At 43.4% G+C, this 144179-nt stretch overlaps 1 protein-coding gene across 1 annotated transcript; it reads right to left on the bottom strand.

The window, feature by feature from the left end:
* Window positions 1–13074: 13074 nt before the first annotated feature.
* On the bottom strand, window positions 13075–76894 carry LOC306792780 (ephrin-A5-like). Its single transcript, XM_079290081.1, has 5 exons — window positions 75956–76894; window positions 20750–21042; window positions 14888–14953; window positions 14705–14785; window positions 13075–14434 (listed from the first exon to the last, which is right to left on the bottom strand). Exons 1-5 carry the CDS (start codon window positions 76078–76080, stop codon window positions 14310–14312), a joined length of 690 nt encoding a protein of 229 aa, XP_079146207.1. The 5' UTR covers window positions 76081–76894; the 3' UTR covers window positions 13075–14309.
* Between the last annotated feature and the right edge of the window lie 67285 nt (window positions 76895–144179).

The raw sequence follows: 144179 nt of genomic DNA on the forward strand, positions 1-144179 counted from the left end.
CACTTACTTAATTGTATTGGAGATGGTGTTCAACCTGATTATTTCCCCTGACAAAGAGAAACACTTTGCTCATGATGAACTGTGATCCGTGAAACTCACCAGACACACCTGTGAGCAGTTGTCATGATTGCGCTTGTTTGCCTGCAGGTGTGGCCTTTTTAAGGACCTGTGTGTTTCCTGCTCTGTAAACCAGAGTGTTGGTGGTTTTCCTGTTGACCGCTCTAATAAATGTGCACATGTGCCTGATGTTAGATTTATGTACTCTAAAAAGAGCTATGTTGAGCAAAACGATGGAAATGATTTTCTTTCAAGTCCTGAAACATTGAACGCGAAGGTTGAACATGTTTCGGGGTGTACTGTTGGGAGGAAACACGTCGCTGTGAACACCGCCCGCTCTCTTCATGTTGACCTTATCCACTCTTCTCCAGCCCGGGGGGACCTGTGCAGTTGTTAGAGATCCTGAAGTGCTCTTGGTGTTTTGTCTTTTCATTATAGTGAAACTTAAAATAACTAAAAATACAAACAACTGCCTCATTAGGAGCAATGCTTAACAGTTAGAGACAGAACAAACACAACTGTTGAAGTTGAAAACGGAGCTGGGGTTGCAGTGATGTAATTGCCAGTTCGACAGCAGCAGCAGCACGGGCCTGTCAGCTGTACAGGGCTGATGCTCTTTTCGTAAATATAAAGTTGCCTTCTTAATTCAATGCCTTCCCTAATTATCAGCCCTGTTATTCACACACAGAAGACACCAGACAGCTGTGGTGTCCTCTTATTATGTAGAATCTTCACCAGTTGAACACTGCAAAACAAACTTTCTAACCAAAAATGTTTGTATATTCAGAGTCCTAAAAAATGAGAGAGCTGCACTAGAAATAAGGACAATTAGATTAATGTCAACTGTTTTTTTTAAGCCTGTTTTAAAAGGAGATTTAAGTTCTTTATAAAAGTCCTTAATGCAGAGCAACAACATCGTTTCTGCTAATTAAGCCAACTGAGTTGGACAATCAAGTGCATGCTTAAATGAATGTTTACATATTTCATAACTTTAATTTGTGTTTATCAACTGTTAAGACATTCATTCACAGAATACATTCCCCTAAAGGAGACACAGCATCAGCAGTTCAGTAGCTATTCGGTGCTTTGGTCCTTTTCTGTGGCGTCCCTGACATTTGCAGACCCCTCACCAGCAACCAGGCTTTCAAATATGTAAACACAGGCTCTCTACAACAGTTTATATTCAGTCTGAATTTATGAAAGGTTGGTGCACTTCAGGCCTTTGGCATTCCTTACTCTCACCGTTCAACAATAACATTGGATGTATTTCAGAATAAATCGCTTCAGACATTCAGGCTGAACGGCTTAGCACAGGAATGTTTACACGTTACCGCAGAAGAAGGAACATGTGATGAGCAATAAGTCAACAGCTCTATTATAACTGTCTAAAGCTGCTAGCTATTCAGACTAAGACTACTATAGAGTCCTATTCAACATCATTGTGTAAGCAATGAGGAATGGTTTCAGTGAAAATGTCCACATTATACTGATATTTGTACAGAAAGAATCCCTCTCAGCGTTTCACATGTAGGCACATGTTTGTGCGTATATTAAGTTGTTTTCTATTTTCCGCAGAGGAACAATTTTTTTGTCTGTGATTGAATGAATAAAAAACGTAGTCGTCCTCACTTTTAATTGGTTGCAGATAAAGATGATGCTTCACGAACATTATTAGTTTAATACTATTTGTTGAGTTTGATTCCAGTGCGTAAGGAAAGGCAAGTTTATTTGTATAGCACATTTCAACAACAAGGTAATTCAAAGTGCTTCACATGAAACCATTAAAAACTAATCCAAACATCTCTAACTCCAGAATGTTGTAAAATTCAAAAGAATTGCCGTACTAATTTCCAAAATTCACATGTTTTCATCTAATGGAACACCCTGATTAATTCTATATTTCTTGACGTCTTTGAAAAACTACACTTCTAAACGTCTCGCTCCCACTTGCCACACCGAAAGGAAGGCACGCCGGCACTGAAGAGTTATATTCAATAAAGAAAATTGATTTCATAAAAAAAGACTAACTCATCTCATCGGATGAATCACTTCATTGAAATTTTTTTTTTTGTCATTCAAAACCTCATTCGAAAAAACTCATTAGAAGCTTCAAATGTAAAACAAATGGCGTTCGGTCTCCTACTGCCCTGTTTGAATTATAACTCAGCTTTTGTTCTTCTTTCTTTTGTCTGGAGCGAGCGGTGAGCACGGAGCGATATTGAGTGGAGCGGCTTTCAGCGACGGAGCAGAGGGAACAAGCGGCTCTGTGAGCGAGGAGCGCGAACAGTTACAGTATGAGCCAGAGGCCGATGGTACAAATACATCTGTTGAAGAAACTGAATGAAGTTATTGTCCAAGCAAGCCTGCACACTGACCACACGTTAACCCGCACTTAATTAACTACTGACTGACAATTGGCCAAAAGTTTGCAGGTGTGTTAGCTCGGTGAGCTTTTTTCCCTTGTTTTCTCTCCCTGATGTGACTTGGTCTTTTTAAAATGACTACAAACAGAAACAATAAGTTGGTCAGCGGCCATGGAATAAGACCCATGATGCACTAGGTTTCCTTCCTGCTGTAGAAAAAGAACAGACTGGCCTCCATGCTGTGGCATGTGTCCTCTGCGTCCATTTGTTATTCCCATAAATCTTGTCATGCATTTTATTGGGGCCTCCGAGTTGGGTTGTGTTTCAGACCATTCAACGACCCGGCAATGTGCTCTCATGACTTAGTACAAGCAAAGCTTCTGAAAGCTCAGAGTTTATGATTTGTGAAACGTTAACTTATATGTCATATGTCCATTTCTTTAGTTTTTTTTAGCTTGTTTCACCTTAAAACCAATTAAATGCCAACAAAACCAAGCTCTTGACTGCTCATTTCAAAGTATGTTGAGTTTGATTTGAAGGCAGCAGATTACTTCCTTGAACTTAGAAATATTTCACATTTGTCAAAGTTATCAGTGTATCAACAATTTGCAACCAGCTGCCTGCTCCAGTTACTTTGCACCACTTTGTCGCAACTAATTCTACTATAGGCAGGAGGTCGTCTCCGTGGCGACTGGTTGTGTGTACCTGTGTTTGTGTACGTTAAAGTGTGTGTTGTAGAGATGCCCTGTCTGTGAGCTGCCTCCTGGGATCTCGAGCGGTTACAGTGTTGAAGTGTGTGTCTTCATACAGTAACCGCGTGCGTACCTCGGTGCCAGGTGGCCCTCCGAGGCCCCGGGCTGGGAGAACACCTGCCTCTGCACCGCCTGCAGCTCCGTATTGTCCCATGTGTTTCAGCTTCATGTTGTTGTTGTGTAACAGTTACTGTACCACGCTGCTGAAGGCTGCATGGAAGCATCAGCGACGACGCAATACTGTATACACTTCATCTACCCTGCTAGTGCTCCTACCATTAACTAGTACTTGCCTACTAGATCTACGCTAAAGCCTGTATCAAAGGGCCTTTTAACATTTTACCACATCCACGCATACAGTGTTGTCCTACATGCCAAAACCTGAGCTGACTGAGGTGAAAACATTTAACCTGTGTGTTGGGCTAAAATCGAAATCACATAATTTGATCTCACATATGTTTCTCAGGATTATCTTGACCTCACTGTAGACCGCTTTGATAAATAAATCACATATGCAGTCTAATCCTAAATAAGCAGCTAAACTGATCTAGCTTGAAGGTGACACGCCTTGCTTAGCTGAGAACCAGTACTTCCCATCTCAGCCTCTCTATTCTAGGAAAATTCACATCGTTTGATGTGGTGATATACCTTTTTAAATGACTGTTAAATGTATTTAATTATGGAAATCAAGATGGCTAAATTACCCCTTTTTGTTTCTAGATGATATATTTCCCCAGGCATTCCATTAAAGGACGACTTCACCCACAAAATGATCATTTGTAAATCAATTACTCACCCTGTGTTACCTTTTGAACAATATTTCGTTTTTCTCGCATGCCTCCACAAATCAAAAAACTGAGAAAAGTCTTGATGAATTGTAAATGTGGGCCGCCATTACCAAACAGCAAAACTATATCAAAACATCAGTTTAAAATCTCTCACATAACTCCTCCAGTAGGCTATAATCCAAGTATCATTCATCCAAACGTGTGCTCACGTCTTCACTCGAACCTTTATTCATGCTTGAGCATAAACAGTCTCGCGCTTGCACAGGCACGGTACTCATCAGTGCAAGTCTGAAGTGCTTTTTAATAGTGAGGTTCTGCATGCGTTTGTTGTTGAGTTTGGCTGACTAACATCTCAACTTGTCAACCTTTTTGCTGAACAGTGTTGTATGCCGTAAAGCTTGGGACCTAACTTCCACCAGTGGTGTGGACGGGACGGGACTTGGCCCGGCTGAACCCAATACCAACTGCTTCTACAAAATACCGCAGCTACTGCAGCAAAAGGTCGCTTTATTTATGAAGAACCACTCATAACTGACTCAATGAATAAGTGTAACAGTTATTATTCAAACATGACATAATACACGGTGATGATATCAATGACAGAAACAATATTATTCTGTAAAGAATGATCATACGCTATTGCACCTGTACAAGAGGCCATTTTGCAAATATTGATTTTTTTTTCCCATAAGGGATGGGCTTTACCCTCCAGTCCTGTCTGAATAATAGATTTAGCCCACTTCACAGGCCTTGAGTCAATCACATTGCCGTGCTCCGTGTTTTCTCTGGCTCGGCTCGCTCTCCTTTCAGAGATCCCATTCAGCTCCGAGCGAGAGCAGAGAGCGATGAATGTGGTCCATTCCACTCAGTCTTTATTTTTAGGAATGAGTGGACTTACAGATGGCCTACATAAAACTGAATAGGGCTTCATTTTAACAGCGGGCCAGAGAATTGGCCGGCGTGCCATTGTGTGGTCTCTATTATGGGAATACGGGAGAGTTTAGTCATACAGCCTGTCCCTCGCTGTCCGTACACACGGCCAACATGATTTTCCACGATCATTTCTGAAATAGGTTTGTCCTCTGGGTTTGCGGCCACGCTGCCACGCAGTTCGAAGGTCGCCGCTTCTGAAGAGGGGGGCGCGATTGTTTGGCTGCTGTTATTTCATCTCACTCCCAAAACGATTTGTTTACTTCGGCCCGTCGAACCAGTTCCATCTGCCTGAGCCTTCAGCTAAATTGAAGAGGACAGGAATATAAGTTTGAAGAGGAAGCGTTGAGAATTAAAGTGGAGATATTACGGGGGAGGGGCTCTCCCCATGAGATCAAAATGAACACGAGCCACAGGAGATGTTCTTAAGACCAAGACGACAGGAAATGAATCAGAAAATGAAGGGTTATGAATTGGAAGGTGTCAAACTGGTAACATAGTCTGTTAATGCTGCTGGAGGTTTCAGTTCAGTCTCCCATCTCATTTTGACCACGGTGGCAGTTAGAGTCTCCCTAAAGCTCTGATTTATTTCATTTTTGAGCACATAAGTACTTCCTGAAAATCCACATCTATGAGCTAATTTTTTTTATCTCCACTAATTTCCCTCAGACTACATAGCATTTATGCATCCATGATAATCAGGCTGTCACAGAGGAATACTCTTTTTCTAGGGTGTGCCTGACAGACATAGCAGACTGCAAGTATCACAACTTGAGTGATGAACAACGGTGGTTGTGAAGTTGTCAGGGACCAACCTGACTGTTCCACCCGATGGCTTTGGAGGTCTGTGGCTCAGGTGGTGGAGCACACATCTCACCAGTCAGTGAGTGAGAGTTTAAGATTCTTTTATCGGTGTTGACTAGTGCCTGAATCCCTTTGGGACATGCTCTCAATGTATGTGCCCTCCATAGGCTGTATTTAAGAAGTGGACGTATTCATCGTGACGTCACCCAGTCGTTTGCAGATTTGGCCGTCGCCATCTTGGCCTTTTTTGCAACTAGTGACCAGAGGTTACCGTGTTTGGAATGCGGAGGAGTGACGTAGTGACCCTGTATACTGATCTGGTAGCAGCATCATCCTGTCAATCACAGTAAGCCCGCCCTTAAGCATACTCCTCTTTATGGTCTATTTTACTCTAAAAGGGACCATCATTTACCCAATGAACATCATGCTGTGTTGAAGAAGACTTGAAAATAGCAATTGAGAAATCAATCATAAATCAAATGAAATTATGCAGGTTCAGCAGAAACTCAGCTCAGACTACAGTGGGGGCCTCCACTCCAGCCCACTGGTCTCTCATCATATCCTTTATTTCTTAAATGATCATTTCCTTACGTTCATTCATGTTGTTTGAATCATGATTCATGTTTGTTATTTATTATAATTTATTTAATGCTTTTTAATTTTATTCATGTCTTATTTAATGGTTGGTCATGACGTTCTTTGTTATGATGTTTTCATCCATTCGGCAAAAAAATCTGTTCATGTTTCAAGGAGAAGACAGACAAGATGATGCATTGCAACACTTATCATTATATATCCATATAATCCACTGATGCACAAACGTTCCCGTGAGGTCACATCGCTGTCCAGTGAAAACCATGTCGCCAAATTTGAAGTTCGTTAAGGGTGTGGAAATACTCCTCATAGTCGAATAAAACCCTTAAAAACATGCTTAGAACAAGGCTGTTTTTCTTAGTTCAGAAAAAGCTGACGTCGTGGAGGTACAGGCATGTATGGGACACATCCCTCATGATGATCAGCAGCTTTCACAGCCTTAAGTTGATCTATCAAACAGCAGAGCGGATACAGTGAGTCTGCCTGTAGCTAATCCTGCCAATGTGAACAGGATTTATCCGCCGTAATCTTATCGTCAGAGTTTACATTTAAGAGGAATCCCACAGTCTTAAACACTGATTGCGTCCTCCAGAAAACGGTTGGTAACATTGATCGCATGTTTACGTCTTCACACTGTGTTCCGAAAGGTTTACCGGCAACTCACACCAACACAGATGAGGTCACTAAATGAGAGAGGAGGAGCAGAGGAGAGCAGGAAGTGGAAATGTCTGACAGATATGTTTCCCTCAGACCCAAAACACAGATAACAGGAGGCTGGTTATCAGTGGGAAGTCCCGTTTCAGACATTCCCACAAACCAACGTCTGTCAACATGGAGGTATAGCCACGATAGTGGAAAGAGCTCAGGGTGAAAGGACCAATTACAAACCAGTCCATAAAGATGGGTTGTGATGTTGAATAAATAGCGAGGAGGAGGTGGTTATGTTCAGGCACAACAGCACAACTTGGTTTACAACAGAAAAGAAGTCTGTAGCAGTGACTCGAAGCATGAGGCAAGACGTGTCTATTAACATTCACGTGACCCTAACCTGAACGAAAATACTCGCTTTGTACATGAGAAAGAAGGAAAATAAATGAATATAGAGAAATAATGGCACCCTGAGCAGTTAGGAGTTTGGTACCTTGTGTTAAGGGCATCTCGCTCAGGATGTGAACTCCAGCTACCAGTCCTGAATCGGTGTCCCTCTGGTTCCTCAGTCCCCCATAGAGGGAGCGAATATCAGTGAAATTTAAAATATATTTCGTTTAAAACCAACCCTTGCTCCTACAAATACATTCATATGCTTTCTTTCAGCCACTTAGGTTTTAGATGAAAACGTAATCGATTCCTGGTTCATGTTCTGCGGCGTTGTTTTTTTTGGATTGCAGGAAGTACAACCTTTCTTTACTGCACAGGGCTTGCGGTCAGGTTTTTGGGCTGGATTGTGCAAAGAGCAGGAGTTTAACACCAGAGTCTGGGGTTGGCAGCCTGAGTCCCACGAGAGGTTTGAGCAATATTGGTTTGGGTCAAATATTATTAAATATCTGTGTCTCATGCTTCATTGTCACTGCAGACTTTTATGTACCAAAACAAGACCGTGATCTCTAAACGTAACCAAGTGCTGCACCATACAAAGGTAAAACATGGCTGTGACAGGAAAACAAGTGAAATATGTGGTCGTTAAACATTTACTGATGCTTTCAGTCGCGACATTTTGTATCTTGCCAAATGCCTTAATTGACGCTTCCATATTTTACTGATGAAAATGTAATCCAGACAGTTTCATGCTCCTTGCAAAATGTACTTTCTGTTGCATGTCGGTAGTACACGAGACCAGGGTTGATAAACCGCATCAGTGTCTGCATATAAAACACTCCATGTGTATTTTGCGTTTACAGAATCAGTGGTTGCCGTGGTAATGGTCCAAAAATACTTTTGTGAAAATCATTTAATGAAATGAAATGCAGTGAGATGATTTCAGTCTGTTTCTGAGGCAACTTGAGTCGTTTCAAGAAATGCTAAGAGCGTCAGTATCATGAAACAGGACAGGATTTTATGACTCAATCATTTTGCTCAAGGACACTTCAGCAGGGTGGACACTTTGGGTTCAAGACTGAAGTGGGCCCTTGTGCTTGCAGTGAAGTCTCTCTCACTACTAAGGGCTCTCTTCTGTCTGTAACCACTGTTGGAAGTCCACTGACTTCAGTCCTTCAGTCCTGCGTGTCCTTCAGTTAGCACCTGACCACAGGGCCGCCTGAGAATAGAGACGGCCTCCTGAGGACCAAGAGAGGGCGGCGGTGGACTTGGGTGTCACCAGCGGTTATGGAAGAAGCGAGAACCAGCCCTCAGAGGCATGTCTTCACAACAGCTGGATGTTTCATTGTTCACAAAGTGGAAAAATACTCCTGACACCATGTTCCCGACGGGGCAGAGACATGACTGGAGGATCGTCAAAATATCCAACCTCAGAGCTGCAGAAGTGGAAAGTAACTGAAATAGTTGTACTGCATTAAGTATGTAGTTTTGATGTTTGGGGATTTTTCTATTCAATTTTTTTCTGCTGTTCTGCATTTTATGATTTTTCTTTTACTTTTTTAAGTTTTCACCCAACTGGGAAACTCAACATCACTATCCGGACTTTCACTTTTGACACTTGAGTGCAGTTTTTTTGCTCATGCTTAATTTCTTTCACTTTAGTAAGATTTCCAATGCAAAACTTCTACTTGAAACTTAGTACTTTTTACAGTGTGGCGTTGATTTTTACTCCACAAATTTTACACATGAAGATGAGCTTCCTCATCATGAATTACTCGGCCTGTGAGAAGCGTTGTACAGTCTCCTGTAGCTCTGGAAGAGCCAAACAACAACTCAAGATGTCATGTTGATGTCATCAGAGTTATCTTTGCTTGGACTTTGTGACTACAAATCTATGATAGGAAGCCTGCGATACAAACTGGAAGCATGACGTTTTAAATCATTTCAGGGAGATTGTAGTGAAAGACAATTTCAAGTGAAAATGTAGGATCAAGTGTTTTGGAACTTTACCCCCTTTCGAGGGAAAGAATAACTTGGGGCCTCTGTTTCATCACTTTTGGCCCGATTAATAATTGTGCCTCTTGTGACAAGTACCTGGGAGTGGAAACAATTCCTTCCACCACTGAGAGTTAATGGCCCCAAAACCATTCCCACCAGCAGCACACTTTAATTCACACCTGATAAAATGGTTTGTCACACCGGACCAAAGAACGGTGTGTTCTTGACCTTTTCCTGGAAATGTCTCATTGTGTTTGTGACCACGCAGTCCGAATGTCGCGATAGGATGTCTTAAACTTCTTACAGCATGCCACTGAGAGGTGAAGTCACAGTAGAGCCAGAAAGAGGAAGCGAGAGAGACACAAAGTGAGGAATCGAAGCAGACAGCAGGAGAGAGAGGCAGAGCGAAGCATTAAGAGTGTGTGCGACTTGGCGGAGCTCCCTGAAGCGCTGCACATTCCCGCAAGATTAATTGTGGCTGTTTTTTGTTTTTTCTTCTCGTTTTTTTTCAGTCAGCGAATTGCCTCCCGATTACAGAGAAACAGCTGTTCACCCACTTCCCCCAGACTCTGCCTGTGTGATTATGCGTCGAGTGACAACCACGACAAACATCCAGCGCTCACTCGAGTCGCTCCCACGAAGACTTCCCGCGCCTTTGTTGATGTTCTCTCCATTTAGCAAACTTGTCACTCGTTTGCGTGACGATTTAATAAAACAAATCAGACACGATAATTACAATGACAAAGAAATATTTATTAAATCTTTTTTTTTTTTTTTTAGTTAGTCATAGCTGCTCCAACACGTGTATTTACAAAGAAATGGCCTTTTTGTAGAAAATTCTAGTGAGGGATTGAGCAGGAAACAGACATTAGAAGAGTTTGGATGAGTACAGGAGAGGATGGGGGTCATATAGGCACAAGTTACTACAAGGTCAAAAGAAATGTGCAGTTTTGTGGCACATCCAAGTCTAGTAAAGTAGCAAATAAACTTCCCCAATGCTAGATGCACTGACAAAAGCGCACATCCTTTTTTTTTTTTTTTTAAAGATACAGAGGATGGAAAACAGATGCTGCAAACCAGGGACACAGTGGTGTTAGCTTCAGGCTGCATGGTATCAAAACCAGGTGAAGAAAGAAGTCCTTAGAACATATCGCTCGCCCTCCTTGTAGCACAGTTAGCTCCAGAGAACATGAAACACCAACATTGGAGGTGGAAAACAGACTTCCTGCCGCTGCCACAAACAAACACGTTGAGCTTTCCAACACCAATAAAAGCGTCTCCTGAGTCCTGCAACAAATTTGTCTCGCTGGCTCGGAAACAGTTGGACGTGAAGATCAGCGAAAGACCACGAGCAGACACAGAGAACATCCTGCACCTTTTAAAGACACTTTTGATGCAACAACACGATAAACAAGAGTGTCTTTTTTCTGGCCCCGTCGGTTTTCTTCAGGCCCTCTGATCCATGATTGTGACCCGACCACGCTGCATGATATGTGCCATATTTGCACAAACACATTTACAGACAGGGGGTGCAAGGTTGATCCTGTTTTTTTTTTTTTTTTGTATAAAAGACATATAAAATGAAACAAAGCATTTTTAATATATATCAAACATTGAATTTTTTTTCTTGCTAAGAACATTAATGTGCCCTTCAAAAGAGGTGTGAAAAAAGAGAAAGTATCTAACGCTGTGTGTTACAACAGACTCATTGTTGGATACACAGTATCCACAAAACGAACAGATTGGTTTTTGCCTTTGCGGCGTGGCTAGAGGCAATGATTAGAGTGACAGTGGTGAACTAAAACACACGAAGGCTGGTAGGTGTGAGGACAAGATGTTTACTAATGTGCTAATTTGTGCCCTCAACGTGAAAATGATTTGCTCCAAAAACTTTTCTGACCCTCAAATTACATCATTTATTTCCAGGATCCTCTAGGCCCCAAAGGGTTTTAAAGGGAGATTTGGTGGCATCAACATGGGGGACTAAGTGAAAACGACCCGCTATTCATGTAGATTTGAAGGGTTGATTCCGATCGAACAAAAACACAAGAATACCATATTCCATTTCTGCTAATAAATCCCTTGAAATGCTGCACTATGGCCTTTTTAAATGAACAATTCCTCCAAAGCCTCCCGGCCACTCTTTGCTCAGATTTAATGACATTTCTATGTAGACATTCAGTGAACGTCAATGCTCTTTTGCGTTTTTTGTCTGTGCAACAGAAGAGAGAAGACCTAAACATTTGAAATAATTAAATATCCGTACAGAATTAGATGTAATTATATATACATTTGAGAGCATAAATGCTCGTTGTTTTAAAGGGGCAGAGCACTGATTTTACAAATCAACTTCAGTTAACTCATCACAGAGACCTCGGCCTGTGAAAACACGCATGACGATATATGTGTTGCTATAGTGATGGAATAAAATACATTAAATACAATTATTTGATGTCTTTTACGCAAGTGTAGCATGTAGCATGTAGCTGTGAAATGCAGCTTTCTCTTCATATTCAATTCATTCCAGTGCAAACTTAATTAAACGTTTGCTTTGTGTGAGGGAGTAAAGTAATATCGCATGTAAAAAAGTTTAAACGTTTTAACTTTGGACAGCTGTGCAATCTCCCGTTAACGTTACAGGTAGTCTTTGCCGGCCTCATCTTATTTTACCGACCTGCTCTTTTCCACTCGATGATATCTAGCATTCAACCTTTAATTACTACTATCACGTTGTTTTTGAAATTTCATGTTATTGTCATTATGACTTTAGCCTTAAAAATGACAACTTAGTCTGAGGTTTCGTTATATTTACCCTAAGAGTGGCCCTAGCATTTACAAGTCGTGATCAAATTTGGTTCTGTCTGTCAACCGAAACGTAAAATATGTAAACGAGAACTAATCGATAATAACAGGCATTTATATACATTCACAAGTGAATTAGACGCTTTGGAGGCGCGAGTGCATAACGATAGCGGAGCGAGGGTCACACGTGGCGCGCTGAGCAAAGCTTTGGTGAGCAGCAGAATGGAAGGTTTTTTTCAGATTCCATTGTCAGGATTGGTCGATTGGGGAAAAAAAAAGAGAGATCACAACCAGGTTGATTTAAATTAAGAAGAGCAACATGTACTAATTTAAAACTGATCAGTGCGCGTGACACGTCATTCCGTCAGAAACCTCTCCCGTGAATGCAAAATAATAGGCGATCGTATCGCCAGTCGAGCTTGATGTAGAATACTTGTTTACCGCGTGATCTCAACAGGAGCACTTCAAAGCTTCACAATCTCGCTCTCCGCTTCTTTGCTGTCTCAGGTCCACCAGTGCAGAGTTTCAGTTTGCCCGAAGAGAACAGGACACCTCGCTCTGCTTGTGCCGTCTCTGCTGGTGGTCAATTAATTTTTTTCATTCCAGAAATAACCGGTACGAGGGTGCCCCCCCCCCCCCCCCCCCCCGGTATTTTCTGTACAGACGCCACTTTACACGACATCAAAGAGGGCAATTGAATCACGCACCACCCCCCTGCCCCACACACACACACACACTACTGCCACCTGCTCTGTAACTCGGTCACTGTCTCACCGAAACATCTTTAGCCACAGAAAACTTGTGCCGCTTGAGTCGAGGAAGAGTAAACCCTCCTGATTTAAAATAAAATAAAAAATGACCTCATGTTAGGACACATCCCTGAACGTTGTAGGAAATTTGTCTCTATATACAATAGTTGTGTTATGACAGTGATTCACAAAAGCAATAGTGTAAAGAGTAAAACTACATTTGTGACATTTTTAATGACATAATCGAAACAGAAATATCCTACGATTACTACACCCTGATAGCACATCAGACTTTTTTTTTCTTTTTCCTTCTGGACTTTGTTAAAAACAATTAAAAGAACATATCAGCGATCAAGCCAAACAGATACATAGACCGTCCTCAGTGTTTTTCGTATGATTGTATCAAAACAACGGCGTGATATGAACTAACTTAATGGGTACCGGTAAGTGGAATTGTTTTTGTTTTTTTTATTGCCTTTTCTACTGTACTCACAGACTAAACCAGGACAGAGAAAAAAGCACGAGGACTTCACAATAAATAGGAAAATACATTTTGCCTGGCAAAATACCATATCCACTTCAAATATTTTACTGTACACTCGTGTTGGCTGCTACAATTGAATTAGGTGATTTGTTAAAAAAAACAAAAACGAACACATTAATCGATCATTAATTCGGCCCTATCCAAACACTAAAAGATGAGTGCGTCTTTAAACTTCTTTACTCTCAACATCCGACTCCTTTATAACCTGAGGGGAAGGTTAAGTCATCGGAGGCCCACGCCCTCTGCAACCGTCTCTTAGCGACAACATCCGTCTCCTTTTTCTTTCCATCGAGCCGTACGCGATGCGTCGCTCCCGGATCTTCTTCCAAACATCTTCCACCTTGATGTGAGATTGTAATTATGTTGCATGTCGGGGGAGTTACATGATGTCTTCCTGAACTAAAAACAACTCAAAAAAAAAAAAAAAGTTAAAAGTCTGTAAACTTTTGAGGGATCCTGCTGTGCTTCTTTGCCATTCAAGAGAAAGGGTGTAACTCACTGGCTGTGTAGTTTGTGTTCTGTGCGTGTATATGTTTGAAAAGCATGTACGTGTGCTTGTCTTTTAATATCTGCATACTGTGAACAGCAGCGAGGCCAACAGGTAAGAGACTGCGCCTCTTTCACATCGGGGGCGCCTCGACCGTCGGCACCCGTCAAAAAGTCAAGAATCACTCTAGTTGTCGAGTCAAAAAACAACGAAGGCTTCAGTGTCGAAGTCCCTTCCTCTCTCCTTTCACTGAGACAGATTGTCAGTGTTTTGTTTTTTAATTATTATTATTTCAAAAAGTGCTCCTTGAAGGGGAGGGGGGGATGCAGGGTAGGGTGGCCTCTGGTCCAATCAGGACAGTCCATTCCTGGGGGGGGGGGGGGGGGGGGATTCCTCAGACTGGCCGCTATAAAGACAAGATGGCAGCCAGGAGTATGAGGGTGGAGCTGAGCAGGAGGACCGAAGTGTGGCGCCGGCCGACGGAGTTCACGTCCCTTCGAGCCGGCTCTGGAGACTCGTGACCGATGCCGTCTGAAAGGAAAGAATTCAAAATGAAAACCGGTGATGGTTAGCCTAGCTTAGCAGGAAGGGTAGCGCTGGGCAGCTTCTTTTGATTACCAGTCAAACATCTGCAGATTATATATTTGCTGTAAAAAGGTAATTTATAAATGCATAATTACAGGATTGTATGCTATTAACAGGCAGTATGTGCAAGTCAATTCACAAATCGTGATAGATAAATGATCAGCAGTGGTAACAAACACACACAAATGTTATTATGTACTATATTGTCCCACCAACCTCTGGGTTCTAGGGAGTTTTGACTGTTGTCGTCAAAATCGACCCCTTCCTGCACGGTGCCAGGGCTTTTCACACAATTGTCTTTGAAAAACAAAGAGGAGAAGAGAGGATATGAAGATTAGAGAACTCGAACGTCACTCGCACAACAGAACGGGCCTATAGACTCGACAATCTGCGACTCACTCTGAGGCCTGACGAAGACTTTGAGTCGAAGGCAGCTCCTTCTCCCCTTGTCGTCAGTGATGGAGGCTGTGGAGAGATGGCGCAGGAGTTCAGAACAAAACACATTAAACATGTCACCCACAGTTTTCCATTTTTAAAATGCCTTCCTTGATCTTATCTCGGGTTGTGTGATTACGGTTTATAATGGCTTGTTGTCGTATTTCGCTCGATGACATTCCTCCTCCGGAAGCAAAGCTGTTTTGTTAGAACATTTTTTGAAAGAACGTTTTAATTTGACAACAACGCCTTCACTTTCATATTCTGTAAAGTGTAAAGGAAATCTCTTTAATGTACAAACCTTTAAATCAAACACTCGAAAGTGTCAGAATTGCGCCGTGTCACTTTTTTGTACGGCTGCTTGCGTTTTCAGACATTGAACATTTGAGGACTCAGGTAACTTTTCCTAAAAGTCCTAATAGTGGTAAAATGACATTTCTGGACTTCTTTGCATTAACTGCAGAGTGTGTAGATCGAAAGTCTTGAAAGAAGGCACACTATATGTTGGACCTCGACCGATCTTTGATCGTACTCCCCCTCTCATCGTGATGTGAAAGCCTTTCTGCTCCATATTTTATGATATGAAACAACTCAATGTCACCCTCACATTTCCAAGTCTAATTTGGCCAGGGGCAGTCATTTCTGCAGATGACTGACAAGCTGTTATGCCCACCTGCAAAATCTAATTTCCTCTGTTTCCTGATTGTGAAAGACTAAAAACTTCTTTTTTTTTTCTGTTTTTTGCCGGGTTGCTGTGATTGTTTTGCAGAACTAACAAAACTAATTAGTTTCAAGTAGGGCAGGAGACCAAGTCGCTAATAGAGCGCCGAGGGTGTCCCCAGCAGTGACGAATGACTTCGACTTCTGTGTGCGCTTTTGTCGAGAACATTTTTATGTCTTGTCTGACCTTCATCCCACTTCAGATTTTCTCCTTTTCTTTGTCTCCCTCCTCATGGGCCTCCATACTCTGACCTCTGTGACCTCCTGCTGCCATGCCGAGTCTCTCAAACTGCTTTTAATCTGACCACAAACAAACACAACCCGGAGGGTGACAGTGTGGCATAGTTTGTCCACAGACACCCCTCTATCCTTCCACCCAGACACTTCGCGTGACGGATTCCGGCCGTGCGGTGAATTCCCCGATAAAAGCAAACCATGTCAGTGTTTCCAGTGTCGCAGATGACTCCGGCTCTCATTTCAAAAGGCACTTTATCAGATGCCGCGCGGCTGCGAGAGGAGATAAAAAAATCCTCTTTATAACTTCACCACGAGAGGAATATTGGAAGTGAAGCAGCAGAGGGAGGAAATAAACGAGAGAGAGAGTCGGTGTCAATCACGGCAGCTTCTGTCTGTGTCAGCGGGTATCGAGTAACTTACCTCACACTCAGACGGTGGCTGGAACAGACGGGAGAATTCACCGTCTCGGATTCTGCCTCTGAACTCGACTGGCCCAAACCCCTGTCTCTGTCTCTCTTTATGCTTCTCGTGCTTCTTGTTTCCTTGACTGCCGTTATCTCGCTCTAACATTCTTCGACTGCTGTACAAAGTGTACTTCTGCAGTCTTGCACGGACGTCTCGAGGGACCGATGTATCAAGACACATTGTAGGACAAAAGAAAGCTCCGATCTAGAGTTTTTAGATATTTTAGTCTATAGAATGTGTAGCGAAAACTGACATCCTCAAATTGCATATATTGTCCGATCGATGGTCCATAAACCAAAAATATTAACAAAAAAACAGAGAAAAAGAAGGAATTAGCGCTTGATAAAAGACTAAATGGTAATTTTCTGATGTATTAATCTGCAAGTAACCAGAGCATACATCTGTCTCCACACATATCTCGACATATGTTAGAAGGAAACAGTCTGTGAAACGTAACGCATGAGCAGTAACAGTAGCTGCCGTTGTTTTTTCAGATGGTAAAAAAGCCAAATTAAAAGTGTTAAAAACACAGATTCTTGTTTTATTTTGGTAATTAACCATGCTAGGAGCAGGGTACTGCACCCTAGGGTGTCGTATAGCGGGAGACCTCGTCATGCATTATCTCTTGTCTGCCATGGGCAGCTTGTTAGTGCTTTGATGGTTTTTAATGTGGCGAAAGTATCACATTTTTCTGTGTTTTAGTACCTTTGGCCAATCATTTGTTTAGGTGTGAGGTCATTATACATTTCCAACACGCTCACAATACCGATGCTTGGTCAGTGGCCCTACGCTTAAAACTATGACGCTTCCTCTGGCACCAGTTTTGGAATAAGTTTGCTCAAAACGACTTGTTTAGTTTCGGGAAAACAGCGTTGTTTGGGTTAAAATAAGTGTGCTTGTTACGTAACTGGCTATAAGTAGGCTATACGAGTGTCAAAGGACACTAACAGCGGTCTCCTGAGTCAAGTCCTGTGTTTGTTTGACCCAACCGTCCCCGTCGACCTCCTCCCTAAGCAGACTATTTTGCTCTTACATTGGAGTTAGTTGAAAGCTTGGCGCATCGGTACCAGATGCAGAAAGCCACTGACCAAGCGGCGCTACTTTACAAGTTGGGTTGGGTTTGGATTCGTCACTTTTGTGAGATGTTTGAAAGATCTGCGGAAGATCCTTCATCCTCCAAAATGTTGTTTTGTCTGTGAATAAAACATCCTAGTGCGGGTCTTTTCTTCCTTCTTTGTTTTTCTGTTACCCACTCTCATTCTTCATCTTTCGCTGACATCGTGTCTCACTTTCTCACCCTCCCCTCACAGATTCCAACTCGCACACAATTACCCGACTGTCTCTCTTCCTTTCTCTCATGTCTGCCACGGAGGTCAGAGTCTGGGTTTTCTGTCCTCGAGCAACGCAGCCGTGCCTCACCGTGATTGTAACTCCAGCTCTGACTGCAACTCTAGACCCAGCGTTAGTCAGGTCACCCAGCCGCCGCCGCCTCACCATGACAACGGTAAACCTCTCGTTTCACACGCTCAGAAACATGTTTACGCGTTCCGTCATGTGCTGCGGGGACGCGTGATCGTCGCGATCGCACATTCGGTACTGGCGACACACGTCGTAGATCACCAAACAGGCTGGGATGCCTGTGCACGGCCAGGCTCTGGTGTGACTGTGAGGTGAATTGGACAGATCCTGATTTAAATGCTGTGGGATCAGATGTTTTTCTTATGATGATGGGTTTATCTTGGGGAACAAAGCCCTTTTGTCTTTGCTTCAGCCCTGAGAAGCTAGAGGGAAACTGTCGGGGCCCTGTGCTGGGGGGGGGGGGGGGGGGGGGGGTGGGTTCATGTCATTATCGATGTGGATCTGCACTGGCTGTACGGAGTGGGACCCGGCCGTTTGAAGCGCGAGGGCTTTACAGGGAGACAGTCATCTCTCTCACACAGGGAGAGCTAGACTCTCAACTGTCTCCTCTGAAAATTGGATTTCTATCCCCTGAGATTAGGATCAGGCTTTCCCCGCTCCGCTGAGGCTCTATTAGAAAAACATGCCGCCCTCCGAGGCCACGAGAAGCTCGCAGCGCAGACCTCGTCGTCATCTCGTGACCTTTGACCTTCTCGGACCAGCCGCAATACTGATCCCCCTCACCGGGGCGGCTTTTCCTCCGGGTGTTTGTCTGCCTGCCAGACGGGCAGGCCCTTGGCCAACTGCAGGTGTCTATTTGACGTCTCTGCTCCCCCTGCCTAGGGCGCATGACGATCACCACGGAAGAGGACAAAGGAGTGTCTGTCTCCACTGAGACAAGCAGACATGAATCTCCCCTTCAATGTGTCATTTACATGCCCCACTTAGAGATTCCAAAACCATATTATATGTACAACACTGGTATTAACTATCAGGTGTTGTTAGGCTTTGTTAGAGCAAGATACAGTCAACATGCGATTTGACACCAACACCGGCAGCTGATAAAACACAATATAAGCTGTAATGCTCCAAAAACCAACGAAGAAAGTCCTCTATACTAACAATGACTACCTGTGATGTGAAAGTCTCACTCGTAATGAGGACCCTACAAATGATTATCACTTGCAGAGCAGTTCCACTCAGCATTTTAGCTGATAGCTTTGTTTTGTCAAAGAAGAACTTCACTTTTTTGCTGTGTTCCTATCAACGTTGTTTGCCGCAGGACGCAGCTGTTTCCAGTTAAAAAAATTATTCTGTCTGTTGTTTGCTGCGGGGAAGGTAATTCATTCATTCATTGTTCATTAAAGTTACTTTAAAACTTCCAAAAGGGAAACGTCTCTTCTTTCCGACTTCACAACTCTGTACAATGTGAAGACAAATCTGGATGATATGTGAAATGTTCTGACTATTAAATATTCTGTCTTTTGTTATTTCTTCCCATGCTCGGATCATGAGTTCCCAGAGGGAAGACAAGTGTCTTTAATGAACAAGGATCTGTCGGATGAGTCATTAATCTGAGTCAGCGCAACATGGTCCATATGGCCTAAAACTGCTCAAAGCCATAAGTACCGCCTCTCTGCCTCTTTCTCTCTCTGGATGATCAATCATCATCAAATATTACAAGAATATCATCTTCACTCAGTTTCACATCAACCAGAGCCAACTGAACAAATTAGGGAATCTAGGATTTTTACTTCTAAGGAATTGCAAAAACATCAACAGTTCTGTGGCACGGCTAGCAGACCACAATATCCCTAAACAATTCAGTCATGTTTACGCAACGGAGTCGAGTAGACGAGCCAATGGACGCACAAATCCAACCGAAAGATCTAGTGAAGGGCAATACATCACAATACAAAACACTGAAACAGAATCACAGCTTTAGATTTGATCAAAGTCGCATGAGGACTATCTTGGCGATGGTGTGATCCCAGAAGCACACGTGTAGCACCGTCCAAGATCAGAAAGTGTTGAAAGACACGATGAGAACAAATTCTCCTTGTGATCTTAAACTCCCCTGAGCTTCATTAAAAACCCAGAAGTGGAGGTTGCAAATTATGTCAAGATGGAGAAGAGAGAAGAGTTTGGCTCATCTGACCAGTCTCAAAGTTTCAGGAACCTTTTCAAAACACCTGTTCTGGGTCAGGTAGCACGGCTAAGAAGTTACACTAAGTCTGCAATGACTGTGGAGAAAAAGTTTCTCCATTCTTTCTCTACCCAGTCCCTTTTGGATTTGATCTTTATTTTGTACTTTGTTTGTAATGCCAAGGTTGAGCTGACTTTTCATTGACTTTTGCATTTCTTACTCTAAAGTTTCTCTGACCAGTGTCGGCTAAATACTAACAATCTGCCGTGGAGAGCCCTGTATCTCCTTTAGTCCCCCGTAGGGCTCTGACTTTACTTATGAAAACACAAGACTTCCCAGCTGTTTGTTTTCCCTGAGTCTTCTCACGAGGAGGAGAAAACTGAGCTCTGCCCGTCCTCAACAAAAGACACTTCAGACAAAACATCTCGACAGTCGGGATGTTTTGCTCCCTCTGGCTTGTATTTTGGCTTGACGCTCATTCCAAGGCCTTGCAACAACAAAACCCGAACATAGCTGCTGTCTTTTTGCAAGATTCAAAAATGAAATCGATATTGATCTTCTGATTTAACTCCCAGTTAAAGTTGTGTGTCATGTATATATTACTTTTATACTGCCGATACCTGAGTTTCAGTACTGATACTGAACAATACTTTTTGGGTACTTCACTTTCAGTAATAGAAACATTTTTCTTTCACAGGAAAAGTTGTCACATGATAAATGTTGTTTTAACGCAAGCAGCTGTACAAGAAAAATATATAAAATTGCCATTTTGATTCAATCAAACAATGAGCGAACTCTTACTCTGTAGTGTTTTGGTCACATTTTGGTCCATGTCAGAAATACAAGATAGGCATACTCACAGATATAATAATACTCTCTGCCGGGGCGGAACTCAAAGCCTAAGGAGAAGGGAGTGAAGAGCTGGAACTTCTCTGAGAACTTCAGCGGTCCGTTGGGCGACAGAGGCCTGTTGCACTCCCAGCGTTTGAAGCCCTTGGCGGTGTGGTCGCAAGAGCTGTAGCCATCGTAGTTCACCATGTAGAGGATGTAGCGCTCGGCCCGGTCGTCCGACACCGGCCCAATGTAGTGCGGACAGTAGACGTCGAGGTAGTCGTTGATGCAGACGTCGATGTGGTAATCGCCCCGGTAAAACCTGGAGGACAGAGAGAGTGAAAAGAGGCGGTTTGTAAAGCAAAACATCAAGTCTGCGCGGAAATATCAGTTTTGAAGTATGTTTGGGTTAAATGATAAGGAATATACAGTCCTTCAGGACTGTGATTACTGACTGTCAGAATGACACTTGAACAGCGATGCGCTAGCAAAGACAATGTGGATGTAAACGATGAAGAAATTGTCTTTGCAAATGTTCTGACGACAGAAATGCCTTGACGTGTATAAGACTTGAATGATACACATGTAGGAACTCAAGCAAGAACTTTTTCGTATTCTTATCTTAACTTCCTCTTACTTTTTGTTTTGTTTGACGGGCTCCAATACGTTTGAGTGAGTAACACTAAAAGTTTCCAGGGCACCTTTAAGTTGTTCAAGTCGACAGCTCTGACGTAAATGCAAACATGATTTTATTAATGTGCCTTTCAAAGAAGCATGTGAGCCTACATGGCTGGATCTAATTGTTCCTAATCCACAGTGAGGGCATTTTTCTGTATATCAGCAATAATAATACCATGATTAATCTGTTATTGGTGAGGTGATCGTTCTATGTATGCAATGATAATTCCCATGTGATGTCTGAACTTGACCTTCTTAATGATTTATTAACCCAATGAAAATATGCCGAGCGTGCATGTTCTCTCTGCTGCAGCCTGCTTTGTGTTTTATACTCGGCTGACATTCAAGAAGCGGTGATTTGCTCAAGAGTACATTGGCAGCAGCCAAGTGGGAGGATGGTTACTCATTGATTTGCTCGGGGAGTCTCTCCCCATCACGCTCCTCGATGACGCGTCCTCCAAAGAGTTGCGAGTGCTCCAACACCTGATGAAAAGAGATGATACTTCGAGTATCTCAGCGAGGCCGCAGCTGGAGAAAAAGTTCCCACAGGTGCCCGGAAACTGTGAAAGAGACATTCTCCGGCTCTGGTTCTGTTTACACGATCTCATCATGTCAGTCTCAATCTTCGCGAGCCTCTTGTGAGACTCAAAGGAAACCCCCTGCAAGACACCCGCCCCGTCAGAAACCTCACAGGACGCACGCGAGTCAGCTCTAAGCCATATATCAATGCTGGTGCTCGGCAGCGATGACTTATGCTGGTGCTGAAATTAAAGTCCCCTAGCGTTACAGGGCCAATCCCCTGGTTAGCATGTGCCTTTAGCAGAGTTAAGAGGATCCCCCTGTAAAATGAGATTTTCATTAGCCTGATATGACAGCTTGATTTAGGAGCCCCTCGTGGAATCTCAGAGTCTGGGAAAATGAGGCCCGTTCTCAAGCCTCGCCTTGAAACAGCCCCCGAGAAGTTTCGCCTGGTGTTTACTGTAAACCGAGTGGACACAGAAGTGATGGGGGGGGGGGAAAGAAAAGCGCAGAGGCGAGATATGCCAGGTATTCATTCCTGAGGAGAGTGATTGGAAACGCATATTCCCATAGGCGCCGTATAAGGTTGCATTTGTGAGGCTTTTAGCGGAGGCGGATTACGCTTGGACGGCCGACTGGTCGTGTCTCTATAGCTGCTAATGGCCCGCGGTTCAGTATCACTGACATACTGCGGATGTCTTCAATACTCCACCTCTGTTCATTGACACAGTGACGGCCGACAGGGGAGACATGCCAGATACCGTGTTGGAGCACGCAGCGTGGCTGATGATTAGATACGGGAGGGGGGGTGAACTTTTTTTGACCTTCACGTTACAACCGGATCAGACATTACGCATGCTTCTGCTGCTCGCCGAAGGGAACGGCAGCACCGGTCAGCTGATCTGAGGCCAGGTGAGAAAGGGAGGGACGGAGATTCAGCTGTTGCTGCTGACACGTCAATATTGGGGTTCTTGGGGGGGGGGGGCATGAGCGGCGTGAAGGGGAGGTGTGCGCTTGCCGCGGCCTGCTGGGGGTATCATGTTGTCGTTACACAGCTTGTGAATGTGCCACGGGATTAGTGGCCGGCCTACTGGGTTTGCCACAAATGAGTGGATGACGTGTGTGGGTGTCTCATGGCCATATTCTAATCTTTTTCTCTCTCTAATTATAGTCTGGTCTAACGTGAAACCAAAGTCCTTGTTTTCTCTTCCAGTTTTTTCTTTTCCTTTCCCCGCTTCAGCACCAGCTGGGCGCTTTGGCTCCAGGCAGGCACAGCATGGCCTCCCTTAGCCTCCAGTTTCAGAGCTGCTCGCTGATATTATGACTACCAGGGGTCAACCGACTCCACGGCGTCCTCAGCCAGAAGCACTATGGGGTAGCCTGCTTTGTCCCCCCCCCCCCTCCCCCGTGTTTTTACTAAGCCTTAAATGTTAGTTTCAACCTCACAAGTGTCAGTGGCTGTCAATCAAAATCTGACCCAGGAGAAGCAGTAGAGATTAGTTAGGATTAAGAAGAGTTTGTAACTAAAGCTTTTGTGAGAGGTGGGGAAAAGTAATACTTGGATGCTTGTATTCAGATGCATCCAGATTTGGAGTTGGAACAGCGTTTACGCCTGTCATCGTCACGCATCTCATCATCAGTCTCCAGTGACCACTTCTGATTGGATCTCATTCTACGCTTCAGAGCACAGATTTAGTTCGAATTTTCATAATTTGGTCGCTCATTGAAACTACTTACATCCAAAGAAAAGTTCTCATAAAATAATTGACGTGACCTCTGAGGACTTTATGGGGAAGTTATGAAAGTTGCTCTTGAATTGTAATGGTAATTTTCAGTCCTCTGAGCACAGGACATATTACTAAGGAAGTGAGCAAATAGAATATCAGGAAACAAGAAATATTATTTGTTAACAAAGAATAGTTGGTATTTCCTGTTTGTAGTTTAACAACATTGCTGGATGGAATTGGATACATTGGTGAATTAGTTCATGATAATGTTGTTGAGAGGCAGCTGCACCGGTTGCATTACGATCCCTGAAGCAAGATTCACAATCATTTCTCAATCTAATTTGTGCATGCAGGGCATTTATGATTGTGATTATGTTAGGGTTAGGGTTTGCAGCTTTGGCTGAGGGCGACGTGTCTCTGTGTAAAATCAGTGCATCCCTCTCTGCCTGCAAATGTAGTTTGGGGCGATCCGTTTCTCATTCTTGCCTCGGAGGCATATTTATTTCCCCTGTCCATTCATGATCGCTTCACCAGAGAGGGATTTGGATGGCAGTTCTGAAGGGGCTCAAATGTGGCTAAACACATGTACAACCTCAATCTAGAAATATGGGCCGACGGTGTTTGTTACAAAAGACTATAAAACGCACAGTGAGAGTAGCGAGAGCCAGATGTGTGCCAGATGTTTACTGTATGGATGTTTTTGAGTAGCAGCAATGAAATATTGATCAGACACGGAGCCATAAACACACAGCCCGGCTCAAGATGTGGTCGGATAAGATGACGTTTCATCTCTGAAGGTCTTCCGGTTTCTTCTTTTGAGGGGCTTTCTCCTGCTGATCTCGACTGTGATCTCTGCTATCTGTACCCTGAGACTCTGAGAGCATCTGTTAACCCCCGTCCCTCCCCTGCCGTGGCCTGGACCCAAGCGTGAGAAACCTTCATTCCTTTACCGAGCTGTAAACTGTCGACGGCGTTCGCAGGCCTAAGCAACAGGGTTTCTTCACTTCCATTACCAGCGAGATGTATTCATCTGTTTTTCGAAAATGCCTTTGTTGTTACAGGCTATTTAGTGAGTCATTAAGCCTTCACGGGGCTGATCGAGGCAATTCCAACCGTTGTGTTTTCCTTTTGGCGTCGCTCTGAGCAGCAGGACGCGCTAAAAGCTGATCGAGGGTTCGGGCTGGTGGTGGGGGGGGGGGTTTGATAGCAGGAGGCAGAAAGAACGATCAGGCCAACAAACAAGAGCACGGTTCAGCAGTTCTGTGTCAGTTCGAAATGTGTCATAATGAGCCATGAACAAAATAAAAGCACCTCAATCCATTTGTCTTGGGGATTAATGATCCCTGATTGGCTGAATTACTCGCGGCCAGTTGGAGGGGCTTATCAATGAATCAGTAACTGGAGCTCTTAACAAAGCACACATCCGTGGGTAATCCCTCTTTTCAGCGAGCTCCCCAGCTTGTTTGCTTTCTTCATCCCCTTCTGCTGTGTTATTGTCACACTGTGGCCTGGCACAGGTCAGGTATGGCCAGAGCCAGTGTGGAGAGAAAGGGGATAGGGGAGAGGAGAGAGGAAGAGGATGTAGGGGGCAAGTAAAAAGGCGAGAAATAGAGGAAAGGTGGAAGAAGAACGAACGGCTGTAGTGTTCAAAAAAACTAAATTCAAAGCCCTTAAACCTCCCTGAATTTTGTATATTTGCTCTGTTTAGTACCAGATTACATAGATTTAAACTTCCTCTCCATGTTCTGGTGTAGAAATACTGAATTCCTTATGTATTTATTTTCTTTATTTTGTTGGTGTCAATTATGAGAAAAACAACAGCTCTCACACAGTCTCCTCTACAAATATTTATCCACGAGTAAATATACGGTCACTTTATGAAGTTGTGCTTCTTATTTAAAAAATGCTGACATTTTTTATTATTATTTTGTTGCCATTAGAGTGGTCACATTTGAATATTATAAAGAGTGAATCCTGGATTCAGCCGAAAAATATTTCGGCAAAACTGCAGATCCCCACAGGTGTGCTGCTGAAAACCCCAAATTCCACTCAAAATGCAGCAGACTTGAACACAGCTGTATGTCCCTGTATGGTTGAAGAGAGAAAAAAGGAAGATTGTGGGTGGTGACAAGATGGTGGAAGACAGTAGGAGAGGAAAAGAAATAGCAGGAATGAGGAGTAGAAGAGGGGAAAGGTGGAGAAAATAGAGCAAAAAGGAGTGAAGCGAAGGATGGAAAGAGAGAAGAGGAAAGCAGGGAGAGAGTGGAGCAAAAAGAGGAGGAAGAAAAAGAATGTGGAGAGAAAGTAAAAGGGAGGAGGAGGAGAGGATAAAGCCCTCCTGTTGTTTTACTTATGAACACACTTGGGTCAGACAAGGGGCAGCTTCCCAGGGTTATTCCACAAAGAGAGAAAAGAGGAGATGCTTACAGCCCACAGAAACACATGAAGCTCCTGTCCTAACACACACACACTCATAATGTCTGCACTGAAAAACACGAGACCACAGATGTTACGCTGATTCTATATCAAGTCCCTCAATTTACTCCTCCACAAACGCTTAACTGTCTTTTTCTGTAGTTCCTGATTGCAGCCTCTAGGGGGAACTCTTTATGGGGCAAAGAAGGGGTAATCATGCCCCCGGTCATGTGACCAGATGGGGTCCGTCTATCCCGTTGCCCTCGGGGTTGGGAGGTCTCGATCACCCTCCCTCCACCTGTCCCATCATTCACATAGCTGGTTCGCCGCCGGGGAAGTTAAAGGCCATTATTACTTAGTTAGGCTAATTATATACACACATATGTCGGCAGACTCACAAACACACACAGGTACACGCAGAATGTATTTGAACACATAATGTGTCTGCCAGGGGGGGCTCGGTCCGACTGGGCGTTGACAGCAGAGAGATGGGGGGGGGGGGGGGGGGGAATGGAGCCTGTAAAGTATAGACAGTTCTCTGTTTCTGTGTGTTTTTTTCCCAGCTGGGAACACAACCAGGGGAGGTGAATAATTGGCCTCAGATTGAAAACACATTGCCGCTTGTGGGAAGGCACCTTGGGTAGGTAAAAAATAAAACAGAGGCTGGAGACAGAGATAAAGAGCGTGTGGAAGCAGAGACAAGAGGAATGAGAGCGGATGGTCTTGTTTATGGATCCTGGTGGTCCTGACTGTGCCAAAAGCTAACTCGTCCTTCAATGCAGCTGCAGCCACAGCGTGTGCCAGGCTGGTGCACACAGACAGAGGCCGTGTTATGTAAACTTCATGTATATTCTAATCGTCTGAAAACTAGGCCCTGTTGTCTTCGGGCCTTCGCTGGGAGAAAAACTGACACAACAATACTTTTCTTTCTGCAAAATCCCCTTTTTTCACACTTAAATACTCAAAAGCAAAATGTTGTCTCGGTAAGGCTTTTGTTTTTGGGTCCATAATTTAGTTTCTGAGGAGAGGTTTCCTGGAAAGAACTGTAATTCAATTGCTTTGTTATTAAAGAATTTCCTTGAAGGAAAAGCTGCATGTAAAGAAGTCCTCCAGAGATTAGTCGACTTCAAGTTGGAGGTTAAAAAGATGTCAAAATTGAAGCAGCAGAGACCAAGCTGTCCTGACCCTTTAGTCCCTAGCATGGGTAAAGTTCCATGAACACTGGATCCTACATTTCCCATAACGCAACCAAATACTTTGTTTCATTAGACCCCATTTGCCTGGTATGTGCCCAGTTAATGGCCAGTTTAAGATTACCCTGTTGACATCATCAGGGTTATTTTCCCATACTCTGGAAAGTGTTTTCACTGAGTGTTATTAACCATGACAAGTTGATCGCCAGTAAACATTCATTTTAATTTATCATAGGAAACTTTATTATTCACCATATACATGAAAGCATATGCTGACCTGTGGACAAATGTCCCATGTTTGCATGTCCAGCTGACCTGAAGTATTAAATGAGTCTCCTGGTCTTACACTGTCAATGACGTCAAACTAACAGCCTCCACCTAAAGTGGAAGAAAAAAAAAGTACAAAGAAAGCAAACAGACTTCATCACGTCATTGATTCCATCTGGACTTATCTTATCAGTTGACTGTCATATTGTCTATTTCCACAAAAACATAGCAGGAAATCAGACCGTGAGTGACTTGGTTTGAGTGACGTGGCCCTTTAAGACGAATATTCCTGACGTGTTACAGACTGATTGCGACAAGAGACTGTCCTTGTGTCTTACGTGGATGAGGCAGGTTAATTACTGACAACACTATTCTGGTGTCAAATAGGTCAAAGCAGCAACAGCAGCATGGGGTTAGTGTCAGTCAACACACACACACACACACAGTAGGGCTCCATCATTCAGTCAGTGTAAAACCCCCAGGGGCCTGACAGAGCGAGTCATAAACCCCCTCTGTGCCAAAGATGGCTGCTTTTTAGCGTTGCCATGATGGCTGTTTACGACAACACAATGTTCCAACCATAGAATCTGCGCCTTTGACAAACGCAGCGTTCGTACACTGCAGGTGTAAACATGCAGGCACATGGAACACACACTCCTCTACCAAACCTAACGCCACATAACTCCAACAGGCCCAGAGCGGCTCCTGTTAAAATAACCCAGACTAAGATATTTCCCATCAGCACTTGCCGGACTTCTAAAGTGGGGAACATTCTGAGAGATGCTGCAGATCTCTGTATACACGCATAGTGATGATGATAATGATTTTTTAATTTCGCTAAATGCGGCCGCTCCTGCAGAGCATACAGCCGGTGTAACCTCGGGGTGAGGCAGAGCATCCCAGGATGCCTCCCGTCACGCGAGCTGCTCGCCGTGCTCGGCTGATATCGATCTGACACTTTAGACTCTGAGCTGAGGTCAGGGGGTAGTGACAGCCCATTATTCAGCCCCAGAGCCAGTGTTTGGCCAGTGACTGAGCCCAGGTGATGGCCTGACCTCGCTGTCGTCTATCTTAGGAGCTGCTGAGGGATGGAAGGTGAAGTTTAAAAAGTAAAAAGAAAACGATGACTTGATCCCTTCTGTCTTTGTCTACCTGCTCAGCAGGCATCTCATCGTCCTCTTCTTGCTTCATGGCTGGACAGTCTCTATAAAGTCCACTGTTTTTGTGCTATTTCTTTTTCTTTTTAATAGCTTTTCTCTTATTAAGTGGATTGGTTTAAACGTTTACTTTCCCACTGAAATGGGTGATGTAGATAGAACATTTGAACACGGGTAATACCATTTCACAACATTAATAAATATTGTGATGCAGTGGATTTTCTTCTGTTCTGGTTTATAATCATTTATTTTCAGAAACAGTTTCTATTTAAAAAAAAAAAAAATCATTGTATCATCATTTTGCCCAAAGCTATATTCCCATGCATCACTTCTGATTCCTATTGCAGGAAACTGTTAAATGCATCGACAATAAAGAGACATGTTATTTAAGAAACAGCTGCAGGTCATTTAGAAAAACTTTTATTTCCAACTGATTGTCCTTTTTTTGATAACTTATTATCATATTTCATTCGTTGCTACATTGCTAAATTAGCAAGTTCTTTTCTAAATTGTCACAGAAAAAGGACACAAGGAGGAACATGATAACTCACGGAGGAAACCCCCTCGCACCGAAACCCAGATGCGAGCTAGCCCAAGCAGCAATGGGTCCTACAGGAAGGCCCCACCTGAAGCCTGCTTGACGAACATGGCCCCGATCCTCGCTCGGCAGGGCCCGAGACTCCGACCCCTGACCTCCCTCCCCAGGGGCGATCCGAGCCCCCTTGCACTGCCCTATCACTTTACTGCACCCCAGGGAGCTGTGGCCCCGCCCCGCCCCCGGCCCAACACACTCTGAAACCACAACCAGGGGGGGTGAAGAGAGGAACCCACAACGTCTGGACTCAATCACCCGCCCATGACATGCCTGCAAAGCTCTCACACACACACACACACACACCAACACCAGCACTTATCCACCAGTGAGGTCTCGCACACATCAAAGTGCGGTGGAACTGACTTGGTTGAGTAATAGGCGTTCTGTGGGGAGATGGTGAAATGCTAAAAACTCAAGCTCGTAAAAATTTGTTGTGTTCAAGGCCCCGAGAAGAGAGGGTGAGAGAGGATTATATTCAAGGTTTGAGAGGGAGGGAGGGAGGAGATAGAAGAGTGAAAGATTGACTGGTGAGAGAGACATGAAAGAAGAAGCCCAAATGATGTGAGAAAATGTGAGGGATGTGAAAGAGGGGGGTAGGAAAGGGCCCATCCTTGATTTACAACTCTCAAAGGTCTTGTATAAGAGCTATGAGGTCTGTGTGTGATTGCGAGGCATTCGAGTTTACCTATATGGCCCAATATACTATCACATACAAAGTCTCAACGGCTTCTATTGGGTCAACACATCCAACGGCTCCCAACCCAGCAAGAGCTCCTAAAGAAGACAAACTCTTCCAAAAAAAGAAGAAAGAAAACCTATCAAAGTGCATTTCTATGGAACAAAGTCACTCAAACATGGGGGCAACATGCCGACATGGCAGCACAGCGTTGGTTTTACAACATGGAGTCTTAAGGGGCCACTAGGGCATGCAAGACGAGGGTCACGTAACCACCAGCACTTGTTCTACTGTATAAGAAGAGAAGGAGGTCCAAACTGTTCTTGAATCCAACATTTACTCAAACACGAATTACATTTCACAGGAAAGGGGAAATAAGTGACAGGTTTATTAAACAACCCGTCACATTTCTCTGCTTTTTTCACCTCTATGCTTTTTCTATAATTACAATGATTACTAAGACTCGCACGTCACGGTGGTCCCTCGAGATTGTCCCGGTGAGAAAACTTCAACTTTTCAGGAGACATTAGTTTGGTCCTCTTGTCAAATCGCCAGCTGCTTGACAAGAGATCAGAAAAAAAAACTGTATTCCTACATTGTTTTTTAAAATTACTATCAGAGGAAACAGCCACGACTTATCACACTTGTTCTAGTTAAAATGGACTCCGTCCGTCTTTCGATTTTCTCCACAACCGTTGATCAAATCTACTTCACACTTGGCGGTTGCTCTGCTGAGGACCCAGTGACGAGTGGGAGCTCTTGAGATCTATGGGACACATTTATGAGGAGTGTGTCATGCACACACTGTGTAGTGCACCTGTTACACCGCAACGGTACTTTCAAGAACAGATAAAGAGAGAGCGGACATATTTATTAGCCATTTTCTCAACAACCCTTCATCCAAACGACTTCAAACTTGGCATGTGTGTTGCTCAGGACCAAAGAAAGAGCGGTGTCTAGTGTGAAGGTGTTTAGATGAGCAGTTATTGAGAAAGCTGCAAGCAGCTACACTGGATGCAGAGTGATAGGCCCGTTCTGAACTGGCAATGTATTAGAGGCACACAGCATGCTTGCATAATGTATGTTTTTTTTTTTTTTTAAACAACAAAAAAGGGGGATCTCTGCTGGAGAGTTTTAACTCAGCAAACAATGCATGCTTGGAAGTCAGTTAATATGCTGTCTGATGAAGTTTCGAGTCTGAAAATGAAACAAAAGCTTGAAACGGTTTGATTTCATAAAGCTAATTATTAGGGGTGGGGGAAAATTGATACAGCATAGTATCGCTCTTTTATTTTATAAACAAAACAAAAAAACAAATCAATTACTTTTTCAGTCCACTCGATGGTGCTGAGTTGTTTTCTGGTGAGGTCAGCGTGATTGGTAGGAAGTTGGTCAAAACAAAGAGAGACATCTGGCCTCACAACGGGGTTAAATCTGCCAACAGTACTGGCAGGCTCATGGGGAGAGTGCAGCGCATAACTGTCTCTCTGCCCTCGACGTCCACGCATCGCAAGTTATACCGAGTTATATAACTCTAATATCCCACTTATATAAGTTATAGTTCATATACTCCACACGTTTGCATGTTGTTCAGTTGGACGATGTAGTAATACAAACAGTCTAGTTTGCCAGGTTCATGCAACATTTATGACATTGTTGGTCAGTCTGTCTGCTTAACAATCCTATTCTGCTGCAATAAAAATGATTGCAGTGAGAACAGACTGAAAACGTATTAGATAAAACATGTTGACACAGTTTTCCTTTGGGGACATCATTTGAAGTTGAAAAAAGTAATAAATCGCAATTCTCAGAACATCGCAGTATCGTGATAATATCGTATCGCAGGATCTCTGGTGATTCCCACCCCTACTAATTATGAACTTCCGTTTCACAGTGCAAGTATGACACTTGAGTACAGACTAATACCAATGTCATACATCTAATAAAAGAAGTCTAAAGACTCCATTGTAATAAGGCTACAGAGGGTGAACCACTTAGGCGGACAGCTCTGTCTTCTTCACATCCTACAGCAGGTCCAAAAAAAACAGCACATGTAATATCATGTAAGGGCTAAACATAGAGGCACCCTCCGAGTGCCCCGCATGCCATTTCCGAGCCGTACCACCTGGTCCGCTCAATCTGACCTCGCAGGGCCTCGTCAATCCCCCCCCCAGACCCTACCCCTTGACACAGAATGTCTGTCAAAGTCTCGTCCATCAGCCCGCAAACCGGAGATCTCAGATCTGCACATAACGCCTTAAGAGAGGCCCAGCTCGGATTCACACACGCCACCTTTAGAAGCCCCGGGGGCTCGGATTCAGACACTCCACCTTAAGATGCTGTATTTCATATTCACACCGGCTGCAGCATTCCAGTGTCAGCGCCGGCGGAGGTCGTGTTCCTCATTGACATATTCAGCGCTGCGCAGGGCGCACAGTCAGTGAGGTAATGGCCCGTCTTTTGGGACCTCCAGTGGGCAAATTTCAATGCATATAAAACGGTTCCCCACTGCTACGGAGCATAAGCGGAGCTGAGAGGTGCTCCAAAATTTCAAGAACATGTGAATATATACAGCGCTTGCAGATACACAGAGGGAGCCAGAACGGAAAGTTTACGACTTGTAACTGAGAGTTTGCTGGTTTGGATCCAACATGGAGGGAGAATAACGAACACACTCCTTCAAAAAACCGGGGTCTTCAGTCTGACAGTTAATTCAATGTAGTGCATATGAATCCAGTATTAAATGTAGTCATCAAATAGTGATCCTCTTGAATCCCTTTCCCAATCTAAAAGGATTTCATTTGTCAAATATTCAAACTAGCAGACGTTATTATTAATTATGTTTTTGACATTTAACATGCTTGCTTTATGCTGACGAAGAAAGAGGAGATAAAAACGTGAGCCGTAATTTGACCCAAATTATGTTCCAGGTACTTTTCTGTCAATAGTTTCCATTGGTACTAGTTTTTGGAAGAAAAAAGTTCCAGTAAAATCTGTAACATTGTAACATTGTCCCTGGATTCTAAAAACCCGACATATCTGTATAAATAGAGAAGTGGTAGGAGACAAAAAAAAAAAGTAATTTGGGTGAACTGGCCCTTTAATGAGTACGATTATTTGGAAAAATATCCCAAAATAATCCACCTGGGAACACAAAGGTTAGCCACATTGTCGTCTACAGAGCAGTCTTAACTTTGTGAGCCTAAAGCAGGGCGTTGCCAACGAAAAAAAGGCACACACACAAATTCATCCACCCACATGTACACAGACTTTGCAGACACAGCTCATATTATTCTGAGCAAAAGGCCGCGGAGAGTAGCAGAAATCTGGCCCGGGTGAAAACAGACCGGTCGGACAGGGTGGACGGCCCCGAACAAAATACGACCAGCTGCCATCCAACAGCTGATCAGCATTAAAGCAAAGCGAACCCGCTTGCATGCAGAAACACGCCTTTCAAATGTTTGCACAAACTCGCATCACATGCAAGAAAACATCACGTCCTCCTCCGCATGTGCTTTTGCCACACCTGACACACGCGCATCCAGTCTCTCTACCCGCCGCTCTCTCAACTTCACGACTGACCCCGGATCGCCAATCCCGCCGCGATGAGCGTCACCTCGGCCGAATCCAAGCCAGTTGTGAAACCGCTCGATGGGAACCACATGTCAGCAGCTGCATGTCAGTTTGAGGACGGATTTACTGCTTCGATGTGATGATGGAGGGCGCCATAAAGGAGAGATAGAGCCGCTGTTGATAGATCACCTCACCGCCGGCCGGTTTCCATCTCTGAGAACACAAGCAGGCGGCTTCTTCGCGTCCACACCTCAGCGAAGGGAAGGACACTTAAGTCAGATGTGTATCTCTTTTCAACCTTTTCTTTTTGTCCTCTGTCCGCCCCCGTGCGCTTGTGTTTGTTTTTAAATGTACAGTATGCACCAGTGTTAAATTAAGCATTTCGAGGCAACCGAATACCCCCCCCCCCCCTCCCCTCTGCCCGCCATTATCGCTGTGTTTTAGGGAGCAGACTGCAGCGATTAGCCCCAGCCGCTGAACCGTGGGCCACCTCATTTAACACACCACTTGATGTAATTGTTATTGGAGTGGAGATACTAGCCTGCTGTTCAAACTCCAACACTTCTCTTTCTCACTCTTGACAGTTGCTGGCGACACCGTCACCACCTGCACTTGTTTGTGAGTCGGAAGATTAGAGGAAAAAAATAAAAAATAAAATGTTTTGGCAACAGAGCTCAAACAGCGTATGAATGGAGGCCAAAAATGCTGTCATTACAAACGCTGTTCATGGTTTTGAATATATATTTGACTGTTTTTATATGAAGTGTACACATTCACCATGTTGTGACATACATTCGGCCTCTATCGGGGACATGTCCTCATTTTCAGGTTCACACTTATGACGTATTTTGGGTTTCTACTGGAACATCTTCAATGCTCAAACTAGAATTACCGGTTCATGGTTGTATGCCTCTTACATCCATGTCGGTTTACAACGTCATTACATCATCGTTTTAGTCTCTTAGACATTTGTGTAAAATTGTCATAATTAGCTTATGACTTATTGAGTTATGGCCTAAACAAAGAAATTCCAATGAACCTGCATGTGACACAGGAGCGGAAGTCAAAACTGACTGGTTGTCTTATTTCATAGTTTGTGGGTTGGAAGGCACCCCAGAAACCCAAATGTACGTTCACTGAAAAAGTGAGTTTTTAAAAAATAATTTGTCCCCTTTTAATATCCTGATATTGGTTTTATTACACTTGCAAAACACCAAATCAGTGCTTCACAGGAGGATACAAGGACAAAGAGAAAGAGGGAGAAACAATTAAAGATTTAAAAGAGGAAAGGAAAAGAGCACAAAGAGGTTAACATTCAGTGGGAGTCAGTGGAGACGGTGGGGTGGAGGATTGGATAAATACACTCCCCCTCACTGAATGGCAGGCATTCCCATCTCTCATCTACCCCCTGGGGAGAGAGAGGGAGCAGAGCAGGGCTGGACCTGCCATCTTAACCCTTCCTCTCTGCTCATTTTACACCACTATCCCTTTTCTCCATCCGTCCGCCTGCTCTTCTTCCACCCGCGCACAGGGCTGCCATCTTAACCCCGCATCTCGAATCGGTTTTAATACCACCCCTTACCCTCTGTCTCCTTCTCCCCCTCTCTGCCCTTTCACTGCTATTACTAAACTCTCTCGCGCTCTCTCTATCTCTCTCTTCCATCCTAAATGGCATGTGGCCGCCATTATCGCCTCGCGGAAAGAGCGGCGTCATCATGTGTGCCATCATTTTCATCCATAACCATTAGGAACGTTGTAAAAAGATACGACCACTCACGCGGCCGTCTTGGAATAATGGAGTGTAGGCACACAGTTGGACTGGAGCTGCTCGCCAGCATCAGCAGACGCTGTCATTATTTTTTACGACTGCCAGTACTTTGGCCCTTAATGCACATCCTTCCTGTCCTTCAGCGCTGGAACCCGAAGGGCGGGCAGATTAGCGGTGGGAGAGGCCGTTCGGTTGTGAAAACAGCCACGGGTTCGATCGCTGCACCAATTAGCAAAGCTCTTGTTTTTGAGCCGAATCCATGCGGACGTTATGTGAGCGGGGCGTGGCAGCAACTCGATAAACTGGTGATCGTGTTTCAGGAGAATCCAATCATGATGTAGTGCTGGTGTCGACTTGTCATGATTTGACCCCTCACACCATGAACACAAAGTTATTCCTCCCACGTAAACAGCATAAAACCTCGAAAGACCAATAAAGCTTGACTTTGAGTGTACTCCGTGCTGCCCAGTGCAAATAACATGACTTTGTTTCGTGACGTTTCGCACATATTGGCAAATTTTGATGGATGCAAAAATCGACATTATTTTGTGTCCACGGTGCCCAAACATAGCTCGGGTCCTTGAAGCTTTTATTTTTCATCTTTAATTAAGACTGTGGCTGTATTTCTGAGGCTGAGGCTTTTCAAAATAAGGCTAAATAATAAAACGCCTCCAAAATGTCCTCAACTATCGGCATATAGAGTCAAATCAACATGAGTGAATGTGAAAATTGAGAGACATCTTTGATCAGGAAATACCCAGAAAACTCAAACATATGCTATTAGCAATAATCGTGTAAAGTCGGTTGACGTTCAGTTCCGAAAAACGGCAAGTAAACTACTACGACCACTGAAAGAAAACGTCTGTGTGCGTGAAAGAGACAGTTTAGGTAAGAGAGCCAGAGTTAGAATCACTCTGAACCACCAACAGCCAGCACACAAACACACCGAACACTTCACAGGCAGTGTTTACACTCCACACAACGGCCAATTACATGGACAGGGAGGCTTTGAGCGGTTTAACCAGAGCCATTATAGTCAAAGAGACACAAATATCTGGATGTTATTCTGCACAATGCTGTCTGGGTTCAACTAAATAATATCAAAGAGAACATTACTCACATACTGTGCCTAAACTTTGTCAGTATTAACATTTATCAAATCTACTATTTTCTCTATTTCTCTACACTATTTTGAGGCGGTCTGGTGAAAGCTGCCATACACAGAAGACTGAGAGACTGTTGGGGAGGTGAAGGAAAAAGAATGCGCTGCTGGGCGCCCACTAACCGCCGTCCCACTCTCTGTGCAGATTTTCAATCTCATTCTGTTGACACTGTGCTTTCGGTGCACGCATATTCCGAAACAAAATTCCAGTTAAATTTGCACAAACCAGCAACTTAAACCGGATGCTTTTGGGAACTATGTAATACGGTGCTAATTATAGGTCAGTTGAGACGGTTTCAGTGAAGTTAGTTCCCTCTGAATGCTTCTGAAGCGCCATTCAAATCGAGATAAACATTCATTATTCATTTATTCTTTTAAACGCCACACCAATGAATTGCATGCTTCCCCGTAGACTACTTTCACATCATTGCTTGTTCTGCTGACCTGCTGTGCACTGACTTATGACTCTCTAGGTTACCATAGAAAGTAAGTTGTAATTAATTATTTTGGCATGTACCACCTGAACAATGTCTCAGTCTTAACTGTACCGTGCTGTGGCATCTTTTCTCGAAGTCATCCTCACAATTAAAAGAGCAACATACCTGAGAGGAGACCCTAACATAGTGTTACATCATGGCCCATTTCACAGATCAATCCCTTCAAATCTAGTTTTCCTGTAATGACTATTGACTAACAGCTCGTTTCCTCTAAAACAGAGCATAAAAAAAGACGAACCGTATCTTAGTCGAGCGAAGACCCTAATGACCAATTAGCTGAGTAATTGACCAAGAGGCAGCAGCCATTGAGTTCAGTTTAAATGAACTGCTTTATATATTTGTTTTTACTTACTCTTTAGCCGAGTACCACAGAGGAGCAATTCTGAGTTTTTTTCCATCACTGCATTCACGTCGACTGCAGCGTTGCTGCTGGTGTTTGAGGTCACTCGCGTGGGAAAGCAGTTATGTGCTGAGAGTTGAGATGTCATCTCTCACATTCAACCTGTCCGGTGGCAGAGCCAGGTCATCACAGTTGAGAGGAGGTCTCAGTTGAACACCTACAGGTCACAGTGTGCACCTTTCCTCTGTCATTAGACGCCAGCTGGGCCTAACCCAGGGAGTAACCCGAGCCCTGGCCTGCAGGCGGCTAATCCACCTCAACAAAGCCTCGCCGCTGCTCTGACAGCCTGAGCGATCATCAGTCAGGTGAAGTGAATTGCTCCGGCCTGACCACTATACACACAGGTGGGTTCACTGACCGCTCTGTGTTTGAGTAGGTGTGTATTTGTGTGTGTGTGTTTTGGGGTGGTATGAGGTCGCAGGAAACGCATTCGATAAACAGTGTGTTCCCTGGCCGACAGCGTGTTTGTGCGTTTGATTCGTTCAGAGCGGGTGACATGCCCGGACCTGTTAGGTTTCCTACGACGTGAGACGGTCCGAGGCTGCAGCCGTCAAGGGCAGACTGACTGATCGGCTCGCCTTTTCTCACAGCAGGTAAAGACTCAAATCCCCATAATCCCTCAAAAGATTAAGCTCAGGTCAGGAGTGACAGTACACACACACACACACACAGGTTAGAAACAAAACAACAACTGGACAGCTCATTTGTGTAGTTAGTAATAGAGATGGAAATTTCATTTCAATTAGCTTTTAGGTTAGTGTCACTGTTTCTGGTAAATCGTTAGGTGTCCATGAAATTGTATTGGCCTGTTAATCAATAACGTCATTATTTTTCTAAATCATGGTGGAATGAAACCGTTGTCATGTCCAGGATACCGTCCATCTTATCTGATGTATTGATTTTCTGCTTCTATCATTGTCTGTTGCAGCAAGACTACAATCGAAACTAGAAAAAGCATTTCCTGCTGAAAATGCGTTGGAATGCTGAAAACTGAAATTAACCGCAAAAACATTGCTGAAAATAGATATCCAATTCAAAGAGTTTAAAGATTACAAATATGAAAAGTCATATCACACCTCTCCTGAAAGAGCTGAACATTTTGATATTTGAACAGTTTCTGTGGCTTAAAAAAATGCATCAGTGGTGATATTTGTAGTAGTAGTATTATTAGTAGAAGTATTAGTAGCATTTGAATAACTACTGGTAGTAGTATTAGTAATTAGAAGAAGTAGTAGAAGACATATCAGTAGTCATAGTAATAGCTGTAGTATTGGTCATAGTATTTCATATCACAGTATTAGTAGTAATAGTAATAGCAGTAGAAGATGTAGCAGTAGTAGTAGTACTAGTAGCTGTAGTAGCATTACTACTTTTAGTAGCATGAATAGCAGTAGCAGTAATAGTAGTAGTGTTAGTAATAATATTGATGGTAGCAGTAGTAGTAGTAGCAACAGCAAAAGTTATAGTAGTAGTAGCAGTAGTAGTAATACTATATTAGCAGCAGCAGTAGTAGTTGTCGCAGTATTAGTAAGAGCATTCATCTTTTTAACAAAAAGCCTAATTTTGAGCTTGTTTAAATACAGTTAATCCATGGGGCTTTTATTTTGAAAGGGTGGTGCTGGGTGGGGGTGAGGAGACATAATCATAATGTTTGACTCACATAAACAGAGGTTATTAAATGACAGGCTTCATAACAAGCAGTTCAGTTAGAATTCACTCTCTGCTTAACAGCATTCCAACAATAAAGATTCGAAGAACAATAGTTGGAATGCTTAACAGCCTTCCAACAATAAGTCCAAGACTTCACAATTTGATCCCCAACAAGTATGATATGTTGTATCGTATAATACAAAACACATAAGAATTCTGTCACCGAAACAAACCAAAAAAAGTCAGATATTAAACCGCAGATAAATACGGAAAAAAAAGATGATGACGCTTCATACTATGTTAAAAGTTACTACGGGTAAGTAGTAAAACTAGTTCAGGTTAATGTTAATGCAATGTGTTTGCCCGTCTTGCAACACAGTCCTACTTCCCAACCATCTGTGACATTTAGCCCAAAACCCATCGGTTCCGACTGAAGACGTAAATCTTTAATGACGGCTCATAAATACAAACTTTCATTTTTATTTTTTAAACTCAGTAATTTCTTAAAACAGCTGGGCACTGCAGTATTTAGCAAACATTACTCGGACATTTGTTAGGGACTATTTTCATCGGCGGATTTATACACATTTGGTGCTCTTATGAGTATTTACAGCAGCAGGAGCTCAATGGCAGGGAGAACTAGGCCATATCAGGCACAGCAGCCCCATTCACACAGCCTGTTGTGTTGTTATTCACACAAACCCTCACATGCTAGCCGGACACACACAGTATGACTTGGGCCCCTCTTTAATCACATTTATGTAACTTAATACGAAACTACATTTCATTCTGTTTTCATTATTTTTCCTTGCAAAACCGTTCTCATCTAAACGTCGAGTGTTTTTGACATGAACTCGGGTGAAACGAGACTACTTGGTCAGTATTAAAATCCTTCCGTAATAAAGAATTTAGACGCTTAAGGAGGCAACAGGGCAACTGGTGTGAGATAAAAAAGAAGTGAAAGGCTTTTGTAAGCAGGCTGGTTGACATTCTCGAAGAGACGCTGGTTAGCTAGAGGCAACCAGACGAATAAAACAACAAGAATAGCTCCCAACAAGCTATTGAGAGCAATTCTTCCATTCTTAACTCGTACATGGAATGGGAGAAACACGCATACAGAGAGTGTCTGCTGCATTCCTGTGTGCCTTCTGGCTCTCGTCCCCCCACGCTTGTCACCGGACAGCGCAGCAGGGCTCTGCAGTGTGTGCCGGCCGGGCCTGAGGAGGCTCTCACAGGCCTGTTAGCATGCAGATGGTGTCAGGTGACAAGAGGCGAGGGCTGGATGGAGGCTGCTGGCTGGCTGTTGCAGCCTGAACACTCAAAAGAGTTTATTTCCAAAATATGACGTCTGGAGGGGGAAACACAGTCGCTTCAGCTCAACCTGCTAAATCAAGAATCCAGGTGTGATTTTTTTAAATTTAGACGACAAAGACCTTCAGGCCTTAACACAACGGGGAGTGACGAATAAACGGCTCGAAAATGCAAAATACTCGCCTGCAAAATGAAACTATTCATAACGGAAATGTTTTATACTATATCCTGGATCTTTGAGGCCAAAACTGATATTGTTTTGCCCGACATTTGTTCTTAACAGAAAGAATATTCACATGAATTCCTTAAATTTGTAGAGCGCATAATCTGTCCTGTGCGTGACAGTTTACAGTCAAAATGCAAGGGAAATTGAACATTTTAAGAAAATACATATTACATTGAATGCTTTTGACTGAAAAAAAAAACAGCAAATGGTTTTGTGTCTTTTTTTTTTACACTACGACTAGGGCCCAACGAGATGTGTAGAATATTTTATGTAGACTAGTGTTCCTTTAGAAGCTGAAAAGTGACAACAAAGAAGCACAATATTAATATGCAAGGCTTTACAATGGTAATACAGTCTGTATTAGGACGAATAATTCCTAAATTCAGCATTGTTCAGGTTGTTTGAGTGAAATGTGGCAGAAATATAAATCTATTCACACTGTTTAATAACAGCACAGACAGACAAACGGTGACATCTGGGCAGACGGACACGCGGCGGTCTGTGGTGAGATGCGTGTGTCGGAGGGTCTTAATTGGAAGGAACAACGTTGCTCTTTTCAGTTTAGCAGCATATGTGAAGCAGGTTTCAGACGGACATGAGGGGAATGCAAATGACCTATCTGACCTTTCTCACCTGTCAGATCGGTGTCTCCTCTCTTATTTATTACGGTGGATTAAAAACAGAAAGTGATATCAATATAGTCATTGTCATTGTCTCAGCATTGAATCTCTGGTTTTCTACTGGCACCGATGCGGTTTCCCATCACATACTGTGTTCACTGGATAAAACGTCCTCTTCAAACCAAAGTCTAAACTCTGGCCCATGCACACGAGTGTCCGCCTAAAAATCTAAGTGTCCGCTCTGAGACGGGACTCTCGGAGGGACAGAGAGAGGGGGGATTCTAGGAGGGAGACCCCACTGAAGGGTCACAAACCAGCTGTGTTCACATCGCTTCGGAAGAGAACAGAGGAAGGGGGGGGGGGGGAGACACGTGGATGAAGGAGCAGAGATAATTGACTTTCCGGTGGTTTAAGCTCACAGCCCCTGTCAACTGTAATGTTGATACAAGCTATAATAAGCACGCTGTTACAGAATATTGGATATTTATATGTAGCAGTGTATAGTCTACCCAGCATGGAGCAGTATGCCTTGCCATGTCTTTGTATATTGCGTGAGGGCTCCTGTTTATATTTTACCATGTGTTTCTGTATATACTGTTGTCAGGAAGTCCCTATGGCAGCGTCATTCAGACAAATTCTTGCCTATTTAATGTTTCCTGGCGATGAATTGATGCTTTAATCATAAAAACGCTCGCTTGTCAGGGTGCATTCACTGTTCTCCAATGTAACGCAGAGGACACAAGATGGAAGATCACGACGCAGATGATTAAAAACGGGAAAAGTAGTGCATCTTAATAACCGCTAATGAATCTTTGAGAGTGTCTTTAATTGTGAGATTTCCCCTCTTTGGAATAAATATTCACCTCTCTGCTTCCTCTCTTTGAGGCGATGATCTGACACCGGAGATGAGAGCTCATGCACACACACACACACACCTCCAGGCTGTTCTGCTTCTCATTAACGCTGCAGTGAAGTTCACAGATGTATGCATACAAAGACACACACACACACACACTTGCATGTGCACACGCTGAAAGCTCGCAAACGAGGCCTCTTTCAATCAGACTCAGTCAGCTCGCACATCGCTAATATTTGACACAATTCCTTGCTTCTGACACGCACATCACAGAGGGCTGCGTTCAATCACTCACTGGCGTACTCTCACAAACACTCCTGGGCTCTGCCAGCGCTGCCTCTGGGCCTCTCCTCATGACGGAAACACTCACTGCCTCGTCGTAAAATGGATGAGAGCATCGGGGTGGCCCGGCGGTCAGCGGGACTGTCCCGGCGACGACAAGTCACAGATTTGGTGCCAGCAACGGCCGATATGCGCATCTGTGGCCGCGCTAAGTGGGCACTGTTGACAACGAGCGCTGCACAATAGGATGGTGTTACAGTCGATGAGTTCTTAAATGGCCCCGAGTGGATTTCTCAGCACAGAGCGCCAGTGTTTGTCCAAAACGGTTGCTCCGACACCGTCAGCGGTGGTAGAAGAACGCACATGAGCCTGGAGGGGGTAGAGACGGACTGAAGGAGCAAAAACCAACGACACCAAATGAATTTGGACATTTAGACGTTCTGACAAGTATCACAAAACTACAAGAGGAGGTAATCAGGAACATGAACCGCATTGTGCGTTTTTGAGATTAGAGATGCTTTAAAAAAATGCTCCTCAAGCATGAAGCTGGTTCCATCAACTCTTTGATGTGACAACATTGCCCCATTTGATCAAGCACGATGTCATTAAAATGTCTTGTTTTGCCCAAAAGACGAAGCTCAGGAAGTGTGGCGGAAATAAAATGGTCTTTTCGATGACCTATTTTTGGGCACTGTTGGCCCGCCAAAGCTGCAGGTACCTTGCTGAACCGTGTTTAATTGAAGCCATGTTGTGCCAGCTTCAGTTTACATTCAGCTAAAAAAAAACGCAAGAACGCCAGGCACATGATTTTCTTCCTTTAGTGTGACAGCTGCGACACGTCCTACTGTACCCCTGAGAGTAGGAAACGGTGGCTGGTTTAAGGCAGGAGAGGAGGGAGGACTGGTGAAGGATGGTGTGAGGCTGGGAGGGCAGGAGTCATGGAGGAGGGGCTTCCCGGCCCTCCACTGAGGCTCTAATCTGCCTGGGCTCAAGAGAAGGTGTCGGTGTGGAGAGCGGGCCTGTCAGCACCCGGGGACTCCATCCTCTGTCCTTTATCCCTTCAACCCTCTTTGTCTGTCCCTCCGTGCCCGGCCTCGCTGCATTCCCACATTCCTCAGATAAACTGGCAGGTAGAGAAGAGCAGGAGGAAGGGAGAGTCGAGGGGGCAGCTGTGGCTGAGGGCCGCGGAGGTGCGTAGGGAGAAGCCCACCACCGAAGCCCTGATAAGCGTATCTCCCTCCCTCATGTGTGCCAGACAAAACCCATTTGTTCCTCATCTGTTACCTCGATTTGGGCCTGACAGCTCGGGGTGAGCTGTGGAGGACCTGCGATAGAGTGACGGAGGATGACAACGTGGCTTTTCATTCGCCACACCTTGTTGTTTGGCATGTTGGCATTGGCAGTGTCCTCTACTCTGTCCACCACACGCGGCATCAGACACTAGTGACAGGAGTGAAAGTGCATCTCATGGAGTGGATTGTAAGTCACAAGAAATAATGTACTCTGTTGGCGACAACTCCTGAAGGAAATATCACTTGATGTTGGCTTTTTGTGCAACTAAATGCTCGGCTTTCATTTTTCTCAACTACACACCAGTAAAGTGTTTGACTGCATCTTGACAAGCTCTGTCCACAGACAGACAGACATATAAACACCTGTCAAAGTCCTCAAAACTGCTTCTGTGGTAGTTCCCGCTACTAGGCGTCTCCAGGACCACATTTTGCCTCGATGACACACACAGACTAACAAGGTCATCCATTGTTCTGAGAGACAGATGAAAGTCTAAATCTCTGAAAAACTGAATCTACAAATGAAAGTTTTTCACCACACACGTGTGCACAGTCCACACATACGCACGCACCAGAGACATGTGGTGCAACCGTGACCGAGGCAGCTGCCACCAAAAGCAGGTCGTTACTCTCATAACTCGAAGAAGAAAGACTAACGAGGAGGAAAGGAAGAAGTGTGTGGTCCCGGCGCAGCTCAACTGGCACAGCATGGCACCCGCCTCCGCCGGGGTGGCAGCGTTGAGAGGGGGCTGGCGGTGCATTCCCAGCAGTGCCAAAAATGTATGTACGCCTGGTACGGTGAGGGACTTTAGATAAAAGCACTCGCTAAATGTCGCAGGAGAACAAAAGAGAGGAAGAGACAGGAGGAGAACACGCCTGCAGGAAGTGAATGGACTCTCTCACTCTCCTTGTGCTTCCCGTTCATCGTGTTTTGTGTGGATGTGGGCCTCTCATCCCTCATAATCCCTTCCCCAAACACCGATGAGTAAGTCCTGACACACAGCCGCTTTGCCAGCCTCGGCCCTGCCGCTGGGGATTTACTACCTAAATAAACACCCCACACAGAAACACAGAAACACACGGCCATAAAAAAAGAAATTGAAGCAATAAATTCACACTGTCATCTGTTGCTAGGGAGCTGTCCGCGTATGTCGTTGGAAACTTGATTTAGAAAAAGATTATGCCGCCAACGTGACACCTGAGAATTGGTAATACTTTTTGCAATTTCCTTAAGTCAAAGATTTTTCCCCCGGTTACTTAAAGGAGCCAGAGTTCCTAAATGGTAAATGTTGTCTGGACACCTGGATGTCACAGAAGGTGGGTTTTTACAGACCTGCCGACTCCTCACTGCAGCGGTGATGTAGAATTTTAAGAGAATCTTAAACATTTTTACGCATATCATATCACTATCTTGAGTTGGTCATCTTAATTCATTCTCAATTAATTAAGGTAATTAGACGTCCAATATTTGGAAGAAGTAAGATCTTCTTCTTCTTCTACTGTATCATCTCACTTTCAGGTTGTAACATAAATTATGCTACCACTCAAAACCGCATTCTGCACCAACAAAAGCTGACAACAGAATGTCATTTGATTTCCACTTTTCTTGCAAATCAGCTTATTAACCCGATTAGATTTGTGGAAAGGATTTGGATTCAATAAGTAGAAATTAGAATTGGATTTTGATGATTGAAGATGCCAATAATATCCAATCCTTCAAAATAAATAAGTGAACCTGATTACGGATCTGACTAAGACACTTGTCACTTTTGGATAATCTGTCATGCGTTTCATCACAGCAAAAATGACAGCGGTTTAATACTATCCACTCTTCGTGCAGATGAAATGTTGGCAGAAAACCGGCATTCACTAGCAGGCCTCAGCAGTCTGCACCTGAGATGTCACCCTGCCTGAAAGAATTGAATTAGCATCGGTCTCAGTGGAGATTTTTAGTGGCGCATCAGCTCGATGCTTGTCCGGAGGCCGACATTAATTCTGGGGGCGAGACCCGGTCTGAAACAAAGTTAAAATCTCATCGAAGACAATATAAAGTTCTTCTTCCTCCTAATGTGATACACAGAGCCGGAGAGACGAATCGCTCCCAGGAGGTTTAGGTTTCCCTCGCAGTTTTACTTCCTTCTTCCTCCCTACTCGTCTCTTCCCCTCACCCTCTTCCCTCTAATGACCGTGCCGCTTGCTGGCACATGGCCCATGTCCATCCCTAACCACCCATCTGGCATACGTGCCGTTTGCGATGAGCCTATCAATCTGAAGGTGCACACGAGGAAGTGCATGGATGACTGTGAGTGTGTTTAATGCTTTTCCGGCACACCTGCTCCACATGCAACCAGCGCACCGCCTGTTAGCTCCTCTCAACACGTTTGTATTGTGCCGTTAGCCAGCGTGGCGTTGCTAATCCGTGGTGTTCGGGGGTTAGCTGGAGGCTACCACTTGTGTGAATGGGAGAGGAATGTGGCACAGGTGGACCTGGCTGTTGGACTGCATGTGCTCTTGGCTCAGACACGGACTGTCAGTGTACTAACCTGTGTGACCGTATTAAACCGTAATGATTTTTTTCTAACGTGGCGTTGTTGTTATACTGCCCATTTGTGCTGTCGATTAAGATAGTCTGTCCTTGATAGTTGCGGGTCAGGAGGTGAAATGTTTTCGGAAAACACAAGCACTCATCTCAACTACGATAAAGCTATGTTGTGAGCATATCTATTGAGCTGGTGGCTTGTAGCTAACAGAGCTATCAATGTTGGCCTGAGGGGGAACCACGCTTCCACGACTACGCCGTCTGTCAGCGGTGAGCTAACCCTCACATGCATTAAAATGCACACATGGCCAACCTGGCTGTGTCAACAAAGCACAGAGAAGCTCGGATTACAACACACACACACAGAGGGAGAGTGACTTAATTCTCTGCTCAAGGCAGACATTACTCCACCATATCTTCACATAGCTAATAGTTGCTTGCTGCTATATTAATGCTGTGAATGTTGCACAGAGAACCTTTTTAAGGACAACCCGCACCAGCAGTGTCTGCCACGAATCAGAAACACCAGGGGCTGTTGTTTTCTATGTAAGCCCACTCACCATCGGCTGTCATCTTGGGTTGACACGTTACAATGTCAGTCCAGACAGAAATCTAGAAAAAAACAACAATTCTATCACATTGGGCACATGCAGCTGCACCTTGACTACATATTCTGTCTTCATGGCACATGTGGTGTGGGCTACTGGCGTGTTGTGAAAACCCTATGGGAGCTGTAGTTGTTGGCCGTTAACAAAATTATTGCTTTTTTTCATGGTTAAATGACATGTGTATTTAATTCTGCTTTCCAGAACAGCAGTCGACCATATTTGAAAACAAAACCCAGAGGAACCTGTTTCAGCTGAAAGACCGACAAAGGAAAAGCGACGTGAGAAAACACATTTGCGTTCCAGATTTACAGTTAAGCAAAGGCTTGCCGGGAGAGATGGGACTCCAGAACAGTCACATTTCCACAACATGATCATGTTACAGCCAGTCAGTAAGGCCCGGTGTCTTCAGTGTCAGTGCAGCAGTCAAACGACATGATGTGACACTGAAGCCACAGGCCATCAGGCCATCCCGACTCTCCCTACATAAGCACCAGACTCGCAGCTCCCGCGACTTTCCAAGAAGAGAAAACACAAACCACTTCAGCAGAAAGACAATGAGGCAATAACTCTTCCTCCCTGAAAGTGCGGTTATTACGACAGCAGGCCCATTAGCTAAATGGAGAAAGAGCATGTGCAGCATGTAGCTCCGGCTATATAAATCTACATCCCTCACCCTGACCTCTAGCAGTGCTCCCCGGAGGAGTCAACCTGGGATAATTCCAGACACCCCGTGATGGCCTTCCCTGGGTCAGGTCACTGTAAATCTCAGGCTGATCAAGACCCAGTGACAGCCGGGAACGTCCCTTTTCTCCATGGCAACGCGGTGTCAGCGGCCATGAGGCATGTCAAGGACTTTTTTGTCATGACCAAAATGTGCTTAGCTGGGCAGCTGGTGGTTCAGGAAGCGACCGGAGTCACGTGTCCTTCGCTTTTAGTTTTCCACTCAGGGTATTTTATGTGTCTCTGGAGTAGGCCTTCGGCGAAGAGACAGAGAGAGGAAATAACTGCGGCTAATAGCCATGGTGGCTAACGAGTCACACGTGCATAGGGGTTAGAGGATGACTTCCATTCTGCACTTTAAAACAGATGAGTGCTATGACTAAAAAAAAACAGGACATAAATTAAAGCCTTCTCCTCTGGTGGAGAAGTGTTGGGAGAGAATAACGGTCTTAAATCAAACGCTTCATCCAGCTCTGGGAAGCAACACATCCCAGCAGGGTGATGATGATGATGATGAACCCGATACTTTTATGAGGGCTTCAGAGGAGAAAAGGCAGCAATGACATGTGCTCTGACTTCTGCACATCTGATATGTTTAATATAATTCGGCAGAAATCTTCAGATGTTTGCGGTGTGCTTCAGGGCACAGACCTTTTCTTTGCTCAGTGAGCAGACAGTTGTAATTATTCTCTCCAACCATTTAAGTCTCTCAGCAAATATCCAATGGAACTTTATCCTGTGATTCAGTTTAATTTGATACGATATTGAGTCTGATATTTGTAAAAAATGTGTACCAGGTCTACACATGTTTAACTGGTTCACTGAAGAAGGTATAAAATGACGAATGATGTCTTATGACAACATGCTTCGTTTGTGGTTCCTTGTCAGCGAGGAAGTAATAAAATATTTCCGATGCACCAACAAATACCATTTCTTGTCCAGATGGTTGATTCCAACATTTAGGTGTCCAAGGAAAAGCAGCTTTTCATCAGGTGTAACATGAAATGAAGACAGATTAAATCTGCCTTTACGCAACACGATCCATTGTTAATTTGAATTTCAACATTGTACAAAGTGCTTTGAGTGGAATCTTCTTGATTCCAACGTGATTGCGTCTGAGCTACAGTCTTCAGTTTAACGATGGAGACATCGATGTGCAAACCGTCCACTATCATCCACAGCGATGCAACACACGCCGAGTACTCTGTGAGTCACTTCCGAGATCTAACGTCTTATTATCTCACAATCAAATCATTGAAATCCAATGCTGCTTTAAATACCTGCTGATTATTGTCCACAATGTCCGAATACTACCAGAGATTTTACAGGGGGTGTTACCTCTGTCTGTAAAGTTTCAGTACGTGGAATATTTGCTGTACAGTACTGACCTGTACACAACTACAGAACAATCCCATGTGGGCTCCCATCTCTTGAGTGACCACAGGTTAATGGTGGGACAAGCCCACTTCCCTCCACCATATTGACATGCAGCGTTTCATCGACATCGGCTGTCTGGATGGGTCACCACACACTGTCCTTTCAAAGAGTGTCATTGACGGATGTATTGAACTGTTTTGGAGCATTTCCTCTGATCTGCTTTGTTTAGGTGTGTGTGTGTGTTTATTGACGATCTCAAGAGTCGAAGGGGAGGACACTGTGATAAGGTCGGGCCCCCTTACATCTCTGTGCGCTGATAAAGCAGGACACACACTCAGACGGCCATACCAAAGCATCAAAGACTGATAACACACCTCTGCATTATCTTCCTGTGGCTTTGTCTCTCCGGATACAACACACATACTCATTTTTTGGGGTTGTTTTGTTAAATACCAGGGCAGGGCAGCGTGGGGGCTTCGACGGGGCAGAGACATCTCAAAGTGTTTACCGGAGATCAAGCTTTACTCTGATGAAAGGTTTTGCTCAAAGACGAGATTTTTATCAACAGAAAAAAGCGGATCACCGATATCAACAGCAGAAAATGAAGATTTCCTTTCAAATAATTGTAACGCCGCCTCCCATTTAACTCCTTGGCTGCTCTCGTATATAACACCGAAATTAAATTGCTCTGTGTCTTGGAAAGAAGGACTTTCTGACCCCATTTCTCTCGCCAATGAACTCGTTGAACGCATCCGGTAATTAAAAGCTGTAGCTGGTAAAAAGAAAGTCAAACTGTTTGCCTCCGTGGTGGAAACCCAGCAACTGAACCAGCGACAAGGTAAACTGAAAATCCTTGGGCATTCCTACCAAAGCTCAATCCAGACAATAGTCTTATCCCTCATCCAGTACAAAGCCCATTCAGTAAGCTCTTTCATCTGCGCAAACAGTGCAGGGGGGGGGGGGACATTTGATCAAGTCAAAGTTAATCTTCCAACAGTTTGAACTCACCGAGCTTTGTTACAATGGGACCCTCACCAAGTCCCACCAGAAGACACATGTCTTCTCTGTGTTGTCACCTGGTGTCCCTGGGTGTTTCTTAAATGCATTTTTGTGCAATTTGTACATCAAAGTCTTGTTATTTTCTTTCCTCTATCTACAGACACATCTGGCATTTGGGGGGCTTTTTCAAAAATTATATTCAAGCGGTAAAACCACCATACACTTGCAGGTCTGTCTATGAATTTGACATTAATTCATAATTTATAAGAAGACACAAAGAACAGCAAGAATTCCTTGAGTTTATTTTTGTGGGAGACACATGTGTACAGTATGTTTGGAGCCTCGCACTGCACTCAGCATATGTGAGGCCCCTTGGCCCTCGGTAAAACTGTCAACACATCTCTGTATAGGAAAAGAAATGCCTCTTAACGACAGCTAAAATGATTTTTCACTCTAAATGTCAGATTTATAACTGTTAAAAATAGCTTTCCCTAAACTGACGGAGAAAAGATTATCTTTAACCCGCTTTGACAGCGGAAAACAGTCAGAATCAGTGAGAAATGCATTTAAAAAAATACAAATTCTACATGTTTTGTCTGATACAAGTGTCATCTGAATAACTCAAATGCTTTCTCAAATAAAAGTCAGACCTTCGGGTACCTTTGGGAATCCCGTCCCGGAGCTGCATGATAAAAACACCAGCCCTGGACCAGCTGACGAGGACGCAAAGTTTAAAGTTATTAAAGGGCATAAAGCAAACAACTGGGCTGAACTCGACTCCTCTGGCTGGCACACTGGGCAGCAGCGCCACTCGATCCTGGAGCCGCCGTAAATCAAGAGGCGTTCGAGACGCTGAGCTCGCGGGTGACACGAACACGAGACCGCAACCAGACCGTCAGGAATGCTGATGTGTGTCTCTGATAACGCACTCGTACAGGGGACACACACACACAGAGATCTCCGCATATCCCTCGGCGTTCCCACTCGGCTCACAATGGAGCCCCACAAACAGTCGAACAAGAGGAGATCACAGGACGACTGACATAGTTGTGTACACACTAATTAGGCACACTGGCACGACCACAATGGGCTTTTTTATACCATGCATGCACGAATCACACTCTTTCTCTCTCACACACACAGGATGGGTATCAGGGTTGGGCTCTCTGCCATGTTTGCTACGATACCCTCTTTGATCGGGGGCGAGGAGTTCTCTGAAACGAGGCAGCCGGGTTTTTGGAGAAGGTGGCAGCGGTTGACGGTCGCAGTGTGAATGGAGGATGCTGTGTTTTGTTCCGGCTTTGTATGAACAGGCGTTTTGTTTGCCAGATGACATTTAGACAATGGCTGCAGGACGGGAGGGAGGAGAGGGTGTGTGTGTGTTGTCGGCGGCGTCAGACGCTTTTGTGAGCGGCTGAAGAACGGGGGGGGGGTCAGCGGGTCAAGACCGGGCGACCTTTGCTGACATCAGGGCACAGAATGGCATTCAGAGAGAGGAACCGATAACGCCTTGATGTTGGTTTTCCACCCAATGCCTCGTGATTTAACTTTGCATTGCCATCAACAGGCCAAATGTCCTGTTGTTACTGCTGCTGTGACCCTCGCAGGTACCACTACTGAAGTTTTTTCAATGTAGGAAACGTTTACATTTCCTCTACTGTTGGTCTGTATAGCACGAGCTACATGTCTCAAATGTGAATAATTGTCAAGTCATTATTGTATACATGTATAAATGTGCTAATTTTCATTTTCCTGTAAATTTTCCAACTCCAAATGGGATTGAAACATTTTTGGTTTTCCGAAACCAAACCAAGTCGTGTCTAAAGTATATTTTTACAAGGCTGTGTGCATGTAACAAGCAGAAACTGATATGTATTGCTGGACATTTGTTCGGAAAGAATGACGAATAACTTTCCGTAGATATCATACGAGCTGTTGTATGAGGATACGTGGCACCATGTCATAACAGACTGTTGAGTTGTTGTGGCCTTTTCATTTTTCTGTGATCTAGTTTAAAGGATATATGATGTTTTGCTTTCTTGTAGAGAAGATACTCTTTTGTCTCCGCGGTAAACACGAAGCTAAGAGTCACTGTGAGTATAACAGATAACTTGGCATAGAAACTGATTTTTTATTTTTTTTTTACCTTTGAGAAAAACCAGGCTCGCTGTTTCCAGTCCTTGAGTTAAGCCAATATAGCAGCTGCTAGCTATTAGCATCATATTTACCGTAGACACTTGGAAGTGGGATCAATCTTCTCATCTAACTCTCGGCAAGAAAGCAATTTACCACAATTCCCAGGAAGAATTGTGAAAAAAACAAATCTCAACTTGAAGTGGTAACATTGTGATTAGGAGCCTTACAGCCCTCGTACACTAATGATCATGCAAAGACACCAACACCCATCATCCAGTCACGCTGAGAGTCAAACCGTTGTGTGTGTTGAGAGACTTCCAGCTGCCTGTTTGTCCTCTTATCTCTCAAGCAGAGGCTGATCACTGTGATAAACACACACAGGGTCATAACACACATGTGCAAACATTCAAGTAACTTCGCCACAGGTGATGACTGCCGCTGATACCAACAAACGCACTTCAGAGTCAAATCATCCAGCACACACACACACACACACACACACAGGCTGAGCAGTATGGGTGAAGTGGCGGCAGAGAGATTAGGTCTTGATTCGGTGCACATGGCGGGACCTCGGACTCTCTCCGCTGAGAGAGACTCAGTGGAAACGTTGACACAGAGATGAAGACCTGATGGATGCACTCGGCTCTGCTGCTCCTTCCTCTTCCTCCACCATCCTCCCTCTTTCCCTTCTCCGTGCCCCTCGTCAGTGCACGTACGCTTTAATGTACGCAGATGAAATAGCTGCTGGGAAAAAAATCTGGCTTAAGGTCCGATGAAATGGCTTCATGAGGCGTCGGTTTGCCCCATCAGAGGTGCTTGCTGGATGGTCAGCTATCGAGCTAAACATCCTTCCTCAAATGGAATTTGGGACTGTTGGACGGACGAAATGATGATGTGCATTTTGCACTAATTTCTTAAGGTTTTATAGAACAAAAATATATCAAACTACAGATAATGAAAATAATCATTAGTTACAGCCGTACTTCAATGCTTTTTTTACATTGCCCTTTCATCCCGCCACACTAGTGTGGTTCTGTCCCTGTCTGGTGCCTTTGTCCCACACATGTGCCCTTGTAAAAAAAAACATCTCTTAGATGTAGATGTCTCGTAGAAATGTGACTCCCTGAGGGAGAAAAGTTAAACCTAGTCCATCAACGGTACAGTGAAGCCATCACCGAGCCCTAAGCTTGGCCTTTATCCCCCCTTATTTAAACACCTCATCAAGCCGGCCTTACACCTCCTCCAGAAATAGACGCTTTCCATTTATAGTAAATAAAATAAACAGTTGTGTCTCCGTCTGCTTGCACGGCTGCCTGGCCAGAGAGAAGATTTCTGGGCTATCAGCTGCTCCGGGGCAGCGGTTAAAGGGAATCACATGTTTGGCCTGACATGAGAAAGCTCCGTCAGATGAGAAAAAAGAAAGAAAGACATTGAGAAATAAGTGAGGGAGAAGAGGAGTGATGGTTGCCCTCCACTTCGACTCCCAGCTCGGCGAGGTAAAGAGAACCAGGTTTTTACTGAGTGTAAAACATTGGGTGTTGATAAGGCGCCATGCGGTTGAGAGCCTGAGAAAAGAGCCTCGGTTTTATTTTTTGGGATTAGTTTTCCCATCAATTTCACTCAAGTCTGTAAAAGGTCCATTAAGGCGAGTCGAGTAGAACAGCGACAGAGGGCAACCTGACATCCATCACCTCCGTTGCTTCAAGAGCCCGGCAACGCACGCCCCAAAGAAAGCCGATGAAAGAAAGTTGGTGAAGTTGTGTGTGTTGCTGTGCACACAAGCAAAGCGCCTTTCTTTTTGTGTGCAATCCTATCAATGTCACAAAGGTTACGCTCCCTCAAGATAACCCGCGGAGATCGGCGTGGGCTCCGGCGGATTTTTTTTCACCCCCTCTCTTTTTGTGATTAGGTGTCAGCAGAATTACCTTGGTGCGCAGACGACGGCTTTCATGTCGGAGGTTTCTCATGGGCTAGCGGCCTATCGAGCGGCCCATTCAAAACACCATGCAAAGCACACAATGTCTGTTTGTAGTCTGGTCACACAAGCGTGAATCCATATTTATCTGAGCGCATTGACGGGCACTCCTGCACATTTTGATGTGGGCTGGCGGTACGAAATGGCTATTTTCTTCTTATTTAGTTTCTTCCTTTTCACAAATGAAAGTGCAGTATCTGAGCCAAAACTGCTCCTCAGAAACGGTAGTCGTAGAACTTGAGAAAGCAGAATTTAAGAGCCTGAGAAAATCTCAGCTTGAATTGATTGGAGAGAAAACTGATACAATCACGATCTTATTGTCTTTGAGCTCAAGAACCTCTGATTGAAAACATACATATTTTGGGGAGAGGAATGTAGCGAAAAAAACCGTTGAGGAGGCACAGATGTAGCAGTGTGCTGTTTGGCAGTGGGATTTGTTCCTCAGCCACCGCTTGGACTGTGGTTTGGTTCTGGTATGTGCTTTCTTTTTTATAAAGTGTCATTTAATGCAGTAAACATCCTGCAAAGACCAGCGGTTCAAAAAAACTGGGCTCAGTATCCTCATTGCCTCCACTTGCACCAGAGATCAAAATCACAGTGTTTCATTATCTGTTACTTCAATTTGTTATTGAACACATGCTCACGAAATAAATAACTCACAAATTAAGGACCGTTGAAAAGTATTGTCCATTGAGATCAATAAGGATGTTTGTAGTGTGTTTTATTGTACAAATAAACGTACAAAAGCTGTTACAATTGTTTTGTGAATTTGTAAAAGGTTTTTTTTTTTTCATTTTGACAAATGCCTGAATGATTGGGTTAGAACACTATACAAGTACTTTATAGTGACACTAGCTGCAGGACTATCAATAATGTTGGTATCGCTCTATTAAAGATAACCCTTGCCACTATGATTCTTAATGGTCCAGCTGTTGAAGTGAGATCTAAAGTAAAAGGTATAGAAGGGCCTGAAGTTTGGATACACAAACAAATCTAAAACAATGACAATTTTGCAAATTTTTTGAAAGTTAAGTACGTGAAATAAACAATTGTTAGGATTGGTTTACTGATGTTGTGATGGGAATGGGAGGTTTAGAAAGATAGATAGCAAAAAAACATCACATTTTTGGTACTGATGCAATTCATTAAATCTCCTTCATAATGAAATGTAGTCACCGATATGCTCTTAAACAACAGTTATATGTCAACGGGATATCTAAATGAAGTTTTCAAATGAGAGTAGGCTGACTTTAAGCTCGGTGTCTAGACATCTTCGATTTGCCCCACATCAATACCAAACATTTTAACATCTATAATTCATAGGGTAAAACCTATCTCACCATTTCAAACGATGGAGTGTTTGTCTAGTCCTTGGACTCACAGTGGGCGTTGTTCAAAAGGCCAGCGATGGGGCCTCGGCATCACTTTCTAGCAATCTGTCGATTCAAAGCTGCGTTAGTGCAGCAGGGCACTGCCACAGCAAAGAACACGGCGTCATCGTCCGCAAAATAGTTGAACCTGGCTCAACTTTGGGTCATCTGCACTCACTGTGTTGAACAATCAAATGTAATAACGCAGGTGCACATACCTTGTACTGTACAGCCTATATAGCATTGTATCGCTCTTTTCTTACTACTTTAATAATTAGTTATTTATTTTTTCTTCTATTTGGTGTTGTTTTATTTCTTAACTGACTAACCGTAATAGTTTTATTCTATCATCGGGGACAATGAAAATGAAGCTCTCTTGAATCATAAGCTCACTCTGCTCTTCATCTCATGCTGATAAAATGACCGTTTCTTTCCAGAGCCATAAAATCTTGGCTCAAAATAGTTGCTGTGAAATATGTCAGTGTTTGATATACATTCAAACGGCACTTCCTGGTGTGTTTTTACACCAGTGCAAACCGTTCGTTTTTTTTTTTGAATGCAGTGCCATTAGTGGGTCTGAGCACAGCCTCTCCCATAGTACTCGTTGCTCTCTGGATGTGGATGTGATTTACCATGGGAACTTCATAGCATTCTTCTTGTTTTGGAGGCCTGTGAAAATAATCGGATTTGAGCCAGCTGAAAGGAACAGTGAGGTCTAACAGCCAAGGAGCGGCTGCAGTGAAGCTAAATTGAGAACGCCGTATAAATCTTGACTTTTCAGCAAGCAACACACACACACGCTTGTACAGCAGCTCTGCAGCGACAACTGTTTACAGCTGATATGTTGATGTTTCAACCAAGTTGATGTCAGGGTGCGCGCACTGGCCTCCGAAAAAGCACCGGTTCCAATGAAAAGGAGTTCACAAAACTCATTTACATCGGGGACTGAGGAGAAACAATAAAAAGGTGTCCTGTAATTGAACGCTAGTCTGCCAGATAGTCGGTGTGTGTGAGCGAGCATGTGTGAAGCACGTGTGCGAAAGAGAGAGAAAGAGGGCGAGAGACAATGAGCGCGAGAGAGAGTGTCAAGTTCAAACAGCCAGCCCTGTGCTGATGCGCACCTTGAAATGTCAGATGAAAATGGGGGGCGTACGGGTGAAGTGTTAAGAGCAGTGCAGTGAAAATGGACTGAGTGGGGTGAACAGATTTAACTAGCAGTGGAGCAGACTGCAGAGAGGGAGAGCAGCTCATCTCCAGGCTGGTGGAGTGTGGGGCAGTGGGTGTCGGGGAGGTGAGAGAGAGAGAGAGAGAGAGAGCCAGCGGCTGATGTGAAGATGGCGGAAGCAGGGGGGGGGGGGATTTCCTGGTTTGTGATGTCACAGGGTGTAGGCCTCGACTACAAAGCTGACCCCTGACTGCCCGGGCCCTCATGATCTTTATCATGCGAGTGGTGCTACTATACTCTGATCCAGACAGCCTCTCATACAGTTGGAGCTGAGCTGGTATTGACAGAGGCTCTGTTATGGGGAACATGTTTTTCAACCAAACCTGTTAGAGATAACCCTCACGAGGCTAAAAACGAAACAAAGGAAGCTCACAGTGCTATTATTGTGCAAGTTATTTTGTACAAACTCTAAATAGCAGCTCAGTGGTTTTGAAAAAAAAAAAAAATCTTGTTGTTGAGTTGTGGTACTTTCCACTTGCTGAAAAACGATGTCAACAAACTGGTGGCCAAAATAAATACGGTAGATAAATCCAATACAAAAACACTGTACGTCAGTGCAGCACACCATCCTAGAATATTGTGTGAAGGCTCCCGGCTCATAGCATTGTGACGTTAATTCGCCGTTGTCACATTCTGCCAACATGATGAGAGTGCAGCGGTCACAAGGAGGAAAAGTGTGAAGAGAACAAACCAAAGAACAGGCTCAGGTACTTTTGGGGCTCATTAGGACAGTTTAATGATGGTACACACCCATTATTAACACATGTCGGTGTAGTTTATTGGATCAGCAGGGAGTGCCTGTGAGAATCTTCAAGGCCGAGTTAATGGCCGAACACAAACATGTCAAAGTCAGCCGCCACTTGTTTATTTATTTCCTTCTCTGGGTTTTCCCCTCATGCACCGACTCAGATAGCACACGCTAACTGTAGGCCGAGGCCAAACACCCGCAGGGAGCGACCTTGTCCTCCGCACTGCTGCCTAACACATCACGTGGCTTCTTTCTGCCTCCCACTTAACCCTAACCACACACACACACAGACATAAATATTCTTCCCGCTGCCCAAAGATACGGAATATGCAGAGACCAAATAAACATGCCGAGCTGGTGAGGAAATGCCAATGAAATGCTGAGACGTATAGGGCACAAATTGTCTGAACGCCGAAGCCAGGCAGGGTGGAGCAATGCTGGCGGAGCACCAACACACTCACACACACACACACACACACACACTCTCGGGCCTGCAGCAGAGCGAGGTGTCAGAGCCCGTTAGAGGCCTTTGGCTGGACACAGCTCCAGAACAAGCTGGACAAAAGCGTTGCCTGTCTCCCCTCATTAAGTGATTTAAGATCCCGTGTTCCCCCGACTCCTTTCATCGCCGTCCAAAGTGAACACACTCAAAAAAGCCCAACAAGAGTGCCAGGACCTGCTGACATGAATGGGGTGAAGAGGGGCAGGAAAGCCAAGTTCATGGCGGAGCACCAGGGTCTAAAGCTGAGCTACGCTAGCCATGCCTATTAGCCTGCATGGAGTGGGGGGGGGGGGGGGCACCTAGCTTGAATAAAGCAGGGTACCATGGAGGCTTGGCCCCCGGGTGGGGGACAGCAGCCACTTAATCCATTAACAGTTCTTCGTCCACAGAAGAAGCAACGTTTTCCCATGAAGGTTTAGTTTAGCAGAAATGTGCCGTTTCCACATTCCTGGCTAACAAGGCGGCGCTATCTGGGGATGTGGGAGACGACGGAAAGACGGAGGAGCTGGATGGAACATCAGAGCTGCATCCAAAATCAACCTCATGAGAGCGCCGGCTTGGTCGAGTCATAATTATGAGTGATTAAAGCATGCTATCATATATCACGCAGTTACCGGGATTTGCTATGAAAACTCCAACAGTGCCTGTGGTTCAAGTTGAGTCTGGATTTGTCAGCAGTGGGGGGGGGGGGGGGGGGGTGAACCAAAGCTTTTAGCAGATGCCGCGAAACAAATCACACTCTTTTGCAAGACATATTGGTTTTATTGTTAAAACAAGTACGAAAATGTTCTGGAAATGAGTGTCACGAGACAGAATACGGCTGCAGGACGGAGTGTACCAAAGGATTGTGCAGCAACTGCAAAAACACTCTCGAACATCAATATCTAAAAACAAGACAGATGGAAGTAGATCGCTACACTAAAAAAAAGGAAATAAGCCCTGTATGTCGCAAATTCAGCCGATTGTCTTTTCCTTGTAGCAAATTAAAGATTTCCAGGCAAAAATCACTTGATAAAATGTTCAATCTAAGTGTGTGTAGGGTTGCATTTCATGCAAAATAAGATGTGCTATACATATATACATATAAAACATACCACACAGTATCACTTAACACCTGAAAGGAAGCAAGCTCCTCTGGGAAATGATGTCAGCTTTCAGAACGCCGACTCAGGTCCATCACCAGTGCATCATCTGCACTTAATGTAAGGACCGACTTTCAGACGCGTTTGAAGTCGGTCAACTCTTTGAGAGACGTGACAAGCGGAGGAGAGCCCCTAGCTGAGCCGCCGACGAGGAAACTATGATATATTCGACTCAGTGCTGCATGAAAGAAATCTCCGTTAAAGGAGAGAGCCTAATTGGAGATCGAGTGTGGTCTAAAGTGGACAGTTAGACAGAGAATGCACTGTTTAGATTCAGGAGAGGAATACAAAAAAAAAACGATCCTCTGAGCAGCCAAAGTCCAATTAGTGCGGTATAGAATGTGGGATCCAAACATTTGTTTACAAGAGGCTGTTTTTCTGTTTTGTCCTCGGCTCTCTCTCCGGGACGGGAGACCCTGGTCGGATTCCACGACGGCTCCACAACAGAGTGGGTGTGGCTACACCACACAAACCTCGGGGCCTTTTGACATTACACTGCGCAACCATGAGGTCAGAGGAAGGCTCTTTCTTCCCAGGCACAAAGGAGTGATTTTTCACTCGCCCCGTGAGAACGGCGGCGGGTAATGAACTCTCGGGCCCCTGGTATCACGTTCGGTTTCACACGCGTCAACTCCATTCTGGAGCGGAACAAAAGGGCAGTAGGAGAAACATTTGCGGGGAGGGAACAGCGTGCCCAGGGCATGCCATGCTGGGTGAGTTTCAAGCATTTTAATGGCAGTGATACTCTTGAGATTAGTAGGGAATCGTTTCTTTCAGGCATACGGAGAGAAACATGCACAATTAAGGCTATACTGGGCAGACATACGGGTATATACGTGAAGGTGTTGTTGAACCTGTAACGTACGGCAGCAATACAGCACAAACACCATCACAGATGCAAAAGCTAAAAGCAGAAGCGTCGCTAGAAGAAAATGTCTGGATCTTGGCGCTCTGTCAAACCGTCTTATATCTTTAATACATACACAGATCTTTAACAGGTTTAACAGATTTTCACCTCTGATCTTATACGCACCCACATTTTACGTCTTTAGCTTCAATAAAGTCCCGTTCACAATGAACAACGTCCTCTTGCAGAGAGCGGGATTCCAAAAATGCTTCATGTGGTAAAATCCATCGATAAATTCCTGTATTCTTTAAAAACTAAAAAGGCAAAAAACAAAGTGTTTTACCCGAGAGATACCCGGACTCCGGAAAACAAAGCAGTCGTGGCACTTGATTCGGACTGCCAACTGACCAGATCTCTTTAACCAGCGGGACAAAGTGTTAGCCGTGTTAGCGTATTGACTGCTCCTGTATATATGGAGGAAACCAGAACCATCACGTTTACAGCTGCAAGATAGTAGTATAGATGTCCTGTGACATTATCAGCTTAATTGATCAGATATTAGCTGTTGTTGCCCGTGATGATGCCTTTAAAGTAAACAGGAAATACGCCTCGGTCGGTTTATGGAGTAACTATACAGACTTTAACCTCTTTATGGAATCACTTCCTTTAGGGGTTTTGGTTCCTTTTGATTTGTTTTTCCCTGCTGCAAATCTTTGAACCTACATACCTGAGACGTTCACGAGAGACAAAAGAGAGTGCAGAGTCCTCACCTACTCGGATTGTGTGCAGCAGATGCTTCTGAGTAATAAAATATCCTCCTCGTTGCACCATTAATCGATGGAATTTATCGCGCTCCAGACACGGCTGAGACTAAATCCGGCGACTTTCCAGTTCTAAGACACTCCGTAACCAGCACCGAGCCGCCCCGCTCTGTGTCATCTGCTCCGCTAAACTATAAAGCATTTGGGAAAGGCCAGACGGATTAGGCTGCAGTTACTCCGACATGAAAAGCTGCTCTTAATTCAAAAGCTCTCATGGCTGATTAATCACAAATTATGATCAAACAGCTGACTTACAGGATAAACATATGACACCCTTTGCTCACAAGTGTGCGTCGGCATCTGTGTGCGCTTGCCAATGTGTGCACGCATGCATGGCCTGTGAGTTAGTGTGTGTAAAAGTATGTGTGTGCGATCACGTCGTCTGCAGACTCATTTTCCACAGCAGATTACAACACCGCCAAATTAAAATCACCAATGCCCCGACATTCATCTGTGCAGACTATGAACCTTTTTCGTGTACGAGGTCACGACCAAAACCATTTTCTCAGAAGAAGAAAAAGAAATGGTCCTCACTCTCAAAACAGGCCCACATTCTGAGACAGGCTGGAAACGTTAGAGTTGTCAAGAAGCCGCACGGCCAGTGCTTGTATGTTGCACACATGGAGGAGGCGACTTCAACTCAAGCCTGGAGACAGTGAAGGAGTCAGCTGACGGGGGTTTTTGGGGGGAGAAGAACAAAGCTGTGAAGTCTGAGAAGCTTTAATCACCCTTCTCATTTCTGATAGCGGCGCAGCAGGAGTCAGCTGCTGGATGAAAAACATCTGGACACCGGGGTTAGCAGAGCTAAATCAAGAGGCAGCTCAGGGCACCGAGAGGGGGGGGGGGGGGGGGGGCAGCGAATGCAGACCTGTTTCTGGGTTTCCCAGTTAATTGTTCGTCATTGATAAAATATGAAAGCTATGCGTCTTGATTGTGCTTACACATGCCAGCTTGAGTCATTTTGAGGGCGCTCTCCTACATTATGGGATTTTCTGGTGCTATAAAATGTGTTACGAAGAAAGAAAAATTGGAATTAATATAACTATATTTTTGTGGGAGTCTGTGGTCATATAAATAATTTGTGTTTTGTACAAATGTTATATATATATATATTAGGGATTGAGAGATTATAATATAACAAATATATTTGAGTGGATTTTGTGTTGCACAAAAATGGCGTGGATTCTAACGCTGTAAAAAATAGCGAGATTATCACACATAGCAAATTTCAGGGACACGACATCAGATTTTAGAATCTGCGTGCAGCATCGTATATTTTGGGAGAATTTCCGGATCATGTCACATACACTTTTGTTTCCACAAGATCCCCAAATTTGTCACAAATTACACGTTTTTGGGACAATCAAGCCAAAGTTCCGGGTTAAGCATGTACTATGAAATTAAATGAACTAATATTTTACGAGGCCAGCATACAATTTTGAGGCTGTTTCGATAAATGTTGGGGTCTGTGATTATCTCACATAACACCATTTCCCACTATAGGAAATGTGGGTTATTTGCGGGCACTATAACATAATTATGGATTATGCCATGAACATTTTAACGGCTCTGTAACACATTTAATTAGGTGCCGGGGTCATTTCAGCACGTTTACAAATTCTGGTGCTTTTACAAGTTTTAGCAGATTCCCAAGTGAAAGACTTCAGGAGCATTACGCCACATTTGGGCGATTTGTGAGTACTATGACACGGTATTGTCACAACATTAGAGTTGGGATAGTGCACTGCTATACTGAATGAAGATGGACGATGAAGAATAGCTGTGGATAGGGGGGAATTCACTCTAACGAAATCAGGGAGTGTAGAGTTCACAGTTTGAAGAGGTTGATTTTAATTGTCATGAGTTTCAGATAATTGTTGGAGAACAAAAACGTGTGAGCTTCCTTGAGAGGAAAGGGAGGAGAAAGACAGACATGAGAAGCACTGCAAGAGATAATGAGCAAGCAGGGGAGCACAAACGAGAGAAAGCTAACTCAGCTCCCTCTAACCTTCTAACATTTTCACTGTGGCGGATTCTGCAAGCGCATGTGTGTGTGTGTGTGTGTGTCCTTGCCACGATGAATAGGCACCATACAGGCAGTGATTAATTCAGATAGTTGTTGGCATTTCAGTTTACATCCCCCAGAAAGCGGCATGCTGCTGCAGCACGAATTCAACATGCTGCATTAAGAGCTTTGCTCCCTTCAGGCAACAGGAATTCTGGGTTATTTCTACCCTGGTGTACGTGGCACAGGTTTGGTTATCTGTGCTGAACTGGGCCAATGAAAGCGCAGCTGCTCCACGGCTCATTGGCTGCCGCGGGGTTATGGGTTAATCCTAATTGGTGACTTTCTGAGAGGCCACACCTCATGGTTTTCCTTCTTTTTCTTTGGGAGGGTAGAGGGCTTTGCACCAAATTTGCATATTTATCCATTTTTACTGTCGTGTGGAGAATTTATAACGTCATTTTGGAATATTTTTCTCTCCAAATGCCACCAAGAAATAATAAAAATAAAGTAAATAAAAAGACCTCTCAGCTTCAGCCGACACAGTTGCTCGTAAACAAACTCGACCGGACTGATTCTTTAAACCGTTTGAATCATCTCAACACAAACTTGCATGCGTCTTCGCCGTACTTTGAAACAATCAGAAAATAATCGGATATCTGATTCGAAAAGTCGAGAAGTGTGTCAAGCGGTGGTGCTGCACCACAACTCCCACTACACTGCTGGGTTGCTGGGCAAAATTTTGAACGGGCCTGCCTCCATACAGGAGTGGCTTGGTGGATGGTAAATGTGTGTGACGTCTTAGCCGGCGTGTTTCTCTAACCCCCCTGTGTATCGTGTGTCTAGACCTCACCAGCACGACTTCTGGAAGAACCACGTGACCCAGATGAGCAGTCACGGGACTTCAACGTCCACACTTCGGGCTTTTTTTTCTTCTTCGATCAATTCTTCGCCTTTATTCCAGCCTACAATCAAACAGGCCGAAATAAGTGAAGCTGACGCGGGAGCCAACGACAAATGGCTGCATCACAGCGAGGTTCAAACCGAACTAAGAATTAATTTTCATAAACTATGGCTACAACTACGCAAAATTGAATTTGATTAGAAATTGATCCAAAAAAATAACTACATTACGACAAATTTAAAATGTATAGATTTACTCGGATTATTTTTTATTTTGAAATCTGTTATTTTCTTTCTGGTAAAATGCTGTTAAATGAATACAGTCTTTACATTTAAACAAAATATGAATAAATTATAGGTTGAAGTAAGTGTAACTGTAACATATTAAAAACTGGAAAAGTTACAATATTACAAATTGAAGCATATACATATACAAAGCATATCACAATGTAATGAAAATTGTGTTGTATTTTCATTCCAAAGAAAAGTATAATCATAAATGATATTGTTTATGCTAAAATAAAATACAATAAACTATTATTTGCATTTTAATAAAATCTTTTAAAGTCACTTAGAATACAAAAACATTGTTAGAAATCGTGTGTCAGCCGTGACCTCTGAGAAATAGAATATCTATGTAGAGGCAGACAAACAAAATCAGATATAACTGATTTTTCTTAACATTAATGATTTGAATATGTATCTATAAATTTAAACAAATTCTTCTTGCATTTGAATGTGTTTTCCCTGTAATGTAGGTATGACAGCTGCCATAAAAATGGCCAAAAATTCCAAAAGTAAAAAAAAAGTCCATTAACGAAAAGAAAAAACAATTAGTGAACTTTTGGTGACCACGCTTTTGCTACTTACGAAAGTCCACTAAAACTTAATAGTAACTTCCATCCAGAGACAGAAATATGAGCAGTGAGCCATAAAGACTTCTGATGGAAACCTAAGCAGCCGGCACACTCAGGAAACAAATAAAACATCTTTATGAGCTGGATTTTATGATCTTAATAGGCGCAGTACCGGTCCAGTGGCCTCTAAGTGCTCTGCTGGACAGGTCTGTGCTTCAGACACCACCGGCTACTGTCTGCACTGCCACACACAAAACTCTGCACAACTCACTGTTTTGATTACGCTGGCTGCTGGATAATTAAAAGAACACTTTCACTGCCCGTGAAATTACAATAAATTCCCATTAGCTGGGTCTAATGTACACGGTGCATATTAAGACACCGAAAATGAAACAAATGGATACACAACACACACTGTATGTAGGAGTCATGTGGTATGGGTAATAGGAGCACTTTTGTTTGGAGGTCTTGTGATTACTGTGCAAAAAAACCTCCTCATTTTCCAATGCAAGTAATTCCAAAAACAAGTGAGAGAAATCTGCTGATGAGGTCAAAATATTTCACTTTCCATCACAGATTGGTACGTTTGAAGCTTATTCTATCGACTGAAAAGTAATTTTCTTGATTTTAAATTGTGCGTTAATTCACAAAATTGTATGAAATGAATGAGCTTTAACTTAAAGTGCTTTCATCTCACCACCAGATTCTCTTCTTGATTTTAGAATGTTTAGGTTTAAAGTGTTTCTTGATTGCTTTTTTTTGTTTGTGCGTTGAAAACAACTCATTTCTGAAAAGTGCATCACATCTTAAATATTTGTTTAATTTCAAATGTGTGTTTATCATTTTCATTTAACTCTTAACTTATCTTCTCATTCTCTAACAAAATCCTTCACATATGTACATTTGTTACAGTGAATAAATGTCTTCTTTCTTTTTTTTTAAATGATATTGATAATTTCAGACAAATTCTGTGCTTATAAGAAAACTAACTTTATGACATGAAATCAGAGTGAAACTTTGGGTTAGGAAAGGGCGGGTGAAACCCTCTCCTCCTGTTTTTTGTTGGTCTCTTTGAAGCAGGACGGGACAGGTGACCTTGTCCCTTTTGTTAAACAGACAATACCGGCTTGTCGGGCCATTAGCTTCTCTTTGTAGGTGCTCGTCTAGGTGTGATATCCACCCTGCCATTGCTGATAGCGCAAAGCCGTCGTCAGAATCCACCACAGGGACAAAGGAAGTAAAACACCCCCGAGGTGATTCACAACATTCCTTTTCCAGTCATCGTAAAATGCCATTATTTCAATTATACATCAGAATGGGCTTGAATCCCACAAATAAGAGGGAGAAGCCGGCAGAGAAGCACTAACAACCGAAGAGCCTCTTGCCCGATTCATGAGAGCGTAGTACTCCACTCAAAAGTGGAGACGTCTGATTGGCGGGAAGGGGAGCGCTGCGATTGGCTGAGGCGGTGGCACATTCTGTGTCGGCTGAGCGCTGGGGACCTGTTACGCCAGATGCCCTCCTCTCGTCCCCTGCAATGTTTGCAGCCCCACGCACGCGATCCCTCGCTCCGCTTGGCTGCACCCTCTCATCGCATTACTTCTGCTATTCTAACTCCGCCATCAATTATGCACTAGAATAACTCTGGGCCCTGATGGAGCCAAGACATAAAAGGGGATCATCAGCGCTCGCAGCGTCTGCCCAGCATGCTCCCTGCCGCACTGCTACCGCTGATATGAGCGGGCCAAGGGCGGCAGCTCGTACGGCACACCGACGGGTTTGTGCACAAACAAACACATCACGGCTTCGTTATTGTGTTAGTAGGTCAATCAGCGACGGGCGTCCATGAGGAATTGCCGACTCAGCAAAGTCACAAAAGCGTAATTCCGGATTGTCAGACTCTTAACGAAGACGAATAATCTCGTCTCACACTGGGTTACATTATTCAACTTGCTTTAAGGTGAGACAAGATCATTCGTCTCCGATTGTTCGATTGATTTGCTCTCAAGAAACAAGTCTGAAAAGTGTCATAACATCCGTTATGAGAAAACTAGACCGTCTCGTCGACTTGTCAACTGAGCTGAATCACGTCTTTTGGACCACTTTTAAAATCAGATCACATTGTTTGGTGTCAGCAAATTTCTATAATAAGAAAAACAGAATGTTTGGTTTGTTTGTAAAGGTGGATATGTTTTTCTTTTGTTGTGCTGCTAATAGCTTTGCCCCGTGTTGAGCCTGTATTGGTCGACATTCACAGATAATATTAAAATGATGAAATAAGGCTCAGTGGCAACAAAAGTCAGGCGATGCCTTCAATCAGCGCTACGCAGAATCATTTCCAGCTTAAAATCAACATTTTCTTCTGAAAGGTCAAAGCTGTCTTCAACTTGTGTACAAAAGAAACACAAACACAAAACATTTTCGAGAAATGAATGTCTGTATTTTAAAAATATCTTGAGGAAAAGCAGAAAATAATTTAGCAGCTCACTGCACTAGACTCAAGAAAAATAATCAAGAAAGACATGATATCAGAAACACATTTTAACTTCTCATACTGATTCTTTTCTATTTTGGGAAAATCTGACTTCAACAACTTGGTAGAAGACATCAAAACCTTCCTCGGGAGTCCTTTGTGTCGGTAAAAGAAGGAGATTTACTTGCAGGAGTGGGAGTGTGGGATCAGAAAAGATCAGAAAACACTCAAGTGATGTCCCAGGATTCGTAACCTACTTCTTTTTTTTTTTCCTGAAACAAAATGGAGTCGAATTTGGAAAATGGCTGCCCGTGTGCTCCACCGCTCCGCCACACACCACATTGAAAAGGCGAAGAAGAGGAGGAGAAATCAGCCACGTGTGGGGAAAGTGTACACGGTGCAGTCTGAGATTTCAATTAAAGACCCCGCAACTCAAGTTGCGGGATGATAAAAAACCCAAAAATCTATTTAATCGCAGCCATTCATCACCAAAGGAACGCAGGCCAGGAAAAAAAAAGGAAAGCCGACATGATGTCGACCCCTCCAATAAAGTCCTGACCTGGATTTCTCCTGGTTGCGTGTGAAGGTTTGTCCGAGCTCTATCGTGAGATCACAAACAGATTTTTTTAATATTTCATGTGTCGCAAAGCACCGAGCGTGCTGAAATCACACAGAGGAGGACACACTGAGTCTCAGCGGACCTGGGAGCCACACGAAAGGTCTCGCAAAGTCACACCAAGTTCATGCAACAACAACTGTTCTTCTTCACACGCGGATACGTAACAATAACAACAATTGCACGGCGGGAGGCTGAAAACAGCGCAAACAGGCGTCTCGTCTGTTGTGATTCGGCTCCGAACCACGATCAGATAAACCCCTCATACCCGAATGATTACATGAGACATGTGAACCGGAGGGATGAAGGCAATTAGCCAGCGGTGGTGTCTCCCACCAAAGCATATTTGGCATGTTTTGGTTTGTCTGTGTGTCTGAAAGAAAAACTGTGTGTCGTACGTGCCGACTCTGTGAATCACGCGTGATTCACAGAGTCTTGACTGGAAAAGCAACTTGCTCACGCATCACGCTTTGTCTAAATTTGTTCCAAGATACACAAAAAGCAACGAGTCAGCAGCCGTTTCAAATCAGGAAATGTCGCCCCGACGAGGAGGTGCACATACTAGGCCTCCGTCCAAAGCCACGGTGACCCACATATGCTTCCCGAAACATTTACTTGGAGGTTTGGCCCTCGCTGTCAAAATGATCGCACATTGAGCCAATTGACATTTCAGCTGTGATCGTATCCGATTCCAGTCGACCGACGTGCCAATTCTCTCATCGCCTCCATTTGTCTTCAAGCAGAGGAGACATCGCAGCCAACAAGTCAAAACCACAGACGTATAAACAGCATTGAGTCGAAAATGAAGCTTAACAATCGCTACAAGAGGATTCAGTCACTTCTAAATAATCCAAACATGTGAGAGAAAACACTGCTGATTTCCCTCAGTCCCGTTGACTCCATTCCCACCTCGTATGTTCTCTACTTTGAAGTACGGAGTTGAAATGCACCGTTAACTTCTACACTTTGTCTCTGTTTGGTTCCTCTGCTGTTTCTTTCTCCAGGGCTGCAGACCTGATTGAGTGTAATCAGCAGCATTGGACACACCTGGGCCCCGTTCATAAAGCCTGAGCCAGCAGCCGTCCCCAGCTGGCACACCTCCTCTCACACACGCGTACAGTATATGTCTGTGTCGGGGCTTTTGGGGTTTCTTTTACTTGTTTTTAACAACACAACAGCCACGCAGCACGTTTTCACGCATGCACTCACTTCACGTTTTGGTTCATAAATCACTTTATTTGTTAAGTGCGACCGCTTTTGTCTCAGTTTTAGAGCTGGAACCAGTGAGTGTATTAGTTCAACCTGTTTTCAACACGAATCAATTTGTTTCTAGGATTTACTGGTAAGAAAAAAAAACATAAAATATGGCCAATGGTTGCACTGTAATCAAGCAAAACAGCTTGAAGACTTTCAGAGTGAATAGTACTCTAAGATTTAGATTTCTTGGTAAAATTGTATATTTTACGGTACAACGATTCAAGCGCGTATGAACAGCCTTCACTCTAGTCTTTACAAACTATAAAAACTCCTGTTTGGTTATTTTTGTTGCTGTTGAGGAGACTCTAAAGGGACTCTAGCTCGGCCGAGCACCCACCCTGCAGTCTTTGATACTGTGTGATGCCCGACAAACAGCAGCAGCCTTGCCCTGTCTGTGAGCAGCTTAGTGGCTCTTTAGGACCTTTTTAGGGGCCGTTTTTAAAAGCTTTACTGCAGTCATTAGGCGCTAAGGCTGATTAATGTGAATGGTCAGGCAGGGCCTGGCTTTCTGAGGGGAGAACAGAGAGGGGTGAAGGGTCCCACAGGAAGTGTTTTGTGTCTCCACACAAAGGGAAGGCTGACCTCTTAAGCCCCTTAGAGCCTCTTTGCTAATACCCTCACCGGTGCCTACAAAGACACAGGGGATGCCATTTCACCACTCACATTTAAACAGGGTACACAGAAAAGAAAGCCCCGGCAAGATTAAAACGGCAGAAAAGTGAACCTCTGTGCAGCGGAGTGAGACTGAGATTAGGCCTGAAGAGTTCCCCCCACTAATCCATTGACTGTCGCGCATATCAAACACAGGGTGCCAAACTCACACAGTGAGTCTCATCGCGTAGCTTTTGCCATAAAAGTAAAAAAAAAATCTTAAATAATTTAAAAAAGAAGCTGGGAATTATTTCCACCTGCCGAACAGTTTCAGTGAATTTTCTAAATTTTAGGGACATTTTCCCTTTTTTCAAGATAACATCTTCTTGAAACAGGTTTATATTTGTATTGAAAACCGGGTGAAATAATCATGTTGCTGGCAGATTTTCTTCAGGTTTTTTAGATCAAGAATATCAAGATGCTGACAATCATTTCTGGAAAAAGTTGATTCATGTTGAAAACCGGTTGTAATGATCATACTGGGCGATTTCTTTTTTTTTTTACTGATACTGAATGCTTATTTTCCTTTTCTAGACCAAGAGGATACTTTGTTCCAGAAAATGATTGAAATGAGTGACTTGCATTCAAAGCAGTTTGAAGATTGTGTGCCGCATTGACAGATTTATTTCAGTTATGCGTAGAATTTTCAAGTGATTTTCTCTGATTCTGGTGCAGCGATGTACGTTCATTCTCTCTCCTTTCATGAGACTGACAATCAATTCTAGAAAGGTCTCAGTAACAAGTCAACTTCTTTTGGAAAGAAGTAATCTTGCTCGATTTGTTGAATGTATTTTAAGTAAAAAAGAAATCTAGATTGAAATGTGATTCTAGGGCTGTGGTCTGCCGGATTTCTTCTTTTTAAAATCTTGAAGAAACTGATTTGTAGCAGAAACCTGATTAAGTTATCATGCTGAGTTTTTTAAACAAAATAGAATTTTCGTTGTTTTTTTTCTTGATTTACCTTATTCAGTGTTCTTTCAAGATGGAGAAAGACTCAGTTCTAGAAAAATCACAGAACCCGGGGGAATGAACACTATATTTGGCAAGTTCAGTGATCAACATACTGACATGAAACAAGTTGACTTCTCTTGGAATCATGCTGCACTGACAAATGTGTTGCTCCTAATGGAAAACAAGACTTTGGTGACTCATACAGTGACAATAAAATACTTTTTCAAGATGGAAATTCTTGTCATGGACAAGAAAAAATGCACCAACTTGCAATTCAGTGATTGTAACCACAGTGCAGTTGCTGTGTCATAGCCTGAGAGAAACATTGCCGTAAACCAATAAAGCGGCCACACTTATTAGTAAACCTCAACCCACTACTTCCTGTCAATCACGCCCCGGCAGCCCGAGGGCCCTCGCCTTGTCAGTCGGAGCGTAAAAGGGAGGGCTGTGGCAGCTCCTCTCTGCAGGCAGGGTCGTAGAGAGCACGGGGGAAATGACGGGCGTCTCCACAGGACCTCTGCAGAGAGCCGAGTCTCTGGAGCTCAGACTTATTAAGCGCATTCTGCGAGGTACGACTGATTAAAGTCCAGCGAGTGGAAGCGGACTTGACGCGATATGAAGGAGATGTTCCTATCTGGGATGTGGCGCTCTTTCATTTCAGGCGCTTAGAGACTGAAGTGCTGCGAGGAGGCTTAATGCTCCTGCACTTTCTAATAAAATGGAAGGTAAACCTCAGATAAGAAGCCTCTCATCCTCAGGTTATTGATACTTTCTGAACCCTCTCCAGAGGAAATCACATTCAGTCCGCTCTCTTTGATGCCTTTTTGTGATTGACACTTCCTCAGGGTGGAAACATTCTGACCCCACCGCGGGGGACTCCACGGCCTGCACACCGTCCCCCCTGTCGTAGCCTCTGGCCTCTTATGAGGAAGTTTCTCTCACCCCCGCGACTGTATTGTCCCTCCTGTTCTAATCCCCCCCCCCCCCCCCCCCCCCCCACCTCAGTTAACATATGCACCACCTCTCCCGTCCCCTCCTTCTCCCAGTGTGTCTCCCTGCTCAGCTAAAAGCTACGGGCCACTGAGTACGAGCGGAACAATGGCGGCCTTTCAGGCACTAGGTGCCAACGCTGGGAGAGGGCTGCGGTCCTGAGACCCAGTCAATATTTGGACGTGCTTTGCCTTTTTTTGTGTCCCGTTTTTTCTTAATCCGAGCGGAACCGAGCGGCAGGGAGCCCGGGAAGAGGCTGAGAGGGGAAAGCGAGGGTAAACAGTGGGAACAATGCAAACGGGTCAACTCACAATGCCACTGGGAAACTATCACAACATCGGCTCGCCACCGAGGGAAGAATCAAGTATTGTTTCTTTAAGTGGAGATTAAAAAGAGAGCAGAGTAGGGAAAGCAAGAAATGTGTCACGTCGAGAAGCTTGCTCCCATTTTCTGAGGTAGAACCTCAACCGAAAGCCAAAACCAAACTGTCTTTTCTCCTCAGTTTCCGGACGTACTTAAGAACGTCGGAGGCCTTTTTAAAGTCAACAGCCACACTTATATCACACATGCAAACAGGCCTCTGAAACAATTCTTTGATTGTCTACCGGAGAAATATGTTGCATCTGCTGGGGGAAGCTTTGGATGGGCATTATCAGGGATTAAAGGAAACCCCTGGGGTGACGGGGCTCTCGCTGAATGCTGGAATCCCTCTCTCCCCAGCTGTCAGGTCCTTAGTCCCACCCAATGAGGTTCTTTGATGACGAGGGGTATCAGTTTCCATGGCGGCGGAGACACAAACAGCTTGGGAGATTAGGGACGGAACTCGGCCCCCGAATCTCCGTTGATCCCACCTATCAGCAGCAAATAAACACCTTGGGCCTCGGCAACGCCTGCGTGCAGAACCATATGGACCCGGGTGGGTTTTAATGAAGCAGCTCAATAGCTGGTGAGCAGGGAATTCACTAATAGCTCCTTGTCAGAGCAGCAGTAAATACCCCGCTCATACACTTCATGCCATCATTTGGTTGCCGCCACAGACGGCGAAGCTGACAAGGAACATCTGTGACTCATTTTTCTTACATGAGCTTTTCCACCACGAAACGCCAGAGTTTTTGTTTTTCATTGTTCTACGGGTTTTGATTTCTCGTGCTTATTGGGAGGTTTCTGTCTTGTTGCCACTTTCTTATACAGCGTACTTAATACTGTCTTTATTACTGGTTAATAGCACTTTATGGATCACACAAAAAGGAAAACTGATCGGTTTGCTTGAATCTTATCTGATCAAGCACAATATAAAAGGTTTATCAGTTGAAATGAATGGCTTTATTAATGTTAATATGTCATTTGTTCATACATTAAAGGTCCTTAAGAAGCTATTAATAACGATTGTGTTCATATTAAATCCATGTATAGAGAATGTTTTTATATTTCCAACTTTCTAATAGGCATACTAAGTTATTAATACCACATAGATCAGACATTAGCAACTAGCTACTAACTCCACAGCGTCTGATCTTACTCTAAACGATTCATTCACCATTTATTACAACTGAACTCTATCCTTGTCAATAGGACGGGCGACAACATAACAGCAGCTACACGTTCTTCCTCATCACAATAAAACCACAGTATCTACGGCGAAGTTTGTATTTTGCCACGTACACAATTTTTTGTTAATTCCTTCATTTCTAGTTTTTGAAAATAGGTTTCTCACTTTCTAATGAGCCATCGGGTGTTTCGTTTTTATGTTAGTGAATCATAAATTCTGCAGTAGGAAAGTCAATAAGTTTTTAAGAAATTGCTTTTGTTCTATAAGTTGCACAATGCAGTTCTTTCTCAGAATGTGGGGGGTGGAACTGTCCACTGTCTACTTTTTCTCAAAATAAATTGTTCTGACAAATGGCTTCTAACAGATCTATAAACATGAATACATGTTATGCTTGGAAGCGGAACCCTGTACTGTACTTCTGGCTTGTAAACGTTGGCGATACTGCTACGGCCGCTACGCATCGCTCTTCATTATTCTGACAATATCTGAAATCATTCTACGACGTAAAGGAGTCACAACAGTGTTTTGCCAAGTATACTCTTTACACGTCTTCTTCAGGAATATATCCAAATTAGGAGAGTGCCCAGACTTTCCAAACCTCCATAGCAACTATGTGCACACTTTGACTAATGGACTGACTCAGAGTAGAGCGAACAATGCAAAAGCTTTTACTGCAGCCTCTGCAGTGAGGGAACTACGGATAAATACCAAAATGGCACAATTATCTGCAGCCCTTTTGGTCAATCAATCAATCAATCAACTGTGTCTCTGCACTTTCTTTCTAACGAGGCTCCCTGATTCTGGAGTTTCATTTAATTTCATTAAGTAGCTCATTCTAGCACAGCTACTCGCTGTCAGTGGAAGCTTTTTTTAAAATCCAGGCGAAGCTGAGCCATCCTCGGGGCTGTAAATCTCCCTCCTCCTCCTCCCAGAGTCCTGCTCGTCTGAGCCTGATCAGCAACAAGCATCAGCGCAGGAAGATATTTCCCCCCCCGAGATGAAAGCCCAGCAAACACAGACGCCTGTTTATCTAAATTACCCCAAAAAAGAGGTTTGTTTCAGCCCCTTTCAAACAATAGAAAAACATGAAAATGTCATCGCATTTCCATTTTTCACGACTCACTTCCCATTTCAATTCCAGCGCTCCTGTAGGGGATTTCATGAATGGCTGAGTATGGGCTGCTGCTCCGGATGCAATTTCTCCCCACTTTGGTCAAATATGCAGCAGAGAAGGCAGAAGAGGGGGGTAAGAAAGCTCATCTGGAAGTTGGGACTGTACCGCATCAGGTTCCTGGGGCTCCAATGCTGAGTATGGTTACATTAAACAGCAGGGTTCCGGGGCCCGCAAGCTCGTACGGAATACTGTTAGGTTCTGCTACAGGTCAGGGGGGGGGGCAGGCTTTAAGCACGGCCCTCTCCTATACATTATACACCCGGGGTCAGGTTTCGATTAAAGTCATGAATGAGAAAAGGAGACAGTCATTTAGAGTTACTCATTTATTTAGCCCCCCATTCTGCAGAGACAAAGCCCAGGCGGGGTGCCGCGCCGGGGCCGCCACCGGGCCCCATGGCCGGCGGTACTGCCCCGGTTTTGACCCTGACAACGGTCCCCTCTGCGCTGCTTAACCCACAACTTGCCTGGTTACTACCAAGTGTGTGACCTCAGCATGTGTGGATCTCTCACAAGACTGAGCGCCACGCTGTGCCTTGGCCTCTGCTGAAATGCCCCTGTGTACCCCCTTATTGTCTGCCCCAGCGTGGGTCGGGGAGGGGGAGGAAGAGATTGAGGAGGGGGGGGGGGCACTTGGATGTGGGAGCATGGCAACCAAGAAACCAGACTCGGGAACTGGGAACTGTTTGAAGGCCAGGAGGGAGAGAGAAAAGAACAACTTGCAGCCTCTGTGGGACCGAAATCTGTTATCAGACTCTGATCTCTGTCAGCCGTTGAAGCCACCACCACATTTGCATTCGCATTAACATCCCGTCAGGTCAACTCCTCTGCAGCGCAACAGACCAGTTTCTTGTCCCCGACCAAACGTCCATGTACACTTCTATTCTTTTTGTTTGTTTATTTAATAAACTAATGCCCGAAACTGCCGCCAGCAGCGAAGGTGTTCCAACTCATAGTGACACACACTCGTTATATCACCATGTGCTCAAGTGCCAAGAGTGAAGCACTGAGTCACCCAGGGAGGTGCCCTGACACACTCAGGAGAGAATTGTCAATTTGGTATTTCAACTGAAGGATCTGGACTCGTATGAACAAACTTTTTTTGGGGGGGGAACTTGCTTTATAAAAAACCTTAAGTTTTGAACTGCATGTTTTGAATCACCCGTAACAACAAAATACACTTTATGAGCAGCGCTCTACTGTACAATAAACCACATCAACTCTAACTTGACAAAGACTAAATATCTCCACAGTCTGACAGGATGTATCACCATTTGGCACAAAAAACAATTCTGTCAATTCTAATCCGTGGCAGCAGACTGGAAGAGACTCGAGAGTTATTTCAACGCAGCGGCGTAACGCATCTCTGCGGGCGCTCCTCATATCTTTCATTTTTCAACCTGAACGTGCAGCATGACACTGAACATAAACGCGTAATAGCGCGTACTAGCGCGCATCCACAGTGTGGAAATGCTCTCGTCCCTCCGTCAAGCGGGATTCATGCTGATTCAGATACGGAGGATTATTCGGCTGTATCACCACAATATAACGGCCAGTGAAGACAGCACATATATTATGTAGTGGAGCTGACACACACACACACTCGTTTGATCAACCTTGTGTGTGCCGGAGAAGAGTTCATAACGGTGGGAGCGCAAAGCAGATGTTCTATATGCATTATTACAAATTGATGAAATGGCAGGTTAGCTTTTAAATTCTAAATATATAAAGTGACGTTTTGTTAAGCTTCTCCAATGGGGGGGGGGGCTTCTTGTGATGCACCAAACGGGGCTCGTGAGTGTACACACTGCGCGTGCTGTCACTCAACGATGAAACTACTGTAAACCCGTTTGGGTGCAGCTTCAAGCGGGCAACGTCGGCGCAGGGGAGCCCCTGTGTGCCGGCGCGTCCCTGCAGTGAGAGCGGGCGGGTTGTTACTCACTTGGCGTTGGTCCGGTTCCAGTAGACGGCGTAGCGGTCGGACACCACCTTGGAAGCCGGGTCCTGGCCGTACACGCACACCACTACGACGAGGAAGAGAAGGAGGATCATTTCCACCTGCGGCATATTGGCTCCGGAACTCCGATGCAAGTCAAATGGATTACAGTCCCTGTCCTGTGGATCAGGTTTTAGGTGTCTGGTGACGGATGTGGTGGTGAAATGTTGCGAGGAGAGAGTCCGCTTTACAGGTGAAGCTCCCCGCTCGGTGTTTGGAACTAAATGAAATGTCTTTCTCTCCTTTTTTTAAAAACAAAAACGGCGTTTCACTGCTCCCTCTGCGTTTTGACAGTCGGATCAATTACTTTGCACCAAACGCTTCACTCGAAAACCAGTTCTACTTGAAGCAGGGAGGAAGCCACAGCATTTCTGCCTGAACAATCTTCTGCCGGCTCAACTCCGCTCCGCGCAGCAAACAGTTTCTCCAACTCGCCTCTAATTTCCCGGAGAGGAGGTGCGCAGTGGGGGGGGGAATGTAAAAAGCAGAGAATGAAGAATGAAGAATCAGACAACAGGTAAACGGAGCAGAAACGCAGTCCTTGTGGCGTCGCGCTCTCCGGTTTAGGATCTGTCTCCTCCTGTTCGGTGTGACTCAACCGAGAAGAAGCCCGAAAGAAGAAGACTCGAACCGGCAGCTTATTCAGCTCCGGCTGAACCCGCAGCTGCCCGAGTGCTTTCTAACCCCTCCGCCGAAAAACAACAAACGCACGCAGGGGAACAAAAATAAATCAAACCTCTCTGCGTAAACGCGCACAATCTCCGGGTGAAAACGTCACCCTGACGAGCGGCTCCGCAACATCACCTCACCGAGAGCGCACGAGAAGCGGTGTTGTCAATGTGGAGGAAGCAAGCCAAGTCTGCAGCGCTTCGGCTTCTGCGGCCATGCTCTCCCGGACCAACCCCCCCTACTCCTCCTCCACCCCCGACCCCCCCCCCCCCTCTCTCTCTCTCTCTTCCTCTCTCTCTCTCTCCCTCTCTCTCTCTCTCTCTCTCTCTCTCTCTCTCTCTCTCTCTCTCTTCCTCTCCCTTCCTCCCTCCTACTGTGCCAGCTGGGGCACACTGCAAAAAAATGCTCGTCTTTGCAGTTGAGACTGAATCTTCTGGGGCGAATTAAATAATTATGCAAAATGTATTTTAATATATATATATGCCTCGTTTCCACTTTGAGTTGCTTCACGTTTTCACAAGTTGCAGAAAATCCATCTCAGAGCAAAGCACTCCACGAGGAAGGAAGCACTGGAATGGTACCGTTCTGTGTAGAAAGTGATACACGTTCTCTGCTGTCATGAACTCTATCCCTGTGAGGGTGAGGGGGGGGGGGTTGTTTGTTGCCGCTGACATTTCTTGCAGAGTACAGTTTCACGGTTGCTCATGATCTCATTGGCTTGGGGTTTGAGTGACGGGCGTTTCGCAACACCCCTCCTCCCGGTGGGTTGGGGGGGGGGGGGGTCTGTTCTTCCCAGGCTACAGGTCTCAGATCTTTTCACTTAATTTCACTTGATCTCAATCAATGTCCCGTTTGCCCAGACATTTGATGTCATTCAATTAGGCCAGAAACCAAAGTTCAGCTGTTTTCAATGCAATTTAACCACTTTTTTTTTTTTTTTTAACAAAATGACAATTAACTGTGTTGTCAGTAAATACAGTGCTCCCTGCCACAAGAAATGGTTTCCAACTGGTTTTCAGACAGTCCTTTAACTGGCAACATTGCCCTGAAACCAGATAAGTGTCTCATGGCGTGAGTTTTCACTTGTTTGGGGGAAACACAATTTTCCATTCTACTCTAAATTACCCCACAAGCCACACATTTCAATATCAGCACAAAAGCAAAATGCTTTCACTTCCTCTCATTTGCTTCGAAATAATATGTAATGCTTTCTCAGCCACACATTTGTCTCAGACTTCCTTCACCTTCCATGCTGTAGATCTACAGTGAGCTGTGCAGTGGTTTGGGTTCCTGACTCAGTGCGCCACGTAGTGGTGGTCATGGGAAAACCATCAGGAATTGTCTGGGGATCCACAGTTTCTCTTTAGCAAGAACTTAACACACTGCTCACTGAAGAAAAGACTATTTCAACCATTTAAAAAAAAGGTATTTAGGTGTAGTTTGGAGAAAGCGCATCAGTGAGGCCGAGCAGTCTAATCCTCCTCATAACAACAGTACCACTGAGGGAGCTCGTCTGAGGGCCGCTGGGCTCAACAGGAGGATTTTACAGAGACACTGAACAGTCGCCGCTCCTCACAAACAGCCGGATTTAGCAACACTGAAGATGGTGTAAACTTTTTCAAATCATGAGGTTTTTTTTTTATTTGACCACGATGCAAGCTCTGGGTTGATCACCTGCAAATTGAAGTGAAATAGAAGGAGCACATCACATCCAATGCTTTATATTTAGCATATCAAATGTTTTACTGGCTGTGACTGAGTGGGAAAGGGGCTAAGTGGTTCACAGTGCTGCCTCAGAGCAAGATAACTTCAGTGGGGTTGTATCCAAAAAATACCTATAAATGTTAAAATGTGGATGTTACTTTAAAATATGTGCCTTTTTCCCCAATGCCACATGATATAAAGAGTAGTATGTTCATGCAACAGGAGTGTTGCAATTAACAACGTAAAAGTCACCATTTAGATGCAAGATGTCACGATACAGCTTTGACGTATAAAGGACCCCAGTCAGGTGATATTTTGTGTTTTTTCTTGTTAAGAAAATAAGATAAATTCTCCATCAGTTGGATTGTGCTACTCATTTGGTATCAGCCTTCGTAATACCAGATTGGCAGCGCCCCTTTTGCATTTTCAAGAAACCGATTTGAGGTCATGTAAATGTTTACAGCCAAGGGTCGGTTTTATAATAGCCCCCTCATGGTATTTATTTTTAGTGTATTTAAAATCCGGATTTGACTAATATATTGTGCAGATACTTAAGGTGGATAAAGAAACAACATCGTGCTCGAATCTCAACATGGAGATGGCCGAGCCGGCGGCAAACAGCTAACGTGGCTAACAGTGCAAACAGAGCCAACAACGGTAACAGTACTGACAGAAGCTAACGGTGTTTACATGAGGGGGAACCAGACAGTTGGGTGCTATGATTCCACGTGGATGCCGTCGATGGGGAGGGCATTATCAACGCTCACATGCACAAGACGAGCATGCGCTGCCGGAAGCTCAGATAACACACAACAGAGGGAGAGTAACTACATCATGTCCTGCTCAGGTAGACATTACTCCACGATATATTGACATAGCTAATAGTTGTTTGCTGCTCTGTCAATGGTCTGAATATCATATAAAAAAAACCTTTGTCCAGTTCATGTCAAAATGTGATAAACTTGCCATGTAGTGCAAACTGACTCACATTCAGCAGTAAAGAGGAACTAGCTCAGCCTGAAAACGAACTTGACCCGGACCAGGCTATTCTGAAGGGATGGGTTTCCAATGTATCTTAGGCCAGACTTCCACTCAAACCTCCTTCATGAAACAAGTTCCTAAAAATAAGACTGAATAACTGAAAGAAGCCTTCGCTGGTCATCTGGCTTCACGAAACACACAACAATTCCTATCCATACCAGCACCCATCTGAAAGATAAGCCATGCACCTGCTGTGTATACACAAACATGCAGGTCTGAGTTGTTGTTGTTTTTTGCCCGTGTGCTTAAGTGCACACACACTTTTGCGCACGTGTGTGCGCGTGCGTGCACGTCAGACTGATCATCCACCTCGCCCAGGCAGACTAATCCATGAGCTATAATCACCTCATCTCCCCGGCTAAAGTGCCTGTCCTACTTCATTTACGCCTGCTATACGTCTGTGTTCGCCAAGACAATGAAGGCATTATAAATTAGGGTCAGCGGGGCTGCGAGCACAGCGGCGCATCCTAATGCTTCTCGTGGCCTTTATGAGTGGACTGTCACATGCACGGAGGAACGAGATCTCCCATGTGAAGTGTATGTCACAGGCACACGGTTTTGCCACGGAGCGCTGAAACACAGATGTGCTCCGAGGCGAGCAGAATGGGGGCATCGATGACGAGAGCAACGTGTTTGGTTTGTTTGTGCTTTTGTTTATGAATGCTATCTGTAATAAACCAGCGCCATCAAAGTGCCACTGAGTGTTTACGTTGTGACACAGGTATTACAGCGCCTCAGTCCTCTTCCAGCTGGCAAGCGCACTGTAATCTCGCCCTGGCTCTGCAAAGAAAAATCAGTTTTCAATGAGTCCTGTCTATTGTTTTCTTTATCTTAACACCAGTTAATATTTTGTGGGGGGGGTTCCACTCAGGATTGTTGTCTTGTTTTCTTCCCTTAAAATATTTCTTCTCTCAGGTGTTTGTTAAACAATGAGGTCATGTTTTCGCAGGTTTACAGAAAACCTACCGGCCCGATTGGGTGTAGCATGGGCCGGGGAAGAGCCCATTCCATTTAGGAGCAGATCGGAATCACAGGGAAAATACAAAGCATGAATTATGCACATTATTATGTCACTTTTGGAAACAGGCTTGGTGGAAGTCGGTGTTCCAGTGTCCTTCTAGTTTATATGTTTTTGGGGGCTTTCATCGTTCGTCATCGTTGTGGACGTATATACACACTGTATGAGGACTTGATGTCACTGTTTATGTGATAATAAGTGTGCTGAAACAGATTATTATCATTATCGTTATTATGATCTGTTTTGTTGAATTTGGCCCGTAGAATACTAAATACAGATACTAAAAGAAAACATAAACGAAGGGGAAGTAACCGCGCGGCAGACCAGAACGACAGTGTGTTCAACGTGTTAACTGCACACAACAAAGATGGCGAAAGCTTCAAAATGCTTCGAAGACCGAAACATGAGACACAGAATACAATTGAAGAAAACTAGACAACTGTTTTTAGTTTTTGTCGACTAAAAGTAACAAACAAAAATTGTATACTTAAACACAATTTTTTAACAAAAGACAAGGACTTACTGTCATCAAAATCAGGTGTCACAGCTTTAGTAGCCTAAACCGAACCACATTGGGGACGCAGGACACGAACCAGTCTGTGGTGTCCTGCGCTTTAGTCTGCACCCCCAACATCCAGGAAACACAGATGTCTGGATTACGTTCACCACTTGTTTGTCCTAAAGTTGCAAACAGTGAGCGAAGCATTGTGTTCATTCATTATCACTTCCTTCCATTCTAAAAAAAACCCTGAACTGTATTCACATGTAATACATTTACACATTTTAGTATACAGCCGTAATTTATACCTCGGACACTTTGTCGAGGATAAAGTGAGGTCACAACTGCCCTGGTTGAGTTTCTACAGGCCAGAATCGTTGGTGCATCAGTTGCAAACATTGCAAGGATCATTTTTTCCTACAAATGTATTTTCTGGGAGATCGGACTGGGCTGCTCTTTCAATTTTCCATTTAAAACAAATTAAATCTTGCTGTGCTTCTTCCTCCTGCAGATGAATGTCTGGTAGTGGTTATGGTCACTTAACATTCTACAAGCTCCTTCTCCTTCCCAGAACACAGGTCAGCCACTGTTATATGAATACATTGTCCCTTTCTATCCATCCCTTCTACTCTTTCTGTCCATTTGACTTCCTTTTACTTTCACCTCTTTTCGCTTTACCTCCTGCTTACAATGCTATCGACATCTCCTCACGGAAAAGTAAATGTTTATCTCTCCCCCAAGGGAGCGGTTTGTTCCTCTGTCTCTCCTTCTCCATCGCTCGGTCTAAAACACCAGCGTGAACCTTCCCAGCCGGCCCCGTACAGAGCGCGTAGACGTTGAGGTTCGGAGAAGAACAGCGTCCTATAAAAGATTTGAACCCGGTGAAAAATATACAAATGAAGGTGAAACGGGTTGAGAGAGGAGCGATGTGAGGAAGATGCACGATGACAGGCTGACTTAAGAGCCAGAAAGACGTGGGAGGTCTGACTTATTCCGGTCCGATCTGCACTTGTAGGTCTGTGTGTGGCACCTGGTTGAACTCTCTTCGTATACATGACCTCTGCAAGTACAAATACACAAGCTCACACTTGCACACAATAGCCAAAGAGTGTGTGTGTGTGTGTGTGTGTGTGTAAGCTCCCACAAAGACACACACAGACGCACACCTCATGTGTTTTTATGGAGGAAGAACTTCTCTCCATCAGTGTTTTCATTGTGATGTTTCCCTGCATGTAGGTAAGTGATGTCTGTGACCCGTGGAGCCTGCCCTGCTTAGAATCATTCAAACAGAGGGCTGCTGACACTGGAATGCTAGCTATATTGGTGGGGGTATTGGTGTACATATCTGCCCACCAGATATGTACATTTATACCAGTGGAGTGTGCAGAGGGTGGTGGTGGTGGTGGGGTGAACTCCACCTTTTTTTGTGGCATTTATATACATGTGCATGTCTTCGTCGTAATGGCACGCCAAAAACGTGCCCCTCTCTGGTCAACCACAGTATCTCCGTAGTTCATTTGAGTGCCCCCAAGTACCTTTATACATTACTTATGCCCTTCGCCCTATTTGGAGCAAAAAGCATCAATAATGTTCCCGAACCTATCACGATAGGATTCTTTTGGTTGGTTTTCCGTTTAGTCTGGTTCGGTTTCACAGTGCGTGAATTAGTTTGCCCTTCTAGTCTGGTCAACCCAAGCGCCTTTGTCGTCAACCGAGTTGCCCCAGGTGGCCCTGTCGCTGAAGCGTCGACCAACATGCCCTTCTGGTCGCCCAAAACCCTCACATGGTTGACAATAGTGCTCCCAAATGCCCCTTTGGTTGACCAACATGCCCCAAAGTTGGTTGAATTTAGTGTGGGTTTGTACACCTTCTGGTCAATCAAAGTGCCCTTCTGGACCATCTAAATGCCCTCTGACCAACCCCAGCGCCCCCGTTGTCAACCAAAATGTCCCTAAGGGCCCGTCTGGTCAGTCCAAACACCCATCTGGTTGACCAACATTCCTACAGAATGCCCCTCTGGTAAGCACAAGTTGTCAGCTCATATCTATCAGTGCTCCAGTGTGATCAGGCCAAGTGAACCTTCAAACAACCACAAGTTGTTCAAGCGCTCCAGTAGATATCTCAAATGCCTTATTTTATGACATTGGGATGAATAAAAAAACCTTAACTTGTGCGAGGAGGAAGATGTGCCCCTCTTTTATTGTGCCACCTCAATCGAGAGCGAGGAAGAGTCACTGCTGTGGGCGACTAAATGAGAGGGTGTTATCGAAGCCAAACCTGCCTCGGGGAGTCACACGCTGTGGAGCTGAATGGCCAGTGCTCATCTGCTCATTGATCGGCCCCTTATTGCCCTTTCAATCAATCCACTCACTCCCATTCTCATAACACAATTTTGTCAGCCTGAAATTAGTTTATTTCTAAAACCGTAGGAGTCGAGATTAGATTTGGGGAGAATAATATAGACGGAATGGAAAATTGCTAAAGATATTTACATATATTGAGTATTTTTTAGCCGGTGCCCATGCAGGTCGTAGCCCCACTTGGAAAACATCCTGTACAGTACGAGGGACCTGAAAACAAAATCAGGAATCAGCGTGACGAGAAATGACCCTTTGAAGTTGCTCTCTGAGTAAATCTGTTTTAAAGTGATTAATTGTACTCTCAGCAAAGTTTTAGTTCTTCGAATGAAAAGGTCTGGAGATTATCGTAGCCTTTCATCCATTAGCATTTGATCGGAGACATTTCAAGCTGAAGTGAGCACTTGATAATAACAAAAGAATCTGGTAGATGTTGGAACAGCCTTGCAAAACAAAATGGTCAAATTGATCCGACGCCAAAGATCGAACGGCCTCATCAGCTCATGTGTCTCTGCTGGGTAAATGAGGCAGGGGGATGGTGCGTTGGAGGGTTATGATCTTGACCTGACATGGTCATGGAAGCGATGGGGGGGAGGGGTGACGGGGGCTGTGGAGGGACAGGAGGGAGTACATTGTCTGGCTCTGCTTCCGACAGATATCTGATCTCCCCCCTCTAGGAAAATCGGTGTGAAAATTGAACAGACACTTCTCAATGAAGCTGGTGGCCTTTTTGAAAATTAATGACTTGTGCTCCGGTCAGCCTGAGGAAGACCACCGAAATCATAATGGGAACATCTAATACTTAGCGAACTACAGAGACACCCAGTAACACAAATAAACGATTGAGATACGGAGTGTTGGTGAAGGTATGTGATACTTTTCATGTCAGGGACTTTAGATCCAAACATAACCAGAGATACAATTTGGAAACAAACTGGTTTTCCCAACGACACTCAAAACCAATAAATATTTTCATTATCATTTTGGCGAGTGAGTATTAGTTTTGTCTACAATATATCAGAACAATGTGATAAAGTGCTCGTAACAATTTTTCAAGCTGAAATAACAAAACAGCTTTTTTTGTTCAACCAACAGTTCAAAACCCAAACTGGGATACGACTACAAGAATCTAAAGCAAGTCATGACTTCGTGCCTCAGGATGGAACATGTGAGAAGCTGGAACCTGCTTAAAAAATACTGAAACAAATAATTGAATTGATATTCTGATCTATTCAATCAACTGATTGTTTAAACTCTAACTCAAACCAAGATATAATGATCAGTATTGTGAATTAAATACTTAGGGCATTGTATTGTATTACATTTCGTGTCTTTACGTAAAGAATGTTACATACAACAACTAAGACTGAGATGCCTGGTGTAAATCTGTACTAGAAAATAAAATGCAGCCAAAATGAAATTTTTCTTTACCTTTTGTGAATATATAATATTGACTTTAGTGGTTTGCAGATCAAGTGTGTTTTTTTTGATGAATTACTAAACTGAGATGAATACATTTTCCAAAAAACTGTGAAAACACGATTTAACTGTTTTCCATGATTTGGCACACACATTTGTATAGTATGCAGCATACGATGACATTTTACAGTTTGCTTCTAATTGGGCATCAGAAACGTCATGATTCAACTTGCACTGGAACACAAAGCCAGGTCGATGCCAAAATAGTTTTTTCAGTTTGGTGATAAAGAGCTTGACTGGCCTTTCGCCAATTCAACACCTTTGTTATGAACTGAAATGCAACATATATGCCAAACTTATCCTCCAACCTGGGAGCAAGGAGAGCAAATCCCTGTTGGATGGGATGGCCAAACAAACCTTCACCCAGGAGGCCAATGTGTGTGTCCCGTGTGAAACCAAGACAACGTTGACTTATTTTATTGTCGTTTTGTTTAGGGTTAGGGTTACTTCCGTACTTTACCAACCGCAGTTATGTAACAAACATATTTACTAGACTTTACCAACCACTTTTCCTGAACCTAAGCATGTAGTTGTGTTGCATAAGTAAACCTAAAAACTTTATTTGAAAAAGAGAGCAGTGTAACGAGTAGAAAGTAACTCACCATTCCTGACACGTCCATAACTGACGCTGGTGGGGTTCCTCGAGTGTTCAATTTGAAAGCGTAGGCCGGCCGACAAGCTTCGATATCCGACGAGTTGGGTCTGAGAACAAGTTGGTTGAAGTTCACATGTCCACATACATTTGGCCATGTTGTATAAAGTGCAACCCTCAAGCAGTGATCACTGCTGTTTCAACAGAGGGAACACAATCTGATACTGGAGCTGCAGAAAGGCCAGGCAATCTACTTGATGATGTCAGGAGCCCAGTGTCATAGATCAGTAGAGCTCACATCAAACAGAAGCCAACCAATTAGGATCAAGTTTATCCGGAACTTCAGCTGGCCGTATCATGCGGACACACGTGCACTGCATCGCGCCCCAGGAGAAGGTAGAGGTTTGTTTTTCAAAAACGAGAGAAAAAGCTCCTGTAGTTCATATATAATATACAACTTTAGATTATTCATAAATAAATCAGCGTGTGTTTAGAATGGTTTCTGTCATGTGAGTCTTACACAGATGCTCAGCTGCTAAATGCATCAGAGTGCTGCTGCTGGCAAATGAAAAAGGGTTTGCAGCTCGTGTTTTTCTACTCGGATTTTTATAAAAATACAACATTTAGACCTGACAAGTGTCGATTGATCATATCCAAGGAGCACCAAATATGAGTTGTCAGCCATACTCTCACTCATTTGTACATCTGTGGCGCGCAGCATCTTACGAGCGACCAAATCATCATGAAACTGTCAAACAGCCAACAGAAAACCAGCTGCCAGGCGCAGCAGCGGCGGCGTTTCAGCCATCTGTGGGACGAGTGGTAACATCGGTACGAGGGCGACACAGACAATGTCACTCTGAAGATCCCCTAAAAGCAGTCATCAACATTGACTGACATTTCCCTGTTCTGAGGAGAAGCAAATGGATGTCTGACAGGTGGGTTTGCTGAGATGTAGCCTGTAAAGTGTTGATCTGTCACAAATAAACGTTTTGTGTCATCATGTCCTCAATGTCATCTCCTGGATTAAACATTTAATTTGGTGTTTTTTCCCAGTGGTCTCATTTCAGGACAACACTTTTGATATAACGGCAGATTTAACCGTCCCGTCACTGAGCTAAATCTGAAATATCCCGGCTTCATGTTGGGCACGCATGCGTAACTTTGTCGATGTTATTGCACCGCAGCGATACTTCACAACTCCTCTCTGCTTCTCCTAATTAGCAGACGGCCTGCAGAGAAGCGTGGGGCCGAGGTGACTGCATTTGCCCGTGGCTGGTAATGATGGATCACAAGCCTCTGTGTGCCAGCCGAGCGGCACAGCCAGGACTCAGTGGAGAGAGAGGCAACATATCTGCATGTTGGCCACTGATTCCATCTCGCAGTGAGTAAAGCAATCTCTGTTATTATCTTAGACTTCTGAAAAACAAAATCATGAAATGTAAGAAACAACACGACAAAGTGAGCTGCAACAAAACAGAATTGTATGGTATCCACTTTGTTTCTTTTGTTGTTTACATTTGGAGACTTAACAACACAGTTGCTGTATTTTTACAGGAACAACTCGAGGGCAGAACTGTTCGATTTGTCTCTTAGCTTTTTGCAACCATGCATATGATGACAATAATATCGGTAATGTTATCAACACCCCATCATGTGGCTATCGTGCAAGCTATAGCCGGTTGTGAGTTCATTAAATAACCATGAGTAAGGTGTTTCCTGCTCTTTGGCCCTTTTTCTTTAGAAGTGTTCAGTGCCTACAAATCTTTGAAAGACTCTCTGAAGTCTGAATCCAATCAGGGGTGAGTTGTGCGTTAAGTCGGAAGTCTATTTATGTGTCACTCCAGTACGATGGAGTTTTGATCAAGACTATCGGTTATACAATTTCAGTGTTGTTCTTGTACAACTGGAGACATTTGAGCCTCCAATCGTGGCTGAAACTAAATCCAAGTGTCATGAGACTTTTATTCGTGTCGTCTTTGCCTGCAATTACCCGCTTACCAATGCAGCTGCCTCGCTCATTACAGTATTCTAAAGCAAAAATGGCAAGAGCAGGAGTTGACATCACTCGGGGGGCCCAACCAGCAAAGGGCCTCCAAAAGAGCCCTGAAAAGAACTAAAATAATTCTCCATATATTGAAGTTTTGAACTTCAAACATGCCTCCAATTATTTCATGAACCAAATGGCTGTTTCCGAGGATTCCAGCTTACTGTGCACCTGTGAAGCACTCGTCAAGAAAGAGCAATGTGACAGTTGATGGCAGAGCTTCTTAAAACAGCTTACGCAAGAAAATGAAAACGCATCCATCTGAGTGAGGCATAAAAAAAATATGTAAGGAGAAGTAAAGCGCAAAGCAAATCCAGAAACACCCAAAGGAAACATCTTCTCTCTACAGTGAATGCCAGGAAAAAACAACATGAATAAGCAACCGGCCGTGACAAAATGTGATACAAGTAGGTGTGATTGTGAAAATAATCAAGCGGGGACGATAGAAGGTAAGGAAGCCCAGGGAACTGGTGTTTGCCTTCAGTCTCTAAATTATGAGCTCAGCTCCTGACAGTAAGGATGGGCTCTACTTGTTTTATTTAGCTCCGGGGACCTCTGCCGATCATACACATCAAATATAGTCTGATAAGTTGCCTCAAGGGAATTTGAAGAAGGCGTTGGTTTGTGTTGCAGAATGTTTTTGGAAAATTTGCATATTCTCTTTCTTTTCAAGAGTTAGGTCGATGACGCTCTTATGTCTGTTCGTCGAATACGAAGCTTCAGCTAGCAGCCAGTTAGCTTAGCATGAATTCTGGAAACAGGGGAAGAAGCTCTATAGCACCGGCTCTGTCGAAAAAGAAGTAAAACCCGCTCCCAACACCTCTAAAGCTCAACACGTTAATGTATAAAGATGACAAGTTGAGGTTTTAGAGTTTCATAACACTTTGCAAAGCAAAATAAAGACTCTTTATTTTCATGTATTGCTCAGTAAAGGTCATACATACCAAAGGAGAGGAGGCTCCTGGCGGCAAATCAGTTTTTTGCAGCTATATTGCTCAAGGACACTTGAACAGTGAGTCCCATTGATTGCTGTAAAGATGAAATGTGTGCTTTCCATGTCACGTGATGCCCTCAGTAGCTATCGGATCACCCTGCTGTCACAAACAGACACCTTGGTCTCATTCATTGCCTTTATTTCCCCGCACAGAGGCTCATACCTCACCAGTCTCCTTGAAGACAGAAGTAGCCTCTAGAGGTGATCTATTTGTTTAGTAAATCTCCTTTTGAATCCCGAAAGCCCTCACTGGTGAATTGTCAGCAAGGTTTATTGGGTAAATCTGCCATGGGCTGCCTGGAGAGGAAGCAGGGGCCAGGAGAGGCCTCTCCTCTTAAATCTTTGCTGTTTTATCTTTCATGTTTCAACAGAAAGATTACACTTAAGAGTTGAAGAAACCTTCACCACGTTTTGGCTCAAGAAAGCAAATCATGGATCTGAAAATGACACAACAGAAACAGACCAGTTGACGTTTACCTGACAGCAGGAGTAGACAAAGTGAGCAAATTCCTCTCAGGCCCTGGTTTGTGTCACAGAATGGATGCGGCTGACATGACTCATAGAAAAGTTGAATGGGAGCTGGTAGTGATAGCTCAAGGTAATCAGCGTTCCACAGCGCTGTGGTGCCTGGTTATTGTAACCATGTCATGAGCAAACAAAAGACTTCCATAATGGACTGAAGTTCGCAGGGTCACAGAGAACAGAATTCAATCTATTTCCTCTACAAAGGAAAGGTCGGCTGTGTTAAAACATGGTAACTGCAGCGTTTTCAAATCGTTGTACCTCCAGCTGGGTGAAAGCTCCGTCTTGTGGAGCGATGAGGACAAGGTCAAGGCACGATCAACCGGTGATGATGACAATTACGCCCATGGAATTAGTCTCTCTTGTCAACTTGGTGGAAACAAAGGACCAAATGAGTCATCTTCTTCATCTGTTTCCTCCTGTTACAATTCCCTCGAGCCACATGCGGCTGTCGTACCTTCTTTGTCTTTCGATAATGCGAGAGGACTCACCTGTTTCTCAACGACACCCATTCTCACAATAAAGAGGCCGCAGTACGGCCGACTGACTCTTCGTCTGTGACTTTCAAAAGAGAGCAGCAGCATTGTCGACCTGATCACAGAGTAGTCATTATTACCATAGCTGGCCAACTATGTATGGAACCCCAAAGGGTCTCATCAGATTCTATTGTGTGAAGTATAAAAATAACTGAAAAAACTATACTCGTTATCATGAAATGTTATTTCATTTGTATACACACTCTCATAGACGTTCACTTTCCAAAGTCTGTTCTTTTGGTATTCCGTATTCTTTATATTTTTTCCAAAGACGCTTTTATCTCATTTCAAATGAAACGCGTTCAGCCGTCGAGCATTTTGGGCGAAACATTGTTATTTCAATATCAAATCTTTATTAATACATACCAAAACCCCCAAATATTACATTTTCAATCTTTCAAAACACTGGAACAAGCAGCAAATCCTCACATTTCAGAGGCTGGAACAAGAGTATATGTGATGTAGAAGATTTTCTGAATCAATCGATCCATTTTCAACGTTTCAGGACTATTAGTGTGTGTTGTGTACATTTCCAATGTATCTGTTTATGGCAATGAACACGTTGTGTTTTAGAGCTGCCGCCTTTTGAGATTGTCATCACCAGAGGACAAAAAAAAAGTAATGTTTTGAAATGGGTTTTATGGGATTGTGGTGTTCATCCACTACTTGTAAGACCGTGAAAACTTTAAATGCAGAAATATCCAGGCTGGAGTTCACATCATTTCATCTCTCAGAATAATTATGTGATTTTCTGCAAACATTATGGCCAGTTCTGAACAATCCTTTGTCCTTGGGAGTCTATTACTGCAGTGAAATAATAAACCCTGCTGCGCTAGCACAGCCATTAGCTTTGTATTGCCTCTGCCTCTTATTGCCACTTCATGAATATGGTTTGTATTTCATCTGCCAATTTGGTCAATGAATAAAATTACAATATCCAGTTTGTTTATTTCTCTGTGATGGAACGTGGCTGCTCTGATCTCCATCAGGGTACAAGATCACATGATTCATTCTCCAACATGACGGCTTCATCACCGTGTGGGTATGGACGTGGTCATGAATACATACATTGATGTTTTTCTCATGATAATAAGGCCGTTACATTGTCCCGTGTGTGTTTACACATCTCTCTGTCGGCACAGCTGATGGTGACACTGAAAGTATTCCTCACACACCTCGAGGGCATTCAATGTCTTGCTGAACGTCCATTGTTTCTTTATTTTTTAGGTTATTGTGTCATTCTGTGGCTTCCCAGTGGTGTTCCTCATGTTATCAAATCTGAACATCACATTTTGCCGAACGATGCTATTTTCCCAACTCCTTCCAAAGACTTGTTCCCACGTAGCCTGAACTAGATTTCTGCAAGATGACTTTCTACATTATATATATATATATATATATATATATATATATATATATATATATATATATATATATATATATATATATATATATATATATATATATATATATATATGAAGAAATGGCTGTGTGGGCACCATTTTACTGTGGATCCAAAAATTTACACCTGTGGATCCAAAAGTCCCACAACAACACAAACAAACTAACCGATCGATGCAGCGGTAGCCCGGCAACCTCCGTGTTCTCCAAGGTAAAAATGACTGTTTTTGCGAAATGTAGTCTGGTGTCTTTGAAGACAGCGATAGAATGGCTTGAATTCCCTGTCGGAAAGGGCTGTCGAGGTAAAGCAGTGAAAATATTGTGGATGCAGCGCACAATTGAACATTTTTCAGGTTGCTAAACTTGGTTATGCTGCTGCTCATGTCCACAGCTGCTTTGCCTCGCCTTCAGACGGTCCTTTTCTTTTGGGAACTGAAGACCTTATACTGCTGTCCTCAAAGCCACCACACTCCATTCACAAAAACACCTCGCAGAACATGGGAGTATACATACAACCGCGATCTAAATGAACTCTTGACTCAGCTAGTGACACCGTTCACATTAATCACAACCTTACTGATTTGCTTCCTATGGTTCCCCATCACTGCTCTTTGCTAATTGCTGACTGGATGTTTCCATTTGAAAAAACAAACGCACATGGACCCTTTATATGCAGAGGCATGACACCTTGCTGTGTATTATTGCTGACACATCAGTGACTTAAAACGAGTGTCTTGTGTGCAGCCAGGATGTTTTCACAACCTGGCATAGCATGTCATCCTGTTAGCTGCAGCTTTAATTCAACAAAGAGCATAAACCAAGATCAGAGACGAGTCAACCAACGTGCCTCTGTGACTCCACCTTGCCACCCTCTCTTCACCCATCTTCCCGTGTAACGGCGACAGATAAGAGAGGAGCGGATGAAAGATGACGATGATTAAAATAATACGCCTCTTATCGCGGCGCAGAAAGCATCTCCGTGTCCACTGAAGAGGCCGCTTCAGACGGTCGATATTGCCTCTTGTGTTAAAAATGAAAAGTATTGATTTATTCTACCCTCAAGCCGCTCAGCTGATTGAGCCTGAGCAAATCTGTATCGGCTGCCAAGCGGGGCCCGGGAATGATAAACCAGACGAAACGCCTCACAGTTCATCCGAGGGAGTCGCGTTTCCTGTCAATATGATTTCGGGGAGGAGAGCTGAGTCGCCTGTCCAGTCCTGTAAGTCACTCTGATAACGGCTTTATCGCGGAGACGCCGCTGTGCTCCATCACACCTGGACGTCCCCCGGGTTTTCAGACGGAACCCGAAGTGACCCCCTTGTTTACACGTGCATGCCTAACCGGAGCTGGAGAGGTGTCTACATGGCGAGCAAAGGCCGCTCACTCCCACAGTAATCAGTCTGGGAAACAGCTGCAGGCTATCAGAGTCGGCCCAGACACAGCTTGTCATGGAGCGAGAGGTAACGTGGTGACAGACTGAGGTCTGTGCTGCAGCACCACGGCCCGTTTCATAAACGCCTGCACACTGAGCTCACAGCTGGAGGATTAGATTAGCGTGACCTGTAATGGAATGACAGGGTCCGGTGACGCGGACACACAAACAAACACTGATTTCTGCTTTTTTTCCGTATCACAACATCTGTGCATATACCAGCGCTGTCAGACATGCAGGACAATACAAGCATGTGAAGACCGAGCGAATGCTTCCCATCGGCCGCGCCGTGTCCATATGTGTTTGAATGTGGGACAATGAGAGAGGTGGAGAATGGGAGAGGCAGGAGATCACCCGCTCCATACTGATGAGGGACATTGATCGCGGAATGCTGCTTTCAATCTGTTACTGGCTGAGTGGCTGGGACTGAACACACCATGAGGTTTACAAACTGATTTTTCGGACTGCCCCCTTATTCTTGATTTGGACCCCAATTAGCCTCCACAGATGTAAATAAAGGGAATATTGTCTTTAACAGAAACGTTAGAGAACCATCGTAGCACTTCATCACGGAATGTAAGATAACATAAATGAGACAACCGTTTTAATCCCACATGTCCTCATATCTAAACGACAGAATAGGTTTGCAAATGACTCCCAGATGGATATTCATATGACCCCTTGGAGGGCACACGTTGCAGTATTTAAACTGAAACGAAACTACTTCATGTCAAGGAAAAGATTATGAAAAATAATGACCATTTAGAAATACTATACCCACAAGAGTTTTGCCGCCTAACAATAAACACAAACACGGGTGGTAATAAGCTGTTTGCAGAGACGACCAACACGGCCGTTTCTTTTCGGGGAGGACGGCCTTTTTGAATCTGCAAAGTAGCCTCTCGGCCACCTGTGGCAGCACCGATGCCACTGCTGACTCAACCAGGTGTGCAAGGAGGGAATCCTGCGCCTTCTTATATTTTACATCGATGTGAAACATGAGCGAGGATACAGGAGGCCAGACTTTTACCTGAGCGACACACCCCTGTACTGTAAGTCTGTGTAATATATGACAGAAATGCAAATTAAAACCAACAAAAGTGAACTGTAAAATCCACCTGACAGCTGGTCCAGCTGTGCCTTTGTTATCAGAAATGGACGCCCCTTCATATGACGTTGCTGAGCACCTTGGGAGCCGAGTTACAGCGCAAAAAAAACAAAATCACCACAGTCACGTGACGATTCAGCGTGAGCAGCGTGCTGGTTATGGCATACTTTACCATTCTCATACTGGTTGAGTATGTGGTTAGTATGCGATTTGGAACACAGCCGGAATGTCTTGGGCTCATTCGATATGTATCTTAAGGCGGTCCTGTTCCGATGTGCAAAATATGAAGTTTATACAAATGCCCTGAGCAACTGATTCATCACTGCAGACAGACCCCCGTGGCACACCAAATTGCATTTTGAAATTTTACATCTGGGAAAAGCAGGTGTGAAATCTGCAGCAGGCCAACGTTTCATTGGTCACACGCAGAGTGAGAGAGAGACTGACAGAGACGGAGACAAACTCAAATTAAAAGACGCATTATTAAGTTACTTACGCTGAAGCTCACCACTCAGCACCACAACACAAGACACAATTGCAGCGGTGTTATTCTACGCAAGACTTTCTTCATGTCTGCCGCAGTGGCCTCCTGTTTATCCTTCCTGACTTTGAATGACGTCGGCGGTAATGTATTTCAGGAATTATCTTATCTCAGAAGTTTAGATGTTTTCCCAAAGTCATTCTAATCACCGATGTTTTTGTTGAGGTGGCAGCATCAGACTACGGTATTTAATATTTCTTGCCACGCACAAAGCCGTCTTCTTGAGGGATGAATGCACACTTTCAATCCCAAAATAGTGTTTTCCAGACATGTGCAACAAGTGTCAAAACAGACAAACCAGGACTTACTTAAGATGAACTGCATCATGGGCTAATTTATTTTTATATTTATTTATTTAGTCTTCGTAAATATATTCAAATAATTGTAAAAAAGAAATTGCACAGGCGGAAAAATAATGCATTGGTGCATTATTTTTCCGCCTGTGCAATTTCTTTTACAATTTTTTTAAATTATTAAAATGGTAATTAACAACAGTCTGAGTAAAAAATCCCCCCTTTGTTGCATATTCTCGCCCCGTCTGTTTAGGTGTTTGCCACAGACACTTAAACGGTGACGGAGTGAGCCTTAATGCATGTTATCTAATTAAGTGGGAGAGAGAGGGGGAGGAGGCAGGTGATAGAGTTGTGACTGGTGAGAGAGGATGAGGAATGAAAGGTGAAGGAGCAGCAAGAGGTGATAGACTAAGAAGAGGATGCGGGGGAGGGAGGGGGATGAAAGACCAAGGTAAAACGTACAAGAGGAGAAAGAAATTTTTGTGAAACTCGAGGAGAAATAAAAGCCGGAGGACAAAGATGTCAGAGGGAGAGGAGAACGAGGAACACGAGAATGAAAAGCGGGAAATATGTGACAAAGGGAATGTACTCCAGGAGGAGGAGGAGGGAGGGAGGCGAAGGAGGGGAGAATAGAAGGATGAGGAGGAGACAAGCGAGAAGGAGGAGGAGCGCTGGGTTGGCACTGAGGCTCCGGGCTGCGTCGGCAGCACAGCCTGCAGGTCACGGAGGCCACAGCTGAATCCACAGATGCTCCCCAGTCAGGAGGATCTGATGGTGACCTCCTTCCTGAAAGAGGGGGTGATTTATCGCAGAGGCCATAAATCAGCATGTCTGACCTCCCCTGCACACACAGCTCACGCCCCCTGTTTACTCTGCCGCCCCCGGCTATCCATTATGTGGCAACTGTCAGACGCAACAGCGGCAGACAGACTGGATGATACACTGGTCAGAGTTGCCCTGGGGCGTGGAGATGGACTTCTATGAGACTCTCGAATTCAGCCAATTGCTTTTGGAAGTTGCATTACAAGCTGATTGGAGGTCACCCGTTGCTGTGGTTTTCTGTTAAATACACCTGAATCTGGAAGGTGTAACAACAGGGCAGTGGTTGTGAAGACGCACACCTTATTCCTAAAGATTAGGGTTGTTTTTTTCTTGTCCACAATGCTAAGTTCTTGTACAGTGCACAATTAGTAGAGGGGAGGTTGGGGTGCAAACTGCAAGAGTTAGTCAGCCCATCACTTCAGTCTAGACTGAAATATCTTAACAGCTATGTAATGGATTGCCATGAAACTGGCCACAGATATTTATGTTCTCCACAGGATGAATTTCAATCTGACTAACTTGCTAACACACAGCATATGTACCTCATGTTCAGAGTTCATGGGAAAAGTAAAACTAACCTCTTTAGATTGGGTACGAAATATTTTGGCCTTTTTTGCAGCTCTGTTCAGTATCTGATGCGTGTACAAAAAACGATAAATATATATGCATATATATACACAAACACACAAACATATATAGATATAAAGACATAGAACCACTTCCGTGGTTATTTTAAGCCAAACAAAGATGTTTTCATGAGCTATTCCTAAACCTTGCTACACACTATCTATTCTAAACCTAAGTAGTTTTGTTGCCTAAAACTAACTTTGTGGTTTCCTGTGAAGACGGAAGTTTGCGATCTTTGTTTTTCTTTCTGTTAGTACGGCCGACCTGGTCAAACTTCCAGCACAGGAGCCTCCTGCTTGACTGTGTGCAGTAATTGTCTCGTCACTGTTTGTGTTGCCTGAAGGCGGGGGTATTGTTGTCATCTTTTCGGCTCATTGCGGTTGTTTACACATAAGCACTAAGCCGAGCTTGTCGAGAGTTCAGTGTCTTACGTTTTCATATTCAGGTGCTCTCTCTCGGAAGCCAATGTGCTGCTGTTGTCGTCCTGAGTAATTCAGTGATTTAGGTTGCGGTTACTAAGCGAAGCAAACAGTAATTTGAATGTGCTAACAGTAATTAAGAGTTTCGGCAGACAGTTTAAAGGGATGGGATTACTAATCTACATTACAAGTGTTGCTCTCACTTTTGTGTCCATGATCAACAGGGGTCCGGCGGCTTAAGGAGAGATGACATCACCATTGTCACGGCTCTAGACCTCATAGGAAGAAATAGGCCCCCGTGTGACCTGCGAGACCGCCTCCTAGTGCTTGAATGTCTGCAGCAGAGGATGGTGTGAGTTCACAGGATAATGAACTGTAATCTAATAATCATGATGAGATACTTGGAATCCAGTTAGCTCATAGACAGAAGCCACATTCAGATGGAGCAAATTAAATCAAAACCGCGCGAGGCCTGGAGCGGCACATGTGGATGCATGCACTCGTAAAACAAAAAAATGCTACGCTAATGCTAATTTAACCTCACAATAGAAAAGTGTAGTGTTCAGGGTGGCGCAATCGGGGTATCACCCTGGAAGAATGAATGCAAGTATCACATTTCATGACAATTTTCCTGTTAAGTTGTTGAATATCTTTAGCACAAATTTGACATTAGGCTTAAAGTTTAAGTACGATTTTGTAAAGTTAAATGCACTCAAAGGATTCAACCTCCATCCATGGGGAGCATGGCATTCATCTCTTTGTTTTGCTTTTATTAGGGAGATGACAGTATATATAGATGACCAGGAATGAGGGGAGCGAGATGGGCAATGACAAATAATGGAGGAGCACCACTATCAACCACCACGATAAACCTCTCGGGCACCAGGTCACCTTAGATTTTGATACGTCTTGTGTACATCAAAGACCATGACCAGTATAGAAATCCGACATGGATACAGTGATTTTCTCCCGACCTAAAAGACCCTAAAAGAGAGAAAACACTAACATTGGCGGTGGCGTAATGCTCAGCAATCAATGAACAGGGCAGCGAAAGGTATTTTTTCCTGCACAGTCTGCCTCCTGCAATGATTATGATGCACCTTGTGACTGGAGCTGAGAGAGAGCCCACTTAGAGCCACTCAGTTATTAGACCTATAGATGCACAGACCCAACCCAAAGATAATATGGACAAGGACTCAGTCACCTGTCATCGAAACTGCTGGAACACATTGATATGTTGGCTCAATTGTGGTGCTATACAGGAATTGTCTGTGGGTCACCAAAATAATCTGTCAACCTCAGGGGACCATGAATGTCAACACCATGTTTTATGGAAATCTGGGCAACCGCTTTTGAGATAACTTGTCATAGGCCAAAGGGTATGTCGAAGAGAAATATACGACCTGATGATATCGCTACAGGAAAGGTCAGAAGGTCACCATTAGCATTAGGAATCATCTGCTGGGAAACATGAACATCCACATCAACTGTCATAGAGATCTGTCCAGAAGCTGTCAAGATTTCCTGCTGTGGCTGAAGATGTTTTCGTGTCTCTCAATGGTGCTTTTACTCCGCACACTCCTGCATGATGTCTGTAATGAGCTTCTGCGTTCATGCTCCCACAGTTCCTGCTAAATTCCTAAAAAGCAACGTATTGTGTAATGTAATGTCACCTTATCCAGCGCCACGAGAGAGCGCGGTGATTTCTTCTCCCAAAGCACACGAGGGGTCCACATTCCTCAGGCCGAGCTCGCCTCGGACATCCAGACAGGGGTCCTCATTAGCAATGACCTCCCCCGTTAATAGCTCTTTATTTCACATGAGCGTGGTGAACTTTCGCACACTACAGGTCAGAGGTCGTGGCTTGGCTCTCGTTAGCTCCGTGAGAGGACACTAGCTACATTTTATATCCTGGTGATTGAACCCGAAGCTGTGGCTCATCCCCATTTCAAAAGAGTCTTTTCTCCCCGAGAGTTTACGCGACCCTAACACTCAGCTCTGTTTAGAGCCAAAGAGCTCTCAGAGAGAGGGGCATGACCCCAAGCCTGAGCAGGGTGCTTTAGAGAAGACGACGCGCTGCTTTTTCTTTCCTTTTTCCAATTCATTTGTTCCCTCTACCCTTTAACACCCAAACCCTTTGGAGTAACCATCGTTTAGCCACGCTAGCCGTTCAGGATGTGGGGGTTTGGCCAGCACTGAAATACCTGCATGACCGTTGGATCGAGCGCCGCGGGCAGTTTGACATTTTTCATTCATTGTACCTGACTTTTTATCTAGCGCTGTCAACAGGTCGACATTTCAATTTGTTCAATATTTTGCTTCACAGTTTGTGAAAGTTCTGCAGAGGAACCGGACCTTTTAGGTGTGAACCCGCCCCGACATATAAGTTGATATTTGACATGCAGCAGATACAGTGCAGCAGTCACAGTCACAATGCGGCATTGGTTCTGGCCACCGGGGAGTTGTCCAATATTTACTTTTAGCTCCTTTTTGGTCTCTTACAACTCCTCAGGGAAATATCTGGCTCGTTATGCTCCCCCATGTTTACGAGCTAGGTGCTTACTTTGTCGATCTGTTGTCTTCTTTCTGGGCAGAGAGTGTACAGAGGGCTATAAGAGCTTTTATTCTGGAAACAGCTGCGTCTGAAAACAACACTATGAAGGGAGAAAACTGAGCTTAAAGATGCTATTCAGTGAACGGGCCGTACTATTCTGGGCATAGAGAAAACATAAATACACCAGCTTGGCTCATCGTAACCCTCCTTAAATGTCTACAGCCAGGAACGGATGAACGTTTTCTCACCAAGTCTAATAACCCTACAGGTTCGGTGACGGAGAATCTGCAACAGTGGAGATGAGACCAAAGAGAGCTTTTCACATCCAAACAGTACAAGAGAATGTCAACGCAAAGATTGAGTTACTGAAAACAAGCAAGCGGCAGGGTTTGTAAAATAAACCTTTTCTTTGGAATTTATGAATGTTTCTGCTGTGATTTCATCAAATAAATGCGATATTAAGTTCAGTGGGGAAGGAGAAGAAGACTGATGAAAGTCAAGTTGAGTCAAACTTGATGATGATGCTTATTTAACAAAGTGAGTTTGTCTTTATGGAGCAAGTCAGGACAAGAGACAAAAGAAATATCTATGCTGCTTTATACTTCTACTCCACATCTCAGAAGGAAGCATTGGACTTTTTGCTCCACTGCTTTTATTTTACAACTTTAGTAGTTATTTCGCAGTTAAGATTTTTTATATAGAAAACACATGACCAGCTTGTAAAAGCTTAGTTCATTTCAGTTTTTATTGTCCCACTTGGGAAATTTGGCTTGCAGCGCATTAAAACAGACTCATCCATTAGTAAAACAGAATAAAAAATATCACTTATGATAAGTAATGGCAGTAAAAACAAATTAAAATCTGTAAAATGAACAATAAACATATAAAAAAAAACAGACGAGACTATCTTGCTTGTAACTACGGAGGGTGCAAATTAACTGCTGGAATGCAAATTAAGTGATTTTATTGCACATACTAAAAAGGGGATGTTAGTAGCTATTGCACCTGACCCTAGGGAGTCCACACCTCCACCCTGAAGGAAGCAGCTCAAAGTATTCATCTAAAGGGTGGGAGCGATCAGTGGAAGTTAGGCCTGCTTTTTGATCAACTTTTATATGAGAAATGTGTGAGCTGATGAGTGTGAGCTGCCGCTAACGGCAGTTTGGTCATAAGCCACATTAAATGATGATGCTCTGTTTGGACTAAGTTACAGTGGGAAAGGAGGAAGTCAGATTGTTCAATATGAAACACAGGGCTATCGCCAAGGAGACTGGTGGTTCATGTCCTGTGTGAAACCAAAAACAACTTTGATTTCTTTTAAGTTATGAAATTGACACATGGAAAACTGACAGTAGAGAGGGAGCTGGAGTGTCATTGTTTGAAGCATAGGGCGACTGACTAAGCTGCTGTATTTGACGAGTTGGGAGTGAGAACCTTGTGCTCATCCATAATCTCATTAGCGACACATTGTTGAGGTAGGGGTTGTATCTTACATTTCAGTTGATAAAAATGACTCCGACAAAGTTTTTAACGCTCACAATGCCACTGTGATTCTGAGTGAGGTTTTCTTTCTTCTGCATGGAACATAACCCAGAAATTCCAGTTTAAAGCCGGCTCTCCTCTAATTATAAAAAGGTATAAATAATTGAAAAGAAGAAAGAGGGTGTTGGGTATAGATGATGTCGACTACTAATGCACACAAATGCTAAAACAACATCATGATCACCTCAGGGCCCATCAACAGAGATGTCAACCGGAGCAAACATATTGAGCTGTCTACCAAGGCCTAATGATAAACAAAGGCTTACACACACACACACACACACACACACACACACACACACACACACACACACACACACACACACACACACACACACACACACACACACACACACACACACACACACACACACACACACACACAGTGAGACTTCATCAGACTGGGAATTGATGCTGACAGTGGTTGTGCATCTCAGCTGGTGGCGGGAGGCGAGACAACACACTGTTCAAAGACTGATAGAGAGCATGGTTTTGCATACTCACTCGCCGATTTTAGCCGGCTCCTGCTAACACCTCAGCACAGCAGGCGAATAGCAGGCGAATAGCACCACTAATGATTTTTGCAAATGCGCGTGGCAAAATCATTAAACATTCTGACAAACAACGTTTGTTCTATTTAATGTGTATGCGTCAGATATTATCTTATTGTTATTTTCTTTTTTTGCCTCAAACTGTTTTCGGGATGAGAAAGATAATAGGATCAGTTGATTTGTAATTAATGGGATGCCAATAGCAGTTAAATAAATGGGATTGCTGATTCATTTGTAACAAATACACGGGGATGGATGAAAAGAGCTGGTCTCCGATTCAGCTCATGATTCATATTTCTAAAAGCATCTAAGTATGTATTCCTCATTGATGTGAATGATAAATAAATGTGCGTAATTCCTCGGAACAGTTTAGTCCCTTGCTAATATGAGGGCCTATAAATCCATCCGTCCATAAAACCTGGTCACGAGCGAGATATCTGGACCACTGGCCAGACTGACACCATGTCTCCTAAAAACTCCATTTACACTTGGTTAAAGTCAGGAAACAGTGTAACCCGGACCCTAAACACAAAAGACATCGTGTTTACAACATTTACCAAAGTCCTTCTGTTACCTTGTGTGTGTGATTTTTAGACACACTTTAAGTATTCGTATGTGTTATCGTGACGTTTTGTGGATTTGTATGCGCTCAGAGAAATGGCACTTCCTTCAGCTGCAAAGTCAAACTTAAATAAATCGCCTCAATGATAATTGTATCGAAAAGGAAAACAATCAAAAACGACAATAATGGAAAAATAGACATTTCGTGAACAGAATCAAATATATATAAGATATTTCCGTCTGAGACGAACATTTACCCGACAGTGTCATAATGGTTCAAATCGCCCTGCATCTACTGGTAAAACAACAAAACATCTTCCCTGCACTTTGTATGAATTTCCAGCGTGGTCTTTAAAAGGAAGTAATAACATCATATGAGTTTATGGGAAAGGAAAGCACATGAGCTGAGGAATTCTTGTCAGAGTAGAATAAAGGCTCTGGGACTGGGAAAGACCACTGCTTCTTTATTGGGTATTCAGCTTTGGTTGAAAACAGTTTATAAGTGAAGTGGAACAATGGTAATGACATCAAATAATTTAATTTGCCTCCACTATAAATCAGCTTATATTTAACTATGTGGCGCAGACACAGTCAAGGCTTCAGAAAGCCGACAGAGCAAACCACAAACCCCCCCCCCCCCCCATGCACATTGAAAGAACACACACACGATCAGTTTGTGTGCAGTATTCAGGTTTATTGTAGTAAACCTAAACTGCAAGGCAAAAGCTAGGTGTCACACATGATACAATGCAAATTTGACTCATGAAATACAAAAAAAATCTGTATAATTGTAAATCTGATTGACACATTAAAGGTTTATGTGCCAAGTCAAATGTCAATTTTGATGATTTTTTTTGTCTGACTTATTTTAACTTAGGCACCTATTGACTCACGTAACAGCAACATACAGTAGAAAACAATAGAAATGTACCAGTTCTGGTGAACAGGTAACAGGTACTAACTATAACACTGCATGATGGTAATGAAACAAATGTAAATGTGTGCATGTTATAATATGCCTGTGCAGACCTTGAGCTGTTGTATGCCTGCTCCCCTGCCTGTCACATCATCACAGTGTAGCTTAATGAGCTATTTCCATATGCGCATGTACGTAATGCATACAAGACAAATGAACAGGGAGCAACGGGTTCATCACACTCCCCTCTGGCTGCAGAAAAGATGCTGTATGCATACATGTACCTTTGTGTATTTCGGTGTGCGTCCGTGTGTCTGCACATGTGTAATGAATGACCTCGCCCTCATGGCTGTCAGCATATTTTTCGTATTGTTAATCCTGCTGTCTCTCCACGGGCCCCTGTGTGCAGGTGCGGGAGGATTTGGAGAGGGCTTTGTTAAGTCCGTTCCAATGTTGCTCACATGCCCCCGTGCCTGGGAGTATCCTCAGGCTAGCTCGCATGTAAACCAGGGCGGGTATGTGTTTACACCCCATAATCCCGTCAGAGCAGCCACCCCTGTGCACACAGCAGCTACAGGAATGTATTTTTTTTAATTTTTTTTGACTGCTTATCATTTATTTAAAGCTCCACTAAACACTATTTGTTTTATTTACATTGGATCTAAACTCTGTGACTGTCAGTGAAAGAGGTTACAAAGTGACAAAGAATGTTCTCACTATCGCTCTGAACTCCTGCAGAGCCGTTTGCCGCCTTTTAGCTTCGTATGTGGCGCTTGCTGTATGATTCTCTCAGTGCTCTCATCAACCTCGTTTCCAGCAGCAGCAGCAGCAGCAGGCAGATGTTTTCAGCAAACAAGCTCGAATAAACCCCACTGTACACTACCTGCCCAGCACCCAATGGCACACAGACAAAGCCAACGACTGAATGAAGTGGAACATCTATAGCTGCTAAAAACCCAGATATTTCTTCTCAGGAGGTGTAATACTGGACTTTCATTCATCAGGGGGACACGTATAAAGATAAATAGACAACTGCTAACATGTGATGCTGTTGTGGCTCTGTATCCATAAGCTGGTGTTCATGTCTGTTTGCCCACTTTAATGTGGATTAATGCAGCTTTAGGCAAAACAAAGTTTGCTATTCGCCTTGCTGTTGCTAACTGGTTCCCGCCAGTAATTGTTTGGCGGCGACCTCATATTGCTGTAGTAATGATGACGGATGCAAAGGAGGAAGTCCATTGATGTGGTGTGAAGATCAAAAAAGTACTTGAGTGGAGGAAGCTCGGGTGTGTTCGGGTTTAGAAACCAAAAGGATGAGAGCCTGCAGGCCGCAGGGACTTTTCTGCTGCGAGCTTCGTAGCGAGCACGCGCATCAGAAAAATGGACTGGATCCGGTTCACAATCAATATCAATATTTAATGTACTACACAAAGTTCACTTACAAACTGAATCAACTATCAATAGTAATGTTCTCGAGAACAGAGACCACACGCACGCATCTCACTCACAGGTCTGAATTCAGGTACTGAAAAACGAGAGCGGATGTGGTCTGAGGAATTCTCTCCAGAACAGTCTCTTATATGCCCCGACAGTTGGAAATGTCCGAAACAGCCGTAAAACATCTGAATGACCCTCCGTGGCGATTAGTGATGGGCTCCATTTGACTTCTGTCCCCTCCCTGGATCGATCCTTTAGCGAAACAGCTTTGCTCCTTGCAAAACATGTCTTGACTCCACCTCTGGTCAGCTTGTCCTCCCCACTGCCCCTCCTCCATTTGCTGCACGTCTCATTCAGAATCCCTGTCTGACCCTCAAACTATTCTTACAGTGTTTTAATACCTTTAGTGACTATACTTTTATGATTTAATACATTCAATTAGTTAATATACTGTAACACATAATATCTTCTATCAATAAGAATATTGTAAACATATTGTGACACTTCTACTCATCAATAGGGGGGTTATTTAATCATACTTATAACACTGAAATTCTCCACAGGTGCATGAATAAAAACAGGACTTTCACCCTGGAGAATGCTGTTCGTGTCCTGTTTTGAAACCAAAAGTCAGTGTTGACTTATTTCAGCTTGCTTACGTAACTTGCATCACATTATACTTAACTCACTTATTTAAAAGCAAACCATCATCCTTTCCTAAACCGAACCAACTAGTTTTGTTTTAATTTAAAAAAATGTTAACCATGTGTTTAAATCCGCTACCGTTTTGCAACCTGTGCCTCTCCTTGGTACTCTCCATCGGTCATATGTTGTTTTGGGGAAGCATTGACCAAACAACCTATTCTGGCATTTAGGTACGAAGATGTGTTGACGGTTTAGTAGCTAATTCAGCTTGCTAGCCATGCCATCGAGGACACACGTCCTCCTCCATCTTGTTTCTTGAAATTTCTTTCTATTATTCTGTCCAGTCCATTTATAAACATGTAGTTTAGGCTGAATGACAGAAACACCTCCCTGTATAACGCAATGCAATTCAGCAGCACCACAAACTACATCCTCTAAAATAATCATACGGCTTTCACATCAACGAATGAATGGGAATATTATTCAAAAGCTGTCGTTTCCTTACATGTTAACCATAACAGTGGTTTAAAGGCGGGTCTGTCAGCATGTGGCCAAAGAATCATTAAATAAAGGAATGAAGCTTGAAATGCAGCTTCTTCTGTCTCGTAGTTCACTATCAGACACTCAACACAATTTCCCCACCAGCTGCAAATGCACTGCTCAGACACATACTGTACAATTGTGCAATATTTAGACTAATATCCACAGTCTCTGGATTATGAATATATCCTGCACTGCCCTTTTGCACCATGATATCGTGTTGTCCCTCTCCCTTCTGTGTCAATACTACATTCTGTGAAGCCCTATTGGGTTTCGGGTCTCTGCCAATACAAACTCTCCAGCAGTTATTGGTGGCTGAAGACATTCTGATCATCATAATATCATGTTCCCTGAGGGAAAACAAAGAGAACTTGATCTTTCATTTATGATCTCTTTGTTTTATTGTCAGGGGCTCGATTCATTTTTAGAGGTGCTGACTGTAAAAACACACACTGTGTACTGAAAGAGATACGCCGGTTGGGGAATATTACTTCTGTCCCGCAGACCCAGAGTCAAACAGACTCCCTTTTCTTGTGTCTGCATTTAGTCTAAAGGTAGAAGATTAGCAATCAGCCAGATGAGTGATGACATCGCCACAATGTATTGTGTGTGAACCTTTTGTTAAGCTCGTCCAGCCATCACTCATGCCTTCAAACTGCATGTGGAGACATACAAAGACGTATTTAACTTAATAAAAGCAATATAAATATTCCCTGACAATCAAACTGCAACTCTAACATTTTGTTTTTTGGCAAATCATGACACAACGTACAGGCAAAACGTGGCCCTCAAAGGCATACGTTTAATTATTTTCAACTATCAACACCCCTCCCCCCTCCAAAAGGAGACAATCCACTCACATTACACAAAAAATGGAGATTGATAAATTTCACATTGTATTTACCCCGTTCTCTCTCCCAATCCGTCAAATACCGCAGCTTGCGTCACACTGCCGTTGTTGGAGCTTCATCCTGAATGGGCGATCAGCCTGTAGTGTTAATAAAGGGAGGTGCTGAGGGAGTGTTGTGAGTAGGACACATAAAATAATAATCCCAGGAACCAGTTTGAGTGATAGATTTATGAGTTTGAAGGTTTATCCGACATCGGGACTCTTCGTCTGTTGTTTTAGCCTCAAAGCGTCGAATGTTTAAGCCCCCTAGCAGCCGTGGTGAACAATAACCAGACCATGATCTGTCTCTCAACCTAACCAAGTCATGTTTGTGGCAAAAGCTAACCAACCCTTTACCATAGAGTTATCACAAAGCAGAATCATTTTTCAACAATAATTTCTCACACCTCTGGATAATAGCCCACAATGGAAGAGGATTATGCAACTCTGCAAACTAATCACTATTGCAGCAATTTTAATCAAATTGTTCCCAATTCTAACTCGTCAAATTCTCACGCTTGGCCTTTACAGTCTGATACCAACGCACTCAAGAACCCTGAAGTGTATGTATAAGACATGCCAGGATTTCAACTGACTTCAATGTAAACCCATCCGCATCATTATTGGACGGTCAGACCAACTGAAGTAGAGCGAGAGAGTCCACTTATTGAGGAGGTTGGGTGGATGGTTTGGTCAAACAAACAGTGTTAAACCGAGTCGACGTTGACTTGTTGAAACTTTATTTTGTAAGGTGACAAGCAGACCCATTTTACATAACAAACATACTTCTTTTAACCAGAACCAGGATCTTTTCCTCACCCTAAATACACACAGCATCCCTCTACAGACAACAACGTAACAAGCTATGTAGCTAGCCAAATGCTAACGCTACACAAAAACCCCTCAGACTCACAAAAAACAATCATTGAAAGGTCTGTTCTGCTGCAAACAGTCTATCCCTTTCAGACCTCATATAACACACACTCTACCTTGTTATACTACAGTGGGGTCAGCTGACACGGTTGGTTTATTCTGCAGAGCCGCAGGATCAGGTCAGGTCCTGAGTCTTGCTCAAGGACAGAGTCAACAGTGTGATTTTAGAACTATGGGAAGCTCCCTCAAACTAGCAGGACACACTCCTGCACATTTTTTGGCAGCCAAGTCTCAATTCTGCACCGCTGCCACTGTGTTCTTGACCCCATGGTCACGTCCTTGTCGATGTTCAGTGTGAGACGGGTTTGCAATGGTATTTAGTCTTTCTTTTAGACTGAATACCGCTGCATTCACATGTGAAATGACCCTCAGGTGATTATTCTCTTTGGCCCTCCGTCCCACACAGCCGTTTGTTCCTTTTTTTTTTTTTTATCCTCTCGCGGGTGCCCCTCCTTTGAATTGTGACTCTACCGGCCTCGTATCCCAGAAGCAACATGCGAGGAAGGCAATCTAACCCGGCACAGGAAACCAGTCAGCCTGTTATTGCTGGCAGCCAATGGAGCGGCCGTGTTTTAATATTTATCCACCAAAGCCCTCGTACCACATAAATCAGGGGTGCGGAGGGGCGATGCAAGACCTTACCCGGTGTTTCAAAAACCACAGACGTCCTTCGACAGGAAGAAAAGGTAAATAGTTGAGCAGATTGGCAGAGAGGACGGGATCAGCGGTGCCAACGTGGGAATTGAGCTGCTGCATCGCTAAATGAGAAGGGAGAAATGTAGATCTTTCCTTTGCTGGGGAAATGAAAGAAAGATGTTCTGTTCTTGATTTAGAATAACCAGAGTCACATTTACTTTAAGGACATTAAATAACAGTTTTCCTTCATGACGTTGTAGACATAGAGACAGCTGAATATGCATTTATACGTCACTATTCAACACAACAGCTGTCAGTGTGCGAGTATTTCCTGAGCTCTTAGACAAGAGAAGAAGAGTGGTTTTGCTTGGAAGTAATTCAATCTAGTCATTTATTTGGGGGATTTTGCAGCATTTGGCAGCCAGGAGCAACATTCCCGAAGGAGGCTCGGGATTCAGCTTTTTAGTTCACGGAAACTTTGGCCGTGGTTAGATTCTAACCTGTGAATTTTAGGGCATCGCAGCTACGCAGAACAACAGCGGAATAAAGTCGTAGTGGAATAAAGCTTGTTTCGTGAATCATCAATCGTTGTCCGTGAAGCATCTTCACCCGTCTCCGCCGCATCATCAGACTCCCAAATTGACTGTCACTTCCACAGCAACAGGCCAAAATCCAGAGCAGAGGCCTCGTTAATCCTACTGGGCTAACAAATTGGCTCTTATCTCTCTTCCGAGGAATCAACTTGTCAGATCATGCAGATAGAGCTTGTGCAGTGAAACGGTACAGCGCACACTGTTTAAATACATAAAGCCATTAGCGTGTCATGTTGGAACTTTTGCAGGTCCCTGGGTCCTATAAACCCAATTTCAGCGGGTCGGAGGGATCAGCAGCCTTGGAAGCGTAAACCGGCGCCCCAACATGGATCCTGTCACCAGCTAATATGTCAGTCGTGGTTTTTTTAATCCCGCTCTTAACAGGAGGGAAAACACTCAAGCCATTGAGTAACTTCTGACAGACCCTCAAGAAAGTCCTTTTTTTTTTTGCAGGCACAGCCAGTGCCTTAGTTCAGTGTGAGGCCAGCATATCATAAAATCCCCAGCAGCATACAAATATTGTGTTACGCGGTGCAATTCATAAAGGGGTGGTTGCTTTATATGTTTTTAGTTTTGCGCGAACATACATCTTCATTTTGCTCAGGAGCGGGGGGGGGGGGGGGGGGCAAAGGTGTGCGGAAACTCGGTGCAAGATTCCCTCATAAACGCTCGATGCCCGTCTCAGCCAATGAAAAAGCACAAAGCTGTACCTAGCTGTCCTCAAGGCCCGGTGTCACGGGAAGTATCTGGTGTCAGGTATGCTGCACATTGCTCAGCCCTCCTCCCGTTTAAGCCCAGATGTTTAAGCTTTATAAGAGCTGCGGTCTGGAGGTAACGCTGTGTAGCAGACCGTGCAGCTTGTAGCCTGGCACTCTGCTATTGCTGGTTGCTAATTCTTTCAGGATTGTGCAGTTTGAAGGGGGAGGTATATGGAGCTGAGAAAAGCAACAGCACCTATGGGGCTGATAACGTCGAAAGCAGCCTTGATCAAACCTGCGCTGAGACACTGAGAGGCGTTTTTGTTTTTTTGCTCTGAAGTAGACACATGAGGAATTGAATATGCTGCTAGTTTGCCTGCCTGTTCATCTGTGTGTGAACAAGCACCCTCTTGAGTACTTTTATCTGTGTAATTTTGTCCGCGAAAGGCAGGGAGGAGAGCGGGGAGATAAAGAGAGAGAGAGGAGGGGAGAAAGACAGAGATGAACTGATAGATACAAAGAGAGAATCAAGCCAGTTAAACACAAAATATTCTAATCTAACCTGTCACACCTGTGTATCAACCACACAGTATGGATAATATAAGATGAGAGACAGAGGACCGGAGGGGACTGCTTATGTCTGAGGGGGGAGTCCTAGCACTAGAGCAGCACAGAGGAAGCATAGTGCAATGATTATCCAAATTTAGATATAAAATCCAAAGCTATATTTCGTTGTTTATTTTATTCTTACAGGATTATATCATGGCAAATCTTAAGACTTGAATGATTTATCCTTTTAGTCTCATGTCAAGTCCTTAAACCTGCAGCAACTGATTTTACATATAGCGGCTTCGCGGCAGCAGAAACAAGCAGGGAACACAACATCGGCAAATACTAATCACCTTTTAAGTTGAATTGATGAATTTGTTGGCAACAGTTGCTTATTTACAAATCAAGCAGGTCCGGAGGAACATTATGATTTGGTTGGCGTCCTGTTTCTGGCTTCTTGGTGTTGATTTTTCTTTTTTGCCTTTTTGTCAAAAATTTGAAGTTTATGTTTTTATATTTGAGTATTCCATTTGAAGTGTCAAAAACCACATTTACATATATATATATATATATATATATATAAACATCTAAATATCTATACATCTATCTAGCATCAAATATAGTGTCCAGTCTGTAATGGAGAGGAGAATAGAGATGAGATAAAGAAGGAGAGAGGAGGGAATGGAGAGAGAAAAAGAGCAATGGGAGGAAGACAGAAAAGTCAACCTCGCCCCGGGCATATATACCCAGATAATGACTAGGTGAGAAGAATCTGTGTCACCGGTTGGCGTGGCTGGCAGCGGCAGCAGTTGAGTCTCGTGGACCAGCTGGACAGTCGAAAGGACTAACAGACAGCCACTTTATTCCCTTACAGCTCATGTTGGATGTATTTCCCCCTCCACGTCTTTACATCTTTGATTCACAAGAACCACAACTGAGATACATCTGTGAGTTCACATAAATCCAATCACATGAAAGTAGCAGAGGGAAACGCAGAGCAAGGCTTATGTTGTTTGATCTCTTGTGATGGTGAAGTGAGAAAACAAGAATGTGACAGAAAAACAAGACACATGCAGACAAACAGACCAAGAGATAGACAGGCCGCCTGATTGACGATGACTCACTCTGTGTTATCCCTCAGTCATGTCACAGTTAAAAGGAGAAAACAGGGCAGGATGAATGTGACTATTATTTTTATCCGCGTTAGGATATGATCCTAATCTAATCTCCTCATAGCCGGCGGTAAAAGAACAAGTTGACACATGTGACGTGATAGATCTCCTGCCCACCCCCTCAGGTGCACAACAAGAGTGTTCTTAAAGCACTGTCAGACTCTTGGTCATTTGATATCAAACTGTATGCACAGCTCCATGATAAATATATGCGTTTCAAAATTGGGAGAGTGGGTTTATAAAATTAACTTGTGTCGTCATTTATTCTCCCTATTGCTCCTTTTGCCTTTGCAGGTACTGAAAAAGGTCACAGGTCGTAATAAAATGTGAAATGTTAAGATTGCATGTTACCTGCCAGGGTTTGTAGTGAAGAACAGGCCATGAGCAAGGATTTTTAGAAATATTGAGGGTCCGTGTACCTCCACTAGACACAGTGGCGGACTCAGGCTGTCTGAGGGGCAGAGGCCGAAATAAAATAAAGGGCACCAGCTGCATGTGTTGCGGGCCGCACCAGTGCACAGGAAGTAGTCCAGCATGTAGGGCAGCCTATATGGTACGGCATTGTGTTTTCACAAACGGAAGGGAGACCTTTGAATCCACCCACTTCACCGATTATTCAGTCACCTGTTCACTTATGTTCTTCTGGAAAGACTTTTGTGTACATTTTTTGTTGTAGTAATGTAATCTCACCCCAGATTGTTAAAACTTAAAAAATAAATAAACCAAGGACATGACAGCATTGTCCTTAAATTTAGCCAAACTCCGCAGTCAAGTCCAGCTGAATTCCTAGTCAGATCGGACCATAGTTGAGACCAAGGGAAGGCCGGATCAAAGTGGGCTCTCGATAAGTCAAGATCGAGACGAACAAAAAGAAAGTTGTCCCCAAGACAAACGCTTGAACGAGGACACCTGTTCAAAATTGTTGTTATACTGGTAACGTGAGCTATGTAACCTGAACAATCATTCAGCACAATCCATTCGATTTAAATGTGCAGGAAAATGTTAATAGCTTCATTAAACAAACAAAAAATGGAGACCAAAGCATGTGATGGCTAAGAGATAAGAAGCTGGAAGTTTTCAGCTTCACAGAGGACATCACCTATAGGGAGAGCCTTTAGAAGACAAACGGAAGCAGACCAAGCACAGAGCCCTGGAGGACACCTTGAGAGACAGAGAGAGAGTGGCAGAATCACAGTTAGGAATGCCTTTAAACATAGAAGAATGTTGTTGTTGATGTATCAAAATATGAATGAACCACAGAATGGGCCCAAGTATACTTGATCTGATCAGATGGGCTGCCTCCAGTAAACGATTTAGCCCAAATTGGCTTTTGACTGCACTCCTAGAACCGAGCCAAATCTGGCAGCCACATATTATGGGCCAGTGCTGGCTCATATTGGGTCATGTGGTGCCAGAACAAAGTCCAAATCAGACGACCTGATTGATTACCTAAATGCGAGCAGGGAGTAGCTGTTTGGTTAGCGAGAGCTGGAGCGAATTACCCAGATGGATCCCCCTCCCAAACTAAAACAAGGGGCTGAAAGCAACTGGAAGCCAATAAGCAGTGATGATTAAGTAGAGTTAGCAATCCTTTCACCTACGGGGAGACATTTGAGTCACTGTCTGAACCAAAATATTCCATTCCATTGTGGAAGCTAACTAATGAAGTGTCAAGGGTAAACCAGAGCCCTGTTTCGTTAAGAAATGCTTTCCTGGAATCTCTCTTTACTAACAGACTCTGGATATTTCAATGTCAAGTGGCCATGTATGCTTCTCCATGTTGCTATCATGGAAACTTGAACCTTCAAAAGGTTCAGCCCTTGTACTTTCTCGCCCCTTTGTCACCAAATCAAACCGCTTTCACAGCTTTATTTTTTTTGTCTGACTGATTCACACCCTGGCTCTTTGCCCTGACCTACAGTCTCCACTTCTACCTTCTCCAGTCCGTCTCTGAAGTTCAGTTTCATTCTCCCTATCCCATCATCTTGCTGCTTCCTCTCGGAGACAAGGAGCCTGCCTTTTATAGAAAAGTACTCTCTCTGCCATGAATATGTAGTATTAATAGCGTCTACGTAGCATGCAGCGTTTACTGCAGTCTCCCAAATGGAAATGTTTTGTAAGAAGTCTCACATTTCTCACAAACGCAGTCATCGGAGTAAGTGTCACGCACCACTGGCACGATTATGATTTTTTTTTTCAGGCCATGGCGGAATTATTTATCACATTAGTCTAAAAGAGTGGCAGCTCACTGATCAATAGAAGCCCCTTAAGGATCCATTAGCTCTATTGTTCAATAATGACTGGTTCTTTTGCAATGCATCTAACTGGCAGTAATGCCTCATCAAAAGCTATATTCCCCCATTAACTCCATTCAACCTATGTGAGGCCTTGTCCAGCACAGAGGCATGACATATGGCACAACAGCTTCTAGCAGTTGATTGCATTGGGTTGCATATGGGTTGTTTAAAGTGGCGAAAAGAAAAAAAACAGCTGACAGACACTTAGCTCTGACATTTTATCACAATATAAAGGCATTAAAGCTAACAGGTTAGCTTAAAAATAATGCTCATTTATCTCGTCAGGAGCACAATTCATGCAATTTTTTGGCAGTTTACAAACAGTTTTCCCTGACTATGAATAGTCGTTTAATTTACTCTCGACCATAAAACATCATATTGCTCTAAAATAAATTATTCTGACTTATTATATTAATTTAGTCTGAATGTGTGAAATTTCAAGTGAGAGGAGAGAGTGACACTTCATGTATCTGGCCAAAGTAAAAATGTGGATTCTCCTCCAATTTGTGTAAAGACAGATGAACTATAATGACACTGTTGTGCATATATTTCCATTTTTCAAAAGAAGATTAAACCGTTTTGGACACATCTGTGGAAACAGTGTCGAAGCATGATGACACTGGGTGAGCCACATGAGTGCGAAGAGACGTGCTGTTACCTCTCAGTCTGGAGTATGTGTTTTACAATGTATAAATCAGCTATGTCTGTCTCTTTTATCACTTTACCTTTGGGAGGATCCATCATGATGCTGTAAGTTTGTATTTAAATGGTTTAGTTTGATAACATCAGCACTGATAGTTGCAAGCTAACCAGAACATGTGACACTTGAATGAACGTCGGTTGCACTTTACGGTGTCTGAGGACGTTATTCTTCTGGGTTCCGGGGCCAATGGACGGCAGCATAATCATCATTAAAAAACACACACACAGCAAAAATATGAAGTTAAATGAAGCCAGCAGTGCCTCTCTCACATAACATGTCCTTTATAGAACTACCTCATGATCTCCTCTGTTTACTTTGTGTACATGTCTGGGTTGTCATTTCCGTTTTAATTGACAACATTATTTGATCACGCTAAACGGACGTTCATTTGACGAGTCCGTCTACAAGTCTGCTCCACAGAAAGAATACGAGAAACTTGAAGACAACAAAAGAAAAGTGAAATGGACTGTTGAACAGTTTTCTGTGTGTATTTAGTTTTAGATAACTGAAAATGAGATTTGATTGTGTTTTGATGTTTGATTTTGCTCTCTTGCATTAAGATGCAGTACTCTTCCTTACACCCAGTCTTTCAAGTTAGAACTTTCAAGCCTTAAAGACAGATGTTTTTTTTAAGAAAAGAAAAGACAAAAACGTGATTTGCATGTCAATTTAGTTTATAGAAGTGACACCTCAACGTGATTTGGAGCAGCACGAGTATGTCCCAAAAGTCTGTGGAGAAAAATCAGAAGAGTTGTTTTCATCTTGTGGGTCTGCATGCATTAGATAGAATATTTGACCCAGAGAGAACTGCAATGTGTCGAGCACATTTGTCTAAGCTGACGTCATACATTGTATTCACATCTGAGTCGACTTCAGAACCTCTGGGGGGGAACAATCAAAAATGAATTCAAATCGTACTGCTTTGTGTCAGTGTTAAAGGTGCCCTTTGGAGTTTGTTTGCGTCCTTGATGTCGAACAAGCATGTTGAATGCATTTAAGCAGATTTGTATGCCTCCGTGCCTGCAACAGCTGTGGCCGGGGCCATAATGTTTTCCGGTTGTCCGTCTGGTCCATTCTCGCTAACACAATATCTCAGGGACAACTCTCGGGAATTTCTTCAGATTTGGCACAAGCGTCTGGACCTGGACCTGATCCATCATTGAGTCCAGAGTACAAAATGCGTTTTTGACCATGATTTACTAATTAAAATGCTAATTATGACAATTTCAATAGGATAACAGGATGACATTTTTGGACGGACCTGGATGTAAACTGAAATGCGACAGGTTGGCAGAGTCATATAACAGCGAGGCGTTATTTCTAGTTTAAATACGTATAACAAACTTAAGTATTTGAAAGCATCATTTACATTGCTAATATTCTTCATCACCGCCTTTGCATGCGCGTTGTCACATTTCTTTTGGTTTGCGTGAAACCAGTGGCATGTGCATCATGCACAAGACAAAACAAACATTTTTTAAGCTTGAAGGCAATAACGATATATAACAAACTCCACCACGGTGGCATGACTTCACGTCACCACCACACAACAACAGTGTTCAGTGTGATTATGTTTCATTCTCATGAAGCCACTTGTAAGCAACCGCTTTTCTTAAGACGTATTTCATGTCGTAGAACAAAATCTTACTTGTGACAGTCACTTGTCACAGACCTTATTTCAGGCTTTTAACCAAAGCTAATTTTTTTTAAAACCATTGACTTGCAAGAAGTGAAGAAGAAGAAGTGCAAACATGCTAACTCAGTTGCGGATTCCTGCAGCACTCTGACTTCTACCTGTTCTTGAAGACTGGAGATCTCGTGTTGGGCAGAGTGGTGGTTTTCAGTCCTCGTTTTGCTCCTCTAACATCAACAAATCTATTTATTTTTCACATTACAAAATGAGATTCCTGCCACACGCTGTATTAACATTACTCGGCTGTTCTAGTGGTTTCTCTTGTGTTTAAGTGATTTTTACAGCAGTAGTGTGTGTGTGTGCCATGATCACAACCTCTTCAGCCTTTTCCTTGGACCACTGGCTGTGACAAACACAGCGGCCGGATAATCTTCAGGCCTGCAATGAACTAAAAGCGGACGGCGAAGGGGCAGCAGATGTGGTGTCACCATGGTCCGCGGTTCCAGCTCAATCTCCAATTCAAATCCCTCAGTCACAGCCACGGCATGTTTGGCTACCAAGTAGGTCATTTACAACCACAACGGACCAGCATTGTCAGAAGAAAACCCAGCAACCTTGAAAAAGTTATTAAGAATAAAATAGGAAAACAATACTTCAATATAATTGTTGATTATTAATGTAGTATTGGCCTGCACAATAATAATTGACCCATTTTTTGTCCCATCATCGATCCTTTCTCTTTTCTTTTGTGAGGGTAGCCTTCTCTTCAGCTCGAGTATAATTAAATGGATGGATGCTATTCTTTCCCAAATGGGCACAAGAAAATGAAACCCCATCCTTGATACTATGTTTGGCCGGCCCTTTTTTCAGCGATCATTATTCAATGTATTTGCTTCATACATTTACAACCTGTTCTCGTTCTCAACTCGTTAGCAGTGTTAATGTCGTTAACACTGAAACTATGATGACGTATGTTCACCGTCTTTTTTTCCACGATGACAAGACGGCACCAGGACAGAATCGGGCCAGGGTACATGAGTGATTCGTTCAAATCCAGATTTGATTGGATCACTCAAAAGTGGGCATGGCTTCGCAAATACGGAGCGATTTGGAGCTGAAACGAGATTCAGATTCTGCATCCACACCACCCTCGCCCATGTTGTTAGATCAGGAGATTGTGATGAGGTGGTAATAAATAAATTAGACCTCAAACACGCACTTTTAACATTATACTATTAACTAACTATTATCCTATTAACATATAGGAATAAAAGGACAGACGGATGAAGGGTAAGGAGAAAGAAAGAACAAATAGAGTGAAGGTCATTTCTAAAGGGAGGGATGGAAATTCACTTTGAAAACAAAGCCTGTGAGACAGAGCAAAAAAGTTTGTGTGTGTGTGTGTGTGTGGTTCTCCTGGCCAGGCTGGTCTGGTCCCTGCTCCAGTGAACTGTGTCTGGGTGGCTCCACTCCCAGCTGGGGCACAGCGAGTTCTGTAGTGTGTGTGTACACTTGTGTGCGAGGTGAAAGGAGGTGAGCTGCCATGTGGACGAGGTGATTAGATTAGCAGCATCTGAGTCCTGGGCGCTTGGCCGGGTGTCTGTCGGAGGGTCAGGGCGCGTCTCTCACCGTACATTCGGCAGCTCTGTGATTAGCTGCTGATGGGCGAAGTCACCCAAAACTTACAGCGCAGCCAACTTTTCTTCTCTCTAAACAAGTAAACAAGGTGACCGTGTTCCGCATTTGCCAACATGTCTCTGCCCATCGAAAATTAATGAGCTCACAGCCGTGAGCTTCTTGGCTGATGGTGACATACTGGTTATGTGTACATACAGAGGGACTAGATGGCTCACTGGCAATTTGTCCGCTCGTCTCTCATGTTGGGTTTATTTTGTACTGAGTGTGAGCATTTTTGAACAATTACACAATACACTCAGGACCTAAACCAAGAACTAAAAGTCCATTCATTTTTGTCTTTTCACTGCATCTGACACCTTGTAAATAGGGAAATTAGGCAATTAGTGGTTTAGTATATCATTTTAGCCATTTTTATTTTTCGAGGTATAGGCCTCGAGCTTAACAGGCGTGATGTTTGAATTCGTGAAAGGAGACATTAATTGGCCGTATCATACTGTAGAAGCAGCAGAACACAAGCTTGTCTAAGTTGTGTAGTCTTGGTGTTGCTGGATGCAGCTGCACAATCAGGGAAAGTGAAAACAGGTGTGGATCATTAGGTCCTCGTGGTAGTGAGGAGCAGGGCACTGTCAGGTTGTGGGAAGGTGAGCTGAAACTGTTGTGAAATAAATAACATTTGTGCACTCATGGGTGTGTCTTTGTGCCCATAGTGCAGATTTGCGATGTCAGTACTAATTGAGGAATCTTATATTACATCTTTTTTGTCATCGTGTGTTATTTAAATGCTGTGAATCTGCACAGGTCACCCCTTGGTTACCTGAGCAGGTGGTATGTTCCAGTCAGGTGAGGCAGGGAGGGTCAAATACTACTCACTGGTCCTGTAGAAGGAGATGAGGTAGCAGCTTGTTGTGAGGCTGTCGGTTTTATGTGTTTGTCCTGCGCTTTAAGATTTGTTTTCTATTAGCCGTGCCAGCGGCTTGGCAGTGTCAGTCAGCTGGTCCACCACTTTGGTCCAGACTGAAATAACTCAGCACCTACAGATATTCAGAGGATGAAACGTACTCACTTTTCCTCTAGCCAGTCTATGAGTTTTACATGTGTGGTCTTCACTAAAATGTCTCAACTGTTGGATACATTTCAGTGAAAGTTGGTACAAACTTCCATGTCCCCCCTCAAAATGAATGGCAAGTGTTTTAACTTTCCATCTAGTGCCACCATCAGGTCAAAATTATAATTTGTCCAACACTTTGATTTTTGAACAATTACTTGTAAAAGTAATGAAGAATTAGCTTCATCTGTTTGTCATGTTTAGTGCTAATTAGCAAAGGTTAGCACTTACCTTAAATGTGACATATCGTGTTCATTTTGAGGTTCATACTTGTATCTGGGTTTTCTACGAGAACATGTTTACAGGGTTTAATGTTCAAACAGCACTTTTTTTCTCATAGTGTCTGTCTGGATATACCTGTGTTCCTCCTCTGTCTGAAATGCCCAGCTTTAGCACCTGTCTCTTTAAGGCCCCCTCCCAAAGAAGCCCAGTCTGCTCTGATTGGCTTGCGAGAAACATATGGTGCACCTTTTGCAAAGGTAGTTCTCTAGCTGTGGGTGGAGATACTCAGATGGTCTTTTATAATGGTGGCAAGCAATGTTCCCTCTAATTTTTCATGTGTCTGGGCATACACACAAGCTCCCTGAGCACACTGAGGACCACTGTGAGCAACATCAGATGTGCACGCTGTGGCCACACACCAGTATCACACCTGTTCAAAACCTTGGATCATAGCAAGTTACATGGCTTATTAAAAGAATCAAATTACAGCAGCAATTTTCACTAGTTTACTTTTAATATAAGTGATTTGACAAACTTTAAAGGAAAAAGACAAAAATCTTGTTGTTCATGAGATGTGTAGTATGTTTTATGTGACAGTCCTGCTTGGCCATGGGAAGAGTCTTGCTTTGGCCTGTGTGAGGTCCTGTTGTGGCCTGTGTGAGGGTCCTGTTCTGGAAGAAATGATACATATACACCTTTCAGACATAACATTTTGTTCACATTAAAACACATTCACATTTTGCACAATGACGTGTGCTGTAGCTTGTGTTACAGTGTAAATTCCTGTAACTCTGTCTGTAAAATATGTAATTACTCAGTTTTTTATTATCATTTCTACTACCCATAAATTATCTAGTAGTAACATAATTTAATGATTAATATCCATAAGTAAAAAATCTTAATAAATGTCACTAGAATATACACAAATCTGACTTAAATTTTACCTTATTTTTCACGTCTGTCCTTCTCACTTCTCCAATGGTTGTACACTTTGTCCAGGTTGATGGCTTCGTCTGCTTCTTGCTTTGACTTTATGTGCATCAGCTGGTCCAAATGTGCCACTTCAAGACGATTTCTGGATGCTGTTTTGATACGATTCATTAAACTGAATCCTCTTTCACAATCTGCACTGGAAGCTTAAAAGAACCACATTTCTTTTTTCCAATGGCTTGGTGAGTGGATGTGTCGCTGCCCGTTCGTTTCGCCATGATAAGGGGTTAGCGTTTGCGTCTCGTAACTCCGCCGCACTGTTGTTAGCTAGCTAACCTGCACGGCGCGAATGGGCAGGGCAATAGTGTCAATGCTATGATTGGCTGCGTAGCGTAAGTGAACCGAATCGTATCATTGGCTGGACACCTGTCACTCACTGAGTTACGTTGCAAAATAGTACAGAAAACAAAATTATTATTATTATTATTATTATTATTATTATTGGTTTAATTGATTAGATAAGATTAGGACTAATATTAGATATTAATTAATACGTTTATGTTGAATTTTATTTTATGCGCTGCATAGATTTTCTTGTGCGCTGAGAATGTGCGAGCAGTGCGCGATTGCTCAAGCGCGCAGCTTAGAGGGAACATTGGTGGCAAGGCTTACACTCTGCACCGTGTCCAGCTTTCTTAATAGTAGGATCCTGCGGGCAAAGTTGAGGTAAAGTCAGTGAGATCCCAGAAAGGTCCTTGGAAATGTTCCTGCAATCAAAGGGTGCCTTAATAAAGAGTGTTTCCCAGCCCTGAGACAATGTGGTGCATTTATGTGATCATGTGACAAAAAGTCATCGCTGAGCAGAATGTAAACACCCATTACTGGTCACTTTTTGTCTGCCAGGAGCTGCAGAGCTATCTGCGTCAACCAATCACTCGGGCTTACGGACTAGATTTACAGAACATTCCTTTAATCCTACAATCTACACCAAAAAGCTCTGCGGCTTCTGGCTAAATTCCCTCCTCAAACAAACTTTTCATTTGTGTCCTTTTTCCGTCTTTGGCTTGTGGTTTGGCTCTCTACGCAGCTTTCACCTCACGAGTTTCTTAAGCCTGACTGTCTGTCACATATCTGTATTCAGCGTCCTTCCATTTTGAATAATCTCTTTCCAATCTCAGTCTCTCTGTGTGAGTGACGCTCGTCTCTCTTTCTCTCTCTCTCTCTCGTCAGGATTTGGCGGGTGTGTCTGGTAGCCGGGGTACCCAGGTGTGGTGCTGGAGGTACCCAGCTGTGAGGCCACCAGCCCAGGCATGACTCATAACAGCGTCATCCTGTCAGTCACGGCTGACAGAGGCCTCAGCAGGACACACGGCTGAGAGGGTGGCAGGGTGTCTGATGGCAAGTTTTAAATGTGAGAGGCCACTTGGTGTGTGTGTGTGTGTGTGTGTGTGTGTGTGTGTGTGTGTGTGTGTGTGTGTGTGTGTGTGTGTGTGTGTGTGTGTGTGTGTGTGTGTGTGTGTGTGTGTGTGTGTGTGTGTGTGTGTGTGTGTGTGTGTGTGTGTGGTACATTCGGGATGTCGTGTGCATGACTCAGTGAAGAAGTGTAGCATCAGTGCCCGGTGAGGTGTATGTGTGTGTTTCTAGACCTGCAGGGCATCATGGTTGTGAAGTACACTCTTGATGCGTATAGCCATGGATGGAGAGAGATTGCTTGGTCGCTCTCAGCGTGAACAATTCTCTCTCCTGCTTTCGTCCTCCTGGTCCCTCTGCACAACAGAGCTCGGGCCTTAAGGAGGGACGGTTAGGTCTGTGCTTCGGCAAATCTCAGGCCACGGTTTTACTGTACAATACAGAGTTTTACTGCTTTTCACGAACCTCCAGTTCATCGTAAAATGGCTGCATTAGTTATCGTCACGTTAGTTTCTTATTCGAGTGTTTGTGTGTCACTCATCAATTGTTTCCATCATGAAAACAGACAGCAGGCCCTACACAGATATGTACTTTTCTAGTTTTGCCTTTTTATCGCCACTCTTTTCTTCTGCTTTGATCACTCCTGTAGTTTCTTTCTTACTTTTTTGATCCATCCAACCAATCTATTTTATATAGTGCTCCACGAGTACAAGGCTCATCGTTATTGGTTTTTAGACAGTCGAGCCACATGGCTCGAGGGATGGCGAAGTCGGTCCAGACTGATATATATCGACAATTACTGGAGGGATTTTGGTACAGATATTAAGGGACGCCCAGAGGAGGGACCCCAGTGACTTCGGTGATGATCCCCGGACTTTTATAGCATCACCAGCAGGTCAGACTTTTTACTTATCCAGTAAAAAATCTCAACATCTACGAAATGGATTGCCATAACATTTCATACAGACATTTATGACTGCCAGACGATGCCCCTATAAGCATGGCCTCGCACAGACACTTTCGTTTCTTAGTCCTTATACTGATCGTCGCAAAAGAAAACACACTTTTTCTTTACTCCCAACCCAAGAACTAGAAACAAAAGTGGTCAAGTTAATCTACAAAAAATGCATTGACAACTAGCTTGATAATCATTTCAATTTTAAAGCAAATGTTCATTTTCATTGAAATTATTCATTATAATGTTCAAAATAAGCACTACTTGATGTTTTTATATTTTGTATTACTTATACATAGATATAATTATGTATAATATTTTTGAAGAATAATACTTGGCCCCTGTACATGTAAATGAATAGTTATTTCCTTCCTTGTCCTTGCTGCTCCCACCACCCTCCTCGGGATGTCCTCACACCTATATCACACCCTGTCCCCGTCTCATTTGCTGTGTCCAGCCATGTGGAAGAGATGATGTGTGAGCCCACCTCTGAATGCCTGTACTGTGGGAATGACCCATTATTCCACACTCGGGCAAGCAGCACGAGAGCGTTTGAATAAAAGACTTCCCCCCCCGCTGACACCAGAGGTTCACACGTCCTCTTCTCTTTTTCCCCTCTTCATTCCCAGTCCCAGCACTCCACTCTCTCACAGCGACACTTCAGAAATCCTTCTGAACAAGTCACACACTCTTCATGTCACTCCTAAACTTTACATAAACACAATCTCACCTGTCAAATTAAATCAGTCTATTCACTTTGCTCCTAAAGTGACAGCAACTTGAAATGAGGCACATTATTTCAGTTACAACGGTTGCAAAAAAAAAGAACTTTACTGGTCGCTGTGATTGCAGCTGAATAGCACATAAAATCCAGATGTACGTTTTACAGCACGCAGTAAAGATGTGATCATCCGATCCAAAGCTAAGGAGTAAGTCAGTGGTGCATTTGGCTTCATTAACACAAGTGATCTTTGGTGCACACATCCAACCAGTGGAAAAAAGCAACATACTGTAGTAATGGATTTTCAGAAAACTCATGAAGCGAGACGAGGACTTTACAACCAATCTTTACGAATTTCCCCTGTTTTACTATAGTGTTTTATTGTATTCTAGTAAAAAGGCACCCTTGTTTTCTGATCTAGTCCCATTGAAGCCATTCAGGATAATGAAAAACAAAACAATATGCCCTCCATCCTGCTGCTCTGTTTCTCTTCTCTTACAGAAGTAATGTTTTCTGTCTTTCGATTGCTGTGAAGTTATTGTCAATGAAGGTTGAAGTGTCCTGCACAGATGTTTCAAATGAAAAGGTTGGACCGAGGCTACAAGTGGTCTTCAGGGGTAGTCTTTTTAAGTGTAATTATTTAAACCTATTCATGACATTCCTTGAATTTCTTTTGTTGAAGCCTTCGTGCAAAGGTAATTGCGTCCTGTGGACTAAATACACACAAAGATTGTGTTCTTAAGGTATATTCAGTACACGACCTTGAAGGAAATGTATTTAACTACTTGGAAAACGATTAGTTAGAACTATGCTCCTCATGAATTGTATTTTTATTCAGAAAAAGATTTTCACATTCATGAGGATGTGTTCTATTCGAGCCAAAGCTGCAGGTTGAGAGTATTGGCACCGCTTTTGTTTCTCAAGCATTGACATCATGAGCACAGATGCAGTTCGTGACACATCTTGTTTTTCTCTCTTTTGGTCTTGTGGTTTAACTACATCTGGAGATTACGATCTGTAACAGGTGGAGGGAAGAGACGGGAGGATGTGAAGGTGTGAGATGGAGAGGAAGCATTAAGCAAAGGTCGAGATTGTAAAAAACAGCCTCCGAATTCATTAGAGGAAAGGAAATGATGATTTTCTGCTGGCCTCATACATGCTCCTCAGACTGCTGTTGATGTCTCTTTCTCTCTCGCCTCTTAGCCCAGCAGCCCAATTCACTTTAGCGGAACATGAAAAAATAAGCGATATACGTTCTCAACGGCACATTAAAAAGACATTGGTACACAACCTTCTCGGGGCGGATAAATACAACACCATATGTAGGCCGGCAGCACACTCATAAATGATCTAACCCTGAATATTACAATTCACTACAACAAGTGATTACAGAGGTTTGGGCTATTACCACGGAAATGTCAATCTAATTACGGTCGGGTACGGTCCATTATCTGCCAGATAATCCATGAGCGAGCCTGTCCCCACTTAGAGATTCATCAGGCGCCACAATGCATGGCACAAATAAGGTTTCAAGAGGCTTCTTTGTTGAGTGCAGTGCTTGTTGCATCTGGAGAGGCTGTTTTGGGAGAAGGAATTGTAATCCTGTGGTGGTTCTTGATGAAATGAATTTGCACAAAATACTCTTATTTTTCTTTCTTGGAGGCTCACGGACAGGAACATTCATTACGAGTGAGAGGTTGTGCCTGCTCATTGTACTTTATTGGCCTGCGGAGCCTCATTCCACATTGGCAGATTGAGTATTGGACTTGCAGATGGAAAAGAAGGTTTCCACATTTGGAGACCAAAATGAAAACGACACACACTGCTTCATTTTTTGGTTCCCACATTACAACTTTGAACTTTCCCTGTTTTTAAAAGTGCGTCTTATCATATCTTCATAAGAATCCCTTTGTTTGCCGGTCTTTGTCTGAGGTTGACATGTTTGGTTGATAGTGAAATGTCATATCTCATTTCATGCAGTCTATAGCTGATACTTTTAAAAAACAAAATGAGGAGAGAGCAGGAAGGCTGGTTGGTAGGGAGAGACAACGGATGATGAAAGGGTGAAGGAGTGCCGATGTATGCGTTCCTTTTATATGTCATAAGATGTTATGTTTTCTGTTAAAATCATATCATGGAAGATGACCTGTTATGTAAGCCACTGCTCCTGGCAGAGGAAATTGACATTCAGATTAAAATATTTTGCAAATATTAAGTCTCGAGATTAATATTGTCTATGCAAATGAAGACAACTATTCATCAGCATGCATTGATTAGCATGCTGTACCAAAAAGTTGTGCAGGTGCAACCAACTGAGCAAATTTGTAGCATCAGTGCTACCATTTTTTTATTTAATTTTTTACTTTTCTCTCTCCATCGTGTGTAAAATACTTTTGAAATTGAGCTGGATGCCCACTCCCACTGTAGATGAATGTTTGAATGTAAAGACGGAGAATGCTGGGGCGACCTGTCAGCTCATCTCAGAAATGAGGCTCAATATTCTTTGCGCACAGTAATGCTGCCGACCCACCAGGCTTCCTCCTGCCCCTCCCAACAACCACTCCGTAATTCCACAATTTAGTTTTCTTTATGAACTAAATGTAATAATTAGAACTGAGTCATACAGCGCAGAGTAGATGTAGCTCTTGCTACATTTGCATTGCTCCGTATCCCATAAACGTTGGTGCTGTTCATTCTCAGACGGGCTCGGAGGACCTTTGTTAGGGTAACACGTGCCGATCGCCATTCCATGATGTAAACGCGAATAATCTTCCCTCTGTAGCTCGGAAAGGTCACCGTGCCATACCTGCTGACGTTCATGTTCTGCGCGTCGGTTGTCATCTCCTTCTAAGCCGGAGCAATTACACATAGATCTGTGGAAGTGAAGGGGGGGAACTTGCGATGCATCTGACCCAAACATTCACTACCAGCGATCCACATCTGCATCAAAGCGAAATCATGTGCGTGTACAATTAAACCACGCAGATCCCCTGGTGGAATCTTTGCAGAATTTTATGTCCATAATCTTATCACCATTATAACCAACATAAAACAGGCTCCTGATTATTAATAATGCCTTGGAGCTATGTTTATACATGCAACCGCTTTAGTCATCAATTTAATTTTTGTTTTCACGTATTGCTTTAATAAAACATCCCAAACATGTCGCCGCGCTAAATTTGTATATGATCTCTCTCCATCTATTGATATTACTCATGACAAAAACAAAAGGATTGCGTAATGGACCACACAGAAGTTAATTTGCTTTTATGAAGTGATGAAGGGACAAATGATCTACACGGGTCTGACTGTGCTGTCAGGGTGGGAAAATACATGAGGTAAATCTTATTCGCTGCTGAAATAAAGTGTTTTTGATTCAGAAAATCCTGCGTCGATACTTCACCTGTAACTCCTCACAGCTTTTGGCCGCATTCAAGCGTTTTGAATCAATACAGCTTTGTCTCAGGCGCTAAGCCCGGCGCATCGATTCAAATCACTGAGTCGTTACACTCCGAGATCATAGCACAACACAACAATGTGAGGATTAAAGCTCCATTTCCTTTTTGCTCCACCCGTGCTCAACGTGATTGTACTTGCGGTGCGGTGACGACTGGCACTTATTTCTTACAAATGTCAACCAACATTTGGTGATTTCTTGAGCTTAATAATGGCTCTGATGACATTGATAACATCAAGAGGAAGACGTCAGTTTTGGGACCACGGAAAGATTTTCTTTGTTAACATTCTTCTAAATGTTTTGGTCTCAACAAACGTCTTCTTATGGCTTTATTAGCCACATGTCAGACAACTTTGTTAAAGTCAGGTCACTAGCCTTTGCTGAGCTTTGAACCACATCTCATGGTCTTCCTCAGTGGATGGAAATGAGCTTTTAAGTATGGAGCTTCGGCAACTGAACTACCTCTCCATGACAACTGAGGACGACCAACAGATGTGGTTCAAAGCTCAGCTTTAAGAGGACCCGAGTTTATTATGAAGCTGGAGATGCAGGTTAACATTCTTTGTGTATTTGCGATGTAAGGTGATATTCCAACATTGTAGTTCCCACTTGGTGGATAGTTATTTAAATACAAATATTGATCAAAGACAGATGACACAAAAACTTAGAGGGCTGAAAAGTAAAAAAATTTGAACTTTATACAAATGAGGGCAAAGTTCACCTGGAATAACCGTGCATGTGCTTACGCCCACAGCAAGATGTCAGGCAAAGTATTTGCTTCCACTTGCTCTTCTCATAAAAAGACCTGTGATTTTTTTGTGATGATCACATATTTTGAATTGTCCTGCTGGCAATTGTTATTTTTCAGTCAGTCAAACTTGTTTCCAAGGTCAAAGGTTAAATTTCACGCTCAAGAAGAAACTGCCAACATAAAGGCAGCAAACAGCCCATAATGCATCATTGTCTTGAAGTAGCAACATACAACTTTGCTTTAGCTTATCGTTATGAAGTAAACGTTGATTGCACAATGTAATGGCTACATAACAGTGACGGCATCAGCATTTAGATTGGTGTCCTATAAGCCTCCCTTTTACCATGCAATCCTGGCTGCCACCAGGTGCGACCTCCAGGGAAAATGAAGGGGCGACTTACGGCGGAATGGAAGTGTGCAACCAAATCACGAAGAGGATTGTGCTTTTGTTTTCCCTGGTAGCTTTCGGTAGCAGAAACGGCAGAGGGTGGAACAACCTAAATGATTTGGAACATTTTGGAATTTTTTTTATTACCACTAAAAAGTATAAGGCTCACTATGGAATACAATAGTCAGAATGCGCTCTGTTATTTGATGCCTTGTCCTCAAATATAACGGCAAACCGACATTTGCATAATGTTCAGGGAGAAAAAAAGTCTTGCAGTTGGCAATAATACCACTTTGTATTCATTTGAAGTTGCCGTCAGATAAAATGCCAAATGCAAATGGTACATGAATATATTTTTAGACAACTGAGATCAAAACACAGTAAGTCTATCTCAGTTTGAACTTCAACACCAATAGAAAGACCAGAGAGAACAACACCTCTTGTTGTACACCCTACTTGCCATCCACTGTGTGGACAGGCCTCAGCAAAACCGAGAAGAGAGTGGGGGGGGGGTTCAATGGGAAATAGATTTTATTTTTTTAAGGCTGTGTTTCTCTTCAGAGGCAGACCATCCTCAAAGACCGACTGTCGATGTACCAGGTGTGTGCTGGTGTTTCTCTATCAAAGAGTTTGAGGGACCACTGAGGAGTATCAGGAGGTGAGAAATGAAGAACCACAAGAAAGAGTTCAACTGAAATAACGAAATCATTCTTTCAGACAAAGTGTTGTTCAGACTTATTGTTCATACAATTTAAATATAGAAATTAGAAAACATATTTTCCAGTATTTTTTAACTCCTTCCCACTTGGGATAAAAAGGTAACGATTACATTTTCAATGGAAGCCGTTGACATAAAGTTACAGAAAGTTACAGACTAACGCTCGACACTTGTTGCTGTGTGACAGCAGTGACAGGATACAAATCAAAGTTGAGCTGGCCACAACGTTTTTCAGTGCTACAATGACGCAGTGAAGTGTCCACCAATCGTATGTTTTCTGTTTCATCGTTTCCGGTCCGCTGTTCTCTCCCCACAATTCATGTTCCGTTCTGTGTAAAAATGGAAAGACAAACTTGCAGTCATGGCTAAATAAATGTAAAAATGCTAGTGTATGTAAAAATGCTAGTGTATGCTAACACCTCCACAAACAGAGTGCTGAGGTTTAGCAGGTTAACCACGTTCACATCTTAGGTTGGCTTGTTAGCATGTCAACATGTATTTATCAGCACTACACGGAGAGTACAGCCGAGGCAAAAAAGGCTAAAATGTTCAAAATTGCAGGCGAGCTTGGGAACTCAATGTGCTACAGCTGACAAGCTAATTAGCTATCAAGAGAGAGGGCATATTTGGCCACTGAAGGCTTGTTTGCTGCTTGTCCAGCAGCCCAAGGGGCAAGACCAGACATGTGCTCAGGCCTGGAGATAAGGAGATGACTTTAGCTCGAATGCTAATGTAGACTGCAGCTCAGTATGTGGCTCTTGTGTATTGTATCATTGGCCGGCTGTGCAAAAAGAGGTCGCGCAGAGAATTTAATGAGAAAATACTTCAGGTTTTCCTTTTGGTTAGTTCGGACGTCATTGATCATTTTGATTTAGCGTTCAGTATTGAATTATATTGAGATAAAGGCATTTGGCATTATTTCCCTGTGACGCAGTGCAGTCTGTGTTCTCTCCCATCCACGATGCCACGTTGTATCTGACAGGGAATGAAATCTGTTTGTTTGAAAATCTGGTGGTGATCATAGTGTGTGGTAATTTGGCAGCGATTTGGCATGCTAATGAAAGTCATCTGTTGTTCTGAGATAACCTCTCCAAATGTCTGTTGCTGCTTCTGCGAGAGAGAAAGGGAGACGTGGTACGAGTGAGTGTATGACAAAGAGACTTAATCGAGTTAAAATTCATGCCTTGAGCTGGAAATAACAAGCTGTGATTTGAGTCAGTGCTGACAATCTTTGTATGTTTACGATGCGAGTTTGCCCACATAGCTCACATTTAGCAAATTACATTACTCCATTCACCACTGGTAATGTGATTAGTGTGAGTATACACAAAAGTTCAAGTCCAAAATACAGCCGAGCTGCAGGACAGCAGCACATATTATGACTTCCAAATTCAATCCTGGCAGATGATGCAGAAAAGGGAAGTGCCAAAGTTGAAAGAATTACATAATTGTCTGTGGAGATCGTTATTGTTGATTTTGAGGTCTCTTTTGTATGCTCTCAGCTTTTTAAGACTACAGATACAAAGCAGACTGAAGTGGTGTTTGGCAACAGCTCATGTAAAATGATGGAGAAAGATGTAAGTTACTTATATACTCGATGTTTAAACAACCGAGCAAGAAGTGGCTAAGATGATGCCAAGCAATTTGTTTGCTTCAAGTCGGCCTTCACCCTAAGAGTGCATTTGCTTTAAAGCCACTATGTGTCGGATTTGCATCATATTATAACGCTTAGGAGAAGTATAACGGAGTACACATGGAGAGACAGTTGGTCGGATTTTTATTGTGAGAGGGGTCTCTTGCACCGGCCACACCACGAGGGGAACATTGTTTTTATAGACTGAATTAATGGAAGAAGTATCCTCAACAACTTAAACACCTTGGCTCTGTCAAAGTGATTCCTAGTCTGTGACTGATTGTGTGCATAACAAACGAAGGCTGAGGTTGCACATAAATTACATGTGATCTCAGAAGGCTGTGCAAGGCGTGCATTTTACTCTGTGGTTCACCTTGTGCTGTTGCAGCCTTTGTGGTAATTGACGGCATTCAATTCAGACTTGTGTCATGTTGAACAGTGACTGCGGTGCTTATTCAGACAGGAGACCCACACATAACCAATGGTACAGTACAGGCAGAACACATCCTGAATGTGACCCGGGGCACGCTCCTCCCAATGGGGAACCTGAGCCCTCTTTGCAGCTGCACTGCCCTCACGCTGTCTGTTCATCATGTAACAGTTGCCTTTTTTCAGTTTTGGGTGAGAAAAGTGGGACCAGGTGTGGCCGGGAATTGTCGCCGTATGGAGCCAATTTCTTCCTCCTCTTGTGGCCTTTGCTCCGCTTGCTTTTTCCTGACGCAGGTGCCCGTCCAGCTCTCAAAGCCACGTGGCGGTTTCCCCTTCGCCTCATTGTGCTCCAGTAGACGTGGGAGGGGTTGTTGTTCTGTTCAAAAATCAATTTGTCCACCGCTGCTATGCCTCCCATCCCCCCCCCCCCCCTGCAGTCCCCAAATAAGCCATGCTTTTACTGTAGAGCGTGAGTCATTAAAAGTACAGTGTGAGCAAACCCTAAAGGATGGAGGTGCTATTTTAAAAACGACCATGAAAGACCATGAAAAGTGCTAAAGACTGGGAAAAAAACAAATACCCGCTTTACCGATTTGCATTTTCTGTTCTCTTGCATGTCACAATGTTTTGTTTCACTGCCTTGAGGTAATCTTTGAATAAGAAAATAAACTTTGAAATCATGGTGAGCTATTTCACATGCAATATTCAGAGATTTTTTGGGTTAGAGGAAAAGCCTTTGGCAAACATGTGGCTTTCTGCATGTGTCCTTAAAGTTGAAAAGCATGGGGAGTTATTCAAATAAGACCTGCCTTCTGTATTTCTGGCAGCGGAGAACAGAGGAGCGGCCTCCGTCTTTGCGCTGCGACCGAATGTGAGTCGCATTGTCATTAGACGGCACTCTCCTGCACTCTTCCCCCACCATCGGAGACCCCGGAGCCGAGGGCGACACATGGGCCCGTCGTTGACATTCCCGTGGATGCTCAGTGCCCCCGGTTCTCTAGGCAAGATGGAGAATAGTAGCAGTGAGAATAAGCACTGGGTGACATCAGAAGGAATGACTGAAGTGAAAGAGGCAGAGAGTAGGAGAGTGTCACCTTATTATAACCTGACCCAAGGGCAAGAGTCCAGGAGCTGGTCACTTAAGTGATGTAATATATATACACACACACACACACACAACGTGATCGTGAGAGGAAAATCCGACTGGGTAAAGTGAATAGTTGAGCTGCCCTTAAGCAAGGCAGCGAACTCCAAGCTGCTCAGAGGAAGGATTCGAATGATCAATGTGAATGTATGTATCAATGTGAAGCGCCACAGGCCTCAAAAGTCCCTGTTGAAGCTGTATTAATCCATTTCTTTCAAAATAATAAATGTGTGTAAAGTAAAGGTGCCATACAATTGGTCCGACGGCACATTGTTCCAAAACCTCAATAGTTAAAAAAATGTCAGCCCAAATGACCAGTCTTAAGAGTCACATGTTAGGCCACCAGTCACTGAACTCCAGAGTGTTTTCAGAGCAGCGCTTTTGCTTTTGTTGTACTAAACCCAAAGAGTTCTCTATATTAATCTGTTCAGCCTCTTTTAGCTCATGGTTATTGTTAGCTCTCGGGAAACCTACTCATCTTCTGAAATAACACATTGTTTCTTGAAACATATGCATTCATTTAAAATGCGGTTTAAAATGAGGTTTGTAGTATGTGGACTGACATCCTATTTGCTCTTGTCTTTTGCATAACAGCTGTTTCATCAACGCAGTGGCCAGAATAAAATGTTTCAACATTTCTACAAACTTGTCAACATTAAAGTGTTTTAACCACTCGTAGCTCTTTTGTAGAAACTGCATTATCATGTATGTTTCGGCAATAAAAGATTATGTTTTGTGTGTTTTTAAAAAGTATTTGGGGTTTCACAGTGGACACAAACAGCAGCCTCTGGGGTGAAACACCCATGTTTGACTCCTCCATCCTCCCCGCCCACACAGGCTCACATGGACTTTGATGAAACCTATTTGTGATACATCAAATACAAACATAATCGGGGAGAAAATACATTACCTCAAAACGTAATTGACAATGCAGTTATGTTGTATGGGAGTGTAATTTTTAGGAGACCAGTCTGGTTTCATCTCATACAACCGCCTTAATTGGATTACGACTGGGCAGAGGCCATTTCAATGTTCATAAGTAATGTTTTTGACGAGATCGTACTTGGCTGCAGCATACTTGCTCTTACTTCAGTAGAATTTTCAAGAACAATCATTATTTTTTTACTTTTCGCCACATTAATCACGCTACTTTTACAAAAACATCCCCGGCCTCGCTGTCACAGAATGGCATCCAGACAGCGTACGCAGCTAATATTAGCAGACCACAACAGGCTCCGGTTGTTATCGCTGGCCTGAGGTCAGTACATCAGAGAACACTGAGCTGACAAACAGCAGTAAGTGTGTCGTGTCAATGCTAATAGCTTTTTAAACACACACAGGACACCATGCTTCACAACTTCCACTGCTGACGTCATTCGTGCAGCCTGATGAAGAGAAACAGAACAGTAGAGAGCAAGTCATGCACGCAGAAGAAGAAAAACATTTTTTTTTCAATACTGATATGTTTCAACCGCAGATGGTCTTCCTCGGGTCAAAGGGAAGAAAACACCTGTATTTAATAAGCAATTTATGATGACATGTCACATCATTATCCAGCCTAATGAGTACAGACGGGCTGTGGTGGGTTGAGCAGGTTTCTGATCTGTGGGTGTCTAACTGGGACTTGGGACAAGTTTAAGGACACTGTTGTATGTTGACACGCATGTTTTTTTTCTTTGATTATAGACATGGTCCATGCAGTTCTGATTTGCTCATTTCTTTGCAAAGAATGCATTTCAAGAAAAAATGACCTGGAGGATATGTGACAGATGAACTAATCAGGAGATGAATACACGTGTACGTTGACTTGGTTGAGTCATATCCTTCTAAAATAAAAGTGTATTTTACAAAGGCAGTTACCAGCTACTCACGTGTGTTCTCAGAACATACTTTTGTTCTCTGACTCAAGCACTTATTTTAATAACTATGCTTCACTTGAGCACAAAAGGCAACTCTACACACCTCTGCGACTGGTTTAAGGGTCTGCATTTTAATGTATCTTCTGCTTGAAACCCAAGTACTGCATCAACCTTTTCCCGTGGACGGCGTGGACAAAAAAGTGTCCTCGATAAGGACATCCGAGAAAAATAACAAATGGAAACGCAGCAGTCCAAGTAATAAGAGCTGCACAAGGACTTTTGAAAGGTGAAATCATCCTTGATTATACGAGTGTGGAGCAGGCTTTAAGAATGGAATGACATTCATCGGCCTGGAGAGCAACCGTGAATGAAGAATGAGGGGATCGTTGGGCGAACGCGGCAGGTGCAAATCCCTAAAAAATACCTGAAAACCCTTCTTTTTTCTCTCCTCTGTAATCTCTGGTGCTTCTCCTCAAACAACAATCAGCCGGAGAGGACTGAATCGCACAAATACACACCAGAATAAAACGCACGTAGACATGAATATGTGTGAACACCACACCCGCACGTGCACACATTTCCTGTCACTTAGCTATGTTTCTTGCCATTGGTCTTACCCAGCATGCCTCATCTCTCTCTTCGGCCGCTGTGCCTGAATGACAACCAGCTCGCGTGCTGTAGTAAGACGCAGGCTTTGAGCCCCGAGGCCCGCGAGCTTTATCTCCGGTCTGAGAGCAACTCAGGCAGCCGGGCTGATAAACCCCAGACCTTAAAAGCATGCACGTGCACACAGCAGAGACATGGCAACATAATGGAATAAATTCACCATGGCTGTGCTGGCTAGAATTATAAAGTAACATCCGTGGCCGAGTGCATGGCTACGACAGAGCGATAATAACACGTTTCTTCTTCCCTTCTGCCGGTGATTTACGATCACGATGGGGGACTATCTCGGGGCCGCCGGGGGCCACGGCATGTTTGTGCGAGAACGCTGTTTTTATTTTCATTCGTCTGTCAAAGCCTGAGAGAGACTCCGGACATGTGTTCACACACACACATGCAGAATACCAACAATGGGCAAACATTCATTTCCATAAAGAAACCTGCGTGTGCACTGTATTTGACATGGTGATGAATTGCATATACGGAATAGCCGTATTGCCGTTTCCGGTTCACCAGTGGCCGTCGGATGAGGTAAACCCTGGATGTGAAATTCGCATTGTGTCCACTCATGCGCTTACAGCAGAGTCCATATGAATTGTTGCCCTGAAATGAGAAAAAGGAAAGTGGTGTTTAGTAGAAAATAGCAGTTGCTCTTATTTCTTCCGCGAGCGTCACATGTCATCAACCCGCTCGAATACATTTCTTCACCCAGAGAGAAAACACGGCACCACGGCAGACTCTTCTACCTCCACATATCCTGAGGTGCATGTAGGTATGATTGCAACGCTGGTTCCCGCTTTCATGTGAGTAATAAGAGACTTCAGTCATTTCCGACCCTCTCTCTCTCTCGCTCCCTGACTCTTAACACACGGTTGTGAGGGATACGGCAGCTCCACGTCATTAGTCGTGTAATCTACCCGAGACGGCTGACGGAAATGGAGCAGACTCCGCGGGTTCCGAGAGGGCCCAGTGGACGGCCAGACCGGCCAACACCAGCAGGATGTGGAACCCGGTTCATGAGGTGTTGCTGGAGAGGGACAACGGGCTTCTTGCTCATGAGCTCACCCGCGGCTCGACTTCCCTTCCCTCCCTCCCTCCATCGCCACAATATCCTCAGCGGTCGGGCTGGGAAATCTTCGCCATGGGTTTGTGGTTACAAGGGGTCCTGGTTTTGGAAACGGGTGCATACATGACTTTTCCACCTACATTTCATGATTAAGCTGAAACGCTCCCCCGAGGTACATATGGGAGACTTTTTTCCCATAAAAGGAGCATTAAGCTATTTTCTGGAAGGTTCTTCCTCAGCCTCTAAAACCACCAGCATGCAGGGGCGGATCTATTATTTATTACTTTATTCACTATATTTATTTGACTGCTTTGGCTACTACTTGGCAGATTTAGACGAAGAGTATAAAATGAATCAAGCAATAAATTATGATATTATTATATCAATTAGGATTAATTGGTCCCGAGGGGGGGGGGGGGGGGGGACACAAGCTACCCAGCAGCATGTAAAGCAATACCTTAAATACATATAAACTAGCTCCACATTTACTAGCTGCAACATTCAAGCAATGAACATATTAATGCATCAATAATATTAATCCATTAATATAAAATATATTATTCCGAATTGTGCCATTTTCCATACAGAGTACTTTTACATTTGGTACTTTCTGTGTATTTTTATGCTAATACCTAAGTTGCTGTGAGGAACGTATAAAACAGTCTGGTGCCTCTATATGACCAACATAAGTAAACGAGACCATCAGCGAGAAGCTAGTCTTTTTCTACATTCTTAATTATTTTCCTCTGTGCCACCGATCAGATTCCGGTCAGATTCCGGCAAAATCAGATGAAATCATGCAGGTTCCCCAGTAACTCCTTCAGCTCAGACTCCAGCAGAGAGTCCTCTGCTGGGAGCCAACACTGACATCAAGCTGCTGGAGACCCAGGCCGTATTGCTGGGCCCTCTGCAGGGAAGGGAGGCACAGGAGAACCAGTACCAGGACTGAGCGGGGCAGACTGTGACCCCTCTTCAGATAAATGAGAGGTTTTCTGAAGGGAATCTGGTGCTCGGAAACACTAACGCTTTTGTCCACAGGGACCGACCGACCTCGTAGCAGCGTTAAGTAACATTTCCAATGCAGGACTTTTACTTGTAACAGAGTATAATGTGTGGTATTACTACTTTTACTTAAGCAAAATACCTTCGTAGCTCTTTCACCACTGACTTCTAAATATATACCACCAAATCATTTTACTTCTTTTCACTGCTTAATTACTGCATCACATGCATGTCAAAACAAGAAGACAATGTTAAATGGTAAATAGCAAATGACCTCTTTGTAAATTGCCTGACCTAAGAAGCTGATGCACACAGCATCAGCACAGAAGCAAATACTGCTGCTTTGAGATCGGTGTCCATTTGACCAGACGATGATCTAGACAAGGATACTTTTCAAGGTGTCAATCCTATTGGCACTATAGCATCAATACTCCAAAGAAGACTCACTAGTGATACTTTCTTTAGGAATCGATCTGCCAGGCATTGCATCCGCACAACACAATAGAGTGCGGATGCAACTGTAGGTGAGGTCAGAGAATCGAGTCACTTTAGTTCAGGATGTGATTTGGAGCTGCCTGAACAATTTAATGAGTCTTGAACTTAATCAACATCAAGGAGCTGTAGGTGTGCCGTGCTAAACAAACACCTTCAGTAAGTGTCAGACAACTGATTATTTCTTCTTCTGTTGCAATAGGCAGACGCATACGAACAAAAGAAAGAAAGAAAGTGGAAAATGGGAGCGTTTACTGCTTTTCATTTTCAAACTAACTGAGTTCCTGGAGATATTTCAAGTCTTAGTCTGAGCTATCACACACATACACACACACACACAAAGCCCGGGAGTGCTCATGCATGTTGTGTCAGGTCCATGTGAAAATTGTAGCTATAGAACACAGACAGGAACATCAGCATTATTAATAAGGCTCGGCATACATGTACTTCCCGTTCAGTCTGAAAGCACCTTAAGCAGCAGAAGCTTCAGTTAAAAAAGCACCTTTTAAGGATTATATTTAGACTTTTTTCCGTACAAATTGCTTAATGGCCCTCTTAAAAACCCTGTTTCAGTAATTGTTCCTGTCCACCGCATTACTTTAAATTCTATGCAGACAAAAGGAAAATCTTCTGTCAGGTGTCTCATATGCCACAGCGCTGTGTTAAGACACAATAAACACATGTGCCTCATTCCTAATAAATTCTCTGACATTCTCTTCTTGCTCTACAGTGACATTTTAGCACAAAAGACGGTTGTCACTCCGCTCTGAGCGCTGACTCAAAGACATGTCAGGACTTGTCAATGTCAGGACTTTTGTCCTGACATTGCACTCACCGAATAAGAAAACCAAAGGAAATTAATATTTGTATTTTTTTTTGTAATATGTTTTGTCAGATGACATTGTCATGAAAAAAAAAACCGCCACTCAGGCAACAATTAAATCCCTCAGCATGTGCCACAGAAAACCATTTGCCTAATTAGTTATCAGCCAATAAAATAACATTGAAGAACACGGGACATGTAGAGCCAGGGCAATTTTTTTTTTTACGATAATAGCTGTTGTGAGAGACAGTTATACGAGACAAAGAAGAATAACACATCTGCAGTGTATTCAAAGGTCCCCGGGAGAGTCCAATTAGACAAATGTGAAGCTGAGCACGTTCAGAGGTAACACTCTGTGATTCGCAGTCACCCGCTATCTCGTGCAAATAAGAGAAATGGTTTGAAACAAACAGCCAGTTAATATAATTGTAGCTTTTACACCGGCAGGTGCAAAATGACTAATTTATCCCTGATCTCTCTTTTCAGATTTCTACTTGAAATAAAAGGCTGAAAAATCAAATGTTTTTTTCCCCTTTCTTTTAACACAATGGTGTTTTAATTAAGGATTTAAAGCATTTACTCTACAATTACCTTTGGTATTAACAGAGCGTAACATCAACATCCTTGACAAGACATGCTTTGCTGTTGTGTGTCCTGTGACTTACATTTATATCAATGTTCTGCTCTGTAAATCCCTTGTCCTGTGTTCTCCTGGGAAAAAAGAATCAGAAGACAAAAGAGAGAAATTTACATCTTCATATTTGTTGGTTTCATGATCTTATTGATATCGATGGATGGATGGATAAAAAACTCTTTCACAGTGGAACAATGTAAGAATCACGCATACTACTGATTACTTAGTGATTACTTTACTGATTTTGGTCCTCATACCTTCATAACATAAAATTCATGAATTTAAAAACAAGCAACTGACTTATTGACTGAAAAACAGAGCTTTTTGATATTTCTTTACTACTATTCTACGAATAAGGGTGAGGTTGTAAAACTGGTTTTCTCTGTATTTCAGCAGGTTCTAGTTCAGATAAACAAGTAAGATTTAATTTCCGTGTTTAAAGTAAGACAGCTATCTATTTCCAGTAAGATCAGTGCAGTGCACTGGACTGTAACAATCTGTCGAAGTGCAGATACAAGATTTTTATTTCCAACATCAGTATCAGATGTGTGGATCAGTGTTATTTTATGAATCTTCTATGAACCTTCATGGGTCAGCTACATGAATCGATATAAGGCAGAAACACTGGGTTGAATAAATCAAACAGGACCTGTCAAGTCCTATCGCTTCCTCTGGGTCTGAAAGCACAGGGGAAATCACCGCTGGTAAAACCGCCGCAGTGTCCCCACTCTCCATGTTTGTAAAACCATGTAAAGAGAACAAACAAAAGAGGAAAAAACACAAGCATGACCTTTAGATGTCAGAACAACCTTTGACATCTGAACAAGACTCGATGGGGAATACTAGGGATTTTTTTATTCTTAAAATTGATTTTGATTTTTACCCCACAGCAGAAAATCCAATCACTCTAGATCAGGCATGTCCAAAGTCCGGCCCGTGGGCCAATAACGGCCCGAGGTCAGATTTTAAATGGCCCGCACCGTCTGTCTTAAAATGCATTATTTATGGCCCGCCAGCACAGTCAAAACGGAATGAATAAATCATACAAATGCAACATGCAATTCCTCTTTTTACCTCATGGTGGCAGCACCACTCTGTAACTGTCTGGCTGTTTGAAATTGGCTCTGACCCTTGAACTGTCATGTCTACGGCAAGTAAAAAAGGAAAGTGGATAACGAGGGCCGCCGCTTCCAGGAGAGGTGGAGATCGCAATATTTTTTTCACCGAAAACCGAAACAACTGTGTTTGCCGAATTTGTCATGAGACTATTGTCTTGTTTAAGGAATATAATGTAAAGAGACACTACGAGACCAAACGTGCAAATGCTACAACAAGCTATCAGAGAGCGACCGTGCTAGAAAAGTGAAGCAACTCCAAGATAACTTGGCCACACAGCAGCGGTGCTTTTCACATAAAAACATCATCAAAGTAAGCTATGAAGTGGCCGTGGTAATTGCTAAACATGACAAACCTTTTACGGAATGTGAGTTTATCAAAGACGGTGTTATGAAAATAGCAGAAAACATATTTGCCCCGAGAAGAAGACAGTTTGCTAATGTTTGCCTGGCTCGTAACACTGAAGCGCGATCATCAGATACGAAGAGACAACTTGATTTTTTCCGTTAGCCTGTTTCATGTGTGTTGAACTTAAATGTGAGACAACTTTTCATCACCCTCACTAAGTCATATTTAAGATCGTCTTGAGGTGAGAATATTGATCGGTTTCTCTGTAATTAGCTTTTAGATGGCTTGTTCTTTGTGTTATCTGACTTTCAAGATGTGAAAGAAACATAATAGTTGTTGAGATGTGTTCACACATGAATGCTCACATTTGGTTACATTGCTATTTGCTGTCATTGAAAATAAAATGATTAAATAACAATGTATGTATAGGCTACTTGTATTGTTTAAAATAATGTCAGCAGGGACTGTTGGCCCTTGGGCATTTTCACATTATCAAATCTGGCCCTCTTTGAAAAAAGTTTGGACACCCCTGCTCTAGATTATGTCAATGCCGAGTTATAATGAGAATGTACGGAGACAATAAGGGAGCCCCAATGTCCTTCTTAGAGCTCCAAATACACAGTAAAGGGTGAGCCAGAGTCTGTCACACCAAGTCAACGTTGACTTGGTTTATCTTAGTTTTGTTATGTGACTTCTGTTCTTTACTAATGCCAGTTCTGTGGCAAACTGACTTATTTTACTCAAACTTACTCATTTTTAACCCAAACCATGATCTTTAAACCTAAAAACTAAGTAAATATATATTGGAATTTTATTTTGAAAATACACTATATGCACTTCACCAGCAGTAACTGAACGATTACAGAAACAACAAGTCTGTATCCTTTGACATGTTGTACATCAAAACACAAGTTGTTGTTGGAGTCCTATCCTTAGTTAAGTCCGAGCGAATCTTCTTTTTTTTTGCACTTTTTTTTACAAAGTATTGCATTCTGATTGGCTCCCAGCACTGGACAAATAAACATAATATATATTTGTACAAGGTTAGTAATATGATTTTTTTTTTTTAAAGACCCAATAAAGGCAAAATGTCCTATTGTGATCAACATTTACGGAAAGCAATGCAACGCACATACATTAATAAACAGTCCTGCCTTGACTGTTTATGTCTGCATAGGAATTTGATGTGTCAATTATTCCGGGGGTGTTCACACTCTAATTCCATCCGTCTGGATACAACTGAAAGACGAGTCACTCACTCAAGCTCAGAAGCTTTGCTTGGAATCTCCCATAAACAAGGTTTTTTTTTTTCAGAACGCATATCCTTTGAGATACAATATGCATATATTATACAACAGATGTTTCCACTTCAGTTTCACAGGTGTGTATACGTTCCCGGAGGCCCTGTACCAATCAACACCATAATAAATGAAACGTAGCCTTGCTGCTTCCAAATTCACACCACTGTAACGCAGGTGGTGTCACTCTTATATTAAATGTGTTTGTGTTGTGTGTTAAATGTGTTTGTGGTGTTAACACAATTGAACAAAATTCAAATAACGTCAAATAAATAATTACAGAATTCACTGTTATGGCATTACTTTCTGTGCTTTATATGTATTTTTATGGTTTTCACCATCTTGATTAAGAGATGTTAACGTTGGCCTGTCGGTCCATAAGTCCAGACTGAAATACAAAAAACTGTTGCACAATTTGAGATGAGAAGTTGCTCAGATATCCACGTGTCCAGAGGATAAACCCTTCTGACTTTGGTTGATTCCCTGACTTTCTTCTAGCGCCACCAGGAGGTGGTTTTGAGTCAAATGTTTTGACAACTATGGATTGCCCTGGCATTTATTAGACATTCCTTCCCCCCTCAGGATGAATTATAACAACTTTGTTGATCTCTTGACTTTTCAACCAGCGCTATCATCAAACCTGTAATTTATCTAATACTTAGGTTTATGATGAAACACCTGCAAAACGAATGATATTCCCTTTAGCCTCAGCTATCGTTGGTGTTTAGTGCTAATGAGCAAATTTAAGCATTTACCTCAAAGCAACATTGTGCACAACTACAGTCTACAGAGCCGCTAGCAGCTGTAGACTTGTTAGTCTTGTTTCGACCTTAAAAGAACATTTAGGGAGTTGACTTTATTAATATCCTTCCTGAAACAAATGATGCATTGAGATGGTTATCCAAAGGGCTTTTCACTCTGCTCTTACTCTGGGGCTAAGAAAGACTTGCACAATCCTGACACGTTCCAGAGTGGGCTAGCCCGACTTTAGGCTTGGACTTCCTGGACCAGCTCCGTAGCAGAGTTAGCCTCGAGTTTGCGGGGTTGTTGCTCTACTCCCCCTGCTCACACAGTCAGCTTTTGGGTACAGAAAAATAAAAGCCCAGAGAAATTCTGTGTGATGCCTGTGCAGATCAATTTAACAGTCGACATGTGTTCCAGATAGAGTGGGTGATAGACACACATGGTTCAATGGAGATTGAGAGGAGGGCAATTTGGTTTGATATAAGATTGATAATGTGCCAAAGGGGAGATAGGATCCTATCAATCAGAGCCTTTGCCCTTGAATTGCCTGTCATACCTCGATCCGAACAAGGCATACACGGCTACTGAAGTTTTGGTTTCAAGTCCCCAAATCATTTGTTGCCCGCTTACAGATTGCCCCGCATGACGCATGGACATCTTTAACTTCTGGCTGCTGATCGGTGTCTTTCCTCTCCGTTGCTGCTGGTGTTTCTGCTGCAACCCGGGCGGACTTTAAGACTTTAATGAGATCAAGTGGGATCACTGTGCAAAAGTACAGTCCAAGGATCTGAGAGATAAGTCTTCACCTTTTTCTTTTCTTTTTTACTTCACATTATATTACCCTTTTGAAAGCACTACTTATTCCATGATGAAACTTTAATGTTGCCCAAGGGGAAACTGAGAGAGCAAGAAAGTGGCACATCATTTCCTGCCACTGAGATTAGGGGGAAAACTGAGGAGGAGTTAGTGGCTTTAAAAAAACATGAATTAAGTATGGAACAATATTACAGAAACAATATTTGAAGGATGTTACTTTCCACCTACCGGTAATTATTCGGTTTAGCTGGAACACTTGATTGACCTTATTTAACTCATCACTATTTTACATGAAGGAAGTCAATATATTTCTTGTTGTGCGGGATTAAGTCAGTCCCGTCAAGAGTTCAGTATATTGGCAGCGCTACACAGTATGGGAGAAATTATTAGAGTTATTTTATAGATTAATCCCAGTCGAAGAAGGAAATGTGAAATATGTTCAGGAGATCCTGTATAACCTGTTGCAAATTGAATGCTGTTAAAATAAAGAGGATACGCTATACAAACTAAGAACTAAGAACATCTAAGATAGAAAGTACTGCAAAGTCTTGTTTAAGAGGTGGTTTTGGAAAAGCTAATGGGGGTTACTTTGGGGGCCCAATAATCCTAATTATACTCCATGAGGTCCCTGAGGGATAATCACTTTTTTTAAGACAAATAGAAATACTTTGCTTGAAATAATGTGTGTCATATGTTTTTTTCCACGCAAAAAGTTCCAAATCCATTTTTTTTAATTCTTAAAATTACATCTACTCAATTCGCTCAAATTAAGAATCTATGAAAAGGCAAATATTTCATATGTTTTAAAAGTTTAATTCAACCCAACGTGTCAAAAAAGTCTTCAGTGCGTGTTTCAAGTTTCCTCATCACACTTCCTCAAACGTACCCCCTTCAGCAGATGTATGTAAAAAACACCCTCGCGAGTCTAACGCTTGTATTATTCTGCACAGTGAAGCTCAAACATCCATGCAAAGTAACAACAAAATAACACATTTTCAGGTGAGACCTCAAGTTCAAATGTAGTTTTCAACCGACAGCAGTTGTGAAATGGTCTTGTGCTTTGCCAGTGTTCCTGGTTATGACATTACTATAATACCGTTTAAGGTCACTCCTTACTACAAATAATGCAATACGTTTGTCTAATTGATAACATCTACGTGTTTGTTGTCCAAGCGAGGGGGTGGGGGAAGAAGAATAAGGTTTTTGGTTGAGACGGCAGCAACCTCCACTCAATGTTCCCGCTGTAACACCTGTGCCGCACACTTTGCGAATGTGGCACCATAGCACCTTCAGACAGGTTCAATGTCTCTTGTTTGACAAGTATGCCCTTTCATAAATAACAGGCTGCCTGGGCGCAACTAAACGCTGCAGAAGGATGTGAACACAACTCCATCACCTGCATAAATTCTGTTGTTGAGACTTCCATAACATGGAGAATTCCCAGGCAACGCCACAAAGGCCGAGTCTCGCTTCCAGAAAATGTCTCCCCAGCCGGGTGAAATCGCCGACAGCCGACTTTCACCCCCCTGCCCACCTTCACATCTGCTTGTTTACGGAAACTCAACCGAACAACAAGGCGAGAAGGCAAGTGGGACGTATTAAGGGGATTGTTAGAGATGCAGCTGGCATCTGTTGGGAAGTAACAACACTCACACAACACTTCACTTCGACCCATTAGGTCCTACACAACTCTGACGAACTGGGCAATGTAATGAGTGCAACATGGAGCTCAAGATCTCACGCCGTATTTATGAGCAGATCTGTCAAACCAATGAGCAACAGAGCCATTAGCATTGATAGCGAAAGGCAGCGCTGCTCCACTGGCCTAATGGCAAAAGCCAATGTGTTGTTACATTAGTGTTCGATTTAATAAAGAAGAGCCGTTGAAAGCATTACCATGTGCCAATTACTTCAAGGCCTGCTGGTCAGCTCACTGTAATTTAAGGTCGTTTTGCAGCCTGTGGGGACAGAGAGGAAGTGCAAACTACCTTTGGACCTTTCAGAATTACAGTCTCCATCTGCACAATTTGACAAGAAACATGTCATTTATATTCAGCTGTGCACTTGTTAGCCCAATGAGAGTTCACCGTTACATAAAACGGGGGAATTAAGCTCCGCGGTGGTCCGTGGTCCATTTCTGCCTCGCAAATTATGCTCTCTGCTTGACTCTTCCTCCTCTGGCCTCCATCCCTCCTTCCCTTCATGTCTGTAATTTCTCCCATATAGTGTGATTTATTCTAACCTTTCGTTCCCTTTTGCCTATGCCTATATTTGTCTTACCATCTTGCCTCTTTATTTTTCCCTCCTGCACGGTGGCCGACCCATTATTCTGATATAGTCTAACATTGAGGCGAATGAGTTCACGGCGTAGTTACTTGAAGGCCCGGTGCATCTCATACAGGACTAAATCGTGCCTTGTGCGTCAGTATCAAGACGCCGAGGGGAGCAACAAAGTGACCGTATTAGATGACCTGGGGATGAGGCCGCTCTGCGTTGGCAGTCTCTCGTCAACCCCCCGGCCGTTCTCTTTTCTGTCCCGCTGTCTTGCTCTTTCAGACGTTCAATATCTGTCCCTCATCCTTGCTTTCTTCTGGCTTCTGATGTCCTCATTTCTTCTTCCCCTTCTCTTATCCAAGAGCTGACGTATCACATCCTGCTGATAGACCATAACTACAGTGTGTGGCATGTGATTATCAGAGGAGGCACTCAACGATTGCATACGGGGTGTAATTAAGGCTGCCTTCACAGCCGTAGTTCAGTCCATTTGGCCTGGACCGAGCAGGGAACAAAAGATACATTGTTGCCTTTTTAGCTCTGATCTGGTTCACACTGCTTTTTACGAACAAACCAAGAGCTGT

This window comes from Melanostigma gelatinosum (genome assembly GCF_949748355.1).
Source record: "Melanostigma gelatinosum genome assembly, chromosome: 18".
NCBI lineage: Eukaryota > Metazoa > Chordata > Actinopteri > Perciformes > Zoarcidae > Melanostigma > Melanostigma gelatinosum.

Excerpts from the sequence above, each read along its gene's own strand:
- LOC306792780 (XM_079290081.1), bottom strand. The coding sequence starts at position 76,080 with ATGCCGCAGGTGGAAATGATCCTCCTTCTCTTCCTCGTCGTAGTGGTG. Across the intron at positions 21,043-75,955 it reads TGGAACCGGACCAACGCCAA|GTTTTACCGGGGCGATTACC; the intron begins GTGAGTAACAAC and ends TCTGTCCTCCAG. Across the intron at positions 14,954-20,749 it reads CAGAGAGTATTATTATATCT|CCTCCATCACTGACGACAAG; the intron begins GTGAGTATGCCT and ends ATCTCTCCACAG.